We start from the raw sequence: 144,179 nt of genomic DNA on the forward strand, positions 1-144,179 counted from the left end.
TAGAAACCATTTTCAAAAACATCGCTAGCATACCGACCCAAACTTAAAAATTAACAAATAATTTTCATCTGCAGTTGAAACTTAGCTAATACAGACTCTTTACTTTAATAACTGCTTAGTAATAAAAACAACACGTTAAAACACAAAATAAATCTATCCGCGCCAGAAAATAAATAAATAAAAAAGACTACTTTATGCTCAAACAACTACAAGGAAATATTCACATCACAACGTATTTCGGTAGACTAAACTTCCTCTTTTCAGACAAGTATGAACAGAAATAAATATAGGCTACTATAAATGGGGACAGAAAAAAAATTCTAATCTGAGTGCGCTCGAGACCTAAACGTTCGCTTTATCAACAATTGTTTTATCCAAATATTGCGATAGTACCTGAAATGAGTGTTGTTAAGTCTTCTGGGATGGACCTCATTGTGATAAACCGCTTGACCCAGCAAGATAGCCTTCGAAACACGGAAGTTACAAGTGGACTGTGAAATACGGAAGAGGCAATAACATACCCTGCAGAAACCACTATTCAAAGTAGACAGTATTATTCATCACGCCTGCTCCAGCAGAAACATTTGGGTACCTCAAACAGTGCACTCACTGGGGAATCACACGCTTCCTCATCCACTTTTACGTCCTCGGTTTGAGAGGAATAATACAAATTTAAAAACAACACTTAGTAATTTCACTGCTTTTATTGCATTATTCATTATATTGACATTCATTGAATATTGTGACGGTGATACTAGCTGTTTACATTTGGTGTTTCATTAGCGTGAGAGCGGAAAAACAGATGGGAAAGATACGGCATGCCTGTCTAATCTGAATCTAAAGAGAAAAATAACTTCACTACTTCCATTGCCAAAGCGGCAATCCTCATTTCGTGACTTTGGGTAAGTAACTGAATTTGAACTGTACCTTTGTATACATTCACTGCTGGTGCATTAAAATATTTTAGTGAGAGGATCTAAGGACCTTTCAGAGATATAGGCCTGCTGTTTGGAGTGGGGCCCACTTATCCTGAGGAGGGAGGCAGGTGAAGAATGGGGGTGATGCACAGCTTTCATAGGAAAACACATAGCTATCCATCTCCATCTGGCTCTGTGCACTCTCTCTCTCTCTCTCTCTCTCTCTCTCTCTCTCTCTGCTGTTTCACAGAGATTACTGCAGAGAACAGATCCTTGCCAGGAGATCTGCACTCTGTCACCTTCTCAAAGTACTTCTCTTAGAGGCTGATATAAGGAGAAGAATTTGGTTTTTGAGGGGGTTTAATTTTTACGAATATGGAATGTTGCATATTATAATTGGAAGGGGATGGATACTGATTTTGCAGACAAGCCTAGTGATATATTTATGCACATAAGCAAAAGGGAACTATTCATAGGAATGTCTCAAATTAAAGATTAAAAGGTTAATTTTCTTTATAAAAGTATTGGCTGGTGTTCAACACTGACATCCTGCATGCTTGTTCACTCAGCTTGAGCGCTGCTTGAACCTCATTTGACCTGGCCACAGATCCATCTGGCGTGGAGGGGGAAAGAGAGGTGAAGTGCCCTTTGACCTTTTGAAGGACAGGGGAGCAGCTTCGTATCTCATGCTCCTCGGCCGTGCCTGTTTGATCTGGACTCACCTCAGTTCACACATCTCCACTTCTGGCCACAACCCTCAAGTGGAGGAATGTGTGTGAGTGTTTTAAAGGGTTAGTTCAATCAAAAATGAAAATTCTGGCGTTAATTACTCACCTTCATGACGTTCCAAACCCGTTCTTCTTTGGAACACAAATTAAGATATTTTTGATGAAATCCAAGCGGTTTCTGATCCCCATAGAAAGCAACGGAATTACCACTTTCAAGGCCCAGAAAGGTAGTAAAGAAATCGTTAAAATAGTCCATGTGACTACAGTGGTTCAACCTTAATGTTATGAAACGACGAGAATACTTTTTGTGTGCAAAAACAAAAATGACAAATTTATTCAACACCATCTTCTCTTCCGTGTCATTCTCATACATTGTTTACATCCAGCACTCCCAGGTTCTATGTCAGAACAGCGGCTCATTATTGGCCGGCTCCTGTGTTAGCATCACACGCATACATCGTGGTGCTCACGTGGACAGCATCGGAGACTGACACGGAAGAGAAGAAATTGTTGAATAAAGTCGTTATTTTTTTAGCACACAAAAATTATTCTTGTCGTTTTATAACATTAAGGTTGAGCCACTGTACTCACATGGACTATTTTAACTATGTCTTTACTACCTTTCTGGGCCTTGAAAGTGGTTATTGTGTTGCTGTCAATAGGGGATCAGAAAGTTATCAGATTTCATCAAAAATATCTTAATTTGTGTTCCGAAGATGATCAAAGGTCTTATGGGTTTGGAACGACATGAGGGTGAGTAACTAATGATAGAATTTTCATTTTTGGGTGAACTAACCCTTTAACATGGTACATTAGTATCATCATCTTTATTAAATTAGACATATTATACTTCTCTTCATCCCAAAGATCTAGCATAATACTTTATTGTTTTCTCTAGGGTAAGAACAATGTTTTAATCATTTTTGGTCGACATGACTCTGTGGTAGCCAGCACTGTCATGCTAGTTCATATGGAAACCACAGACTGCCAGATTCTGATTCATTCCTTTTTCTGTGTCAGCTTTGTGACTTGAGTCTGTAACATTTAGCTTTGCTTTGGTTTTGTTTCAGAAAGATGGAGAATAATTTGTTTATTGGAAGAACACAAGCAGTACTGAATAGAAAGTTTTATGGCAGCCGAGTGAAGACATACTAGCCTTGAAAACATACCTGAGATGAATGAGGTCACCAGCAAATACTATGACATGTGACAAGTAAGTCATATCTGAATTAGACCACCTGAACAGCCCCCGAACATGAAGGAAGAACATCTGAGGGCACGTTCTTGCCACTGTAATTCACACTGCCTGTAGGGTGCAGGGGTATCTGTGAAGTTCAACTTTGTGATGGATGAGATGGTGTTTTTGCCCCTTGGCCTCTGAGGGATTAGGCTGCTCAGGTGTTGTTTTTAAAAGACTTAGAATTAGCTTACATTTAAACATTTAAACTGTCTTTTGACACCACTTTCAGCACCTGTTTTCTGGAGAGAAAAAGGTCTGGGCCCCCTGGATTGAACCTTGAGTTTACATTTAATGTTTCATTTGAACAAATGAATTCATGCAGCAATCATAAGTCATATCTGAAATGTACATTTGTAACTGTTGTAATTGTGTGACTCTTTGGCAGGGCTTTGATTATTAATTACTGTAGATATATTCATGAAGCTTTCGGCGTGTCTCTGAGTGACTCAGTTCCACAGGGAGCAGTAACCAGTCTTTTTATTCAGCAGTACACACTGAGGCCTCGGTTGCAGCCTCGGGAAGAAAACACTTTTATGTTAGATGAAAAGAGATGTTTGAGAAGCAGACCACGTAAGTGCAACTAGAAGAAGAATAATTGCATACTTCAGGAATTCCATAAACATGATCTATGAGATAATATCATGCTTCATAGAACTAATTTGTTCATTTGTATTCTGTGGTGTTGCTGTGGTTGGATCTTGTACGTGAGCCAGTTCTGATTAAAACACTTAAAAGGTTTAAACCCTTAAAGGGTTAGTTCACCCAAAAATGAATATTTTGTCATTAATTACTCAGCCTTGTGTCCTTTCAAACCTGTAAGACTTTCGTTCATCTGCGGAACTCTAATGAAGATCTTTTTAATGAAATCTGAGAGCTTTCTGTCCCTCCATTGACAGCCTACGCAACTACCACTTTCAAGTCCCAGAAAGGTAGTAAAGACATCATTATATGACTCCAGTGGTTTAACCTCAATTTTATGAAGCAACGCAAGTGCTTTGTTTGCACAAAAAACACAATTTACCACTTTATTTACAAAATAGTCTGCTTTCGCGTCAACAGAACATGCATGTCGTGGTGCTCTCATGAACGCACATTGGAGATTAATATTTTGTAAACAAAGTAGTAATTTTTTTTTTTTTTTTTTTTGGGCAAACAAAGCATGCGTCGCTTCATAAAATTGAGGTTAAACCACTGGAGTCACATGGATTACTTTAATGATGTCTTTACTACCTTTCTGGGGCACTGTAAAAAATGACCGTGATTTTAACAGTAAAAGACTGTAAAAATGCTGCGGTGAAAAACTGTTAATTGGTTTACAGAAAGTTTCCGTACTATATACGGTGAATAACTGTAATAGATCTAACGGTACATTTAATGTAATTTTACGGTAAAATACCGTTAAATTCACAGTTTTTGAAAGTAAAAAATAACAATTCATTGTAAAATTTACAGTGAAAAAACGTAAATTGACATTCCCACAATTCCCTGCGTGACACTTCACATTTGATATATTTTTGTTGAAATAACTCTGTTTCTTCTTAGTTTTTCTCATTTTTTTCTAATCGGTTATGTACATTAGGGTTTTATGTTACATCTAATGTTGTTAAATTAATGTTTATTGCATTTTTAAAATTTCATGCATGTTACCATGATGGTGTTTAGTGTGTGTGTGAATGACACTGTGTGCACCTTCTATATATTAGTATTGTCCTCCTCAGCTTGTGGAAAAGCTGCTTGTGATGAACTTTGATTCATCATGTGACTCTTATCACCACTGGGTTTGGTGACTGTCAGTGTATTATAAAGATACAAAACAGATATTAGTACTTCATTAGGTTGGTAAATTAACATTATATCAGTTAATGAAATATGTTATTTTACCGTAAATTTTACTGGGATTTTTTTTACAGTGTACTGAAATCCAATGTTAAATATACATATTTAAAATGTAAAATTCACATGTAACTCCGTAAGTAGGTTTACGGTTTGATGTCATTTTTACAGTATTGTTCTGGTAACCACAGCTGCCGGTATTTTTCCGTAGAAACAACGGGATTTTTTTTACAGTGGGCTTGAAAGTGGCACATGCAGAGACTGTCAATGGAGAGACAGAAAGCGCTCAGATTTCATTAAAATATCTTCATTTGTGTTCTGAACATGAACAAATGTGTGTTTTTAATGACATAAGGGTGAGTAATTAATGACAGAATTTTTGGGTGAACTAACCCTTTAAAGGGATATTTCACTCAAAACTGAAAATTCTTTTTCATTTATGCACCCTTATTTCGCCAACCTTTATGGCTTTTTTCTTCTGCAGAACACAAACAAAAAAAAGATATTTTGTTTACCTGTTTTTGTCCATACATTGAAATCAATTGATTCCAAAGAAACATTGGACATTTTTCAAAAAACAAAAAATCTTCTTGGTGTTCCACAGTGGAAAGAAAGTCATAGATTGTACATGAGCGTGAGTAAATGAAGACAGATTGTCATTTTTGAGTGAACAATCCCTTTAAGTGGTATAAGCTTTACATAACTGCACACTCAAAATTCATATATATGGTTTGCATATGTGTTTCTTGATGTTTATATTTGGTGGTTCTGCTCTAATTTTGCTCCACCCTCAGCATATCTGCATGAAGCCCACCTGCATAGGAATGACAAAAGGGACCACCAAGCTTAAATGCATGTTTCCATGGAAACCAGCTGAAGGCTGACTGCACTGACTTTAAATGCCTGCATAGACATTACAGCCTGAGTCAGTGGACTAGCAGTGCATGGGCCTTTCCTCTTTAGGCATTAGCTGTCGGGACAGGAATTGTACTTTGCACAGATGGTTCATCGCTCCTGGGATGCTGGGATGACCAAAAATATGTCAGGCTCCCTAACCAAAGCCATAAACTTAGGCTGCAAAACACTTGAGAAAATAACATTGTTGCAGGAGCCTCAAACTACATGTACATATTATGCATGCTGAATGGTTTCACATCAGTTTGCATTAAGAAACAGTCGATTGTTCAATTTGGGTAGGATTGTGAAAATGATGTGACTGTCAAACTGGCATTCTTTAATAAGTAAATAACAGATAATTAACATATGTATCTGCAGTGATACCCAGGTCCTATGTGAGTTATGGTGATGCATAATCACTGTAGAAAGGCAAATTTGGTTTATCCAGCATTCTATTTTACAACCTCAGCATTCACAATAGCTGTGAAAGAGCTGACTTCCACATCCAAAGTACATGATATATTTCAAATATTGGTATGTACAGATGTACAAAGTTCTCTCAAGGTGAGGGTAACAATGATATTTTTGAGCAACACGTTATTTTTTTATTTTTTATTCAGTGCGTTTTGTCTAGCAGTGCTTTAATGACTAATGGGCTATCAAAGAATATAAAGATGTTTTTAAAAATAAGCATTTATTCTAAGCCATTCCCTGCATGCAAAAACTAAAATAAAATAAAAATCTTTCTTGGGTAGTTAGCTGGATTTGGATTGCTTCTCTGTGCCAAATCTTAACTCAGTCTTTAACCTGGTTAAAGAATGCCGATCACGTGTTTGGTTTCGTCAAAGGACGTCAGTCAAACTATTTGTTCAGCCTCGATTTGGCGCTAAGCCCGTAGAGCTCCGAACAAGTTTCAGTTGCCTACACATATTTTTGTTTAGGATCCAGTTTTCTAAATAATAGTTTAGATATTATAATCCTTATTTATTAAACTAACTTGAAGATTCGAGGATTTAAAACCTACTTTGATTATATTTGAAAAGCCCTCAGACCACGATTGAAGACGTAATATGCCGCTAGGTCTACCGTGGTGATAGTATAATATCAATCCTACACTGTGTAGGTGTAAATAGCCAGATCTAATTCTAGGACTCGGATCATGCGTCTCTAAAAAATGCCTCTGTGCGGTGTGAGCTCCTGGCTGGTAGGCCTCATTTCCATTTCAACACTTACGCTGCAATTGCAACGTGGCGTCAGATGTTTGGAAATTATCCTAGCTAGATTTCTCCAAAGCTAGATTTCACTGAACACTCTTCTCGAGGTAGTCTACCACTGATTTTGTCTCGTATAAAGTTTTGTATTGGTATCCTCACAATTAAATTTCCTACAGGAACAGAACTTGTACTTCATCGTGTAGGCCTGTAGCCTATATAGCATTAAAAATCACTCGAGTCACCCTAATTGTTAAACAGGATACACCAGCCAATAGAAGATACGATAAGAACTAATCGTGGTTAAACCATTTATATATTTTGAAAAATAAATTATAGGATACCTAAAAGTGTCCGTTAAACTTATGTGTAGGATATAGAACCGGAGTTGACAGTCTTTTTATTGTGCAAAAAGTGAAAAGCGTTTGCCAAGATCCTGCCTGGTCGATAAAGATTAAAACTGAGTTCTTTTACGGCTGTAACAATCAATCGAATTAGTCAAGAGAACATAGGCCTATAGAGTTAACATAGATCTTGAGAGACACCAGGGCCGAAGCATTCAAATGAGATCGTTTATTAGCTATTAATTCAGATAGCCTAGTAGGTTATTTGGGATTAAAAAGTAGCCTATCGATATTTTAAATATTAGTAGCAGACCTAAGTCTTTGTTTAGCCTATTATAAGATCATTCCTTGCGTCGTTGCCCGTTGATAAAGCGATACTTTATTTGACTCTTGTTATTAGCTGCACTGGTCTGATTTGGGACACAGTTAGCCTCCATTAATCACATCTAAATCTATACAATGTGTTAAATAAATAATTATCATAAATTATATAAGCTAAATAATTATTTTTTTTAAAAATGTGGTTTGACTGTTCAATTCCGTTCTCATTCTCAGCGGCGGATTGAATTACGTGGAGTGCTGCCTCAACACCAACCCCCTGTCGAAGGTTTAATAGGCAATAAAATTTAATTGCTGAACTCCAAAACGTTATAGCTCTTGGCTAGGAGATTCCCTGTGTCGTCAGATACAGTAAAGGGCTTATTTGTGTACGCAGCATCAAGACATCAATCTCTTTCTTGATGTATTCTGTTTTTAGTCTACAAATTTGATAGCATCTAAAACTTCCCATTGGGTTAATTTTATACAGTTAAAAATCTAAATTTGACGCCAACTACGCTACTGGGAAATTAACAAAGATTAATTTTTACATTAAAAAGAATGTAAAACAAAATTAACTGCGTATTAATTTTGCACACAAATAGCTTCCAAGAACATGTATTAGTTTTGATTACCGGTACATTTGGCATCCATATAAATATTTTGTCCCTCGAAACATGACGATAAAATTAATTAATCCTCATGTAACAGGTACTTACACAAAACATTATCATAATAAATCAGCAAAATAGTTAATAGGATAGTAAAAATATAGGTATACTTTGAATCTCACTTTATGTTTAATAAGAAACCTGTTATTTCCTAATCGGAATACTGAAGAAATAAATAACACCGCTGTTATTTTCAATAACAAGTACAAATTTATTCTATGAAAATATGGCGCTTTGCCGATGGGCGATACAAAAATAAAACGTGAAAAATATCACTTATTTCCTGCCATATTTTCTCTGTACACAAAAATTATCACTCGGTTATTGAAAAACTTACCTCATTGATTAATGGTCTAGGCCTATTTTTAAAGTCACAATTAAACACACAGACCATCAATGTGAGAAAATATTGACGTCCCTATAATGAAACTTCAGTTAGAGTTAGTAGCTCAAGTGTTGCAGGTCGATTGTTGTAAGCGTCTCGGAGAAGAAATCAAAGGCCTCCGTAGATAAACCAATGGGGCTGTCTACAGATTCTGACAAACTTGGGGACACGGCATCTGAGAGGTGCAAGCAGGAATCATTGGAGAAAACGTTGAAGTCCTGTAAAGAGACGTCCAGGGCCGAGGGACTGCCATTGTCCTGAGCAGATGCACAATCCGGGGCCATTGTTGAGGCGCAGATAGGAACAGTGGGTGACGGGTTGGGAAAATGTTTCAGATGTTTGTCATTGCTACCTAAAGGCGAGACAGTTGCGCTTTGGGAATCACTATTGTGTCCATTCTGTGACTGTTGAGAAGTTAAGGTATTCTGCTGAAATGGATAACCCTCTCTTTCCAAAAGCGCCCCAGATACATTGTTTGCCACTTGTTCGAAAAAAGATTTCCCATCACCCCGTCCGCCAGCCTCCTCCAGGCTCGGTGGTTTTCCATCGCCGTTATGGTTTTCTTTACACTGCGTTTGCCGTTTGTGTTTCATTCTCCGGTTTTGAAACCAAACTTTGACTTGCCGCTCGGTGAGATCCAGCAGAGCGGCGATTTCCACACGCCTTGGTCGGCAGAGATACTTGTTGAAGTGGAACTCCTTCTCCAGCTCCAGCAGCTGAGTGTTAGTGTACGCCGTTCTGAGTCGGCGAGTTGCCCCACTGCCACCATCAGAAATCTCAGGCGAGCCTATGAAGGGATTATAGCATTATACATTATTGATACGCCACTAATTATAACTCTTGATTTTTACTACGCCGCTGTGGGGCTTAAAGCTGACCTCACAAACTTGTCAAATATATTGCGTTTCTCAGGGAGCATAAATTGTTTGTGGGAATGGAGCCATGGCACTTGAATAATTTGTGTCCTCATCCCCAATGCCAGAATATACTGATGTGTCTGGTGTGAGTGCGGAGAGGTCCGAGTGAAGATTAATGAACACGCCAGCTGCCGAGTTGAGTAATGGCAATCTATCATTCTTCATTACTGTCAAATATTAAAATTCATGCCCTGCACTACAAGTAGCTAACACACAGTTTAGGAGTTGTTCAGAAGAGATTCTCCGCATCCAAAAACTAACAAAAAACTTTTAGATATTAACTTGTTCGCATTCAGTTCACATGACCCATGAGTATAACAAACTATCTTGCACTTTCAGCAGCATGGCCTTGCGCTACACAGCTACTGAAAATAATAGCTACTAATAATAAAAACAATTGCATTTCGTTTACAATAAACTGTAACACAATAAAATTGCATTAAATCCAAATACCTTGAGGGGAGAAGTATAGTGGACCAGGGTCGGTGGTTGTTGCTGTCGAAGTTGTCTGGTTTTTCTTGGATGCTTTTTTCTCCTTCATCCAAGGGTACTCTGGGGGTAAGGATGCGGCAGGCAGCGGACATGAGCCATTAGGGTTCTGCTTGGGCCGGCTGTGGCGAGGGTGGCTGCCGGGGTTCAGGCTTGGAATGGTCTGCTCAAAAGGAGGAGGAATCAGTGTCGAGTGTGAAAGCGTCGAGCTCTTGATTGATGAACTTTGAAATGCATCACCGACAGGGGGAAAAGATGTCAGGCACTCAGCGAGCGACGGCTGACTATTGATAAAACCCGTCTCTCGCTCGAATTCGTAATTCATCTCCTCCAAGTCTTGCAAATTCGCCGCTCACAAATTTTTGACCCAAGGAAGATATAATGAAATATCGTGCCGGGTTAAAAAAAAAACTATTTTGCTGATTACGGCCGTATGGGGACCGCGGTGCCATTAAACTATTGCTTTCATGGAGACAAGGTTGAAATTGGACCGTATTGCTTGTCACATGATTACCTCTGTCCAATGACAATTTGGGATTTAATCAAAAGGAGCCACTGTCTGTGTGATTGATCGAAAAAAGTGCGAGAGGAACGCCTCACTCTCTGGGACGGGCTAGTTTATTTACGCATTTATGGTCAGTTTGCCCACTGCTCCGTAGATTATAAGTATAGCCAGTACCTGTAACAGAGTGACAGTGGGTCCGTCTGCTGTTTTTCCCTTATTGTTTGATCGGCCCTCGGCTGAAGATCCCTTAACACATCAACTGGACACATAAAACACACCAATAGCCACGATCGAGGAAACCCATTAATCCTGAGTCTGGGTTTTTACTACTTTCTTAGAGAATGCGCGCTCTCGTTTGTGAATGCACGAGCAAACGCGCGCGAGAGTACGCGCGCACACATTGCGCGCAGACAAATTCTTTGAAAGCCCTGGCGCGCCCGCGTGTTCACACGCTCACTGAAGCAGTAGGCTTGCATGTTTATTAGTGATGTTTTAATATGAAACATTGAAGTCTAGTTATTTTTAAATGACTGAACTTATAAAATTTATAAATTCAGATTTTTTTTTTATTACATTCTTCTACAAGTAGTGCAACTAACATCGTTAATATTCAATGCAGAATTTCTGAAACTTCTTATAATACATTCGATACATTCATTTGAAATGGAATAGGCCTACATTTTGTAGTATGTAAATAATAACTCACTACACATTTTAGTATGTATTTTGAATTGGGCTCCATAATTCGTAAGAACGGCGGTATACCGTCTAACAGGCATATACATACAATGTAAATTAATGTAAAATAAAATTGTAAATCTAATAGTTTTTTACGTACAGGAATGTGTCTTCTATGTTGCCCTCAGAAGTCTTTAGCTAAGTAGGTGTAGGCCTCGAGCACTTTATTGCTTATATTCCAAACAAAGAGCCCTGGAAGCCTGCACGCTATCAATCTTACACGCCAAAAGGTCTGACAGCTTAGTGCCCTAAGAACACATTTAAACCATCTAACACTCCCTTAGATCATATGTGGCCAGGAAGAAGAGAACAACGTAGTACTCACGGTTGAGAGTTTCTCCATTTTATAAATTAAAATTACAAAAGTGATATTTTCCGAATAAAGGATTGGCCTTGATCATAATTTCATACCGGATGTGCTTCGAATGGACCAGCGTTATTTCGGACCTCGTTTGTTTTTAGATTTTCGTTTCTGGAAAGTCAGCCTTTATCGAAGGGTTGGGAATGAATAGGATTACATATTGATTGTAAGAGAAAAAACGTGTGTTTTTGCAGCTACACAGGAGCTATTGTGTGTAGAAGAACGTGGGTGTCGGCATTCTTCAAAAATACCCTCTCCTTCCTACACATTTCCAACACGAACGAAAAATCTTCATCGTTTCCCACGAGCTGAACATCGAAATCTATCGAGGATGTATGTTTACGGATACTGTTAAATGTAATATTAATTATATGTTAATCTATCTGTTGAAATATTAAATCATATTTACATTGCATTGTGTTTATTCTAATTAGATAGGCCTGACAGAATGGATATGTGAGTATATCAAATTATATTGCAATGCTTTAACTGAAGCATATTCTGTTTTTGCAAATTGGCAAATCGAACTATAAATTTAATGTCTTTGCAAATGTATTAATGCATGTACATGAATATTAAATGTATTTGAATTTATGTGTTTAGTATCAGAAAGGTGTTTTAATATTTGTCAAATTCTAAATTAATTTCAATATTTCATTAAACAATCTTTGTCAACTGGAAGGTCGAGATAATGTTGTTAACTATGTGAGTTACCTTCATTTAAATTAATTAAATTAATTTAATAGCCTATATAAATGCTTCGGTGTGTGCATTTATAAAATAACATTTCGACCTTTTAATTCACGTTCATGAATGGCAAATAAAATATTAATAAGAAACAATTCTGTTTGTTACGTTTAAAGCCGGTGTTTAAGGGCAAATCAGCGTATTTATTAAAATAAGTGTTAGGCTATCATTTTAAATTAGATATTAAATAATTATTTGATTACTTGTCAGTTTGCATAATATTTGTCCACGTGCTGAGTAGCTATATGTTCCAGCACCAGTCTTTTTGGATGCGTCTGGCACGATGGACAGCCCCGCTGACCGTCTGTTAGACTAAATAATGAATGCTGACGGTCATAAAACACAAGTTAAGAGTGAAAACTTGGCTCGTTGGATCACCAAACAAATGAAGCGATCAATGTGCTACATTCAAAGCTAATGCATTAATAGATTCAGTATAAAAGGATATATATCAAATATCTTTACGCATTTCAGTATGTAACCATTATTACATAGGCTATTGAAATGCATATATATATATATATATATATATATATATATATATATATATATATATATATATATATATATATATATATATATATATATATATAAGCCTGTTTTATTACGCATTTCAATAAATATATAGTATATATAGTTATTATTGTGTTGAGGTTGTAAACTTTTTTTTTTCAAAATAATAAAAAATGCGTTTAAATTTTTCATTGGTAAAACGTATAAGTTTGTTACTAACCTTATTTCTCTATTTTCTTTTTCGACATGCAGTAAAATATTTGTGTTTTTCTTTTTTGGGGGGGTTATATATATTATCTATTTAAGCGAATTAATTCGTTTGTTCTTCACAAGAGTTATGGTGATTTATGTAGATTCAGAAGCCTGTTTAATAACACATAGATCTGAATAATGAATAGAGTTAAGCTAAATAGGGCTAACACTTTTATTATAAGATATTTCTGAATATAATTATGACAACATGTGAATGAGATATGGTCAGTTGAGTGGACTTTTTTCTCTGCTGCTTCGGTCAATCAGATTTCTAAATCTATTCGCTAATGTAAAAAGCCAGGGTTTAATCTGGTTGTATCCCTCTCATTGAGCTTTGTAAATTAGTGCGAGTGAGGCGTATATGGGGTGTTTATGATGTCTACGAAGGCAGCAGCGGCAGTAGCTCTAGCAACAGTGGCGTTTGATGGATGACCCTCTACCCACACACATTGCACTGGGTCGTAAACGAGCTCCTAGCTCCTATTGTTGTGCTGGAGGTGTATGTCATTTCCGGGCATATGCACTATACCCCTGCCCGACAAGAGAATCATGCAGTTTTATTTAGGATATGACGTTGTGAGAGTATAGCCTGAACCATGAAGATTAGATCCTTTGACTTGCCGGCGTTAATGTAACAATTTTATAGTTAACTTCTTGATGCTAAAACAAGACTTTAAAGCAGGATAACTTTGTAAGCCAACGTATAGGGTTTTGAATATGATTAGACTAGCTACTATATATTGGGGGCTTCTTTTCATTAATAGTTGCCTTTTAACAAAAATGAGGAGACCAAATGCATATCGGTTTATGTATAGGCCTAGGCCTATGACATCCCTTTTACCTGCCTGGAGAGTTGTGGGTCATTTGCCTGTAAATGTTCAGAGTAATGTGATCCAATAGTTCAACAGCTCTAGTATTATGTTGACCATATCACAGTAGGCTAACCGTGTCTGATCCTTGGGGGCATGAGTCTCTTGCACCAGGAAACGAAAATGCCTTATTGACTGTATGCAAGGTAATTAGATTAGCCTATGATGGAGTAGAAACAACAAGCTTTTATAAATGTTTTGGAAAAGCATATCTTATGTCTTCAATACTCGTAGGGAGGCATGAAATAGATAATGGCACATTTGGGGCACTGTTTTTAGCCTATAAGCCTATGATATTTTACGATTAGCCTTCATTGTTTCAGCCTATTGTTTGCCTAAAATAATCAGAAGTAAAGTGCAGGTGCAGCATCTATTTTAAAAAATCCTTTATTGTTAGATTATTAGGCTTTTCCTATAAACATGTAGGCCTAGCAAGTGGAGGCTCAGCGTCGCCCTCTTTCTGTTAACCGATACTAAAGCGTAAAGATGGGTTTCCCTGTAACTTCACGAATATTAACTTAGCTCTAATGTACAACAGTTGTTTTACGATGGACTAATGTCTGTTTTCTAAACACCAACCAAAGGATCCAACGCTATCTCACGACCAATTCGTACGTATTTCAACGTCAAAACTCGTAAACTCGTAAAATACGTACGATTTAGCAAAAAAACGTACGAATTGCTGTGAGATCGGGTTGAAGGACAAATTAAGGATAAATGACTTAATTTACAAGATAACATGAAATTTTTATGTTTTGACATTCGCAATACTTACGTGTCGAGGATATTATTTCTTTGACGCATTGGCAAAAGTTCCAGCCTAGTTCTTTGCCTGACAGTCTTCGTAACGATGAACTTAAGTTTTAATGAGAAGGCCTAACTGCTAGGAATTTATGTTCTGGTTCGGGAAACAGGCGTTACTTTATTGAACAGTATTAGTTAAGATGATCCAAAATGCGTTGTATATCATTATCGGGAAATCCAGCTCGGAGCAACATAATATCTTCTTTATCTTTACATATTGCTTCCGATGCATAGGCCTATATCTGACAGCAACATGAGACGTAAATGGATTTTACCCTTTTTAGTGAAAGTAAACAACTGTTTGGTTTCCCGAAACACTGGGCTAAGTGGGACCCAAGTTCGTAAGTGCTACTTTATCACAGTGGCCTCTTTTCCCAATTGCGTCATTATATATGTAGCCAGGCTACCATGTAGAAGCGCTCGTGGATTAACAAGCAGCCCCAGACCACTCGTAAGACCGTGAGGTGCTTCTTAAAAAGCTATTCCCCTTCACCTTGATCTACGACACAATATAAACAATATGAAAGCTTAAATGTTCAAATTAAACCATCAATTACTTTTTAAATTATACACTGAAATTTGCAAGTGTGGACTGAAATCTTCATGTAATCTTAACAGTTGCAATATAATTCCCATGCATAGGTTGTGTATCCAACAGACTTCCAATGAAACATTAATTTATTCTTGCATATGTTTAAGAAATAAACTGTCATTTTTGAGTTTTTTAGCAGCTTGCAGTGTCTCTGTCTACCTGGCACACAAAAATAAAAAGTTTGGTCATACAATGAATGTTAATGGGTCCAGTGTTGTTTATACTAAAATGTTGTTCTGAAAGAAAGTCATACAGGATTGGAATGACATTATTTCATTTTTGGGTGATCCCTTTAACTGCTTTAACCCCAACATGACACTCCACCTCCCCTCAAAGCAGTCAGGACCACGCCCACCTCAGCAAGCACCTTAGTATTGTGTATGATTATGTGCACAACTAATAATAAGTACAAAGGTCAAAGCTACAACGTTTATCCTTGCTTCAGTACACTCCAACACATTCTAGCTCTTTCTCATTTTCCATTTGGCTGCAAAGCCATTTGGATGTACATACAGCACCCATCTGTATCTGATCTGTTTAGCACTTTGGGACCTAATACCTCTACTAAATTCGTTTTTAAGTTCAACTTAATAAAATTAGGTGATGGTATGAATTACAGGCACAACTCGGTTGTCCCATCGACTCATATAAGAGTGTGAAGCAATGTTCTGGAATAAGTAAGAGCTCACTCTAAAAAATAAATGGTTTTGTTTTTGCAGAGATGCCATAGAAGAACCATTATAGGTTTCCCATAGAACCTTTCAATCAACAGTTCTTAAAAGAACCATTTTTTCTTAATGTGAAGAACATTTTTATAATCTAAATAAGCTTCTTCCATTATATACTCTTATAAAGGTTCTTTATTGGCAATAACCTAACATCCAAACTTTCCACTGGACATAAGGTTCTTTATAGTGGACAAAGGTCCTTTAGATTATTTAAATGAAACCTTTATTTTTAAGAGTGTAAAGAAGATTTTGTCTAGTGGAAAGGTTGGAGGTACTTCATGGAACTATATGCCAATAAAACAAAAACATTATTGTATATACCTTGAGCATAAGTGTGCATGCTTCTTATATCTACTCCTGAGTGACCACTTCCTGCAAATTTTAGCCAGTCTAGGGTTTTAGGATGACTAGAACCTTCCAGGCACATATGTTGGATTTGAGCTAAACTCTGCAGGAAGGTATAGAGAACAGTATTGTACACCCCTCATGTAAACCGTCTATGTGACATTTTGTTTGATCCAGATTTATCGGTGAAACTGAGGGAAACTATGGTGGGAGGTCATCTGTTTGTAGGCTACTTTTATGTAACGTTATAGGGGTCCGACAAAGATTATGGCATATGCAGCTCAATGCAGCATTCAAGAGAATTCAAATAATAATTTTCCAAACGTCAATCAGTGATGCATGGTTTAGTGGCCGGTGTGTGTGTGTGTGTGTATAAAATCAAAAAGTAACATAGCCTTTATAAAATTAGATGCAAGTGATATGGGCTCTTAAGCATTTGCAATATTATCATTATCAGTTCAACTTGAAATTCTTGGATTTGGGATCAAACTAAAAAACTACTAAATACTTAAATGATCATTCAATCTGACTTTGTACACAGGCCTTTTTAACCATTGACAAAAATACCTTGTTTCGACCATATTCTAATGAACAGTTGTTGAAATATTCGCATCAATAAATAATAATAATAATAATAAGTTTTATTATTTATATAGCACCATTGCTCATGGACTCTTGGGCCTTGTTCGTGGCTGGCCCTTATTAAGTTAGGTTGCTGTAAAGCAGAATCCGTTTTGTCACTTGATAGTTTCAAACAAACCGCTGTCTCCACCTGCTGGATACTAATGGTAGTAGCTTATTTAATGGCAGTGGCTCATTTGACCAGTCTGTTTGTTAAAATACACTATAAAAAGTGCTTCCCAATTCTGTTCAGGGAGGCCCCACAGCACTGCCCAGTTTTGGAGTTTCACTCATCAGACACACCAAATATAGATCATGAAGCACTTTATTAATGAGCTGATTCACTGATGAATCAGGTGTGTTAAATAAGGGAGACATCCAAAATGTGAAGCGTTCGGGGGGCACCTTTAACAAAACGGAAATATTTAGAATTCCTAGTCATGCCATTTAGCAAAAACGAGTGCAACTTTGTGATTCATCTTTAAGGCTTAAAAAAAACAAGAGTTCATTTTATTTATTTATAAAACTTGTTTTATAAATAAATAAAACAAGTTTTAAAAAAGTACATTCATTTTATATGCTTAAGTTTAAATGACCAAAATAGCAAAGATACTGGACACAGCAAGAAAAAGTAGGCTACAATGCGTAAATAGGTTTGTTTCCGTTGTCACTTCATGCATGACGAGGCAACAAATGGGTGATCAGTTCTGCAACGTTTTGATTGTTGCTGAGGAGTAATAAAGTAATTAGCAGAGAAAAAACAGACAGTGTGGCTGAGCCCCATTTTACGATACTGTCTGGGTTAGAGCCTTTGAAGATTGGTCTGCAACCAAGGTATAGCCTATAGTTTTTTGCTTTCTGTTTTCCTTTATTTTGTGTTTTATTTAATACAAATAATAATAAAAACATAATAATAGTGATGATAATAATCATAATAATAATCATAATAATAATAATACAATTAAAAATAATCGAACATTTAAAAAAAAAAAAAAATAAAATAAAATTTTAATAAAATATATCCCGGGATACTGTAATTGTATTGATGTAGGCGTCACGCCTACAAAAAGTCGTTCTAGTTCCGCCCTCAATCGCTTTGCACCCCATAAACAGTTAAGACTGTGATTGTGGTTTATTGCCGCATGGCCACTAATATCGCTTGCAGGGGCAAGGCACAAATAGAATGAGCAGGCCTGTCTACAAGCATCAAACTAAGCTTTATTTATTCGGATAAACGGCATCCGGGCCGTTAACAGGACACTAAACAGTGGGTTGCAAGATAACGGTAGAATGAGCGCGCGCATGAGAAGTGTAAAACTGTTTGGAGGTCGGTAAAATATTTCTGGAGTAAAAATAGCATGGAATTGCAGTCATTGTCAACCTCGTTCAGTGACGATTTATTAATGTTGAGTCTTTCATGATTCTGAAACTTTATGTGCTGTTATAGCATAGAAACACTTTGACTACAATTATGAGTAACAACTTATTGCAATATCGATGAAGATTTGCATTTCATTAGCAATGATTGTAACCCATGAAACCAAAGAAAATGTATTGTTTTCGGATATATTTGCCCAGACCTTTCGTACAGAGAGTCTTAACGAAATATACTATTTATCAGAAATTTATTTGTTATGTACACATTTCATTTGAAAAGAACTAACACTGTTGATTTGAGGTATTGGCGTATGCAGTTTTCACATATAACATTACAAGCACGTAAATGTTACAAAATTCACTGAAATGTTTCAATAACGAACAACACAGCATAAATTAATTCATCTTAATACATAGGTAGTTCAAATACATCTAGGTAGTCACAATAAACATTGATACATTACGCTACAAGTTATTTTTGAATTTAAAAAAAATCATGCATATCATCAGCATTTCATATCGCAGAAACTATTTCCCTGAAATCATGAACTGGTACCTTAAAAAAACAAAATTTAACATATTTAAAATTTACACAATGTGAAATGCTAGACCAACAACAAACAGACCAAATAAGAAAACTATCACCAACAAGCTGTATACAAAGACACAATCATATATATACAAGCTCAGATCAAAGGTTTGTGCAATGTACATCTAACATTACAAAATGTTGGCTATATAATAATCTACTGTGGTTGTGCATGAGGGAAAAGACAGGCTAATTCACAAACACCTTCGCACGAAGCAAAGAACTCATCTGCAGTGCGCATTTACAGCTTTCCATATTTTTTTAAATGTCTTTTGGACGATCTTTATTGCATTTCTTCATCTTCATCCTACGGTTTTGGAACCAAATTTTGACTTGTCTCTCGGTGAGATTTAGGAGTCTTGCCACTTCATATCTACGGTCACGTGAGAGGTACATATTAAACAGAAATTCTTTCTCCAGCTCGAGAGTTTGATGCTTAGTGTATGGACAGCGCTTTTTCCTAGTGGACTTCGCATGCAGCCAGTTGGACGCAGGGTTATCTGCAAGAAGGGTCGGAGAGAGAGAGCTAGTCATGTTGCCACTTGAAAAATACTGCGGCCATTTTATGGTCAGCGCGCGAGAAGAAAGAAGAGTCAAAAATAAAGGCTATGCTTGACTAGAATTTTGAATATGCTGAAATTGGAAAGCAAAATCACGGATTACACGTTTCCGGCCTGCGGGTATATTTTATATGATCGAAAATTTTATGTGCAAGCTATAATTTTCCTCTTACTGACAGTTTTGGCATCCTTGAATGAAGAATAAACAAGGGCCTTACTGTCTATTAGAAATACAGTGCTTCAGAATCCAGATTGCATGGCTAATGACAACAATTGTGCATTTCTATCCAGTCTTTTACTATGCCATTTAATCGAATGTAATGTGTCTAAAACCACACTCTAAATTTAGGGCAGCACTTCAAAGAAGTCTTGAAAATATGACATGCAGTGGTCTAGTCTATTACATCCTAATGCAAATATGTGGTATTTTTAATTACTTTCCATTAAAATACGCATATATGCTGTGAAATGCAGATTATTCCCACCTACAGAACAAAAGAAGAAAGAAAGGCCTAGTTAGAAGACCTTTAGCCTTGTAAACTATTGGAAAACGCCTTATAATATAGGAATAAGTAACTATAATCTACAATAAATGGTGACGTCTCTCATTAGATATAGGCTGTATATAATCGACGCCTATATTAAATTCATATTTTAAAGTAACTGAAGCCTGTTCTACATATCAAAGTACATTCTGATATAGTTGCACTTACTTGTGTCTACATCTAGCTTCGTCTCTGCTGGAGTTTTCTCATCCTGTGATCCGTTGGAAACCGCATCGTCAGGTAGCTTCCTCTCTGCTTGGGTCGTATTGTTGTCAGTCTCGGCCACAAGCAGTGTATGTGTGGTGCACTCACCACCACTCCCAACCAGTGGTTCAAGTTTTATATCATGGTGCGTTTCTGTGGATAATCCCGTGAAAGGCAGGGCAGGAAGCGGTTCTAGCGCCCAGGAACGCACGGATGCTCCATCGGTTTCTCCTGTTGAACATGGGTGATGGATGTACGGGTGGTAGGCGATAGAGGTGCCTGGGGGCTGCACGGGCACGGGACTCCACGACGCACCAAAAATTGATGATTTGGCCTGGAAAGTGTACGGCTCCTGTTCGCCATATTCAAGTAGCGTCAGTTCTCGAGTCTGCTGCTGGACCACGGGTCCAGATGAGAACCTCGGTGCCAAATGATCGTCATTCTCGTGTGGAATGTGTGAGTCAGCGTAGTAACTCAGTGTGCCCAATGTCGACATAACAAAAACAAGCAAAGAGAGACCAGCCGGACGGATACACCCACAATGAAACTGCCACAAAAGCAGAATCCGTTGAAATCAAGTAACTAACTACTTGACTTCGCTGTGAACTACAGACCTCTGATAAGTTGAATCACTGCAGAGATTGGATTGGATGTGCTAGACACGTGACTGTGGGAGAGAACGTGGGAGATAAAGGGGAAAGCCTAACCAGTGCACACGGTTAAATGGCCTCCATTTTACAAGTCATATTTTTAATGGTATAGCCATATGCTTTTATGAAGGTGGATTTGATTTTATTCATGTTGTTAAACTTCAGCATCTAATAACCAAGCGTAACAAAAATGGTTATTTGAGAAGAGTCATTTGTAGAATTTCGTATCCAAATTTTAATGGAGTGGGCCTACTGTTTGCAATAATAAAATAAACCCCTAAACGCGTAAATAGGCTACATTATTATGTCTGTCATTGTATATCTAATCACTGACGTCCAGTTTAGACAGAACATGTTTATTTTTCACATATTTTGCAGGCAAATCTATGATGGATATACGTATTCTGCAAGGCCTAGTCGAGCACAAGAAGACATAAAATAGTTCAGACATAAAAATGATCTTTACGTGAGCCATATGTATACTTTATATGGCAATAAGTGCCACTGGATGGTTGAGATATGACCTGTTAAGTGACCAGTCATTCAGTAACGCGCTCAAACCTTCAGTCTGCTCCTCAGCAAGGCATACTGTGATGTGCAGACAAGTTAAACTAAATATAAACGTGAACTAAGCGGCTGATAATGAATCAATTCTAACTGAAAGAAATGCAAACAAATTTAATCGGACTCTAGGTGCTACATCTACGAATTAGACAATTGTTATATATAAAATTAAGCTTTACGCATTAAAACAAAATCTTACAACAGCTGTGAAATTATTAAAATGTAGAGATTCAAATGTTTTTGGTCAACACTGCAAAAAAGAAAAGAAAAAACGATTAATTTTATCATCTATCACATTATAGCACAATCAAAATATTATTGTAGGCTAGCTACTGATGTATTTGTGATTACGATAATAAATATAGCTAAAAATGCTTTTACAATATCCCACATATCCTATTCAGTGAAATAGTGACTTGTATTGTAGAATTGTAAATATATTCGTATATTTGCAGAGGTTAAATTTAAACATAAACGTAGCATCTAGCGTTGGACGGCATATTAGCTATAAGCACTCAGAATATAAACAATAGCTATGGTGTTTGAAAATCAGAAATGTCGTAATTCTAACGTAAAGAATGAGTAAACACAGTGTTGTTCAAAGAGGAAATGGTGTGATTTAATGCTGATAACAGCGAAATCTTTGTAGCCTTATCCATGAAAACATTGACAATAGAGGACAACCATTGGCGACCAGAGGCAAATTCTCTCCCTCTGGTCAACTATTGCTGTGATCTTGTCCTCGGAAGAGTGGATCTCTGGGGCACTTCAACAGACTTTGTTTATAACAGGGGCTATTACTCTGTTTTTCTTCGGGTTGTAACTTGGCTGTCTGGCCTGAATATGGCCAATAAAGCCTTTGTGTTTTTTTCCTCCGGCCCAGCAGACGCATCCGGCGATGTGGGCGTGCTCTCAGTCTCGGATGCGCACGCGGCTTTGGCCAAAGTGCATTGATCGTAACCGAGGCCTTGCTATCTACACCTGCACTCCACCATTTACTTTTATACAGCTCTAAAGATTTCAGTTCAATAGTGCACCTCATGCATTAAAATAATGTCGTTAATATATAAAACGTTGTTAAGAATTGCTGGTCTTTTTTAGCTAGTAGGCTATACTTTTCTAAACTCTTCTCAGACTTCGCCGCAACATATTTGTCTTGTTGTTGTGCTGAATCTCACTGCGAGGCAATTAAGACAGTTTCGTGTTGTGGGGATGTAAAATAGAGCCCAACAACATGAAACTACCTAAATCACTTTGCAGTTGTCTTTGTTTCTTGCTTGAGAAGATAAGAAGGCAACGCCATATTTTTATCTATTTATTTTATCGACATTGTGTGTTGCACAAGCAAACAAGTACAATAAATTTTTGTTTTGCTCACAATGCTGTGATCTTAACAATGCTATCAAACATTTTTTTTTTTTTTTTTTTTTTTACTTTCATGGAATATTCCATTGAATTTAAATTGGATTAAATCAGAAAAATGATCTGAACGTTGACAGGAATTGTTATATGAATAGGAATGATTGGAATAATAATTTGTGTGTGACTCTTCACGGGACCAGTACTGTGTAGACAGAATGATAGGGTATAAATCATTTAATTTTACAGTCAGTAAAATTACAGTCATTACTACTCCATTACAAATCTCTGTATAAAGAAAGCTCGGAAAATCAGGAGTGTTTCAAACTACAAGAATTTTTTAAAAGTCATGCCTTTATTTATTTTCTGTCACGTATGAATAATTAATTTACATCTGAGTCCGGCTTGTGTTTTCAGAAAGATTGTACCTTTCAATGTTGTTGAAATATATGAAGTCCCGTCATGTTTATAACTATACAAGTTTCTACATCATAAACCGGACTTATGCCTAGAACAGCAAATAGGCTACATGACAAGGTCGTACTTAAGAAACGTATTGTTATTATTTAAAAATGGTTTCATAGTAGTTATTATTATTATTACAACATGCAAATATCGCAGTTATATACAATAAATGTACAATATAGTCTGAATGCTATGTACAATGAACACCTTCAGCATTCGATATTTTCCTCTCTTGCTTTTACAGTGAAGTACTCTTGACAGTTTATAAATAACCATGACATGTTATGACGACTGGGATGTCAAATAAAATTATACATAAACAGATAAAAACGTCAACAGTATACGACACACAATAAGTTATCAATAGTATCTTGCACAAGTCAAATATGCACACACACACACCTACGGAGACGGTTTGTTGTAAGTAGGCTACCACTGCAGCTGATGGAGGAGGAGGGCGCCAGAGATCTATAAAGCGAGGAGGCTTCATGTAAAACTGAAGTTGGTCGACAACTCTCGGATTCTGTTTTCTCGACTCATTTTCTTCAGCTTCATCCGTCGGTTCTGAAACCAGATTTTGACTTGTCTGTCCGTGAGGTGAACACTGCGGCTGATCTCGAGGCGACGCTCTCGTGTCAAGTACATGTTGAAGAGGAACTCTTTCTCCAGCTCTAGTGTCTGATGTTTGGTGTAGGGGCAACGCTTCTTACGGCCACTCTTCGCAGTCAGCCAGTTAGCTGTATTGTCACTTTTGGAATCTCCTGCTAAAAATGTGAGGGAAATATTAGTTCAGTATTAGCGCCCATTTCACAACACTTTATAATAGGCTACAATGACCATATTATACCTACTAATTAATGACTAAAGTAACAATAATAACAACGTGTAGCATCTATAAAATAATTACACATCAAATACAATCTGTTCAGCATTATTAGTAGGCTACTTCCGTAAACACGTTCTTCTAACATTAACGTTTTCATGTAAATGATGACCCTTGTGATAATATTGTGTGTAATTGGCGTACGATTTTTTAATGCTATTATTTTTATATATATATTTATTGTTTTGCCTATCTGAAAGTTAAATTAGTTTTTTAATCAATATTTCGTTTTTGTTAGAACAATTGCCTTATAAATGCACTGACGACGCTTTATCGGTCGTTTCTTGTGGAAAGATTAGCAATAAAAAGAATATTTTTTGTTCACGGGCAGTGTAACTAAACAAACTCGCCATATGCATCTAGAAAATACATTTTTATAACTCACATTGGGTTATTACAGATCTCAAGTTGTCATAAACAGCATAATGAAAAACAGTCTTGCTAAATACAAATATAGATTTACTGAAAATGGGGATAGTCCATGGGTCATGACTCGTGAGCAATAGGCCCTGTTTGCTTTAGAGCATTTTATTTGATCATTTAAAAATTGATCAAGAGATACTTTTTGAGCACAGTTTTGCGTTTGACACGAATGAATATTTTGTTATGTGATGTTTTCAGAAAAAGTGTGTGTGAACATATTGACCAAACGAGGGTTATTACTGTGCGCTTTTGTTGCAATATGTTTTAAACTGCATGCTATTATTAAAAGCGTGAGCTTCAAAAACTAGGAAAAATCATTTGCATTTGGCTCGAAGGAATGATGTGTTATGTGTAAAGGATTACAGACAGGCACAAGGACTTAAGCTGAATTGGTATGGGCGTGCTGCACCTCCTCGGAAATTTATTTATAAATTAGAAGAATCTCCCACATGATTATGATTGCTAAACCTGCCCTATCTAAAGCCTTGTGGGGTGTTTAAAATAAAGTCAGAAATATTACTGTAATTCTATATGCAATATACCTCAAATAGCAACAACAACAACAAAAAAATCCATATGGGCTATCGCGCGCAAAGGCGTTAATGTTTCTAGGCGGCCAAAGGACGTCAAAATCCTTTGGACTTTAAGACTGCGGCAACAAAACTAACCTTTAGTAACCGTGACCGCCTTCTCCGGGCTGTCCGGTGGTTCGGGAGATGAAGCGGTGCCAGTGGACCCCCTTAGCTCCTTGTTTCTTGCCGGGGCACATGGTGCGCATGTGGGGGGTTCGTCGCTCTCTTCCCTGCTTGCTTCTGCTGCTGCTATGGCTGAAAGAGAGCTGTCAAATCGGCTCGAGCGTTGAGCAGCAAGATGCGTCGATATAGACTGGTTGTCTGGAAAACCTTTAGATGTGGTGCACGTCTGAGATAGACGGAAGTAACCGGGCACCGGAACACAGCCGTTATTGTTGCTAGATGGACATGAGTTTGGTGTCAGCCGCGAGTACGATATATCCTCTGTAATGGTGTCTTTTGGACACTTCTCAGACTCGTATAAGCAGTAAGAGTTTTCCTCTTTTATGGTGGGCGAGAACGACCGTGGGGTAATTTGGTTGTTAGGTTGTTCAATGCGACAGGACCTCGACGTCTCCAGCCATGTTTCCATGCCTTGATATGGCCCACACGTAGGTCCTACTACATTTTGCGAATTGCTCTCGTTCCGTTTGAGTCCAGAAAAATAGCCACAGTTAGACAGTCCGTAAGAATACTCGGAGGTCGGCGGCAAGTAGACTCCGCTGTTTTGGTAGTAGTGTCCACTTCCCTCGGCCCTTCCGTGGATCAAGGAGTCTACCAGAAACGAATTTCCAGATGGACTATCGGAGCATGACATCTTTGTGGTATAATTTGACGGTGGAAGAAGATTGCCCTTTCTGGATGACATTTCTTGTGCAAAACATGCTGAATATAATTACTGATAACTATACAACTCAGTGTGAGCTAACAGCCAATTAAATCGCAACGAGCACCGATGACTCCTCCCTCTGTGCGCACGTAACCCTTGTATCCCATATCTTTTTCAAGCTACTAGATTTTTTTTAAGTCAAATCTACATAAACCTGATCAGTCGTTTTTGAAAGTATAAACGAATAAAAACAGAATTTAACTTGAACAGCATTATGTTTACGACCACTGACTTCGTTAACACTGACATTGCCGCTGAGCCTTATGAGCCACGTATAAACCAAAAAGCAACAAGGTATCGAAAAGGAGATCAAGTGCTAAAATAGTAAACCTTTATGATACACTGTAATTGCCCCAACAGCCCTTTAAACACATAAACAGTGAATTACAGACTGCTCTTCTGGTTTTCATGCATGCGGTGGGTCAAAACAATTTATTTACACTCAAGTTCAAAACGAGAGGCGTTTTCGGTCTGCTTTTCAGAAACACTTATTGTGGTGGATATGGATTTCCATGATCTAGAATATTGTAAACATTTAGCATGTGATAATCTCAAAGCTACATATAGGCCTGTTTAAGCTTTAGAATTACAATACTGAGTTACGGGTCAATGGTAAAAAAAATTGTAGTAATAATAATAATAATAATAATATAATTTAAAAGCTACTAGCCTATAACATAGGCTATAAATATAGAGACAAATCTAACCACAATCCCATGGCATTTAAAGTATTTACCGAAAGCAATTCTAACGCAATTGTTGTAGCCTAGTAGGCTATGTGATTAAATTCACCTTTGTCTACTTTTGACTTTCAGGGGATATTTTCAGCCTGTGTGAAGTCCGCCGTAGTATGTAATTTGATTTGCATTTAATTACATGAAATAGGCTATAATTCCATTCTCTCTCATGCAGATTTAGGTTACTTTTCTTTTTCTTTCGGTCTATATGCCTGAAAAATTTGATGATGTAAATGATCATTTATTGCTTTATCTCTGAAATTTCTTTCCAACGGATTTTACGCTGTCAAAAATACTCTAATATTTCCACAGAGATACAGAAATAGGCATATTTTTGCATCCATAACATTAATCGTCCTATAGCTAAAATTAACACATTTCTGATAACAAAACTTTTAAAAGTAGATGACCATTAACATGCGATTTTAAATAGCGACTAAATAGAACAGCTATTCAGACTCGGGTCGAAAAAAAAAAAAAAAACATATAAAGAAGCTAAACTAATTAAACTAATTTTCTTGATAGTTAAGTTGTCCCTGCTCCAATAATCATGTTTTGATTCCCATTGTGGATTCTAAACGAGTCATAATTATTAACTATTATTTGAAAGTGAATCTTTTTTTTTTTTTTTTTTTTTTTTGGCTATGTTGAGAGATTAATTTTAATAATTGGAATAGGCTACATTTATTTAGATTACATTTATCAGCTACATTATATGTATTTAGGCTATAGGCCTTGTGCATCAGGAAATCAACGGGCATTGTTTTAAAAGTCAATGGAATTTTATATTAATTAGCCAATAAAAACTAGAGAATTTTATTTTTAATTTAACACATCACATAATTCGCAGAAGACGTCTTTTATATGAATTAGGAAACATTTTGTAATAAAAAAAAAAAAAACTATAGTCCAAGTTTAGGTCATCAAGAATCAAAACAAGTCTCACAATTAGCCTACATTTACAAAAAAAAAATAAGCTGTGATAATTTTCATTAGCAAACAAACACGCTGGGACTAATACAGCTGTTACCAGCGGTACTACTTTTTTAAATGAAGGGTTTTTAATCATTAAACTTCACATGTAGGCTACGTTTTGAACATCAATATGTCATTGTTGTCTAAAAAAATAATAATAGATAAATAAATGCAATGCTGACAAAAAAATATCTAAATGGTAGCTATATTTACCTGAAAGAGTGCCTTGCATAGTCACGAAGACGTTGTCCTTTGCCCGTACACAAAGTAAACATGTTTCAGCAGGGATTTTAGATACCCGGCAATGACATTGATCTAAAGTGCGCCACCCAGTGGACATGAAATGTATCGTCGGAGCAGCGAAATAGTGAGCAATCCAGTCGTGGTGCCATGATGGGACACTGAGACAAATGATGGCGGAAAAGTCCGTGAACACAAGCTTTCAATGGTTCCAGCCGTTGTTTTCTAGCTCTTAGTCACAGTTAATAACCTTGGTTCTCAGACGGTTTATGGCACCTCACTCCAATTCTACAAATGCTCCAGACTAAGACTGGTTTTATGACCGAGTTGCTGCAGCAACGGGGGGATGTGCCGTAATTAGGGCGAAATTCCATCGAGCCTCAAAGGATGCGCAAACCGTCAGGGTCATCACGTAAAACAGTCGTTATTATCTTATGGTCGCCCAGACTCGCCCTTATTTATTAGACTTCTGAGTGGCATAAGCCATATCAGATTTGTGACCCTCACGCACTGGATCATCGATATATTGATACAGGGAAACTGTAAAATTATATGAAGTAACAAGATACTTTTTTACATGTTCAAGACAAAAAGAACTTTCCTTAGAGATTAATTCTCAAGAAGGTTTGTCTAGATGTTAGCTGCTACATGCCACTTTCAAAACAGCAATATAAAATGGTGACTTATCTGGAGGTCGACATAGAACAATTTGTTGAAAGGCCGTTTGATTCATGGAAACATACACAGCCATGTTTTGGGCAGTTCCGTAATGGATACTAGGCATTAATAACGGCAAACACTTGATCCTTGAATCAAAGAAAACGCGTGGAGGCAATATAACGCAATATCCATCAAACATTTGATCCTACTCCAGGAAAAAGAGAGAAAACACAAGATATTTCAAGAGACTGATTTATATAACACTGAAGAGATGTCATAAACATGAGAGATTATCATGAGCTCCTGCAACATTGATAGCTATATATATTTTTTTCCCCACACTTTTTAAAGAAAAGGTGGAAAAAACACAGAAATCGAAAAGAAAATACAATTAAGGTTCGGGGTTTTAGGGGACTCAATCAGTGTCCATGCTGGTTCAGTTATTGCTTTTACCTCAATGTCCATTGTCCGTTAAAAATAAATAAGAATTTTGCTCTTTTTTTTGGACATTTTTGAACACAGGTGTTGTTAAGTGACCCGATTTTACTGGAGAATGCGCAGTAAAGACGCATAATATCAAATATACACTTTAAGTCCACACAATTCAAGTATAAGTGAATATAGATGCATTTAGATCCCAATAAGCTTATGAAATATGCGTCATTCAATGAGAAAAAAATAGTCTAATAATATAAAACACAAGTAAAGAACAGTTTTAACAGATTGAAAACACCTTCGCCCTCCCCAGCATTTTTTCCCCATCTAAATAGATTTCAAGCATATACTTACTGCTATGCGAAAACTACAGATCTTGGTCAGATGATCATAATAATAATAATAATAATAATAATAACAACAACAACAACAACAAAATCCCTGTAAACTGAATAGTCACTTAACTGAATAAAATGGAAAATAATAATAATAATAGTTTTAATTTCAGACGGTAAAGATTACAGAGAATATAAATTTATGTTTATATCGATGGAAAAGTCTGTCAGAGGAATGAACGTCGCATCTCCTCTCGCAGCAGTCTCTGGGAGCCGGAATGTTCATCCACGAACTTGAAATTAACCATCTCGCCTAAATGATTTCTCAGCAGTAGACGATCTAAAGCAAAGGGTTCGTGGTGTAATACTGCAAACGGTCTCTGTTTAGTTTTTTTTCTTTCATTCTTCTGTTTTGAAACCATATTTTGACCTGACGGTCGGTGAGGTTGAGCATTCTGGAAAGCTGTAGCCTTTTTTCTTTGTTGATGTAAACACTGAAGAAAAATTCTCTCTCCAGCTCTCTGATCTGATATTTTGTGTAAGGACACCTCTTTTTCCGTGTCTTCTGTCCATCTGAAATGTAAAGAAGAAAGGCTGTCAATGTATTTGACCTTTAACTTTAAATGATTGCATAGAAATAATATACAATTTAATTAAATGCTTACAGAAGAGACAACTGAATATGGCTACATCCAAGTGCCGTTTTCCAAAATTACGCACAAAACTGTTGCGGTTATCTAAATATGACTGTAATAATTAGAGGATAAATCAGTAATAACACATTATACATTTAGCCCTTAAATTCCTATTTTAATAAAATATCGAGTTCTACAACAACACACTCATGCAGGCTCGTTTGATTATGAGTAGCCTAAAATGAAGGCTTAACATTTAATCTTTTATTTCTTTTCATTCACCACAAAAGTAAAATAATAATAATAATAATAATAAACCACATAAGAAAACCTATAAGCTTTACCATTTAATATTTAACAGGCACTCCAGTCAGAACAAAAGCTACCAAACAAAAATGGTCTTTAAAGTCCCTGATGTAAAACGTGCAGTCAGGGGCGATAAATAAGCACTGGATATCTATGATCTCTTAAATAACGTTGCATTAACAAATAGCCCAACTGTAATGAAGTCTGGAAAGCATACTTTTGAAGACTCGAAGGGAAATGGCCTATCATTCACGGCCAATTTCAATTTCGAGCACGTGATCTCGCGTTTATAACAAAGTTTTGTTAGGGTAAATATACAGGGCCCTCTGTAAACCTTATATGCTTATAAAACAGCATATAAAACCTTTAACAACAGCACGTTACATCAGAAACTTTCTCACACAACTGCTTTAATACGTACTGCTGCTGCCGCTGAATTTCTCTTCGTTGTTACCGGAAGATGGCTCCGGGCTGCTCGTTTCTTCACACCGCTCTGTCTCATCCGTTCCCCGACAACTGTCGCTGCCTGATTCCGCGGGCGGAGGAGGCGCCTTGCTGGTTGCTCTGTCCACCGGGTGCTCGCTCGGCTGATTTTCCACGTTCCCGTACGCTGTCTCGAAAAACTGGTCAAATGCTTGGGGAAGCACTCCGTTCCTCCCTACGCTGCCATACACGTTGGACGCATGGCTCGTGTTGGAGTGGTAAAGAACCGAGTTATTTTTCGATAACATGTCCCCCAAAGCTCCAGGATTGGACAGGCAGTCCCTGTGCACCATGTCTTCGGTCGCGTAGCAGTGTGGCAGATTGCCCCTGGAGTGCCACTTACTGGACGTGTCAATGGCATAGTCCCTGAAAGATACCTCTCTAACGCTCTGAACTTGTGGTAAACTGGACGTGGAGTATGAGTATGTCATGGGGCAAGAAGACGGGGTCTGGGGCAGAAAAGGAGGAAGGCTGGAAAATTCCGTTCCAGACACGTAATAAGTACAGCCGGGCAAATACATGTTAGACCCAACGGGTACCCGCTCATCAAAATCCATCATGACACTTGGCTGGGCACGCCACAACCATAGTACTGCCTCGCATCGTAGTACAGAGCTGCTTCAGCTTCAGTGGCTTTGAAGCAGATCCGCCGAGCAGAAATTTTGAGACGTGAGCTGACGTGGAGATCCATCTCCATCCATTCCAGAGAGCGCCAGTCATGTGACCAAGGGCAGAAATTGACATGTACCTCTTAGAATATTGTATGCCAACATGTGCAAATGTTCAAGTCGAGGAGTGAGCGATACTTTCATTGATGAACGTGTACATGCAGTGGACCACAGTTGGTTATGTTGACACTTTGGATTGCTGGAGAAACCCATCCGCTTGCTTAACAGCCAACGCGCATTACTAACATCACCATGGCTTCTCATGTTTATGGATTTATTCTATTAAGTCTCAGACATCTCATGTCGCTGTAACTCTAGCTCTTAACCATTTCTCGGTGTATAAGCTACACTCTTAAAAATAAAGGTGCCAGGAAGGAACAAAAAGCGATGTAGCGATGTATACAATTTGAATTCGCAAGTGAAGTTCTCGCTAATTGATTGCTTGGAAATCGAACATAATGGCATGGCTGTGTGAGGAAAATAAAACAGAATTACGTTTCGTGTTTCATATTTGCCTTTCTTTCACAATAGTCAGTTCAGAACATTAAATATCCTTCGACCAATTGGCCTAAGAATACATTATATGCTTTTACTTATTTTAAGCCCTTCTGAGGTTTTACTATATTGAGAAATTTACACGATAGTTTGTTGGAAAACGTTGTTTGAATGTGTGTTTCTACATTTAGGCCTAAAATAAAGCATTGAGAGTTTGAACTGTGGTCACAAATTATAGCCTAAATGTTGAAGCAATATAAAAAACGATTTTACAAAAGGCGCTTAATTAGATGAATATGAGCTAGTATATTATTTAAAATTACATAAAATTCCAATGCATTTAGAAAGTATAGTTTTAGTATTAATATGATATTTTAATATTAGTTTGACTGCAGAATTATTTAATTACAGAATATGAATATATTACACGTTCGTTCATGTCTTTCAAGTCTTGTTTTGAGCGCCATTTGGTTCAAACACATCTTAGCTATATATATATTCATATATTTGTTTCTTTCTGTATTTTTTCACATATTTATTCAAAAACGCAGTTTACTACAAGTTAGCGTTCTCCTGTGGGAATTCATAAAGCGTTTGACGCTTGCCAAAAATCTTTAGGTAAGCTATATGAATAAGGCAAGACAAAGGCAGAATTTGCCCGGGTTGGGCACAAGAGTCATGCAGTGAAGCGGCTTGAAAACACAGTTGAGGCCCATTAAGTTTAAGCTTGGACTATGGCCCCCTTAGAATTACTTTGGATTAAACGATGAACAATGGCCGAAAATCTCCAAATACACAAATTAATGAAGAAATAAAAAGGAGAGAAAATAAAAAGTGAAGACTGGACAAAAAAGCCTAACAGGAATATGTAAAAAAAAAAAAAAAAAAAAAAAAAAAAAAAGATATGTTCAGCGACGAAATGCGCTCTTTGAGAGATTACAATGGTTTGCATTTTCCTTTATTGCCAACGCTGATTTCGTTTTCTGGTATTAGGGCTTTTAATGTGTAAATAATCTTGTGTTGGGAGGCAACAAAAACTAAAACCAGTCCAAGATAGACGTGGTTTTATGGTGCTCTTGGTATCTTCCTCCAGCCATTGTCAGCTCAGACAAGCCATGGCCGTCGGAGAGTGATCATGAGACGCCACCTACTTGGAATTCGTGAACTTCAATGAGACCTGAAGTCACGGGTAACAGTATATTAAAGGGAGACAACGGCCCCGTGCGTTGTATCGGGTGAGAGTCATGTTTTTAGCTTCTTCCAGGCTTAAATCCACAAGATCAAATGCACATATTGATAGAAGGTTATCATGCATGTTTCGGTCAGTAACAATAACCTTGCTATTATTAGAGTTGCAGGTTAAAATAGGCTAGAAGATGTCCTTCAGTGTAGAATTACTCACCAACCCACGCCTGTCTCCATATGACTCCACAAAGAAACAGTTTAAACTTTACATTTAGTTTTGGTTTATTTAAGAGTGTGTGAGCAAGACCTCAAGGGTGATGGTCACTTAGTAAGTGGTAGTTTACAAATAGCCCAAACAGCGCCCTGGATGAGGTTTAAGGGTTTCCACGAGAAGACTAATTGTATTGTACGGAACTTGCCATTTTCTTCAGCATTGTTTTTGACTCAACCGAATTAGGCAAATGACCGATAACTTTTGGCACTGGATCAAGTTAGCACTTCTTTCTTGAGAAGCACTGTAATTGATACAGTCCAAGCCAATTTGTCATCACTTAAGAACAAATGAAATTTGTTCCGTGTTAGACGCTTATGTCAATCTACATTGAAAAGCTGTGTTTTTTGGATTTTTTAACAACCCAGGTCTCCTCTGAAATTGTAAGTCGTTCAGTTGTTGTGTAAAAGCGGTAAAGCTCGCGCAAAATCCTATTTGACGTACAATGAATTTAACAACACTAATCTCAATTCATTTAATTTAAACAAATTTAGATATAGATATTTAAATTACAAAGGTGTTCTTATATGTTCAATGACGTCTAGAAACTTTGAGAATGTGATGATTATAAATAGAAATAGCACTTTAAATTAATTTAATGCCATATAGAAATAAACGTGCCATCATATGACAAAATAATTTAAAATCTTGCAAGAGTCTATATAGCTATTAAAAAAAAGAGAATGCATTCATCGAATAGAGTCCAGTTTCATTTGCTTGGAAAAGCGGTTTTAATTGTGATTTAAGATTAAAAAAGAAACGACAGTGTCATTTTGATGTGGAAATGTGATATTGCTGTCGGGGTGTCCTTACTCTTTGGTGGATTTAATTAGCACAGATTGTCTTTTCACTGTATGTTTTGTCGCAGTGCAGTTACGGGCCCACTTTTTTAATATTTCCATAGTTAGGACGATAAAGACAAAGGCTCTTTGAAAATTTAGACTTGGACATGTCCTGTCTTTATACGTTTTTGCTTTGTAACCACTTAATAGTATGTGATTTGTATGAAATATTAAAAATCTAGAAAATAATGCCCCCCTGCTTTTGTTTTCGAAGCATTTGCTGAAGAAGGATAGCGGGGTTTGGTAATGGGTGAACCTAAACCCAACCTTTGCCTTGCACTTGCTCGGTAAAGTTTGGTGAGTATAGATGTTGATGCCACGCTGACCTGAAAAAAAAATAGTTTTACAGGGGACCAAATTTACCAGAAGCGCAGACCTGCATAAAAACCAAACAAGTGAAATAAAACTGGCTAATATGATCGGCTTTATGCGCCCTTCACTGGAGGAAAATGCGATAAAACATGCCTAAAAAGCATTAAAACATTTTAATAGCACGCTTTCTTCTGATTTATGTTTATCTTTTGATTTGAAACATATTTAAATATTAATTAGGGTAAAGGCGCGTTTAATAAATTAATATTAGTATCAAGAGGAATATTTAAGGAATTTTTTTAGTTTAGCTACTAAACGCTTTGTGTATGAGATGTTTTTAAAAATAATTAATTTATAATTTATTCGTAAACATATAGGCCTAGTTATTTATACAATTTCGCTTGCAGAAATTACTTGTACCCTAATCGACGAGCACCTAACGCTGAAATGTTGCTTTTTGTATGAGCAATGGAAGAAATGGATTTGTTGTCGTTGTTGCTTGATATTTCAGTAAAGTACTGAGACACTAATAGCATATTACGGTTTCGTATCCATGTGTGTTCTGGCATCATACATTAGTCTATATATTTGTAAAATGAATATATCCTTCATATCCGAAAGTAGGCTATATAAACATCATCTATTTTCTTTGACCGATAAGCTAGATTTTATAATATTTAGCAATGTTAAACACTCAAAAATTCACAAAAGCATCAATTCAATTCGCACAGACCATCCCCAATGTTGAGAACTGCGCTGGTTTAATGAAATGCCATTTCTTTTAGTGCCTTTGGGTGGCAGCAGAGTCCAAATTGAAATGCCTTTTGATACACTGAAACGCAAAGTATGGATCCCGTCCATATGTAGTTCTCTCCACACTTTACGTCTGCTCAGACGTTTTTCAAGACCACAGCTCATAGGCTGCCTTCAGATCCCACAAATAGATTCTGATCATTTATTTGTGACTATTCAGAAGCCTTCATACAGTGATATAGGCTACGAATTACTTGTACCATAACAAGTTCCATAACGATTCAAAAAGGTTTTGTTATTTTATGCATTTATTGAATAGAATAGAATAGAATAGAATAGAATAGAATAGAATAGAATAGAATAGAATAGAATAGAACAGAATAGAATAATTGTTAAATATCAATTGTTAATGAAACATAAAATGAAACGATAAAAATGTGTCAGCTTATTTGAAATGCAATTGTACAAGCTCTGTAACAAGCACAAAAAGTTGATGAAAAGTAAAAGTCTTTCTGATTCTTTAAATAATCATTTAAAAAGCTGTGCAGAAATTAACTGCTACCGTTTTCCAGAATAAAAAAAGGTTGGCGGTGAAATGTTGTTATACAATGTGACTTACTTAATTTCGAAAAAGCAAAAATAAAAAGGCAAGCAGACAAAATAGACTGGATTATTTATTGATTGCATTTAATTTCTGGTGCGTGTGTTTGTGTCGTATTATTAAAATTACAAACTGATGTCTTGGTGGTTTTGGTTTGCCTTTAACTTGAACAATGTACACCGAGAGTTTGTATTTGAAAATGCATTTTTTGGGTATAAGTAGACTATAATATGCTAATAGTTCAACGTTTCTAAAAAAATAATTTTAATAGACTGTCAGAAATGAATTAATTTGAAACTGAAAATGATATGTTACACTGTAAAAAAAAATATTTTCATGATTTATCACATTTTTTTCTTTTGTCAAATCAACTTCAAAAATAAATGTGGTTTAGATAGGCTAACACAATATTTTGAGTTTTTTTAGTTGATTAAACCAATCGCCTTTATTATATTATAACTCAAACGTTTTTTATTTCAATGAACTCAAGATTGTAAAACCAGATAACTTACTTTTTTAAATTTAAACCAACAATACCTTTTTTACAGTGTACTAATTTTTCTTCACAGTTCACACATTTTATTGTAAGTACATTGTACGTCTGTTTATTCACTTTCTGTTTTTAATAAAAAGAAATCAGGTGTCATTTGGATTTTCTCTAATTTGTGGAAGCTGATTTTAACGAGACGTTTTGTTGGTATTTAGCCATTTTTTACGTAGATTTATTTATTTTTATTTTTTGTTTTCTTGTTCATTTGTTTGTTTTAAATTACGTGAATACTTGAAACTCTTTTATTCTAGTAAGTTTTACTCTTTTATTCTAGTAAATAGTTAAAAACCTATTTTGTAATTTTATTGTGGAAATGCAAAACATAGCCTACCTCAGAGTGACTCCAAAAGCTAAACTGGGAGTCTATTTTTAGCTGCATTTGAGTAAATTGAGCATTGTGTGAAAAAGATCATATATACGGAGAAGAAAATACATACCGCCAGTAGCTACCAGGCATCCTCAGTCCTCTGCCTTTCACTCACTTCTTTCTCCTTCAGATTTTTATTTTTGACTATAAAATTCAGATTAAAGTAGCTTCATTTGCAAGGTAAGGAAAAACACACAAAACTCCGACACAAACACACTGTGATATTACTACCACCACACTTTACCTGTTTTTGGAATCTTAAAGTTCTTAGAAGAAAAGGTTAATTGGTTTTCTGGAATACTAAGGGTTCTTGACTCAATTTTAAAGAACGCTTTATGCCAAAAAGGTTCTAAGGAGAGATGTCTTAGCATAATAGTTTCATGTTTAACGTTTTTCCCCCCTGATTTTCTCTGTTTACGAGCTGTTCAGTCCATAAAGTTTAATTAAAACAAAATTAATGAATTAAAACTAAATCCTTAAAAAGATGCCATGATGGGAACCATGCACTAAAAGGTACTAAGAAGCGCCTGACGGAACTCTTTGAGGTTTTATAGAACTTTTTCTTCTAAGAGTGTAGAATCAGATAACTGAAAATACGGAAAACTGATTATAATAACTTTTTGGTGCTTTGCAAACTACACAAACACATAAACCTCTTATTCGTAGATATCAGATCTCTAATACTTCTATGAGGAACAATGACCCAATTGCAGGAAGTCAAGGCAAATGCATATTTGTGCCACTAGATGGCAGCACTGTTACGCTCAAGGGAAAAGGGTAATTGTAGAACAATTGTTCTTTGAAAAATCACTTCTCAGGGATTTGGGGAAAGACAAAAATATCACAGCCATCATTCACTCATTATTAGAAGACGATCCCTCTATTTAACTCATTATTTTCTGGAAGTTGAATTAGCTATATAAATTGCTACATTAAAAATAAATAGATGATTTAATATAGGTTATGTTTATGATAAACATTTTGGCAAGAAATGTTGACATTAGGAATAATTATAGATACAAATATTGAAATACATCACTTAATATGTGGAGTTTTATTTGCATACTGTCTGCAGTAACACATGAGAATTTGTATATTTCGCAGGAGCCTGAAAGCGACTTTGTATTTACAAATGTGCGTATGGGGTTAAAAAAGAAAAAGAAAAGTTCAGAACAGTCTTGGGGTAAATTTAGTGTACAGTTAGCACATATGCGAATCCACAGTCTGAAATGTACAGTTGTTTTTATGGAAACGTGATGATGTGTAAAAATAAAAATAAAAAATACACGAATTGCCATGGGTTTGTCTGTTTACTTCACTGATTTTCTTTCACTGTGAATTTACATTCCTCCCACGTCTTTCTGTCAAAGACATTATAGATTCAAAAGAAAGGAAATCAGGTGGTGAATATAGGTACATTGTTCTTGAGCAGTATCTTCGCTTTTATCAATGTCAGTGTATTGGTAATATGTACACAGCTACATTTTCCCTCCTGCGCATCTCCGCAATAGTCTCGTGAAGTGGAACAGATGATGGAATGGATTTCAGAATAAATAATGTCGAAGGTCCTTCCATTTATACCCCTTTGGTATTTCAGTTTTTAAAAAATTTCAGACCTTAACTGATGCCCTTGTACTTGTTGACCACTTTCTTCTCTTTCACCCGCCTGTTTTGAAACCAGATGGTCACTTGTCGCTCGGTCAGGTTTGTGTGAGCAGATATCCTTCTTCGTTTGTCTTTAGTGATGAACTTATTTGTGGCATATTCTCGTTCTAGTTCCTTCAATTGAACCTTGGTGTAGGGAACCCGCTTCTTTCTCCCTCGACGCACTGACGCTCCATCCGTACCTGACACAGTATCTAGGGGTCAGAAACCAAAATAAGGTTGATTGTAAAAGCCGTACAAGTAGCCTAAATAGATGCTGATGTCAGAAATGTCAAATAATAGGCTGCACCATATGATAAAAACACATTGATATGTCTCCGAGGCAACAACAACAACAACAAAACGCCTCAAGTAAAACACAAAAAAACATTAAATTATCATAAATTTAAAAACTATTTGCAATCACGAAATGTGGTGAGAATAGCCTACAAATTATAGAACATTTGTAGCCTATTTTTTCGATGAATAATTTCTAGTAAGTGCCTTCGTTTTTTAATAGACTATCAGTTTCAATGATAAGAACCTTGTTTTTCTTAGGCCTGTATGTAAAGCTCAATTTTACGCTTACTGAATCTCAAATTTTTTCTCATAATAAAGCATTTTTACCTTGAATAGACGATTTCCATAAGGTGTTTGACTGTGTTTGATCTTTTGGGCAGTACACCGGACTACTCCATCCGTTCGTGATTGCCCAGGGCTGGTACGTTTCAACAGGCAGAAGAGACTCGTGTCGTGGCTCCGCAGGGGCGCTCAGCGCAGGTACGACTGGCACGTCAAGATAACTCGGTACAGGCTGGTAAGGGCCAGACGAGTAACCCTGGTAGAAGGCAAATTCCTTAGCACGAGAAGAGAACTCCTCTCCAGAAACAGACGTGTCCATGTATTTTTCCCCATAGGAGGTGGGCTGCGTGCAAGACTTGGGCATCCTACACGGGTAGTAGCTGCCGCCAAAATATCCATAGGGCAAAGAAGCACTGGGAGAATTTTGCACGGCTGAACACGGACTGCATTGTTTGACAGGTTCTCCCATGCCCGACCCTGGCACCTCACTCGACGAGTAGGTTGTGCTCGGGGCCAGAGAAGACGGGTGGGCAATAAGATTCCTGCACTGATTAGCAGCAAAATTGCCTCCCACAAATCCTTCCATGTTTTTGCTCATATCATCCAAGCCGTTGTCATAGAGAAACATCACCGGGTCAATCCAGCGGGAATGGAGGAGTAAAGACGCTGTCATAGCACGCCCTACATGGAGCCTACCAGCTCTTTTAGAATTCCCCAAGACTGAAAGAGAAGCAGTGGATCAGTGGAGTAACAGATACCCATGCGTCCCGTGTGCGTCAAGATCCAACTATTATTGGACGAGCGGAGGCACGTGACATGCAAAGAGGCTGATAAACGTCTAAACTGGAGATAACGCCGATCTAGCAAGACAAACATACTGCACTGAACTGAAACAAAGTGGAGGGATTTGGTCAAAAATACCTATAAAGATTCTGGTGATAAGCTTTATCCTAAAGAGGAAACCAAGTGGCATTCCATTGCGCAATGGGACTACATTTTACGCAGCTACCTTTATCTAGCCTAGAAGTATACATTTTAATAGTAAAATTGCAAAATCGTAAATATCATAGGCTATTCTGTTATGAAAATACTGTTAAAAGTAAAAAAAAAAGCTAACGCGGATAGCTTATTTATTTTTTTTAGTTGGTGCGTTTCAAGCACCATCTATTTTGTATTAACATAGGCTGCAACTGTTTTGGTTCATTAATTAATAGCCTATAGAAAAGCAATAATTTCTTCAGTCTCATTTTTTTTTTTTTTTTGTCTTCCAATGAATTTGTTCATGCAAATTAAACAAGGAACAAAAAAAAAAAAATCTTAAAGTGGCTTTTTTCTTCTGCACAGCTACAGCGAACTATCTCTGTAATACCATCGACCATTTCGAGCCCATGAAATTGTCAAATAACAAATCGCACTTTATGAAAATGACCACCAGTTTATTACTCTATACGGCTAGAAATCCAGCCCACAATTTGGCAAGACTCGTTTACATATGAGTTACACACGGCTGGAGGCCAAGGTCAAGTTGAAAGTTGCAGTCTAGCCAGGGCCCTGGTTGTCATTGAAGGCTAGACCGTCTGGCAGGAAACGACCACACATCTCCGGGTACATTGTAAACAGGAGCACAAAGGTATTATACTGCTTGTGATGCCACAGATTTAGCATGAGCGTCTCTTGATCAAAGTTTCCATTACATTTCTGGTTATTTGATGAGTCGGCACAGAGGTCTGGCACTGCTGGAATTAAATAGCGAGAAGCTAGAGTAGAGAGAGGTAGCCTAATATTCAGGCTTTGTATTATTGTTATTATTATCATCAACTAGTAGGAGACCATTATTATAGTTATAGCCTATTATATATTGTTTAAAAATTATATAAAACCTAATATGATTCATTACCAGTCTTATTTCATTCATTTATTTTCCAAATCAGTTTTCATCTTAAATTAGCACACGGAATGAGCGACTAAATGAGTAGGCTAGCCCATAGCCAATGGCATGATCATTTTAAACATGATATATTTAAACAAAAATGTGTAAGTTTCTTGTTGCGGTTAAATTAATAAACTCCCTTCTTTTTGGAATGATCCTTTAAAATAGTTAACAGGCAAATTGAAACAGTGAGTCATTTACAATAGGATAGCTCACAAACTGTCACTTTCATGAATAATATCATGCAGCCTCACGAATATTCTTTTTAATAATTGGTAAATTCGAAATTACTATTATACATTCATTATAGCTGTTTATTAGATGCACAGATGAAGGATAAACAAAACAAAAAAAAAATCATGTCATTTTTAGTTAGGCTAACGAAGGGCAGCCGTTAGTATAAGCTCGCTAAAGCACAGGAAATAACCTCGCTGGTGGCGTGGAAACACGGGCATGTTAGGCGCCAAGTCCCTATTTGATCTTTTTAAGGTTTCTTGAGCTATTAGCGTTCAGCGTTGTCCGACCCTCTCACAAAAGCTAAACTGAAGACAAAGTCAACATGTAAACAGGCGAATGTGAGAATGGTTGGTGCACTGACTAGACCCAGAAGATTCAATGCACAACTAAATTTACCTCGAAGATATAGAGACAACCGGTAATGGGATAGCCTACATTATTCCTCAGCTTAAAAAAAAAAATGTTTCCTCAAGTTTTGAACCACAGCCGTCGTACTGTTTGTTGGTCCTATAGCCCTGTCAGTATAGAAGGCCTAAAGTGGACGAATGTATGCATGCTATTTTTTATGCTACACAATCACAAAGCATATGATGTTTATTAAAAATAGATGTACTAGTGGTATTTGTGAGGTTCTGGTAGACAGTGGTCGGTATTGGGATAATTTAAATCACTATATGTGAACGGATCGCAGAACATTATAGGCTATGTGTCTGTGTAAGAGACTGAAACAAGTCTTTATGTAACAATTTCAACCACGAAAAAAGATACAACGAGGCTTGATTTTAATTTCCTCTCAAAAACACGAGCAAATAACTGGAACTGAGTGAACTTTAAGCTATTAAGAGAGTGCAAATTTACATAATGTTAATTTCAGGTTCTACTCTTCTGCAAATACATTTACGAAAACCAATATAGGCAACGTCGGGTCTGCTGTGTATTAAAAGTAAATATTTGAAAGGCACGAAGCCTTGAGTCTTTATTTTGTAGAAAACAGCTTCAACAGCTCACCTGATAATGTTACCTGCGCTACATATTTCAGACACACACTGATATTGCGAACATTATATATTATAGCCTTATAGCCTATTTAATAAATAATAATAAATCACTTTCCAATCAAATTTTCGTTCAACGCGGTTTGACACGTTTTACATTTCCTGATAACGCGTAAATAACCTTTTAAAATGTGTTTGAGGTACTGAAAATGTTCAAAAATGTATTTTATAGGCCTAAATTAAAATAACAGCATTAATCTTGTTGAATAGACATCTAAACCACAGCAAATTGAATAGCCTATTAAAACAGCCTAATTAATTATTAATTATCTTATTTGTTAATTTTCTTTAACCGGTGTAATATTAGAAAAATGAATTTAGTTGTTTTTTCTGACGTTATTGTTGCATTGTAATTAAATCAACATAAATGTAACATTTTCATAAACGTCACAGCTTCATCTATGCTTTAAAAGCAGAAACCTGATGTCCAGCTTATTTTGAGAGTAATGGAATCATTTCTCCCTGTTTACTGTCAGTACGGATAAAACAACCGCCTTTATTACGCAATAATAAATGAAATAACTCAACGAATAAAAAACGAAAATGTATACATTTTATAAAACTAGGCTATTTTGTATGTTTTCCCTAAGCAAAGATCGCATTAGTCTATACCTTAGTTAATGTTTTAATGAAATATCGAAGAAATTGTTTTATTGGCACATCATGATTCAAAGTCCAGACATCCGTCACCGGCATAATTCTCTTTCTCTGAAACCAAACAGTTTGACTTACAAGTTTTATTTTTGTGTTACACGTGAGTTATATAGCTAGGCTATAGCTCGTCATAGCAGCGAAAACTGTATTGACTAAATTGATTTTTACTCTTTGAAGGTCCAGACTAGGCTACGATTAAATTATATACAGGCGTAAATAAATAAATACTTATTATTAATTATCATAAATAAAACGTTTTTAAATAAATTGGTCAATGGATAAACTCTACAGTAGAGTTTTTTTTAAATATATATTTTTTTGTCCCAATGTATATAAACATGTAACATGATTTGTATGAATTATTTTAGATGGAACAGCACAATATGTGTGAAAATAAATAATAAAATAAGCTTGTTTTGAATCGTGTAAATAAAAAGGCAACGAGTTGGTCCGATGGAACCATATTGTAAACACGCTGGACCTCAGCTAAATATCTATAGTGTGCCTCTGTTTTCTGAGTTATCAAGCCTGTCTGTTCTGGAAATAAAGATAGTGAGGTTTCACTTGGCATGCTGTACTTCTTCAAGTAGTTAAACCTAATAACTTCACATTACACCTACTCAAAATCCAAGTAGCCTAGTAGCCTACACATATCCCATTTCGACCACACCTGGAGCTCGTGTCAAGGTCCATACAATTAGCCTGAATAAAAGGCATTAAAATACTGTAGGCTACTTATTTCTGCCACATGAAAACGAAAATTAAATCAAACAATTTGATAAACAGTGTTTGAGAGTTTTTGAGAACTCGAAGTCATTCAACACGGAGCATCTTTTGAAGGATGTCTTATCTGTATTATCGCAATTAGTCATTTTAGAAAGCATAATTTAGATGTGTTAGCTAAGTGTTTGATTGAACTCACCTCCTGAAAACAAATGCTTTCGTGTAAAGTTACAATTAGCAATTATGAGGAACACACTCAACGACTAAATTATCATACAGCCATAGCATCTTCTCTATAAGAGTTTCCACCTGTTTGAGAGTTTTAGAAACATGTTTTATGCAATCAAAACACCTTTAAGGATAGATGCTACCAATTTAAAAAATACAAAAATAACGAAATAGGAATTGAGATGTAACAGTCGACGCAGAATTTGTCATCTGAATGTGTGTTATTCACCACGTGGCCTTAAGCAGTTTCGTCTGTTGAGGATGATTGTCCACATTTGCCACAAATAATCCGAATCTGAAGTGGCTGCTGCTGCCCGGCGACTAGCAAATGACAGAAGAGAAAACTAGACGAATAGTCGAATAAAAAGACCACAATTAACAACAGTTAGAAGAAATGTTTCAGTTTAGCTCTGAGAAAAGACTGAGATAAATCTTTTAGGGGTTTCAGAGAATGTCATGCGTTAAATGGTTCAAACCGGAATGGGATACCGGGTTTTGTGCTGTCTGAAGTCAAACTATTCCATGGTCCTCTGTTTGTAGGACCTGCCAACTAGATAACAACACAGCACTTAGGCCTCCATGCTTAATGGACTTTTTATGGGTTTGTCCTGTGATCATGTGACCTCTAGCATTATGTCCTTTCTGTGGCTCTTTGGAGGAAAGATCAGAAACATACCGCTGACTGCATTTTCCCTCGTTTTGGAAACCAGGAGAGCAAAAGTGAGTGTGACAAGAGGCAAAAGACAATGAGAGAATATGAGGCAGCAAAGAAATGTTCTGAGGGTGAGGGGGAGAAAGAGGGGGAAAGGAAAACGGAGCAAAAGAGAAAGTGAGAGAGTGAAAGGTCATGAATCTTGACTGTATCATTAGCTTCATGGAACTGTGACCGAAGACAGCCGGGCACAGAAACCGATGATTGTTCAAATATTTATTCTGGGTTTCCCAGCCTTGAAATTCCCAAACCTGCATGCAGTTCTTCTTTGAAACACAAAAGACTGTTTTATTTCCATTCAATGAAAGTCAGTGTGGTCTAATGTTGGTTCAGACCTCATCAACTTTAATTGTACAGACAATAACAGCTTCAAAACTTTCTTCAGAGTATCTTCTTTTGTGTTCCACAAGAAAAAGAAAAAAAAAAAACAGGTTTGGAACAACATGAAAGTGAGTGAATAATGACAGAAGTTTTATTTTTGGGTGAATTATCCACTCATGTCAAACAATGAGAACATGAGACTAAAATATTACAATTTCCTTGATGTGCAAAAGATCTGTAGTGTTGATGACTCATTTTTTTTATTGTGCAATGTGCATGTTACGTGCCACTGAATTCAAGGTGAGGCTTCATAAAGAAGCATCAAAAGACATTCCTCTGTGTGTGACCTTGAGGAGAGGGAGGAGACCAGATAAAATATGTGCTGTGTTGCATCACTTTCAACTGATTAGCTACATTCATTAGGATTACCTATACAACTGTAAACCTGGCTTAGTACACTGACAATACCACTTCAGTTTTCAGGTTTTTAAAACCATTAGATTTTATGTATAAATGAAACATTGGTGTTATATTAGTGTGTATTCATGTTTCAACACGCCACAGGCTTATGTCAAATCAACAGATATTTCCTGATTTAATTTCCAGGTGTTTAAATTTACATGAATACGACATGTAGATCCAACACCATTAACAATTATCAAGAGTAGCCAACCTCAAAAGACACATTAAGAACATAAAAACTAAAATTGTACATATGCAAACCTGTTAACTATCAGAAAACTTTAAGGAGTGTAATGGCTGATCAGAGTCTTTTGAGTTTTTGAGAATGAAATGATACGTTTTTAATCTTTCGTTTGCCTACAGAACAGCCGCAAAGGCGAGAAAAAGTCAGAACAAAACTTCAATTCACAGCATCTCATTAACTGATTGGTGGACTACTAATTGTACATGGGTGGACCCATACAAGTAACATGATTCCAAACAGAACTTACAGCCTCAAACGCCACTCACACAAAACAAAACAAACAATCTTTCCATCTAACATTCAATCTACATATGTATTCATTCACTCACTCACTCACTCATTCATTCATGGCTCCCAGCACATGCATGCCAATGAAATCACACAGTTGGGTCAAAGTTTTGCAAGTCAGGTCATGTGCAAGGCAGGTAGTGCTGGGTAAGGCTGTGGAAGGGGCAGAGAGTGTTGACTTCTACTGGCCCTCCTCTTCTCGAAGGAACTGGAAGACAGATGAGAAGTCTTTGCTGGCGTAGCCACGTGCGCACATCATACGGTAAATCTGATGGGCCAGAGAGCCCAACGGCACTGGGGTCTTTGTGTTGGTTGCTGTATTCTGAGCAAGTCCCAGATCCTGAGGATAAATGTCAGTAAAAATCAATGAAGGGTGTCCAGATCTTAAAAATTAACTAGTAAGTAGGTTTCCTCAATTAGATTCACCATATGTTTGAACAGAATACAGGATCTTCACACAATTTTAAAAGTACAACACCACCACCACAATGCTTAGTCTTAGCCTCAGAATTCACAGCCACAGATTGTGGGTTAAACGGCTGATACATATGGTATACAAAATTCAAAACTCCTGAACAGAATCTCTGCATGTTCAAGGCTCCACCTGCAAACAAAGCCATTGTGATGCCAAACCCCCTCATGGAAGAAGTCAGTCGTGTTTACTGAGACAATGAGTGCTTATCAGCACTGATATTTTTCCATTATCCTTGGCTAACGAAAGCTGGTATGGAGTCCGGACCTTCTGACGTCAGTCTGAAGGTCTGTTTATGCGAGAGTACACAATGCTCGCAACACTGGGAAATGTGATATAGTAGCATGAACATGTATGAATATTAGCAGTAATAATATAAAGCCGATGAATTTAAAAAGGTGTAAATTTCCCTAGTTTTACTGTGAAAACAATACACAGCACACAAACAGCACCACCTTTAAAATGATCACAAATAGGTATTATTATAATAAATAATAAATAATATTTATCATCATCATCATCAATAGTAGAAGCTATACATATATGGAAGCTTGTTTCCGCCACTAAATAAACAAAAAATTATATCTCATAATTACGAGATATAAACTCGCAACTGCGAGTTGTCAGAATTGCGAGATATAAAACTCATAACTGTGAGAAATAAAGTCAGAATTGTGAGTTATAAATGTCAATTGTGAGACAAACTCAATTGCAAGAAAAAAAGAATTGCAGTTCTGACTTTTTACCTTGCGATTGCAATTTATATCTCGCAATTCTGACTTCTCAAAATTGAGAGATATAAAAACTTGCATTGCGCATTATAAAGTCTAATTCTTAGGAAAAAAAAAAAGAATTTTTTCCTCAGGAATTGCAAGTTTATATCTCACAATTCTGACTTTATAAATTTGCAATTGCGTGTTATAAAGTCAGAATTAAAGATATAAACTCACAATTCTTAAGGAAAAAAGTCAGAATTACGAGATGTAAACTCAAAATTGCAAGAAAGAAGTCGCAATTACCTTTTTATTTTTTATTCAGTGGCAGAAACAAGCTTCCATATGTATGATACCATGGCAGAAACAAATGTATTAAAGCCAAAGCAAACCTTGGCCATTAGTGTAGTTCCAAAGCCACCCTGGTAGTTGTTTGCTGAGGGCACTCCCTCCATCACTCCTGGGACAGGGTTGTATGTGTCACTTGACCAGCAACGGCCAGAGCTCATGTTCAAGATCTTTGCAAGAAGCTTCGGGTCAAGCCCTAATCTGTGAATGCACAAAGTAATGGGGGGGGAAAAAAAAAAAAAAAAAAAAAAAAAAAAGTAAAAAGTAGAAATACAATCCGTAGCAAAAGTAAAAGCATCAAGACAGCTGTATTATTGAAGTCATTCACTGAATCAAGTAATTTAACTGTGAACTGCACCTGATTCCCAAGTTCATGGTCTCCGCTGTTCCAATCATCCCAATGGCCAGCAGCATATTGTTGCAGATTTTAGCTGCCTACAAACAAGGAAGAGAAATTATGACCAGAGATAAATCAGCACCTTTCCAAGAATGCCACTATATTATTAAAGACATCCTGTATGTACCTGTCCAGTGCCAACTTGGCCACAGTACACCACATTAGCACCCATACAGGTCAGAAGCTCCTTGGCTGCATTGAACTCCTCCTCTGGCCCACCCACCATGAACGTGAGCTTACCTGAATTGGCAGCACCAACACCTGAGAAAAATTAAGAAAACAATGCAAATCATACATATTACACCTAAATTACAGGGATAGTTCACCCAACAAAGAAAACTCATTTAAATCTCGCTAATGTTGTTCCAAACCAGTATGACTGACTTTTTTCTACAGAATACAAAATTAGGTATTTTGAAGAACATGGGAGCCGTTTTTGTCCACGATGTTTTGATTTTTATGATGAACAGAATTAAGCCTTTATTCACTCTGAAATAACACTGACATAAAAAATGGCAAATGTCATGCTTGGTCATGTGACGTCCAAGAAGCAATGAGGTCTGATGTTAGTTGACAATTAAGGTGGAGATTTGACGAAGAGAGTCAGTGAAATGACCAATCAGAGAACGAGCAAATCACCTGCAAGAACAAGTGACAATGAATTGGAGACTAAAGTCCTAATGTGATTGTTTCCATATCACACCGGTAACCCGTTTTAAGCTTAAAAGTTTGAGAGGATGGGTCTTCAAAATCTAGCACCATCGAAGTGCCATAATTACTCTTAGAGAGGAAAGTTCTATAAATACACAAGCACTTCACCATCTGCTGTGAACACAGACGCGCATGACGTCAGGGACAGTTTGTTGTGGCTCACGTTTCATTAAGCCTCCTTCACAGGCGCTAACACGGAGCTGAGAATAATGTCTGGAGGGTCTAAGTAAAGAGAATGAGCAGGTCTGTGGATTTCTTATGACCGTTTCACAAACCAAGAGCGGGTCCAACGGTATGTTAGCCAAACCCCACTGACGCATATGAATTGGGAGAGGCAACAATTTAAGGAAAGCAAACTAGAAGCACATTGTTTTTATGTGCCCAAAGACCAGAGGAAACAACTTCCTGATTAAAAAGAAGGATCGCCATAAAGCACAAACTAGCTGTTGACTGAGTTAAACATTTCTTGTTACGTGACAACACATGCAGTTTTCACACCTCAGTCAAGTTTATAAGAGGCACACAGATTCGAACACAGAGAAAAGTATGTGTACAGTACATTACACTAGACAGTCAATTCTGATTGCCATTTAAAGTGTATATAAATGCATATTACCCTATTTAAAGGGGTAAAAGTAATGATTACTTTCTTAACTCTCCACGTTCACAATGGACTGCGTTTACAAGAATATTTGCAGAGACGGGTATTTTAACAATTTTGTGTGTATGTGTCCATCCAAGTGCAAGGAGACGCAAAAGAGGAATTAATTCGGAGTTTGCGCACTATCTGAAATGCGCCTGTATGCGGCTGCAAAGTCTTTGCCGGCTGTGCACCCACATAACAGCAGGCGAACAACGCATTCTCCTCTGCCTCTTCCAGCGCTGGAATGGTTTAAAATCTATTGAATGTGTAAACTAGCAAGACAAAACACATGCAAATGATAACCTTTAACTCCATGGTGGTTAAACTTGCAATTAATCTGTGAATCACATGTGTGCCGAACCTTGGAGCCTGGTCCGTACGGATCAACAATGATCTGTTTAACCCCTAATTTCATATGCTGTCATTTCACACTTTGCATTCCTAAACACTGGGTTAGCATCCTTATTTGTGGTGTCAGTGTCATTGATTAGACGAATTACCCCATTTCTGAATCATAAGTGTGAAACGAATTCTTACCCAGGGGTTAAAATTGGAGGTTAGAATGACAATGATCCAGGGTTAAGGGCAGTGTGAAAAGTCCTACTGATGGTCTAAGTATTCAGGTCAAATAAATTTGTCCAAAACGTTATGGAACTGGTGGATGTACAAGTTTTGCCCTGTTGAAAGTCTACAGTTGTGATATAAATCACTGCTAGTGCCCGTGAATGCCTCAATCTGACACCAACATTATAGTCAGCCACAGAATAACTTTCAAATTTCACAAATTTTCGAAGATTTAGTAAGAAAAAGAAGATAAAGGACAACTAGTTGTCCATGATAAATCAAATCAATGAATTAATGTTATCAAAATTAAGTCGATACCAGCATTTCCCCCTAGCATTTTGAGCGGATTCTTAAACACCTCTGATTGGCCATTGTGTTCACGCACTCAACAGATACAGTCAAACTCAAAATTCTTCAGACATTTTTGGCATATTTTTACTAGTGGGTGCAGGACACTATAGTTTATTTATGTAAGTGAGGATATAGCAAAATAAAGTAAACTGACATTATGACATATTATACCCAAAATTCTTCATACTGTGGACTACCAGTAAAATTGATAATTTGGAACCAAAAAATTCAGACACTTTAACCTGACCATGTTTTGCTTAAGTGTTATTAGACGTAATTAAGATGAGCGCTTAGATACACACGGAAGCGTTTGAAAGCAGGCGTCTATCAGTGGATATATTAAGGATATGCTGATAGACGCCTGCTTTCAAATGCTCCCGTGTAAGCGCTTGGTGAAGAGCATCATTGATGACTATTTACAACATTTTTTTGAAGCGTTGATCAATGTAGCCCATCACAGACATTTCTGTTGAGCGTGTGAACAGAATGGCCAATCAGAGGTGTTTAAGAATCACTCAACAGCACTCAAAATCCTAAGGGGAAATGCTAGGAGAAAGTACTTCTGACAACACTAGAATGAATATGATAAGCAACACTGTAGTTCAGGAACGAATGGAGGAATAGTTCTTTCCAAATATTATTGAGCTTAAAAGTGCCCTAGAATCAAAAATTGAATTTACTTTGGCATAGTTAAATAACAAGAGTTCAGTACATGGAAAAGACATACATTGAGTTTCAAACTCCATTGCTTCCTCCTTGTTATGTAAATCTCATTTGTTTAAAAGACCTCCGAAAAACAGGCGAATCTCAACATAACACCGACTGGACAGGGAGCGCGCGATTTAAAGGGGCCACAGCCTGAATCGGTGCATAGTTAATGATGCCCCAAAATAGGCACTTAAAATAATTAATTTAAAAAAAAAAAAAAAATCTATGGGGTATTTTGAGCTGAAACTTCACATACACATTCAGGGCACCTTTAAAACTGCCACAACCAGATTGAGTGTAGAAGCGGATATCTTCACTTCAGTGCAGTAGGAAAGAAAGCAAAGGCATAAAATCTCAGTTAAGCTACTCAAGACAAGAGACCTAGTCTAAGATGCTCAAAGAAAGTGGGCCTTATGAGGCTGCAAAGTGGACAGAAATAAAACTTTAAGGCTTGAATCATTCTCTGTCCAGTTCATTTCACTTCCCCCACAGTTTGCAAACCTCACTGTTGCCCATATTAGTCAAGACCTCTCTTTATGAAACTCAGTCTTGGTTACGACATCGGACAAAACTTTGTTCGCACGTTAAATTATTCACATCGAAATCTTATGTTGAATATTAAAGAAACGTATCTCTGCACAGATTCAGAAAGTGCATCCAAATATGTGTACTAAGTGCTATTCTTCGCTATTTTATAATATAAATAGTGTGAGTAGGGTGTTCACAAAGAGGATTTAAGCAAAAACAAAGTGTGGAATGTTGAAATCTCAGTAATAGCTTTCCTTGTGTAGCAGAAGGGGAGGGGCTATCAGACTCCATTGCTTGAGGACAAACCTCATAAAATTTTCATACACTAGACAACAGAGTACACAGTGCATAGTAAAAGTGCATAGAGTAAAATGTAATTTGGGACACACTAGAGTCTATCCTTCCCATGCCAGGTGAGAAATGGACAAATCCAAACAAATCAGAAAATTCTGAAAAACAGAAAACAATGTGTTTGTTCAAAATTTAGATTTTAGCTATATCAGCCACAATCTTATTCTATAAATAGGTTTCTAAAAGAAGGGTTACATGAGACATTACAACAATAGTCACTGAATTTCAGCACTTGTCTCCATCTCCACCATAAGTTGAGGTCATAGGATCAATTCCCAGATGCTGGCTTTTGATTTAGTCTATAACTCAAGGAGTCCACACCAATGGCTGGATTAAGAAAATGGCCAAGATGAGGCAGGTGATAAAACTCTTTCCTATCAACAAACCTGCAAATCACCCACGGCACACTAAAACAGAGGACAGAAATAAAACTCAGGTGTAACTAGTGTGTCCTGAAATTTGACTTTGTGAACCTAGATTTGTTTTTTGGCATGAGTTTTCCATTTCAATGTATATATCAATGTAAATATATTTTTTATATATCTTTAGCAAACTATACTATTGTAGCTTTCAACACAGCAAGGACAAATAAAAGCCAGAGGATGGTTATGATCAGGCTTGTACGTTAATATGAAACCTGAATTCCACCATTAACACGAACCTGTGATTGCGAAAACCACAATGCTTGAACTGGGGCCAAATATTCGAGACATTTGTACCTCTTCCCAGACAGAAACTAGCTTCGCAACTGTGACTATGGGTGTGTGATTTATGAAAACTTTAAAGCATGAGTTAACAACATTGTCTACACTTTCATATGTGTTTTGTGTGAAGTCAGGGTTCAGATCAAGGTTACAGCACACTACGTGAGTTACTGCATCTACGTCGAGTTGGAAAGGAAGTTTGAGTTTGTGTCATCTCACCTCCAGACACTGGGGCATCCATGAAAACAGCTCCCATTTTCTCAGCAGCAACTGCCATCTCCTTGGAGACAGCTGGATCAATAGTGCTGGAATCAATGAGTAGGGATCCCTTCTTCACTTTCCTGTTGAGATATAAGAATACAAGACCTGTCCAATATGGAGTACATGTGTCACATCTGTCCCTATGAAATCTGTTTTTTTTCCCCAAAATTGTTTTTGTGTTGTCTATTTATATATTAGTCCACTTTCAAATAAAATTTTACTGATAATTTACTCACCCTCATGTCATCCAAGATGTTCATGTCTTTTTCTTCAGTCGAAAAGAAATTAAGGTTTTTGATGAACACATTCCAGGATTATTCTCCTTATAGTGGACTTCAATGGCCTCCAGACGGTTGAAGGTCAAAATTACAGTTTCAGTGCAGCTTCAAAGGGCTTTAAACTTACACCTTCCCTATTCAACTTACGGAACAAATGCGGCGCCAGTTCCGTTTTTTCCGTAAGTAGAATAGGGAAGGCTTAGGACATACGGAGTAAGCTTTTTGAAGAATGCGGAAAGCGGAAGCACGTGCAAGGCGATCATCTGCGTTTATAAAAAGCATATACAGTTGTTTTTTTCCGAAAATGACTGATCATGTCGATAGATTAGACCCTTATTCCTCGTCTGGTATCGTTTTAAAGCCCTTTGAAGCTGCACTGAAACTGTCATTTTGACCTTCAACCATCTGGAGGCCACTGAAAAATCCTGGAATATGTTCATGTCTTTCATGTTTTTGATGAAAATCTTGGATGACATGGGGGTGAGTAAATTAATCAGGAAAATTTTATTTGAAAGTGGACTAATCCTTTGATTACATTTTTTCGAGATTTATGATTTAATACAAATTTATTTAAAATGGCAAATGGCAAGTTTTTGAAGCTCCGAAAAGCACATCCATAAATAAAATCCACATGACTCCAGTGGGTTAATAAATGCCTTCTGAAGCAAAGCAATGGGTTTTTGTAAGAAAAAATATCCATATTTAAAACTTTATGAACTATAATCACTGGCTTCCAGCAATAGACCCTTTTCACATTTCCGGGTTTCTCAGAAGCGGAAGTCGTCATAGTTGGGTAAAATTCTATAGCGGTGAATGAGAGAATACATTAAATATATATTTTTGTGTTTCCATTTGCTCAAATAGCAAAAGAAAAACTCCACAATAGTGTTTTCACAACTTTCAAAAAGAGGAACAAAATAGAGATTGATTGATAACGGCAGTCAGAAGAGAGAAAGACGTCATTTTTACCATCAGTCCCATAGCCGCTGTATTAGAAACACCCTCACGGTCACATCAGCGTTAACTAGTTTTTTGTAATTTGATGCAAATGTAATATATTACTAAGTATAGTGTTATAAATGTACATGCGTTTAAAAAAAATAAATAAATAAATAAAAAATAAAAATAATAAAAAACTTTGCAGGATTTACGATATTGATGACCGTTAAAACACGTCATCACAGTCTGTGAAAAGGGTCTATGGCTGTATGCTCATTCACTAGAGTCAAGTTCCGGCGGAAGGGTGACCTGCGACCTGTGACGTAGGTGTAGCACAAGCTTAGGTGAGAATTGACACACAGAAGAGCAGAGGACAGAGCAAAACAAAATGCTGGTCACGAATTAGAAGTCTAAAACGAGAAGTTTTAAAGAAAATTTTCAATATAAGAGAAGAGGAGCTACGTCCTACATCAGGTCAGAGGTCACCCTTCCGCCAGAACTCAATTCTACCATGAACGTGCGTACGGCCGTTGCCAGAAGCCAGTGATTATAGTTTTGAATACGTTTATTTTTCTTACAAAATCCCATCACTTCAGATGGCATTTATTAACCCACCTGAGTCTTATGGATTACTTTTATGATGGATTAACAGCTTTTTGGAGCTTCAAAAACTACTCAAGAAAGTCATATACACCTAGGATGGCTTGAGGGCGAGTAAATTATGGGACAATTTTCATTTTTGTATGAACTATTCCTTTAAGTATGGCTGAATGTGTTTTGGATTTGATTTATATATTTTTTTTGAACTCAGGAATTAAGCTTGTTTCCTAATTAAATTTATGTCTAAATATTGATTATTTAGAATGTACAGGAAGGACGTTCTTACTTCAGAATACCATTTGCGCCTGTATACACATCTACAACATTGGGGCTGGAGGGAAGCATTGTGATGATACGATCTGCCTTGTCCGCCACATCCGCAGGATTATCCAAGATCTGAGAACAGAGCATGAACAGTCAGAGAGCCTCATTCAAATGAACAACTAAGATGAAATCAATCATACAATGCATATAGATCATAGTGTTTAAAGGGTTAGCTCACCCAAAAATGAAAATTCTGTCATTTATTACTTACCCTCATGCCGTTCCACACCCGTAAGACCTTCGTTAATCTTTAGAACACAAATTAAGATATTTTAGTTGAAATCCGATAGCTCCGTGAGGCCTTCATAGGGAGCAATGGACACTTCCTCTCTCAAGATCCATAAAGGTACTAAAAACATATTTAAATCGGTTCATGCGAGTACAGTGGCTCAATATTAATATTATAAAGCGACGAGAATATTTTTGGAGCGCCAAAAAAACGACTTATTCACGAAGCATCGGAGCATAAATGAATTAGTGTGTCGAATCATGATTCAGATCGCGTGTCAAACTGCCAGCGGCTTAAATCACGTGACTTTGGCTCTCCGAACAGCAGATTCGATACACTGATTCATTTGTGCTCCGATGCTTCCTGAAGCAGTGTTTTGAAATCGGCCATCATTAAATAAGTCGTTATTTTATTTTTTTTGGCGCTCCAAAAATATTCTCGTCGCTTTATAATATTATTATTGAACCACTGTACTCACATGAACTGATTTAAATATGTTTTTAGTACCTTTATGGATCTTGAGAGAGGAAGTGTCCATTGCTCCCTATGGAGGCCTCACGGAGCTATCGGATTTCAACTAAAATATCTTAATTTGTGTTCCAAAGATTAACGAAGGTCTTACGGGTGTGGAACGGCATGAGGGTGAGTAATAAATGACAGAATTTTCATTTTTGGGTGAACAAACCCTTTAATTCAAGTCAGAAGTGACCAAGTTAAAGGATTAGTCCACTTTTAAATAAAATTTTCCTTATAATTTACTCACCCCCATGTCATCCAAGATGTTCATGTCTTTCTTTCGTCAGTCGAAAAGAAATTAAGATTTTTACATTTTTAAATATACTTGCGTAAAAAAGCGAAACTGGCGCTGCGTTCGTTCCGTAAGTAGAATAGGAAAGGCGTAGGACATACAGCGCAAGTGTTTTGAAGAAAGCGGAAGCACGTGCAAGCTGATATTTTGTGTTTATAAAGCATATACAGTTGTATTTTTTTCAAAAATGACCGATTGCTTCGCTAGATGAGACCCTTATTCCTCGTCTGGTATAGTTTAAAGCTGCACTGAAACTGTAATTTTGACCTTCAACCGTCTGGAGGCCATTGAAGTCCATCTTGGATGACATGGGGGTGAGTAAATTATCAGGACAATTTTATTTAAAAGTGGACTAATCCTTTATGTTTTATGTCTGTTATCCTGACCTGAGCTCCAAGCTCCTGTAGCTCTTTGCAGGACTCTGGAAATACATCTGAGGCTATCACTGGATATCCGTGTTTTATGAGGTTCTTTGCCATTGGGTTTCCCATATTCCCCAGGCCAATGAAGCCCACCTGGGTTTTAGAGGCCATGGACCTGATGGAGACTAAGAAGAGACATGAATTATCTAATAAGTGTCAAATTTAGAATCTCACATGGGATATTTTAGCATTTAACACTTGACTGCAGCAGATTAAAATAATCAAAATAAGATGTGCATAGTCTGTGCATGTTGACCTAGAGACAGATGTCAAAATGTAAAAGATTTCATATTAAACACTTCCTGTGTAACATATCAATCAATGAAAACAGATCACAAGAGCTCAATTAAAAATCTCAATAATGCTTTGTCCCTTACAATTTGCTATCTGGTTAGATTAAATTGATTTATTATGGCATAGTACATCTCACTGCCACATATATCGGAAAATACTTTTTTAGCAATTGCAACAAGTTAACAACGGTCCATAATTTATTGCAATGGCGGCTGATTCTGGTGACATTATGTCTTCTTGTGTTCCAGTGACTTACACACGCCTGTGACTTTAGCCTAACAGCTATTACCGAGCGCTCCCAGTGCATTGCATTATATCATTTACTTGCTGCACGGAAGATAAGCATGGAAAACCACAACAGCAGGAAAAAAAACATACAATTTTAGGATAACAGTGCAAACACATTACCCTGCACGGCGTTGACATGGTTATGACACTTTCCTATTAGACACCGCGAGCCCCTTAATAGAGCGGCCATGCTGCTTCGCTCTTGACCTTCGACTTAGAGTGACGCGATTGGATAATCGATGATTGACACATGCGCCTCCATACGTTTTATTCATCGCAGATCTCTTCATCCAATGGCATTGAAGGGAAGGCGGGACATCCTCAAAATCTAGAAGATCAATGGAGAAACATAAATAACTGCCTTGATTTAGTCTGTTACTGAAGTAATCTATACAAACTTTTATTGTATGTATTTAATAAAAAGGTTTTTGTTGCTTTGCTGTCTTTTAATTGTATATGCAAACATTTGTCTTAAAGGGATAGTTCACCAAAAAAAAAAAAAAAAAAAAGAAGAAAATTCTGTCATCATTTACTCACCCTCAAGTTGTTCCAAACCTATTAACTTCCGTAGTATTTTTTTCCCCAATACTACAGTAGTGAATGGAGTCTAACTGTTTGGCTACCCATATTCTTCAAGATATCTTCTTTTGTGTTCAGGAGAATAAATAAATACATACAGGTTTGCAACAAGTAACATAATTTTCATTTTTTTTATGTGTGTGGACTAGCCCTTTAAAGTTACACTAGGCCTACTCACCCTTTGAACTTTAAACTCATATGGAGTTTAATGAAACTATAAATGAAATAACGAGCAATAACTAAATATGTTAAGGTTACATAATATAAATATGCAGAGTTTGAGTAGGGGAGAGCAGGGTAAAAGTTGTCACACTTTTCACACTGTCTAACATTTACTGAGCACCATACATCACAATGGTATAAATGTCATACCAAATGAAAGAAGGAAGTCTTGGGCGCATATGTTGAATAGAGAATGTGCACTTGTGACAATTTGCCCCATCAGCGGGTAAGTTGTCACACTAGATTATCTAAAAATAAGAACACAACTACTTAATTGTTATAATCCAGAACTGGAAATATAAACAATCATGCCTAGAGAATTTGGAAAAACAATTATTTCAATCCAAACAATACACATTTCAATCAAAACACATTAAGTGGCAAGACCAGTTTACTTTGAACTTTAAACTCAAACTTTCTCTGGCTTGCACATAGATCCATGATAACTGAATGGAATACTGCAGATAACTCGCTTAACTTAACATGTTTAATTTCTGAACATAACTGACTTAACATGTTGAACCTCTTTTTTTGAGCATGTTCTATGTGTTTATTTGTACTGGGGCAAGTTGTCACATGTGACAACTTGCCCCAAACTGACATGTGTGCTAATGTTGGCTAAATCTCAAGGTGAGCCCAACATAGCATGTCAGCTAAAGTATCAAAAGACACGTTATTGTCTCCTATATGTTGTGCAAAATAATAATTTTTAACATTCATATCTAACAAAATTGTATTGCATTAAATTTAAAGTGCAATTTGTTTACTTTTTAAGCCAAAAAATAAGAAAATTGTGCAAACCTCAGATTAGAGCGATCTTGACCACATGTGAACAGGAAGTTGACTATAGAAGAAGTCTATTTGATTTTTGAGATAGAGCCTCTAGTTTGGGAGTTATGAAGAGTGTGACAACTTACCCATGTGACAACTTACCCCGCTCTCCCCTACATCATATGTTGACAGTCACCATTAAACCGGTAAACCATTAACGTAATATATATATATATATTTTTTTTGCTATGTCACATTTCTATTACTATGTGCCAATGATCATTTTATTAGTGACCTTTGGATTGTCAGGCAAATTAGCCTCACAGAAGTTTTAACTAAAGGGCCTCAATAAACAAAGTTGCTTTTGTTATATGTAAAAAAAATATGAAAACATGAAACATTTGTACAGTTAAAGTCAGTGATTTATTGTAAAATAACTGAAGCACGCGCAACTAAAATGCGTTATTTTCACCGAACGTACGCAATAAACGTAAATCGTTTGAATGTTTCCTTCTTAAAATGTTCTAATAGTAGTAGCATACACTGATCATAGCCTGCTGATGGTGAGATATATATGTGTGTGTGTGTTGTTGTTATTGTGTTGTTCCGGGAAACCACTGACACGGACAGGGGGATGTACTTGCGCTGAGACTGGAAAGTGCGTCAAACACAGCGCTGGGTTTTTTCTGATACTTCAGCATGAAAATGAGGTATTGTACCCTCTTTTAATTTACTTCTATTATAGGTGTATATGCGTATTAGTCTTTACTTTTTACTATGGTTTCATTTGTCTAACTTGTAATATAATTTTGAGCTCTGTTTTGGTGAAATACAGTTGGTCGGGAGCATAAGGGTTATTCCTTAACTATCGGCCTCACACTTTGACTTGACTTAAGATATTAACTGATCTATTTTTATAGAGAAATAAAGAGCAAATAAGATGTGGGTTTGTGATGATTGAACGTTGATTAAATAGCAAAAGCTAATGAGCCGCAGTTGTCGTCACATTATGGTTTGTTATTGTTTAGCCAGACGGCTAAAACTGCTAGCAAGCTACATCGCTACCATTAGCTAATATAGAAACTTGATATATAGATTGTATGTGGTATAAATATATATATATATATAATGTGCGGTATAAGATACAATTTATTAAACTAAACTCTTTTTTTTTTCTCGTTACAATACATGATAAACACTAAAATGAAGTTGTAAGTGTCCGTGCTTCGGCCTATTAGAAACATATTATTGTCTAGAAAACGTAAGTATTGACGTACATCGTCATTTAAGCTTATAACTAATTAATGTGTGGCTAAATCATCTAATGTCGTACTTTTGTTTGTGTTGTGGCAATAATCCGTGTTATGACGACCTTTGGATTGCCAGCCAAATTAGTTTCACGGAAGTTATAACTAAATAGCCGCAATAAATGTAATTTTGTTGTTAAAGGGCTCAACGATTGTGTAAACCATGTTTTTTTTTTTTTTTTTTTTTTACAGTCTATGGTGTAAACATAAAAACGTGAAGCATTTTACAGTTCAAGTCAGTAAGACACGTCATGTGTGACGTCACTACTCGGACTCGGATAAAGCTAATAATATTTTTTTTTTATTTGAGAAAGGAGGAGTTATTTTTATGGGCGATTGTCGGAAGTTTTCACTCTTTCGCATGCTGAAATGTGTCGTGTGAAAAAATAAGACAGCTTTGTTTTTTTGTAGAGCTCAGCTGTAGTCTCTGTAGTGTCAGCAAATCCATGCTCTGCTGCTGTACTTACAGCTCGCTCATCATACATTAAATTGTGGTTGTGTTTCTTTTGATTAAATAAGAAAATTATGTGACAAAGTATATGAAAATAAGGTTTTATGTACATCACGTGTTCCTCAAATCATTTGCACCAAATGCCTACAAACTAGTCAGGTAAACCACTACACACAACTCTGTTCTCTGCCTCTGAAATATTATTTAGGGCTCACCATGATTACAAAACAGATGACTCTGTCTTATCAGTGTGGCTAGTGTTGACTGTTCACAACCACGCAGAGAAAAACCCCTTGACAATCAGCAGACTTTGTTCATTCCTTACTGAGTCATAGCCATATGAGTGTGAGACATGACGAACATTTCAGTCTTAAAAAAAAGATATTGATATTATTGAGTCTTTATTAAATAATGCAGAACTTCGAGGGACCTGAGTAACTGAGTGCCATTTGATCTGATCAAATTGACTTGTTCTCTTAAGGTTTCAGTCCACATTCCTGTAAACATTTTTTGTTCCAAACACTCTGTGTTCATTGGAGAAAGTTTGCAAATATTGATCTGTAGTAGTGACTAGTGAGTGACTTAGTAGATATGGTACTAATTCTTGAGACACAGGACAAATCATCCTTAAAATAGTAACATTTCCACTCTTACATCGCTCACCACTTATGAACCACCTGTCCTCGCACCATAAATCAATACTTCATATGGAGAAAAATATAAACACACACACACACACACATATATATGGGTCATTGACGAATAAGGTTTTTTAAAAGTGGAAAAAAAACATAATGGAGATATAATTAATTTTGAAGTTTTATTAAGTGTTAACAATGAGATAATGTGGTTTTTATAAATCAATTAACTCTGCTTTTATCATTTTTTACAAGATGGACAAAATTTTTCAACAAAAAAGTCATCCGGTTTAACCAAAGTTTCAGTTTTACCGAATTACACTTTTGGTTATGCCGAATCACAGTATTTTCAAACAATGCTAACAGGCCGATATCTAGCTAGCTGACAAAAGAACAATCATACATTTTATATTTTGTACAAATTTTTTAAAATATTACAACATTTTCCATGTTTTATAGTGGTTGTACCGAATGTTTCGGGACATGTGTATTAACGAGTGAAAACATTAATTTTTCAAATAGTTAAGAGAGAGTTAGTTACTTTGCTTCATGATCATGTGGTCCTGTACAGGTGTCTGAATGATATCACATCCTGTCACATGATATTGACCGCATGACTTGATCCAAAATGGTCCCTTTTTATTGGTTACTCTGAATGACATCAATGAAATTCTTTTTTCCAGACATTCTTTTTCATAACAAAGCAACGACTTCTACACATAATTTTAATACCATTTTGCACTATGTTGATGTTATAAAATCATGCCAGAATAAAACATGTATACATTTATTACATTTTTAGATATTTTAATCACAAATGAAATGGCTGAATTGGCCTTTGGAGGGTTAAGCCAAATAAACGGTTAAAACCTTTTTGGATTCAATAAAACAGATCTAGTTGTACTCTCTTACATACTTTAGATGTCATATCTTTGTTTTTTATTAAAGCCTTTGGACAATAAAATGACCCGTCATGTCATTGACCCATGTACAGTGTGTGTGTGTGTGTGTGTATATATATATATATATATATATATATATATATATATATATATATATATATATATATATATATATATATATATATATATATATATATATATATATATATATATATATATATATATATATATAGATGTATCTTTTAAAAGAAATGTTTGTATTTCATCATGACAGAAGGAAGAGGTTCATTTAAAGTGCCCCTATTATGCTATTTCATTTTGTTTCCTACAATAGGTTTACATGCATCCAAGGTCAAAAACACTTTAATTTTCTCATAATAGACATTGCACATCATCTCACAGTGTCTGAAACGGCTCAATAAAGGGTTCAGTCTCTCTAAACTCCTGCTTTCCAAGAGCCTGCTCTGCTCTGATTGGTCAGGTGGCCCAGTCTTTTGTGATTTGTCTACCACTTACAGCATGTGTCAGAAACTAAATGGCCATTTAGTTTCTGACAAATCACAACAGACTGGGCCATCTGACCAATCAGAGCAGAGAAGGCTCTCAGAAAGAAGGAGTTTAGAGAGACTGAACTTCAGCTAGAAGCTTCCTCAGCGCTTGTATTCACAGTGATATGAATAGTAACAATGGCGTCGGTTTTACAGTATTCCAGCGCAAGTCCTCATCCTTTGAAAGTGCATGCAAAGTGGATTTGCAGTGCAGAAAACTACTCGACATCGACTACTTGACAACGTGACATGTTGCTACAATATGCTTCTCAGCTACAACTGCAGTGCTTGAGGGAAGATCAAAGTAGACGTTGTTCATGGGCTGCCAATGAAGTCTATATGCTGGCATTATGCAAATGTGTTACAAACCTACATAGATATGTTAAGGAAGTGAGACTGGAATTGCTGATGACTTTTTTTGGCAGTTCAGAATCCATTCTTTGTTTTAGGAGACAATGACCTTTGTTACAAAACGTATGGTACTTGGCATTTATCAATATGGACGTGAGCAGTGGCTTCAAATTTCATGTCAGGTTTCAGCTCGTGTACATAAGTTTTTGTTCGCTCCTCACTCTCGGCTGGGGATATGAGGAGAACTCTGGGTTTGGGCTAAATTCCAAGCTCGGAGCCCTTGATCCCCTTGGACAGCACACCAATACGCTTATATATATATATATATATATATTATATACAGTGGGTACGGAAAGTATTCAGACCCCCTTAAATTTTTCACTCTTTGTTATATTGCAGTCATTTGCTAAAATCATTTAAGTTCATTTTTTTCCTCATTAATGTACACACAGCACCCCATATTGACCGAAAAACACAGAATTGTTGACATTTTTGCAGATTTATTAAAAAAGAAAAACTGAAATATCACATGGTCCTAAGTATTCAGACCCTTTGCTCAGTATTTAGTAGAAGCACCCTTTTGATCTAATGCAGCCATGAGTCTTTTTGGGAAAGATGCAACAAGTTTTTCACACCTGGATTTGGGGATCCTCTGCCATTCCTCCTTGCAGATCCTCTCCAGTTCTGTCAGGTTGGATGGTAAACGTTGGTGGACAGCCATTTTTAGGTCTCTCCAGAGATGCTCAACTGGGTTTAAGTCAGGGCTCTGGCTGGGCCATTCAAGAACAGTCACGGAGTTGTTGTGAAGCCCCTCCTTCGTTATTTTAGCTGTGTGCTTAGGGTCATTGTCTTGTTGGAAGGTAAACCTTCGGCCCAGTCTGAGGTCCTGAGCACTCTGGAGAAGGTTTTCGTCCAGGATATCCCTGTACTTGGCCGCATTCATCTTTCCCTCGATTGCAACCAGTCATCCTGTCCCTGCAGCTGAAAAACACCCCCACAGCATGATGCTGCCACCACCATGCTTCACTGTTGGGACTGTATTGGACAGGTGATGAGCAGTGCCTGGTTTTCTCCACACATACCGATTAGAATTAAGGCCAAAAAGTTCTATCTTGGTCTCATCAGACCAGAGAATCTTATTTCTCACCATCTTGGAGTCCTTCAGGTGTTTTTTTTTTTTTAGCAAACTCCATGCGGGCTTTCATGTGTCTTGCACTGAGGAGAGGCTCTGCCATAAAGCCCTGACTTGTGGAGGGCTGCAGTGATGGTTGACTTTCTACAACTTTCTCCCATCTCCCGACTGCATCTCTGGAGCTCAGCCACAGTGATCTTTGGGTTCTTCTTTACCTCTCTCACCAAGGCTCTTCTCCCCCGATAGCTCAGTTTGACCGGACGGCCAGCTCTAGGAAGGGTTTTGGTCGTCCCAAATGTCATCCATTTAAGGATTATGGAGGCCACTGTGCTCTTAGGAACCTTAAGTGCAGCAGTAATTTTTTTGTAACCTTGGCCAGATCTGTGCCTTGCCACAATTCTGTCTCTGAGCTCTTCAGGCAGTTCCTTTGACCTCATGATTGTCATTTGCTCTGACATGCACTGTGAGCTGTAAGGTCTTATATAGACAGGTGTGTGGCTTTCCTAATCAAGTTCAGATCAGTATAATCTAACACAGCTGGACTCAAATGGTGTAGAACCATCTCAAGGATGATCAGAAGAAATGGACAGCACCTGAGTTAAATATATGAGTGTCACAGCAAAGGGTCTGAATACTTAGAACCATGTGATATTTCAGTTTTTCTTTTTTAATTAATCTGCAAAAATGTCAACAATTCTGTGTTTATATATATATTTTTTTACTCTATTCATTTGTAAGTGTGAGCTCATAAAAAAACCACTGCCACAGGTAATCAGACAATATTTATTTATTTGTTAAAGTTTTTTTTTTTGGCGTCTCATCAAAGATTCAAATCTATAAATCAAAATGTATTGCATTTATAAAGAAAAGGTTCAGCACCCAAGGCTCTATCGCTATTGCCTCAATGGTGTACAGTGTCTTTAGGTGGATTAGGACTGTTTGTGATTTGGTCTTAGTGATTTAGGAGTCCTCTGACTACTCCTAACGTTTCACAGACTTAGGAGCTAGTTTTAGCGCTAAAATGCTTTGTGAAATACTCTTAGAGCAAAAATTTAAGACTCCTAAAATTAGGACTGACACACCCATTATTTTTAAGAGTTTCTCCTAAATCGGCAAGTTAGGGGCTACTTTTAGCCTTAGTTCTGTGAATACGGCCCCTGATTTCTGCGCTCGGATCTGCACTCATTTCTACTGATAAATGAAGACCAATAACTTCATTCAAAAACTATATTACACACTGCATGAAAGGTAAGATTTGAAAAAGCATAATAGGGGCAATTTAAAAAAAAAAAAAAATACAAAAAAAAAACTTTTTAAAAGATTTCACAACCATGTTTTTACTCCTGGTCGACAACAGAATATAATTATTAAAACAATTCAAAATCAAGCAATATTAATGTCAACTTGCATCATAGTGTTCTTATTCTCATACTTCACTCACATAGAGGTTCATCAAGTCCGCACAGGTCTTGCTGAGTTTTATAGTTTTTAAATATATAATTTTAGGTAATTGTGCATTAGAAAGCCTATTATCAAGCCTACTTGATTTATTTTGAAATATAAAGACACAGTAAGCATCAATTACAGAGAAATGTCTTGTTTTATCTCAGATGAAAAATGTGTGTTGCTGTTATTTTTGCTGTATATTTATTTGGCGTCTATCAGATGTTTATAGATATCAAATCAAAACTTTGCTCTCTGAGCAACCCTCCAAAATTGAACTTTTTTAGAGTGTGGTGATGAAACTGATAAGCAACCCTCTACGATGTGAGTAAATCACTTGCATATGAGACCACATTTTCATGCTAGGTGGCTAAATAATGTTTATTATTATGCATTGGCTAGGAAATGGTTAGATTTCACTAGCCAAAAGCAGATCATGGAGACATTTTTATTGTTCATGATCTATAATTGTAATATCGCACACCTCTAGGGAGGCGCACTACAAATAATATTTGGTGAAGGGAAAAACCATGGACTTGGCATCCCTGGTTTGAACTTGTGGTGTTATGAGTGATTTGTTTTAAAGGTCCCGTTTTTCGTGGTTTTTTGAAGCTTTGATTGTGTTTATAGCGTGCAATATAACATGTGTTCATGTTTCGCGTGTAAAAAAACACAGTATTTTTCACATAATTTACTTCTCTGTATACCGCTGTTTCCACTGTCATAAAAACGGGCTGATGACTTCCTTGTTCTATGAAGTCCCTCCTTCAGAAATACGTAACGAGTTCTGATTGTGCCAGCGGTTCCTGTGTTGTGATTCGACAGCAGCTTAGCGGAAAGGTCCCGGAAAGGTCACGCCTCTTACCATAACGTGGAGATGCATGCGCTCAGTGTTATTGTAAACATGTCTTTAATTTTACCCTATCAATTTGAGCCGGAATCAGACCCGGTGATTGGACTGCGGGATGAAAATAACAGCGTTTCGACGACACGGCGACAAACACACTCTACAAACGCAACTCTTGTGTATTCCTGTGGGCGGAGGTTAGTCAAAAAACTGTTTTAGTGACGTCATTAAAGAAGGAAGTAGAGGGATGTAGTCCAAACTGGCCGTTCGATGTAGGCGACTTCTGTTAAATAAAATATCTCGCTTGGCATTGGACTTTGAGCTTTAAAATTTTACAGATTTTATTTATACTCTAACAACAACATTACACACTAACTAAAGTTTGAAACATGTGATCACGAAGAACGGGACCTTTAACTCAATTTAAAGTGAGTTTGCGTTAATGAATTATCTTGTTAACAACTCTAAATTGAATTCTACACAAGACGTTTTCTTCACATATACACTATGAGCCGCAATCTGACACATTCTTCCATTCGCTTTTGATTGGCAGGATACAGTCGCCCTGATTATCAGCTGTTTTTAAACAATTGGCAGATATCCGATAGTGCAGATAATTATTTTTTTTCGGCCGATACTGATTATTGGCCAATACATTGGTGCATTCCTAATTTATTTGTTAAAGTATTAGTTCACTTTCAAATGAAGCCATTCTATGTGTATATGACTTTCTTCTTTCTGATAAACACTCTCTGAAATATTTTTTAATAAATATCCTGAAGCATGCAAGCTTTATTATGGCAGTGAACGGGACCCATGAGTATGAGCTGAAGAAAGTGTCTCCATCCACATCCATCCATCATAAACGTGTACTCCACACAGCTCCGGGGGGTTAATAAAGGCCTTCTGAAGTGAAGTGATATGTTTGTGTAAAAAAAAAAAAAAAAACCATCCATATTTAACAAGTTATGAAATAAAATATCTAGCTTCCACCAGACCGCCTTCCATATTCAAGTAGTTACGAAGAAGTAGTTTCCGTAAGTTGAACAGGGAAGGCGTAGGACGTAGCGTAAGCTTTGTAAACTGCAAGAGTTTTACACTTTCTTCGTACATTGAATACGGAAGGCGGTCTGGCGAATGCTGGATATTTTACTTTTTTTTTTTTTTTTTTTTTTTTTTTACACAAACGCATCGCTTCACTTCAGAAGGCCTTTATTAACCCCCCGGAGCTGTGTGAAGTACGTTTATGATTGATGTGGATGGAAGCACTTTTTTCAGCTCATACGGGTCTCGTTCACTGTCATTATAAATCTCGGATGCATCAGGATATTTATTAAAATATCTCAGAGAGTGTTTATCAGAAAGAAGAAAGTCATATACACCTGGTGGCTTGAGGGTGAGTAAAGCTTGGGCTAATTTTCATTTGAAAGTGAACTAATCCTTTAAGCAGTCATGTAATAATAGAAATAATGTAGTCAGCTTGTCATTAATGCAAAATAAACACATAAAATTGTTCATTCTTGAACTCTTTGTCTATTTTTTTTTCTCGCATAGTAAAACAAAGTTAAACTCAAATCAATATTTTGTGTCCGTTTATTTATTTGGTAATAAATGTTTGCAATAATAACTGGATGATTTTACATGATTTCTTACTTGTGTGTGATTTTGAAAATGTTAATTGTACAGCAATTACCAGATGATTTAATAACATGTAATTTAGTATGAAATATAGACAAAATAAGGTGCAAGCGAGTTCTTCAGGCATTGACTGATTCATAATGTTACATAAAGACATTCACCCTAGTTACTGTAGAATCTGGCACAGAAATTTTTCAGGTGTCTTTTCTGTTTCACTCCTCTAATGGGTCCTGTCTTCCCACAGACACAGCTGCTGATAGACAGATGGCTTTATTCCTGGAGGGGACAGTAGCAAGCAGCGCCATGGAGACATCCAATTTTGCCCATGTCATCTTCCAGAATGTGGGGAAAAGTTACCTCCCTCACGCAGCATTAGAATGCCATTACACCCTCACGCAGTTCATTAAACCAAATCCCAAGGATTGGGTCGGCATATTCAAGGTGACACTCGCTTTCATTTTGCTTCTGTTTTTACCTTGCTTTTCTGCCATGTGCTGTACAATTCTTGGATATGAAGTATCTACCAAGAGAAGTATAGATAAGAGATTGTGACTTCACTTGGCTTCTTCTGTTTCGTCTCATCACCATTCCACTTTTAAACACTTTTAATTCTACAAAAAATTAAAATAGACTCTCTCTCTCACTCTTTACGCTTTAATTCACACTTTAATTCTGTGCTTAGTTTTCACACAATTTCCATGCACTGCCTTGCACCAGAAGTTGTGGTGGCCATTAAAGGGTTAGTTCACCCAAAAATGAAAATTATGTCATTAATGACTCACCCTCATGTCATTCCAAACCCATAAGACCTTCGTTCATCTTCAGAACACAGTTTAAGATATTTTAGATTTAGTCCGAGAGCTTTCTGTCCCTCCATTGAAAATGTATGTACGGTATACTGTCCATGTCCAGAAAGGTAATAAAAACCATCAAAGTAGTCCATGTGACATCAGTGGGTTAGTTAGAATTTTTTGAAGCATTGAAAATACATTTTGTGTTTCAAAAAGTAACAAGAACTATGACTTTATTCAGCATTGTCTTCTCTTCCGGAATCCTTTCCATTGAATTGATTCCATTGAATCCTTTCATCTGTCGGCGTTGGTAATGCACTTTTACGTCGCCGTGGTTGTTTTTGTCGGAGTCGTGAACCACACTCCGGAGCAGAAGGGGGCGGTAATGCACCAATAAGCTGGATGCCAACCGCCGTAAAACAGGAAAGAAGAAGCGGAGTCGTGAACGCAGATTGACAACAGACCCGAAAGAGAATACAATGCTGAATAAAGTTGTAGTTTTTGTTATTTTTGGACCAAAATGTATTTTCGATGCTTCAAAATGTCGCGGATGTCCTAATCGCCAAAAACAACCACGGTGACGTAAAAGTGCATTACCAACGCCGACAGATGAAAGGATTCAATGGAATCAATTTAATGGAATCAATTCAATGGAAAGGATTCCGGAAGAGAAGACAATGCTGAATAAAGTCGTAGTTTTTGTTATTTTTGGACCTAAATGTATTTTCAATGCTTCAACAAATTCTAACTGACCCTCTGATGTCACATGGACTACTTTGATGATGTTTTTATTACCTTTCTGGACATGGACAGTCTACCGTACATACATTTTCAATAGAGGGACAGAAAGCTCTCGGACTAAATCTAAAATATCTTAAACTGTGTTCCAAAGATGAACGGAGGTCCTTACGGGTTTGGAACGACATGAGGGTGAGTCATAAATGACATAATTTTCATTTTTGGGTGAACTAACCCTTTAAGGCTAAATGTGAAATTGGGTTCATTCTATAATTTAATCAGTCAAAATTTTGAAAATGAATTTCAGTGAAACAAATTCAGTTTTAGTCTGTTCCTCACACAAAGCTATCCAATTTGGAAAATAATGTACAGGTCTGAGTCTATACATTATATTCCAAGCATGGTCTACTTTTGTGGTTTGGACTATGTTTTTATGCTTTTTTTGCACCTGGAAGCTAATGTTTACTATAGTCTTGTTAGTTACTTAACAAATTACACCAACTACTGTTATGTGGAAAATACAGACTTGGTTCTCTATTTTCTCTTTGAGCTCCAGTCTAGTTGTTTCCTTGATTTTTCAGGTTACAGTTTTAATAAAATTTGTCATCCTACAATCCCATTATATTCTACTAAAGCATAATGGAACAGCTATTAAAGTGAACTATTAGAATTCAAGTATTCCAGTCAGCCCAATGTTAATCTGATGGGATCTGCTGTTGGACCTTCTTCACTTATTTCACGGCAATGTTCAAGTCATCCAAGTTGGTTTCCTACCATTTCATAGGAATCATGTGTGATGTTACTGCAACTTTAAAACGTCTTGATTCCACTTTCCCATCTTCAGTTTCCACAGTGTGGAAATTACAAGGCCCTGTCGTCATATTTGGCAGTGTAAAATTTGGGGAGCAGCCATTACTGGTGCTTAACATAATATTGGATTTACTGCTGGTCACTTAAATGTTTCCTGCTGTGAAAGATTTTCAGAACCATATTTCGCTTTAGTCTGACCCAGAGAGACTGCTTTTTTGTAGGTATCATTTTAGAACATATAACCGGTGTTATATATAGAGTAACCTAAATGTCTGCGTTTGATGCATACTAGATTCCAGTTCCAAAGTAGGCTATATAGCCGGGTCACTTTTCTTTTCCTCGCAAGCCGTTAAGATGCTCATCTGCTATGTTTTTTGAGGAAGATGTTTTTATGGAGAGCTCATTAGGAAATCAATCTCTTTTTAAACCTGAAGGAAATGTGTTGCGACTCCCTGAACTGATGGGGCATGTATGTCTTGTTCACATTATTCGGGAAAAACTGTGAATCATATCCAGGAAAATCTCAGTCACAACTGTTTCCCTTTCTAACAAGGTTTTCAACAAGTGAGCATGAACATTTACTACCCGCTTGTATAACAGAATGCGGTCTGAGTATTTGTGAAAGATCTTGGCAGTTTACTTGGCAGAGAAAAAAAAAAACTATATAAAATATTACAACCCTCTGGTAGTTTGAAAATTCCACTATGTTGGCACAAAGTAGTGAGTCATGCTGGAGTGTAGTTGAACGCGAATGTGGTCATGACGGTGTGCATGGGAATGAAATATGTGGGTTGGCAGAATAAGTGGGGTGTCTTGGCTCCATCTGCTTTCTGGAGTTCCCCAGCGCTACTGCTGGATGAGTGAACATAAACCGTATTTACAACATTATGGATGTGACGATGAGAGGAAATAAAAGAGAACATCTGACTGCTGTAGGTTAGTGGAGGGGGAGTTGAGTGTGGTCACTGTCAGGGTTTAGAATCTGGGTTCGGATCCAACCAGATCAAAGTGGTGTTTGAGAACGTTTTACTTTGCGCGTGATATAGCGAGTCTTATGAAGCTGTTTTATGGCCGGCTGTCAGGAAGGCTTCTGCTTCTCAGCAGGTCTATCACATTGTGGCCAATGTTCTTGATTAAAAGGGACAACCCCACACACCCCACGAGAAACCGGTACAGCTTTTAAATCTTTGGGATAAAATCTCCAAAGTCCATAGACCATCTGATGCATATCACACAGAAAAATGGGTAGAGTTGTCTGAAATTACCAGTTCTGATTGACTTTTTGAGTTTGTCAGGTTCATGCCATCTTTTAAAGGGAGCCCTGGGTATTAAGACTTGAATGGCTTAATATAACATAAATGATGTCTCTTACTGAAATTTGTAGTAGAAAACCCATGAAAGATTCATGTTGTTTAGAAAAATTTACATCATTTTATACATATTTTGCTATTTTTACCGCAACACAACTCGGAATACCATATATACGATGCCACATTGTGCGACTTTTGGTTGTAATTTTCAGTCGAAGGGCAACGAGAAGCGATGTAAGTCTTCACTGCTTTCTTAGCGATAAGAAGAGGGGAAAAGAATGGGAAGTTGCGAAGAATGTGGACAAATAAAACTTCCTAAAGAACCACATCTTTTTCTTCTCTCCAATTTAGCCCTGATGCCTTTTTTGATTAAAAAATGGCAAAGAGTATAACATGCACTGATGAATTGAGCACAAGAGCAGCAATGTCTCTACTTCAAAGGCTCTGCAACATAGTAACTGAAACACTTTGTTCTAAAGCATTGAAGGAATATTCCTGGTTCAATACAAGTTAAAAGATTAGTTTGCTGGATAATGAAAATTCTGGCATTATTTACTCACCCTCATGCCGTTCCAAACTCGTAAGAATTTTATTCATCTTCAAAACAGAATTTATTCTGATATTTTTTAGTGAAACCTAAGAGATTTCAGTCACTCCACTGAAAGCCCACTCAACCAAAATGTTCAAGACATAAAAGAAATCCATATGAATCAAGCGGTTCAATCCAAGTCTTCACTTTATATGATAACAGAATTAGTTTAGGCTTTTATTCACATTGACAAATGCACATTCAAAGCACATTAAATTGATAGTTCACCCAAAAATGAAAGTTAATTACTCACCATCAAGTTGTTCTAAACCTGAATTTCTATGTTCTGTTGAACAAAAAAGAAGATATTTTGAAGAATGTGGGTAACTAAACAGCTGCTAGTCTCCATTAACTTCCATAGTATGAAAAAAAAAAAAAAAAAAATACTATGGAAATCAGTGGGGACCAGAAACTGTTTGGTAACCAGCATTCTTCAAAATATCTTATTTTGTGTAAAACAGAAGAAAGAAATTCATGGTTTGGAATAACTTGAGGGTGAGTAAATGATGACAGATTTTTCATTTTTTTTTTAGTGAACTATCCCTTTAAATGTGGTAAACACAAGCTCTTCCGTCTGTATAGTTTGGGGCAGTGGTAATCTAGTAAGGCATACAAGTCTTTTAAAAGGCTCCTTTTAAAACCTGATCAACCTTTTCAATTTGAGCTTTCAATTTTCTACACTTCGTATCGCTATGAAAGCAGTGAAGACTTACATCACTTCTCTTGTTGCCATTCAACTGAAAATTACAACCAAAAGTTGCACAATGTGGCATTGCATTTTGTATTCTGAGTTGTGTTGTGGTAAAATTAGCAACAGGATAGCACTAGTAGCTCTCCAAGTGTAAACATTTGATGTCATCGACATAGAATGCACTGTGCACCTAAACAAAATGGTGCCCCCCATTGTCCAAAATATGTATAAAATGATGATTTTTTTTAAATAACGTAAATCTTTCATGGGTTTTCTTCTACATATTTCAGTAAGAGATATCAATTACGTTATATTAAGTCATACAAGTCTTAATACCCGGGGGTTCCCTTTAAAGATATTTAAAGTTTTCAAGTAATAAATAAAAAACAAGATATCCTTGAGCACAAAGTGGTATATCTGATTTAAGATCTACTTAGGGCTGCCTGTCAATACAGATTTCCTGATTCAATTCAATTCTGATTCACAAGCTGTAGATTCGATTCAAATTTTTGGCATATTCAGTTGTCTGTTTTGCTTAAATGTGGAAATATCTTTCAGTTAATGCTGTAAATTATACAGGGAACCTTCTAATGTGGTGCATTACAACAATATTTAGGGCCAAAGCACCGATGGGGTGAGGACCCTATTGTAATTGCTCAGCCAATTATTCTTCTTCTCTGAAATGAATCGCATTTTTGAGGGCCTAAACATGCTCGAAAACCCATGAAACTTTTCACACGTGTCAGAAGTGGTGAAAATTTACGTCTGATATGGGTTTCATAATTAGGTGTGGCAAAATGGCTCGATAGCGCCACCTACAAAATTTCAATTAAGTGCCCTTCGTGCTACGTTTCACGTACAGGTATGAAATTCGGTAGACACATGTAACAGCCCAATACCTGCAAAAAAGCCCTTGTGTGCAAAATCTGTAAACCCAACAGGAAGGGAGATATTTTGAATTTTAACAAACTCCTCCTAGAGCTTTTATCAGATCAACATCATATTTGGTCAGTCTAATCTAAAGGCCTTTTAGATGTTATATATTTCGAAGAGTTTTCGCCAAAGGGCGTGTCTGTGGTGGCCTGACAAAGTTTGATGTTTCGCCATTAAACAGGAACTTGTTGTAACTCCGGTATACAATGTCTGATCTGCCCCAAACTTCAGTTTAAGTTTAATAATAGTCCTGACCTGAAGACATCTACATGCCAATATTCAGTTACAGTCATAGCGCCACCTGCGGGAAATGGGAAATTACATGTTTTACACTGTGATTAACTCCTCATAAAGATTTCACCAGATCAACATTATATGTTGTCAGTCTAATCTTAAGACCTTATCGATGATAAATATCAAAGATCTTGAGTTTTCGTTGAAAGGCATGTCTATGGCGGCCCGACTAAGTCTGATGTTTCGCCATGAAAAAGGAAGCTGTTGTAACTCAGGCATACAGTGTCTGATCTGCCCCAAACTTCACATGTTTGATAAGAATCCTGGCCTGAAGACATCTATTTGCCAATATTCAGTTAGTCATAGCGCCACCTGTTGGCATGCTTTACACTGTAATTCACTCCCAGAAACACATTTCAATATGCCACGAAGTACAAAACATACTATAAACACGTTAAATCATGCAACACTTGGCTGAGTGCTAATGTATGCGATTAACGCCACGAAACAGGAAGTTGTTGTAACTCAGGCATACAATGCAATGATCTGCTCCAAACTTCACATGTTTGATAATAGTCCTGGCCTGAAGACATCTACTTGACAATATTCAGTTACAGTAAAAGCGGCACCTGTTGGCAGCAGAAAGTGTGCCACTTTGAAATGATTTTGCCATAATTCCAGTAAGCATAGCAACAGTGACCAAAGTAATATTAAAGATCGCAACATCTGAAAAGTCTTATCACTTTGACACAGCAAGAGTCCAATCAAGCCATGAGTTCAGTCATCAAAAATTCATCAACCAACAGAAGTTTTTATATCTGTGAGGAAATGGAGCATTTGAGTCACATGTACTGTAGAACACAAAACTGATGGGAGCAGCTCTGGTGGAGAACAGTAACTGGATCTAAAACCTTCATATCATACACGGCTCATATCTCCTGTAAGTTAATAAAATCGCACACGAAAACCTTCAGCACACTGTAGACACATGTTTGTGCAGCGCAGAGCAGCAGAAGCTCCTCCCGCCTCAATCGTGAATGAAATTCTGCACACAGTTTGAAGTCCATCTCTGCTGTTTGCAGTGCAAGGGTAAATAAAAAAACTGGTTCTTTGAATAAAACAGTGTTTTCTTTACTTAAACATGATTGATGTTTGTAAAAGCAAATATTTTATGTATTGAAGGAGCAGAGAAGAGTGTCTTAGTTTGATATTTACCAATACAACCTTTTATAACAGAAGATTTTGGCCAAATGTATTAAACAACAGGAAAAACTGAGCTCCCACGTAGCTAAAATAAACTTTGTAAAGTTGATTTTTAATGCAATGTGGCCGTTTAAATGACTGACGGAACATAAATCTGTGACATTCACTGGTGAAAACCTTGTAACTCCATTTGAGCTTGATTTGTATGTGTCTAACCATACATAAAGCCAAAATATTAACATTGACAACAAGGTGTTTAATATTCTTACAAAAAAATCCTTGTTTTTTTTTTTCATTTCCTGAATAGTAGTGGTTCTACACTAAACTGCAATTTTCACTAATTTCAAAACAAACACGATGCTGGATATTATCTGCCATTTATTTTCGTTTAAATGTAATGTTGGAGACATTCCATGGAAAAACAAAAAGCTAGTGTCAGTGCATTGCCACTGTGACTTGCCTATGATGACTGTATGGGTCAACGTCACATTTGCATAGGCCTTTCTTTTTGAATTCATGATTGGTTGACTACCAAATTAAAATATCAAACAGAACGATAAAATAACGTTATTAACCAGTTAATGGTAATTTCAAATAAGCGTTTCTGTTCAGAACAATTAAACTTCATTTCGTTTTTGTTTGTTCCTGTTAAAATTTTGTTCATTTGTTTTTGTTCCTTGAACTGCTTCAGAGATCTGGTTGTGAGTCCTGAAAATTTACATGTGAGTTTGGTTGTAGAATGCGGTTTTCACTCCTAAATAACTGAACTGTGTGTGAAAGTAACCATATTTAGGACTCAAATACAGGACTGTATTCTTCTGCTGTGTGAACATGGATTTACAGTGTACCAGGGATGCTCCTACTTTTGAGTTAGGCAACCCTTGTTATTATTATGACACACGTGATGAGATAAGATTACCTGTAGGGAAGTTTTAAAGGCTCTGAAGGAGAAATCCACCTCATTCTATCATGTTTATTATGCTTGAAACTCAGAAAGGCAATATATTTTCGACTCCACTTGAAGGTCACATTATATATCAAATACTGATGCAATTCACAAAGCTAAGCTCCCTTATTACATGCGTTAATGGCAGTTGGTTCTTGAGAACAACGGTTCTACATAATTGTTCTTACCTCCCAATGACAATCTTTGTTTATGTTCTCAATTATGATAGAACTTACTTCATTGTTATGTATTCTGATGTGCCATTGGATAGCAGTGTCTTCTTATACCCTGAAGGGGAGGCATGTTCCTCCAAACGGAGCTGACTGACTGACGCACATTTGTCTGCACCCAGAGACACAGAATTACCTCTGGCGATGAAGGGCACAAGATCATAAATCTTAACATGGCTATGTCTGTGTTGACAGACAAAAGGCAGCGGTGCCAAACACCAGAAAATTGCAAGACCTGTTCCATGAGTCACTTGCCTGGAGCGGCAGGTAGTCGCAAGGCTATCATTGCCACCTAGTGTTCAGGAGATTAACTGATCTTACCCGAATGCCAGTTTTATGAAACTTTTGAGTACATTTCTTGAAATCAGGAAATCCTAATACAGTGTAATTCTGATTTAACAATGGAAAACGCCAACTACTCCCCCTCTTAGTCAGTTATATACCATACAGCATTGTCTGTGATGATGATGTAAGATTACATGTAGAGGTGTTTTAAAGGCTCTGAAGGAGAAATCCACTCAGTGTCATTGAATTTGCCTTTCGCCTATTGTTTCTTGTTTGAGCAGGCATGCTGCCTGTGGCTCTCTTGAAGTTGGAATGGTTACAGAGAGAGTCTAGTTGAGCGTCATGTTGGATTGTCAGAACACGCCGTCAGACTCACCATGGAGAAGGTGAACACTGCTTTGTAATTATCCTGTCAGCGCAGTAGTTGTTCTCTGTACTGCATCCTGATATATAGACCCACTGTACCCAATGCAGCATGTATCCAGCACAGACAGAGCGATGGGCCAAGTCTGTGCGTCATTTCGAGTCAGTGAATTAGGTACTTTCTCATAAACACTGGGATGTTCTGTTGTTCTCTGAGGGGTTTTATTAATTTATTATATGCATAGCACACAATCCTTTTTTTGTTTTTTTTGTTTATTGCATTAGCACCCTTGTTTTTTTTTTTTGTTTTTTTATGTATTGCTTTAAAAAGTGTGCTTGTTTGACATTTTGGTATCTAATGTTATGACATAAATGTTTGAAGTATCCAAATATGTTTTGGGATCAGTATAGACGTTTACATTTTTTTTTCTTGCAGTTTATTTTATTTATTTAATGGTATTTATTTATAATATGATACTAATATAATATTTTGTATTATATGTATTTTTTTTTTTGTAGTTTTATTAAATGTACTAATAAAGATAGTTTTTTTTGTTTTATTTTTCTAAAGATGATTTTTATATGCTGTTCAATTGTGTTTTTTCACCACCGAAATAGTAATCCTGGAAATTAATCATCCAAATTAGTAATTTCCCTCAGTGTATTTTAATTTATTTTAATTTTTCTAGTCTCTTTTTATGTGTGCATTGTCATTGCGGCTCTCATTCTGAAATGTTCTTGTGTTGTTTCTCGTGCCATTCTCATTCTCATCCATCTTTTCTCCATTTGGTTACCGTTCCATCCGCAGACCTAAATGAGAGACACACAGGGGCTTAATTTTCGCCCTCCTTCCCCCCCCAAACGTCTCTAATGAGTGGAGTTTGGTCCAGGCAGTAATGACGCTCCGTATGGGCCATGCCTTTAATGGCTTCCTGCTCTTTACAGCTCCAGCACCTCGGGCAACTTTCTTGTACAATCAGGGGATTTCTGCAACACTAATGTTATTGTGGACATAGAGGACAGCTGTATGGTTTGAGCAAACAAGCCACACAGCTTTCTAACATGACTGAGCTGTAGTGAGTTTGCACTTTTTTAGTGTGTGTGTGTTACTTCCAGGATACTATAGAGTTCCCACGTAGATGCCAATAGCAGGTACTCGGCTTGTGCGTTTGCATGTTCACAAACACAGCCAGCCTGATGTGAGTCTGATTTTGTTTGACAGTTTTATGACAGAGGGCTGAAATTATGGATGTATTTTCTGTACTCCCCCTCATCAACCATCAGTTAACAACACATAAAATTCATATAATTACATCTTGGTTTCCATTCTGAAGTATGTATAAAATTTTCACCTATTTTCTTCTTCCTGTTAAGGCTGAGTTGTAGCCGCGCTCCCTCAACCGAACATATTCACGAGGGTTTGGCGAGAAACACGTGGCAGACAGGCCGAGTTTCACTTGCCCCCGTAAAACGCAGCCGAGTCCATGTTTTTATGCTCTCATCTCAAAGGCTTTCTACTAGGCCTCATGGAGATGAGAAAAATGCACAATGTGCCAAAGAATTTTGCAGCATGATGTGAATCAGTCAATGGTCAGGACCACGACAGCCTGATGAAACATTTACGGTCTTCCTATTAATGTATGTGGGAGAAATTGCATAAACACTTCAGATTTGCCAAATGCTGCTTTATTATTTATTTTTATGTTTTGACTTTAGAGGCATATGGATAATAGTTTTGTAATATATTGTTGTTATTTATAATTTTTTTATAATTTATCCTAATTTTATTAGATATTTTTTCATTTTTTCAAGTGTTTACGTGGATAGTGGGTATTTATTTATTTATTTGCCAGTTTATAGAAGTACTAAATAGTTCTCATTTTCTTCTACTGTACATTTTATAATGCTTTTATTCATGATTTAAAGTTCCCCTGTAATCAATAATTTTATTCCTTAAAACTAATTTTTTATCACCAAAATTACATATTTAAACATTTTTTCCTGTGAAAAAAAAAAAATTCTTCATGCCTTAAAATAGCTTGAATGTAATTCTACATCCTTGCCTCGTTTAGTATACGCGGATCTATGAATATGACAATTAGTCCCGCCTCCACTCACTCGCACGAGCTCAGAGATCCACTCGATCAATTTACTGAGGTAAATCGCTTTTTATAACGTTGGACACATAACAGAATTAATATGATTAGCCTTTTGCGTGACTATGTTGTCAGCTAATGTGTTGCTAATGTTACACAAACCAAGCTCCCGTTCGCAAGTCAAACAGCTGCCTTCTAAAAATCTGTATCCTTAGAAACACTATGAACAAATTAGAACGTCAGTGGAGAAAGGCATATAGTTAATCGTAGCATCGTAATACACCCACTAAATAGCTAAATCTACACGGTTTTTCATATCAACAGAAAAATAAACCGGGGTAACCTTCTTTTGAGACTCCCTTGCACGGTCAGTTAACGATATGCTAAAGCCCGCCGGCACGTTGACGTGATTGGTTACAAGGTAGTTTGTGATATCAGAAACACCAGCATGTTGTTGAAACTGTCTTTAGATCACTGCGGTTTTAAAGAGAAAATACTCAGCAGTGGTGTTTGACTTATGAATTCGCACATGGTTTGTCTTAAAGCATATTAAAAACACCACATAGACATAAAAACAACATTAAAAACTTGATTTTCACCACAGGGGGACTTTAACAGGAAAATTTCTAGAATTCTAGAATGGAGATTCTATATTTTAGACTTTTGATTTTGTTTTAAACAGTATAGATTTAGAATATCTTATACCAAAGTGCTGTGAATGCTTGATTCTAATTGTTTAACAGATGTTGATGACTACTTTTTATTAACTACATGGCTAAGAAGTGTTGCAGTTCCACATCACTTTGCCAAATTATTTTGGTTATTTCAAAGTGGCTTACGGTCTACCACAGCAAAAGAGCCACAAAAACAAATACACTGACCAAGCATATAAATATGACAAACAATAGCATAAAAATGTCAAACAACTTTGTTTTATTTCTCAAATAGATTTCAACGCTGTCTTTTATTTCTCCCTCTCACACACACATATACACATACATGCACAGAAGCTCTCATGCACACACACGAACTTGTTTTCTGCAGTACCCCTCTACTTAATCAGTAAAACAGATTCACTATTTGACATTTTCACCCTGATGGCTTGGGCTGTTTGAAAGCAAGCGAGAAAAGTTGTACACACAAGTGTTTTAGTAACGATAATGTAACAATGAGGTCACCGTGGAGTCATATTTACTTGCATCACAATCTGAATTATTACTGTGGTTTCACCGAACAGACGTTTCCTACCCGCCTGCCATTGGTTGAGCCAGTCAGCCAAAAAGTATTTTAACATTTAAAACAATACTTTCACTTTAAGACAAATATGCTAACACTTTAAAATCTCTTTCTTTCTGACAGGTTGGCTGGAGCACCGCTCGTGACTACTACACTTTCCTGTGGTCACCGCTTCCAGACAGCTACACCGAGGGAACCGCAATCAACAGATCTGTGGTCTTCCAAGGTAAAATAACATTGTCAAAAATGGGGTTTTATGCAACCATTTCTTCGATGAATGTCGTGCCAGAGAGAAGGCCCCTCAAAGGTGCATTCAGGGTATGTAGTGACGGATGCAATAAAATAGGAAACACTGAGGCCTCCTATTAGAAGGCTGAAGTGTTGATGGGCCAGTTTTACTGGAGTGGTTCAGGTCACATACTGGAATCTTTGTGAGGAATTACAAGGTTTTTGTGGCATGAGTCCGGATTCCTTACGGCAATTAAGAAAAAAATACCATTAAACGGAATGGACACAAGTCTATCATAAAACTGCAGTGGAACTGTAAAGTTATGATGTAAATGATGGACTTCAGGCTATGTTCATTAGTCTTAGCTATTGTTCATTTGAGTCATTTACTTTAATACCTATGGGATAGACAAATGGGTTTGTTGTAATGCATTCCTATTTTAACGATAAGGCCGTTATCTAAGCCTCTGCTTGATTCTGGGCTATTTTGCAGGTTACTACGTCCCAAATGATGATGGCGAGTTCTACCAGTTCTGCTATGTGACACATAAGGGGGAGATCCGCGGGGCCAGCACTCCATTCCAGTTCCGTGCCAACAGCCCCACAGAGGAGGAACTGCTGACAGTGGAGGATGAAGGAGGATCCGATATTCTAGTGGTCACCACTAAGGCCAGTTACCTGGAGGTGAGGAGATTTGTTTACTCTCAATTCAAACTGCTCAACTCAAACTACTCGATTCACACGCCAGGGTTGTCACTTTTTTTTTTTTTTCAGCAAAAGATGGAACAAATTCAACAGGAAAAAAAGGAGCTTTTGGAAAACCTGGACCAATTTCAGAAAGAGAGAGATGAGCTGATTGATGAGAAGAACAGACTACAGAAAGAATATGAGCAGGAGCGAGAGAGCAGCGCTCAGCTCAGGAAAGATGTGCAGGTGAGACGGGAGAGAGAGAACCACAATGTCATGAGTTAAAAAGAAGAAACGTTTTTTTTTTTCCCAATGCTTTTTGTCCTGACTTGACCTCATACTATTATAGAAATATTGTGCAAATATTAAAGCTTTTATTGAAGTGGTAAAAGATAGGATGTTTTTATATATTTACAGTATTTTTCCTCTTACATATGACATGAACTGTGCAAAAAAAGTTTTTCTTTAATATGTCATATACAGTTTACATCTAAATGGTTTTAGAATATAAAGTTCACAGTCTGTCAGCACCACCTAGTGAGAGTCTCTCTTCAGACTCTTTACAGAAAAAATATAATAATAATAATAATAATTTACATCTTTACAGACATGACAATCATCAGCACCATTTGTTGCTTTTTAAATGGCGATTTTCATAAAGTATAAATGTATCACCTCTGAGGCAGAGCTGGTTTAAAGATGAAAACAAGCACTCCCATTTCTGGCTGTTAATTTTATGACCGCACTTTTATATGTTGTTTTATGTGCTGCTAAAATAATTCTAAAAATTCTGCACATGAAATGGAACTGCAGAAGAGACTGGAGTGGGATTTGGAGACCTGCTTTCCCATTAGTCATGTTTGCAGATTCTCAGAGACCACACACAAACATAACTTAAGAGCCAACAGTGTATTCTGCAATAACTCCCATCTGCAGCAGCTGGACATACAACATACTTATGACAAAGAAAATATCTATAAATGGCTCATGCGTGTTTGTATGTGTACACAGGAGTTGCAGTTGTCTGCCCAGAGCTTGCAGGAGGAGAGAGAGGAGGTGAAAAGGAGAATGGAGGAGAGTACAGCACGACTGTTGCAGTTGGAGGAGGATCTGATCGGAGTCACCCAGAAAGGCCTGCAGAAGGAGACTGAACTAGACTGGTGCTTTTTTTTTTTTTTTTTTTTTTTTTTTTTAAATCATATTGAAGTAGCTACTATCAGCTAATCTGAGAAAACTATAGCAATCTATTTGATATAAACAAACTAGGGTTGTTATGATACCAACATTTCCATAGTTAATTCCAGTTTCATCATTCTCAATGGCCACGTACACACTAAAGTTTTATGAGTGACAACCACATTTAAATGCAGGAGTCCCCTAAATTATTGTTTCATGTGTGTACGGAACACGACTCGCTCACAAAACTGAAATGATTGACACCATGGACACAAACGTTCTGGCGTCTCACATGTCTTTCCTGTGATTTCTTGTACCACATATAAAGAAGAGAGAAACATTTCTGATGCATGTTAAAATACGTCATTAAATCACTAGTTGTTCAGTTCACATACTGCATAGAATTTTTGTAAATGCAGTTGTCACTACTTGCATTTTGTGGGAGTTAATTATACTATATACTATTGGTCCACATCTTCATAAAAATAAATAAATAAATAAATTAATTAATAAAAAAAAAAAAAAAAAAAAAAAAAAAAAATATATATATATATATATATATATATGTTAACAGATTAAATCAAAACAAAGGCATGTAACCTTCAAGTATTTTTCAGTGAAATTTTTCCAAGTAAACAGTTAGCAACAACTACTGGTACTAGTCATACTGTAGAAAAACGGGTATTGTTACATGTTAGTATCGACTTTGGTTTTGAAGTACCAGTACGTTTGACATCCCTATAACAAAGTATGTAACTGTTTTACATAGGATCATAAGATTAGATGTCATTACTGTTGATTAGATTTGTTAGATTCATATCTTTTAAAAGATCCATTGCTGGATTTGAGAAATTTATGTTCCTTGTGTGGCTGAATGATTGATAATGGCTTTGATTTGACAGCCTGAAGGATCGAGTGAAGAAGTTGACCCAGGAGAAAGAGGCTCTTGAATGTCAGCTGAAGAATGAGAAAGATGAGAAGGAGCTCTATAAGGTAATGCCACTTGCTCACTACCTCACACATGTCCCTGTTGGTTTCCCAGGAGCAAGAAATGGAGTACACGCTTTCTATGCAAGGGCTGTGAAATACCTGAGTAATTGCACTTAATTACTATACTTAAGTATTATTTTAAGAAATTTGTCTCCAGCACATAATATAATTACCCAAAAAAATCGAACGGTTCACCCTTTACGCACATTATCATATCCGTCAAAAACTGTCAGCTGGAATATTAGAACTAGAAACATTGACACTAGAAACACACTCATGGGGATCAATCACTTCACTGAATGCTTGCTGGCTAAGAAATAAGTAATTATTACCTTACGATCCATCTGTATTCAAAGCCACATCATTTGAATATCACAACATCGATGTCTTTCAAAAAGTAACGTACACACGGTGGTACATGATAGTACACGGTACTATTTTCATCGCTTTCCAAGAAGTGGCATCCTGAGCGGCTTCTACATGCTATCTGTCAGTGACGATAACAAACCTAATACATAATACATAATTAACTCTCATAAGCATACATTTTTGAACTTGACAGGTAATTTTTATATATTTTTTTCCATTATACCATGGTCTGTCTGAATACTCTATTCTGAATGACTGGAAGTTCCAAGTCAGTTTTATCACCTTTCTATACTAATGCACTGTTTTCATTGTAGCACATACATGCATACGTCACTCACACTGTTTTCATTGAAGCACGCACACACACACACACGCATACGTCACTCTGAGATCGTGCAGCGCGCACACAAAAAAGTACTGATTTGCTACATTATATTTCTCAGCATTGATGGGGCAACATCGTTGGTTTTGAAGTAATTAAACTCACAGCTTTGTTGTTAAATGAGAGAGATGCTGAACAGACACAGGTAATTCACACATGCATCTCTCATCTCTCTCTCTGTCTTGCTAATGAATTCAAATAAATGCTATAATTCACTCATTTTAATAGATCTAATGAGCCATAACTGATGAAAATAACCGTAATTTTTACCCTTCTGCTGCAAACATCAATAACAGCTTTAAGTTGTTAATGCTGGCAAATGACCCTTGGTATAAGCAGGATAATCTATGGCTAGCTGTGCATTAAACGATTTGAATGCACTTTGCATCGGTTCTTTGCCTCCGTGTCATGCATGAAAATCATTTAATGCACAGCTAGCCGTGTATTATTTCTTATTTATATGATACATCAGTCTTACAGATCTAATGAGTCAAATTGCATGTCAGACAACTATAAAACCAGATTCTCTTGCATTTATGACAATATATTAACAATTTCAGGTTACAAAAATACAATTATAAATTGCTTTACACAAAATACTCAAATGCAAATAAATGTGTAAACTTGTTTATGCTTACTCGGGTATTGTTTGGTTTAATACTTTGACTTTTCATTAATAAAAGTGACACCTATCCATGCCCAAGTATAATTTCTTGTTATTTTTATACCATGCTTCATGCCCTCTTTATCTCCCTGATCTATTTCATTTATCTAAAACAAACAAACAGACATTTTTGAGCTGTTGTTTTGAAAAGGCTTTTGCATTTATTCATGAAGAAGTGTAATACAGGCCCTCATTCTTTTCCTAATTACTCTGACTCACACTTTGTAATTCTCACTCTCTATCACTCACTTTGTCTTACCCTCTATCCCCACTTTCTTGTGGCGGGGACAGGAACTGGGCGTTAACGCTGGGCTGTAGCCACGGAAACACAGCCGGCCCTCACTTCACAGCAGCTGCCTGAGGCAGAGACAGAGAAGGGTGGGGGTGGAGCAGAGCTGCTGCTCTCTTACTGCTGCATTATAATTAGGTCTAGCTCGCATACTTCCTCACCAGGCGGAAATACACCTCATTCTAGAGATTGTGTGGATAATTGGGGGCTCGTCTAGGATCTGGACTGGCTTTGGCACACTGCTAGTTTTATGTGCCATGTGCCCTGGTTGTTGCACAGCAGATGTGCAAAGAGAAAGTCAAACAGTCTACTTAAATAAAGTATCTGTGTGTGTTTGGCACAGATTCACCTGAAGAACCGGGAGCTTGAGAACACTAAGCTAAGTGCTGAGCTGCAGATGCTGAAATCAGTGGATGTGAATAAGGAGAACACCATTGCTCAGCTGAAGGAGGAACTCACAAGAGTCAAATCCTGTCTGGCAGAGAAAGAAAAACAGCACCGCCAGCTACTGGCCAACAGTTCACCCTCGGTACACACACAGAAAAGCTTCTGCTTAACCTACATTTCGTATAGAGTGCTGCAGGAATGAATCCCTAAAACCTGGAAATTAGTTACAATTTTCCCACTTCAGGTTCCATTGTCCCAAAGTTATTGGGTTTTTGGTTAAATCCCTGAAATAAGGTCTGTGCTTAAAACATAAAATGCATCAGTACTCCACTCACGATTTTTTTAAGCTTTTACGTGTCTTGAAAAAATTCTTGCTAACAAGTGGCTAAATGGGACGACTGGGTGAACAGGAAAACTCATCTGTTCACTAATCCATTATTACAGTCTCATTGTGTTTGTACTCGCACAAACTATTCAACTCAGACTTTCTAACTTGTAGATTTTAATGGAAAGAGCTGTCGGAAACTTTGTGGTGGTGATTTTAAATGCGTCCATGGTGTAGTTTGTTTATAGCCTAACTTCAATTTGTGAAGATTATCTTTATGAAGAAAACATGTAAGAATCAAACTTTCAATGATCTTATTTTCTACAATAATCCAAAAGCCAGTGGAAAAATCCTATTGGCTTTTTGTCAAAGGAACCAGGGTGATGCCAACTTCCAGTTTGGCCTACAAAAATAATCATCCCTGTAGCACTCTATATTGTAGGGATATTGCTCCGTTAAAAACATTGTTATGGTCGGAGCTGTAGACTAGTTGTTAACACATTGAGCCATTATGCTCATGTGAATGACTTGTTCAGATTTGGCTCCATGATTGCGTTTCCACCTCTTTTCTTGATAATTTCTTGTACATATCAATAAAATTGGCAAAAAGGACAATATTCAGAAAACATATCAGTATGCAAAACAGATTAGGGCTGTATTTGTTTGCTGTTAGCTTCATTAGCAATAGATATATACGGAAATGTGTGCATATTTGTGTAGGTTTGTATTCACATGAGTGTTATTTTTGTGTTTGTCAGGGGGAAAGTAAGGCTCTTAGGGAGCAGCTCAGGCAGAAAGAAGAGCAGTTGCAGGCTACCCAGCAGCAGGCAAACATGCTAAAAGCTGAGCTGCGCGACTCCTCCAACGCCCGTGACAGAAGCATGGCTGAACTGTACCGTATCCGCCTGGAGGCCGAGTCATTCAAGAAGGGACAGACGGAGGCCTTGGCTGAGTGCAGCCGCCTGGAAAAGCAGCTGGAGGAGATGAAAAACTCAACCCAGCAGGAGGCGGTAAAGAGATGCCCACCTGTTTGACTGTTTTATCATGTTTGTGGTAAAATGAGGCAACAAACTTCTGTATTCTCTAAAAAAAGGTTCAGGTCTTTTGTGTGCGCTTCGTTAAATATAGAGCCGTTTTACTCAAGATACCTTTCAAGGTGTGAGCAAAGATGAGCATAATGATGTCCATCGCATATGCCGATTGATATCTAAAAGATAAAAAAGATGTTTTTTCTTCTCACTAACATTTAGATATTTAAATCAAATAAAACTCCAACAATAAAAAGAAGCACCTTTAAAGTCCATTGATGGTACCGTCAGTTCGTACTGCAGTTCGTACTGCCGACAAGCGGATACAATGAGACCTGTTTTTCATTTGATGTTCGGCATAAAGCCTGTTTACCATGCCACAATTACACTTTAAATAATCATCTGAATCCAGTACGCCTTAGTCAAGATAGCCCGCAGGTTTCCGGAAATAAGTCTACTCCTTACCCTAGATTGCATATTATGTGTACCATTTATAACTACAGAATGTTAGGAACAGTTTAGGTTTTCATGGTGTAACTAAATAATATCTCTTTCCCTCACCAGTATAAGGAGACAGAAGGGTTAGCTGTTGTCGAACTGCAGAGAGAAGTTGAAGATTTACGGCTCAGGCTGCAGATGGCTGCTGAACACTATAAAGACAAATATAAGGAATGCCAGAAGTTCCAGAAACAAGTGGCCAAGCTCACTGAACAGCAAGGAGTGAGTAAACCCTCACCTTTGCAATTATATAGCTATACCACCTGCAGAGTCTTGTGTTTTGAGTTTTTAGCTGTTTGATAGTTTTTAAAATAGGCCAACCTTTGTGTTTTACTCAGGTGAAGAGAAGTCCAGGCTCTGAACCAGCAGCTGGTCCTTTGTCTGCCAGTCCAGAGGCATCTGCACCAGGTAAGTTCATACTAAGCAATACAAACTACAACTTCCATGTTTTTAGGATGTCTGGGGACATTGTATGGACATTCTTTTGTGTTCTCTGCACTGCTAACAGGAAGCCCAGGTACTTCAGATTCGGTGCTAGATGCCATCATTCAGGGCAGGCTGAAAAGTGCAAGCAAGGAGCCAGACAAAAATGACAAATATAGGAAATGCAAGCAGATGCTTAGTGTAAGTACTTCTTTTTTTCTTTTCTGTCTCTGACATACTGGATCTGCTTGATATACTAAAGTACTTAGCACACTCCCTTGCAGGAGGAGAGAGAGCGGTGCAGCATGATAACTGATGAACTCACAAAAATGGAGGTGAAGCTAAAGGAGCAGATGAAAACCAACGAGGGCCTGCGAATGCAGCTGGCTGCTGAGGAGGATCGCTACAAGGTCAGCGTCACCTACTGGTCCAGAGATTAATTCTTTACTGTACTAGAGGACATTTGGGATTAACATGCTAGTATGTTATACAAAAACACAGATAACATTACGTCTGAAGCTACAAGATTCAGAAATTCACGCTTCTAGACTTAATGTTATTAAAGACCGATGACAACCAGATTACTACTGCTCAGCCAGATTCCATCAGGTCTAAAGGTGCATTAACATTTAGCGTTGTTCAACGTTGTTTTTCGATTTCAGATTCTGAAATTTCTGTTTATAGGAACCCTAAATGTTGCAGTCCGATTCACATATTCATTTACTTGTATCCGGAGCAATACTTAAAGGCATGCACAGTAGAGATCTTCTCGGGTCACTTCTTACCCAAACCCGACGTGCATACATTTTTTTTTTTTTTAAAGAAAAACCCGACCTGAGACAGTCCCCATAAAATTAGACCCGAGTCCGACTCGACCTGATGGCATTTAGCCTATTTTTGAACCCAACTGAACCCGAGCGTAAACAGCATTGACGTGTGCACAGCCTGCTGCCCCACAGTCAGTCAGGAACGATCCCAGTGTCCTGCTGACTGATTTGGCCACTATCCTTTATATTATTGCCTGCCTGATGGATACAAGTTATTTCTGAGTTCACCTTTCAATTGTGACCCGTGAATTGGAAAAATAAACATGATAACTTTAAATAAAAATTAAATCGATAGTCTAATAAATCATGGATCTCCAGCGAAGGGCTCCTGCACACAAAAAAGAAGAAAAGCCCTGCACGAACACACAGCGTAAAGAAGCGAGTGGCTTTTCCTGATGGATCTCATAGCTGTAAGATGATTTCTGTGTGCAAGGTTACAAAAGTTTGTTTCTTTTCTCAAAAATACACTTAACAAGAACGCGCAAGTACACTCTGAAGTGCTGAAATGACAATCACTCATCACTGTAACATCATTACGTCTTATAACTTTTTGCGTAATGTTATTTACCTGACCATAAGTTGATTAAAGTTTATTATTCGGGTCTTCTCGGGTCCATTTTAAATTACTCGAGGCCACTAATACCGACCCGACCTGTGTCTGAGGCACTCAATAGCCGCTTTTCCACTGTCGGGCCAGTGCGAGCCAGGGCTAACAGCGTGCCGGGCTGGGCCTATGGCCACAGACCTTAGGCACCGAGGCCAAAATCAAGTTGCATTTCCACTGTCGGTCTGCTAGCTCTGCAGCGGTGATCTAAAAACTGCCCTTAAACACACCTCCCTTGATCAAACATCACACAACCCAACCCATTTCAGCGTGTAGACCATCACCTGACTACGATTAGCTCCGCCTTTCACCTCGACCGCGCCTCAAGCCCCAGCTGGCCCGCTTTGGACCAAGGTTTTCGGCAGGCCGAAAAACCCATGCCTTTGGCACAGAGGAAGCACCGAAGAGGCACGATCAAGCCCTGGAAGTGACAGTGGAAATGCGACCGGCCCTGGCACGCACTGGCACGCACTAGCACGCCCGCCTTTGGCCCGGCAGTGGAAACGCGGCTATTGAAGTTTTGGACCTGAATGCTCGGTTCTCGGGTCGGATCCAAGTGGAACCGTAAAGACCTCTATTGCACAGTGCCCAGTCAACGTTTTCAGAACCAGAGAAAGCCACTGCAATAATGTCACCGGAGCTACCGAGGGCATAATTCCGTTTTTTGCCTTGACGACATATCTAAAAAGACAGATAACTTATGTCAGAAGAGCTTTTTAGCAAATGTTTAGTAAATATTATTCCTCTTCTGACTACTTTACAAGACATGAGATGTGAATAAACATGTGCATGTAAACATACACATCACTCACAAAGTGGTCACAAAACAGCCATAGCCATATCACCATGTAGCCCAAGACTGGTTGCCCACTGAAGCTAAGCAGGGTTGAGCCTGGTCAGTTCCTGGATGAGAGACCTCCTGGAAAAACCAGGTTGCTGCTGGAAGAGGTGTTAGTAAGGCCAGCAAGGGGTGCTCACCCTGGTGTCTTTGGGGCCTAATGCCCCAATGTAGTGACGGGGACACTATACTATAAAAAGCACCGTCCTTCGGATGAGACGCTAAACCAAGGTTTTGACTCTCTGTGGTCATTAATAATTCTATGGCACTGCTTGTAAAAAGAGTAGGGGTGTAACCCCGGTGTCCTGACCAAATTCCCTCCATTGGCCCTTATCAATCATGGCCTTCTAATAATCCCCATCCATTGAATTGGCTCTATCACTCTCTTCTCGCCACCTATAGCTGGTGTGCAAGGTATTTTCGAATCCTACTGAGAAAATATTTTTTTGTTGAGGCCGCCTTTATATCTACCTCTCCTAGTATCACAGTGTATTTTCTTTCCGCTATAGGAAGTATCTAAAGCAATATTCGGTGTCTAAGATCTCAACAAAGGGAAGCTGTGCTGTTTTTCTTTCTCTGTTGTACGGTTTAGAACAAAATGACTCAGATCAGGGGGAAATGTGATCACAGATAAGCAGACCTTCAGATGTTCTGATAAGAGATCCAGGACGACCTTAGTACCGTTTCTCCTCCACACTGTTTACGGCTGCTCTGAGTCAAGCCCGGTATTGTTGCATTAGCACAAATACACTGACAGTGCTGGTTTATGAGTGTGTCACTGAGGAGACTGACTTTTACTGCTGTTTACATGAGACATGGAGACAGTGGAGGAAGGACAGTTGGGAGTCCTGGGATCAAGACAGGATAATGCATCTGCTGGCTGCCTCCCTACTCAGCAGGAGACAGAGCGAAGGACTCAGTTCTGTTTAAGTAGTAAGGTCATGTGCAGATCAGTGGTAGACTTCAGGCTAAGTTGACTTTTTCTCTGTGTGCCTCACATGGAGCCATGCAAAGACAAATGTAAATGCGTAGTAGAGAAGCCATCTTGTACCACTGAGAGATTTTTGCATGCATATCAGTTGCAATCAGAAAGCATTTTCAAGACCATTTAAATTTTTTTATTTTATTTCTCACATTTTTAGTGAATAGATGTTATATGGCTCAGGAATAGTTCATTCTATTTGGTCAGGCAGGAAGATGTTTTAATATAATAAACTAACTGTAAATTTGACTGAAAATAATTTAAACTCAAATTCATGTATTTATTTGTTTATGCATACCTGCAATAATCAGGTTATTGAACAGTCAGCAATTATTGGCTGTTATTGAAAAATAAACCCTTTAGGTGCATTCAAGATCCCGACCCTTTCTGCAAGGCCAAAACCATGTCTTTAACATTGGGAGGGACCCAATGTTATTGGGGGCAGGGTCACAAATGTAACAGTCCTTCTTATTTAAAGTCGGGATGAAGTGAAAGATGTGATGGTCTTTTCTTCTCGATTGTGATATCTCAGTGAACAGTGTTCATTTTGACAGCAAATTTTGATTTTGTTTTAGTCATATTTTAGTCATCGGAAATTGTTTTAGTTTTAGTCTAGTTTTAGTCGACTAAATATCATAAGATTTTAGTCAACTAAAATCTAATTTAGTTAAATTGTAATGCATTAAGCATTTCTCTAACAATGCACAGATCCAATACACTGATATACATCTGATATACTCTCTAAACTGTTCACTTAAGCGGACGGTTTTTGACCGTTCAAGTGCAAAAACACACAAAAGAGAGCTCAATTCAGTACTTGTCAGGGATTGACACACTTATCATTGAGGTACTATTATAGTTTTTGTTTGAAATTTTGATTAGATTCGATTTTTAGTTTTTCTGCTTTCATTGTAATTTTAGTTAAAAGTTTTAGTCATTTTTTTGTGTGTTTGTCTTTTAGTTTTTGCTTTTAAATGTCTATATAGTTTTTTATTTCTGTTTTAGGTTAAGCTAAAGTTGAAGTAAACTAGATGAAATAAATTAAGTTTACATTTTTTATATATTTACTTTATTTCAGTTAACGTTTATTTCAAGTAATGAAGATTTTTTATGGTTTTAGGTTTAGTTAACTATAATAACCCTTATACCTGTAAAATGTATTGAATAATGTGTCAAATAATGTTCTTAGTCTTTCCTTCCTGTGACAGAAGATACAGTAGTTTACTATGAATTGAATAGAAATTAAATTAAATACAGTTTATTGTGTAAACAAAATAATGACCAGGAAAAAATAATAATTATAAACCAGACTCTTATTCTGAAATGTCTGCAGCACTGTTGCAGGCTGCTCATTTAAGTTCAGATGAGGGAGACAAAATATGCATTTTTACAACCGTCTAAAACATACTACCATATAAACATTGTGTAGTAAACATTGTCATAATTCATCAACATCAGCTTATCAGCAATCGCTTGGCATAAATGTACACCATTCATTCTGAAGTGCTGCTGCGCGAGCCTGTAGAGTGCTCAACAGCGCCACTTTTTCCCGTGGTTAAATCAACACGTAACACTTCAAATGTGCGAATCTTCAACACAGGACAGCAGTCTGACTGGATATCTTCCCAAATCATCCCTCTCTATCATTTTCGTCTTGTTTTTATTCGTTGACGAAAATTAGAGTAGATTTTAGTCATAGTTTTAGTCATTCAAAACACATTTTTATTTAGTCATCGTCTCGTTTTCGTCCGTGAAAAAATGTCGTTGACGAAAATTATTCATCAATGAAATTAACACTGCAGTGAAACAGCTTCTTGAAAAAAAAAAAAAAATGTAGGATGGGACTTCATTTTATCCATGGGGAATTGATTGGATGGTTGTATGGATGTGGTTTGCTATTGCTGTGATGTCATGTGAGTGACAGGTTGTCCCACCCTCGCACCGACAGAAACATCATCAGAGAAGAGAAGAGATGGAGGGAGTTATTTTGATTAAAGATTAGGAGGGCACATGAATTTTATAATAAAATACAATAAATACTGTAATATTCCCCAAATTAAATTTAAATAAGAATTGTCCATTTTGATTTTGTGGTGACTTTAATTAAATATTAATATTTTTTTTAATTATATAATTAAAGCATTTAAAGTGATTTAAGGCAATAAAGAAAAAAGTAAAATATTAATTTTTAGAATTTATAAGTAATTCATTTGAAATATTTGCAAATAAATGATATATTTTCAATTCAAAAGAGTGAAGTTTGACAAAAAGCTGAGTATTTGCGTCACTTATTATTTTGATCATTTAACATTTGTATCTTAACACAGCTGTCAAATATTAAATGTTTAGCTTCTTCTTAGCTGACGCTTTTTCACTGGAAAAATTGAAGCTACAATTTGGAAATATTGAAAAAAAAAATGTTTGGAATATCCAGCAAGAGTAAAGCCCGTCTTTGATTTGATTGGCCATCTCAAACATTTTGACATTAACAAGTGCTGTTTTTGTCATCCTAACAACACAGAGCAGTGTATAATGGAGCACAGCAGAGCAGCATCACGAATGTCACACATTGGTAGAGGGGGCAATTTGGCCATATCTGATTATTGGAGTGGACTTGTCCCCCCTCAGTGCTTACAGTCTGGGTTTATAATGAGCGGCTGACTGTACATTATTTTTCGCATATTAACTGATAATATGTGACTATCCTAAAGTCAAGGTTCTTAGCAAATTAATCTCAATAATAATAACCTTTTCTCATTCCAGAGCCAGGTGGCAGAGAAGGGCCGAGAACTCAAGGAGCTGAAGGACAGCCTTTTTGTGTTGACCAAAGAAAAAGAGAAACTGGAGGGGGTGCGTGCTTTCGTTTTCATTTTCCGCAGGCCTCTCTGCCAATCTAAAAATGCAGTTGTTTTGCTTGCTTGTTGTTTTATTCTCAGGATCTGGTTTGGGTTTAACATATCTCTCTAATTGGGCCAGCAGTGCAAGTGAGTCCTTATTTTCCATTCAATTACCCTGGACCACAGAGAGGGACTCGTAGTCGAGGTACAACACAAAACTCGACGCTCGAGAAGCAAAATGACCCAATTTGAGGTTCAGACTAAATGAAATTGGCGCCTGCCGAAGACTTCAATAAAAGGCAGTGCTCTGCCTCCCTTTGAACAGGCAGAGGAGTTTTAATGAAGGGCCTAATTAAACTGTTTGTGTGAGGGTGGCGAGTTGCTCTACGCCGCTGCCGCTGCTCACTGTGGTGAGTGATGTATTGTCTGGACTCGAAGATAGAGGGAAGAAGGATGGAAAAATGGGACCTGACTCTGAATTATTGTCATGCCTGGCCTTAAATTAGACTTTGCTTTTAGTTTTGTCACTTTTAGCAAAATCACCCAGTTTAGCTTTTAATTTGCAGTCAAGTTTCAATTAGATCAGCTAATTAGCTATCGATTTCAGCCATTGTTCTTGAAGACAACCAAAACTTAACAGCCGTGATGTTTCCTGTGTCCCATCAGGAGTTGCAAAGGAGTGTCAGCAGGGAAGAAGAACAGGGAAAGAAAGATGGCAATCTGGACGTGCAGTCAGTTTTCTTGCAGTACCCGATGCCGTACCCTCAAGACGACCCATCTCCTCTGCTGGTCCCCCAGCGCCCCACTGATCTGATGTTTGGGAACCCATACTCTTCTACTGATTCCAGGGGTATCTATGATACTATCTCATCATTTGTTTCAGTTGTTCATTTTAAATAAGGCATGAAATCTATAAACGAGGGAAGACACGTCAGTAAGCGCACCATAGAATATAAGTGTGGCTGCATTTACCGTTGTTCAATTCAATACAATTCAATTCACATTTATTTGTATAGCTCTTTTCACGATACGTATCGTTTCAAAGCAGCTTTACAGAGAATGCATGTTAACATCACAATTTAAAGAATCTAGTTAGCAAATAATGTAATAATTTAGGCAATTAATTTACAATCACTGTTAGCAGTTTAACTGAAAGTAGAAGCATTGAGCTCCTGGAAAAATGATTTACATATTAACAATAATTAGGATATATAGAAATTTGGGAATGTGCATGAGAGATCAGTGCATCAGAGATTTTTTTTTCTGGGCCACATCTAGCCATTTCAGCAGGAACCTATGCAGCTGATAATTTTGCATGAGATATGTTCCTGTGCAGATTTCTCAACGGGTTTGTCATGCGGATTTGCAGCATTGACCAATATAAAGCCGCTTATGGCACTTTTGCGACTCGGCTTGGCTAGGCTCGACTCGCTTTACTTTAGCTCGGTTTGCTTTTCCACTGCAGTTTAGTACTGCTTCAAAGAGGGTGGGATTATAGACTCATCGTTATAGTTGTGCCGCCAATACTGCCATTTGGTTTGGTGTCTCGTGTCACAAATTCAATGACGCCGGTAGTGACGTTTTCTGACCAAACATTGATCTGTAGTGTTTACACATCACAACCAAGGTGGTACTATTTAAATGAGCTGTACCGAGCCATACCATGCAGTGGAAAAGCGCCATAAGTTTGAAAGTGAGCTTTAAATCACAACACTACTGATGGTAGACAGTGGAGCAATTTTTTTGCCTGTGATATCTCACTAAAATTTCGCTAATATGACTGCACATTAAAACGTATTTTGCCACTAATCTTAATTGTTTAATAGAGTGAAACAGTTGGGTTCCGGAAGTAAAAACTCCATTTATTTTCTCCATAAGGACATTGATTTAATAACTTATAAACCTTTAAAGACAGACCTACTGTGAGCTACGAGGTTGTTAATCTGTGGTATTTGATTCTGCTGAAACTTCTGCTGAAACTACATTACCCATGATGCTGTACAGAAAATTACACCAATTAGGGTAAAAAAAAAAAAAAAAAGCAGTACACTCCAAAATAATGTATATACAGTATATATATATATATATATATATATATATATATATATATATGTATATACAGTACAGTCCAAAAGTTTGGAACCACTAAGATTTTTAATGTTTTTAAAAGAAGTTTCGTCTGCTCACCAAGGCTACATTTATTTAATTAAAAATACAGTAAAAACAGTAATATTGTGAAATATTATTACAATTTAAAATAACTGTTTTCTATTTGAATATATTTCACAAAATAATTTATTCCTGTGATGGCAAAGCTGAATTTTCAGCATCATTACTCCAGTCTTCAGTGTCACATGATCCTTCAGAAATCATTCTAATATGCCGATCTGCTGCTCAAGAAACATTTAATGTGTACAATTGTACAAAATATTTGTGTACAATATTTTTTTTCAGGATTATTTGAAGAATAGAAAGTTCAAAAGAACAGTGTTTATTTGAAATCTAATCTTTTGTAACATTATAAATGTCTTTACTGCCACTTTTGATTGATTTAATGCATCCTTGCTGAATAAAAGTATTCATTTCTTTAATTTCTTTTCAAAAAAATAAAAATAAAAATTCTTACTGACCCCAAACTTTTGAACGGTAGTGTATAATGCTACAGAAGCTTTGTATTTCAGATAAATGTTGTTCTTTTGAACTTTCTATTCATCAAGGAATCCTGAAAAAAAAAAAAAAAAGTACACAACCGTTTTCAACATTGAAAATAATCATAAATGTTTACTGAGCAGCAGATCAGCATATTAGAATGATTTCTGAAGGATCATGTGACACTGAAGACTGGAGTAACGATGCTGAAAATTCAGCTTTGCATCACAGGAATAAATTACTTTGTCAAATATATTTAAATAGTACACAGTTATTTTAAATTGTAATAATATTTCACAATATTACTGTTTTTGACTGTATTTTTACTTAAATAAATGTAGCCTTGGTGAGCAGACGAAACTTCTTTTAAAAACATTAAAAATCTTAGTGGTTCCAAACTTTTGGACTGTACTGTATATATATATATATATATATATATATATATATATATATATATATATATATATATATATATATATATATATATATGTATGTATGTATGTATGTATATATATGTGTGTGTATATATATATATATATATATATATATATATATATATGTATATATATATATATATATATATATATATATATATATATATATATATATATATATATATATATATATATATATATATATATATATATATGTGTGTGTATGTGCATATTTTGCAGTAAACTTAAAATATGTTTTTTTTTTTTTTTTATACATATAAACATTTGTAAATGAGTAGTTTTTAGTTTGATTATGCTGTTTGCAATGCTTCATGGGATTGTTGTTCTTTCCCTCACTAAAACCGTTAAGTACACAGTCTTGTACTTTTGTTTTTTTGGCTGATTTTCAAAATCTTTTTTGCTTCAGTAGGGTTGTGATTCACCCTGTAGCTGTTTGGCTTAGTTCATGACTTATATCTCTTTCGTTTGAAATTTTGTATTTAATATAATGACAGTAAAACATGTCTGACCTAAGGCTTTAAATACTTTTTGGGGCCACTGTACATGCTTATATTTGTTTGAGCTATGGGGTTTTCTCGAGGTATAAATCTAGATATTAAGGCATTAAAACGTTTCCTTTCCTGACAGATGGAGCCGATGGAGAGTTCTCTGATGACCAGATGCCCCGACTGCCCCCAGTTGGGCCCCCATCCTGGGACAGCAATGTGGTGTGCATACAGCCCGCCCGTAACCTCAGTCACCCTGATGGACTGGAGGAACCAGAGGAGCCACAGAGCACTGTGAGTTCATTAGGGTTGCCTCAACGTTAGAAGTGATATAGAGGTGGGATTAAGGTTTTAATCAAGTCAGAACTGCAGATGGGTTTAAATTCTTCCCAAATCTCTGTCTTTCTTTTATCTGCCCTTCTCTCTCCACTGTGCTGGCCTCCGGCAGGGCTTAGCTAAGCTGGCGTTATTAAAGCCTTGGTAACCCAGAGCAGACCCATTAAGGAAGTGCTCACGCTCGCAACTAATTGAACTCATTAGCCTTGCTTGGATAACGGTGGATATACCTAACTAAACATGGAAGAGCTTCAGTCAGTTGCTGTAAAACAGTCACTTTTCATTTAAAGTGACTTGAGGCCTATTCACATCAAGTTTGATGTGACTGAAATATATGAAAGTATAAAACCATTTTAAACACAAATTATTCTTTCTTAAATTGATAGTTCACCCAAAAATGTATATTGTCATCATTACTAAAGCCTGTATGACTTACTTTCTTCTGCAGAACATAAAAAGGATATTTTTAAAAATATTTTTTGGACACATGATGAATGCCCAAAATAATTGAGTTTAATTGTATGCTTTTTTTTTTTTTTTTTTTTTTTTTTTTGAGTGAACGAAGCAGATTAAAATGGAAAAATACAATTTTTAAGCTATATGACAATGTAGCATACTACTAAAATATTTAAAAAAAAAAATGGAAGCCAGTATACGGTATATATACAGTATATATTCCTTTCCTTCAATCCTGAGTAAAATGTTCAATATTTATTTGAGCTGTCCAGATGTGCATTTCCTACTCAGTGACTCGCTGCTTAATCACATAGTATGATGCATTGTTTGTTCCCGGAACTGTAGCAACATGGTTACAACTCTGGTGTTTGAATCACCAACAATATAGGACTGACGTTAATGATGTCACACGCAGGTAGAGGAGTAATAAATTCTGCTAATTAATGATTATTATTCATTTACACAAACAACAAAAAGCTGTTTGAGTGCCAGAGTGGCTTCCTCTGTTATTTCTGTGGCATCTTAGGACTTTACACTGTTTTTGATCCACATTGTTTAGCTTTATTTGATGTTTGATTCATCACAGGTTCCCTCTTACGTAATACTCCGGGGTTCCCTTACACATTTACACGCATATGCACAGTCTTCAAATACACAGCTGATTGTTGACGCGCTAAAATGTGTTGATTGAAATGTTTATATATTTAAATGGAATGAAAGAAATCTAATTTACTGCATGTCAGCTTGCTTACACATCATACTAAAAAGTAGGGCCGCATGATATATCAAAATTATTGAAATATTGTAAATGTAAATGACTTGCAATAGCTGAATTATTTTAACTTTTTCCCGTGCCAAATTTCCATCATTTATGAGACAACGCTTCCCCGACATTGACTCAATTTCCCAGCTTCCTGTATGTTCACTGTTATACGATAGAGGGCGCTATTATGCATCTTCTGAAAGAGTACTGAATCTCCTGATCAAAACACAGGCGAAGAAGCAGAAACAAGCGATGGTATCTGTAAGCAGATGCATATGTAAAATAACATGATCATCAACATTAATCACAAATCAAAACTGCCTAACGTTACCGAATGCTATAGGACTGTTGCAAGTTTTGGGGGTGTTGATGGACTTAACCTACTCCATCTATGTTTTGATCATCATTCTGAATCTGATCCAGATGTAGTCTTTGACAAAACGCAATTTTGAAAATGTTTTTTTTTTTTTTTTTATGAAACTTACTCACATTCACACAAAAAAATGCATGAAGCTAGAATAAAACGTTTTTGTTTAAATGATCAAAAATGCTGGCGTTGGCTGGCAACTTTTTTTCAGAAATGCTGGTGGGGAAAGATTTAATGTGCCTATTCCAAATATTTACGAAAAGTGAAAGTTTTAGTTCGACGCAGAGAATAGACTGGACACATGACTTATATATGCGTGACATGCTTAATGTTAAAAAGTGTTAAGCACAATAAACCGCATAAAAAAACTTGACGCGTTACTCGTGCGCACACTCATGCACACAGAAAGTTCTAACACCGCCTCTCGGACAGCGTGTGGTCACAAATACAGTTCTCTTCCACAGCTTATACAGTGCACAGCATAAATGAGTACACCCCCTCTGAACAAATACAAAAGATGTATTTTCTTTATGATCACTAACACAATTCATGGAAAGATGGTAAAACTAAAATGTATTAAACATATACATAATAAAAACTGAGAAATATATATCAATAATAGCCATAAAATAAGTAAATTAGTCCATTTTGTTTAAATTAAGGATTGCAGAAATGAGTACACCCTAGATTTAATTCAACAAATGTATAATATTCTTGCACTTAGTATGCCCTCCATCATTTTGAATATACTGCTCTGACCCTTCTTGGCACAGAGTGTACAAGTTCATGACAAATTGTCACATCTGTCCTGTTTAACTCCTGGATGATGAGCTCCTCAAATGCCCATATCTTTAATGGGGAGTGTTGCTCAACTCGTCTCTACAGAATCCCCCACAGGTGCTCAAGAGTGTTAAGATTGAGTGCAATACATGCCCACAGAAGGTTTTTCTCCTCATTGTCATGTTGAAAAAATGCCCAACAATGCAGGGAATGAGGAAAGGGTAGCATCTTCTGTTTCAAGTTTGTGTATTAAATTACACAGTGGTGTGGGAATTCATGACAGCATTGATAAAGCACAACCTCCTCACACCTTTAGCACTCATACATCCCTATATAAGAGCTTTACTACCACTGAACTTTACTGTGCGAACCAGGCACTTCTCACTGTACTCCTCCTCTAGCAACACCATAACATTCTGGATGCTGTTAGATCCGAAATGATTGATTTGGTCTCATGAGACCAGAGTATTGTTTCCAAGAATCGATATTTTGTAAATATGGGCTTCGGAAATGGCTAACTGACTAACTGATTATGCTTTAGCTACAGTAGGTAGTTCCAGTGAGAACAACAACCATGCATGTCATTTCTGCAGGCTGCATCTTACTCTGTGAGATAAACAGTCACTCTTTTCATAGCTTTTCTGGCTCTGAGACACTCGCTTGGTATTTCTCCTGCTCTTTGTCTAACAAAAAAACCCCTCATCACTAAATGAAAGCTTAAAATGAAGGCCTGATTATTTCTGTTATTTTTGCTATATTTTCATGCTTAAAACAATGATTTTTTCCTCTTGTACCACTGTCCTCTTTTGTGCTAAGAAATAAGTCTCCTGACAGTTCTCTCCCAAGTGGTTCCATTGTTGTCAGCATTAAGTCTGAGAATGATTCAGTGGGCTATATAACACTTTTAATTGTCAAGAAATTACTTCTCTTTAAATGTTTTGGTTCAACATACTTACCTGTTGATCAAACATTGCCTTAAACTTACACAAGAACTTTTTTATTTCGTTTTATTTAGTAACTTTCAGGAGGGTGTACTCATTTTTGCTACACAACATTTTATTCACCTCGATAAGAAAATCTTATTTTCCTGAATAATTTTGACATGCTGCTTTGGTAATTGATTAAGCAGACTTGCTGGAACATTATATATCCAAAGAACCCTAACATGTCTTCTAAGTAATTGAGTAATTGCTGACTTTCAGAAGTTTCAGAGAGGGTGTACTCATTTATGCTGTGCACTGTATGGCCAAATACACACAAAATGATGTGGAAATGCCTGTATGGATGGAACTTGCGACTCTTTTAGGAAACACAGTCCAGTTCATTAACTAATACATTATGATTTCCTCCTACATAATTGCATATGTTTAGACAGATATTAATCATTCACAGTGAATTGTCTAATACTGGTTTTTAGGTGGTTTACGGTTTTTGCTTTTGTTGACAGGAAATGTTTTTCTTCTCTCCCCAGCAAACTAATGATCAGCCCACAGCCACTGACCCTGCAGAATTCCTCAATGATGGACAGATACCGTTCTGCTTTGAACCCAGGTAAGAACGCGCACACACACACACAAAAACCTCACGGCTGTTACCCATCATGTGGTTGCGCTTTGGTTGTGGTGTGAATATGTGCGTTAGCTCAATGGCCCACCCACATCGCCTTCACACAGATGCTGTTTTACTGCCGTTTACTCTCCTGTTGGTCCAGCACCAACTTATTCACAAACAAACACATCATACCAAGTTTTATCCTCATTCAGTTTTTCAAGCTTTTGTTTTTTTGTTTATTTTATCAGTTTATGTTCTCTCTCTTGCAGTGGGGAGCAGAAGCGCTGTCCGCTGTGTGAAGTGATCTTCCCTCCTCATTACGACCAGTCGAAGTTTGAGGAGCACGTGGAGAGCCACTGGAAGATCTGCCCCATGTGCAGCGAACAGTTCCCTCTCGACTGCGACCAGCAGCTCTTCGAGAAGCACGTCCTCACCCACTTCGACAGTAACGTGCTCAACTTCTAGTCGAGAAAAAAAATACTTGCCTCTACATCACATTCACATTTGTGTTAGTTAACAGCCACTTTCAACAGCATGTTTATCTTTGAGCATTCATCTGTAGAGAACTGATTCTTTATTTAAACACAGTCAAGGTGAAGTTTGGATACTGTTAATGAGTTCCAAATGACTGAAAGATGGAATTGGGTGGCGTTTTAGGGTCTTTTATTTATGTGCATTTTAGTTGGGGATTAATCCTGTCTATAGGACTGTACTGTTTATTATAGCTCACTTTAACGCCTCTCATATCAAGTTAGCAGGGCAGGTGGTAAGGAATACTTTAAGAACACTGAGCAAATGTCATTCTGTTGAGAACTGTCCCCAGGTTCCATAGGTAAGTCGAGTATCGCCTACAGCTTTTTCTGTCAGGGCATATATGTGACCAGCTAAGAGGGTGATTCTATATTATAAAATTATTTTAGAATAAACTTTTAAAGATAAACCTTGATAATCAAGTTATTTGAGTTAGTGTTTTTTTTCCTTTATCTATTTAAATCACTTATTTTAATTGAGTTGCATGCTCACATTTCCTGTGCACTGAAATCACAAACCTTTTTTTGTTGTTGTTGTTCCTTTTCTTTAGTTAAATACATTTGGTCTCTTACTGTGTGAGTGTGTCTTACATACTTGATCTAAACTAATAAAGATTTACTGAAGCAATATTTGTGGAGTTATGTGGAGTTAATATATGTGGAGTTAACATTTAAAACATTTACCTTGGCTTACCCAAACTGTAAAACCTGATTTTGAGGATTATCAGTAATACATAGTACATTTATTAATAATAATAAAACAATAAGAATACATTTATAACAGTATTATTAGGCACCTATTGTAATTGTTGGTGTTCTTATTCTTCTTCTTCCGTTTCCGGTCGGGAAGCCTATGGCAGCCCATAGAACCGCTTGTGGGAAAGTTATGAAATTTGGCACACTGATAGTCTGAACTGTCACCATAGCAAATTTTGAGTCTCTAACTCAAACCCTCTAGCGCCACCAACTGTCCAAAGTTGCGCTCATGTTTATGTTAAAGGGTTTGTTCAACCAAAAATGAAGATTTTGTCATTTATTACTAACCCTCATTTCGTTCTACACCCGTAAGACCTTTGTTCATCTTCAGAACACAAATTAAGATATTTTTGATGAAATTGAGAGGTATATGACTTGTCCATGGACAGCAATAAAATCAATGTCCAGAAAGGTACTAAAGACATTGTTAAAATAGTCCATGCGACTACAGTGTCCTTAATTTTATGAAGCGACAAAAATACTTCTTGTGCGCAAAAACAAAACAAAAATAATGACATTATTCACCGTCTTCTCTTCCCTGTCATTATCCTTATGCAATTGCCGCAGTGAAGGCTTCCGTGTTTACGTCCGAATGCCGGCCGGCTCATTATTGGCCAAAGCTGCACATGTCAGCAGCACGACGCATGTGTGTGATGCTGATGCAGGAGCTGGCCAATAACGAGTCAGCGTTCTGATGTAAACAGTGTAAGAATGACACAGAAGAGAAGATATTGTTGAATAAAGTCATTATTTTTGTTTTGTTTTGGCGCACAAAAAGTATTCTCGTCACTTCATAACATTAAAGGTCCTGTTTTTTTTGTGTTTTTTTGAAGCTTTGATTGTGTTTATAGTGTGCAATATAACATGTGTTCATGTTTCGCGTGTAAAAAAACATAGTATTTTTCACATAATTTACTTATCTGTATACCGCTGTTTCCACTGTCATAAAAACGGGCTGATGACTTCCTTGTTCTATGAAGTCCCTCCTTCAGAATTACGTAACGAGTTCTGATTGTGCCAGCGGTTCCTGTGTTGTGATTCGACAGCAGCTTAGCGAACCTTGCCCGGAAAGGTCACGCCTCTTACCATAACGTGGAGATGCACGCGCTCAGTGTTATTGTAAACATGTCTTTAATTTTACCCTATCAATTTGAGCCGGAATCAGACCCGGTGATTGGACTGCGGGATGAAAATAACAGCGTTTCGACGACATGGCGACAAACACACTCTACAAACGCAACTCTTGTGTATTCTTGTGGGCGGAGGTTAGTCAAAAAACTGTTTTAGTGACGTCATTAAAGAAGGAAGTAGAGGGATGTAGTCCAAACTGGCCGTTCGATGTAGGCGACTTCTGTTAAATAAAATATCTCGCTTGGCATTGAACTTTGAGCTTTAAAATTTTACAGATTTTATTCATATTCTAACAACAACATTACACACTAACTAAAGTTTGAAACATGGGATCACGAAGAACGGGACCTTTAAGGTTGAACAGCTGCAGTCACGTCGACGGTTTAAGCGATGTCTTTAGTACCTTTCTGGACCTTTAAAGAGTCATAAACCTCTCGGATTTTATCAAAAATATCTTAATTTGTGTTCCGAAGATGAAATACGGTCTTACAGGTGTGGAACGACATGAGGGTGAGTAATTAATAATTTCATTTTTGGGTGAACTAACCATTTAATAACTTTTGAACTGTAAGGGCTAGAAACGAAATGATTTTTTCCTCTGATTCCTTGGCTCAAGATATATATAATGTGTGTATGTGTAAGTGTATAATACATATTAAATGCACATTTTAAGCCTGATATATATACAAAAAAAATCCTGGAGGGAATAAATGACAGAAAATTCATTAAACAGATCAAAGGCCATTTTAATATTTAAAATGTAACCAGGTTTACATTTACGAAGCAGCTTTTTTTTTTTTTTGAATTTTGAATTTTGTTGCAGAAAATGTCACCAGCTCCAAAACAACAACTGGTGTCTGACTTCATTACATGTAGGAACATTGTTGTCCAGAAACTTAAGAAAATATAATTTAAATCACTCACATTGAGACAATACAATAAGTACACAATATATCAAATACTTCCCTCTATACTGGCAGTGTAATACTGTTACAATGTTGCATCTAAACCGACACTGCAATTCCAACAACATTAACGTCCATGCAGTGATGTCATAATGAGTGATTGGCAGGCCCTGATCTGGCTGTGATCTCTGGAGGGTCTGGCAACTCTATACCACCCACAAGTCCAAAAACAAGTCAAGTACCTTTCCAATTCAAATGTATGAGTCCACACTTGAATATCTTTGGGTTGGCTGTAACTATACATCTTCCCAATGACAGGTTAGGGGTATAAAGGTCACACGGACAACACCAGAGACGAGTCAGAATCAGGGCGAATACGCAATCTCAATCACTTGGCTACACATATACTGTACTGGAATGCTGTGGTGTACCACAATTCAAGGCAACCAGTTTCAATAATCTCACATCTAATAAGCACACTGGAGGTATAGCAAAAGAATGAATTCCCTTAGCTAGAAAAAAGAAGAAGAAGAAGAAAAACCTTAGAAGCAGAAACCTCCAAAGTGCCATATTAGTCCTTTGAATTTCGCAGCTGATTTGCAGACAACGTACTGCAACATCAGACTTGTTGGCAATACAAAATGCCCTAAACAGGTTGGCAACTGGTCACTACAAAGTGCTTTATGTTCTTCACCAGATCGCCTAAAGATCGCTGTGGAGTTCTAGAACGCTCCAGAGGCTCTAGAACACTCCGGCCACAGCGGACCCGGGAAGCGTGTAACAGCCTACTCTAAAATACTAACAGATAAGTCGGGCAGGATTATGGTTGTGAAATGCTGGCGATTTGTCACCTGAGAGTCATTTGGTGCTTTTCTGAGATTAACAGAAAGGGGGAAAGCACTACGGAAAAACTGCACATCCATAATCGATCCACATCGTCATCTCTGAAGTTCGGATGAAAATATACAAAATAAAACTTAGGAATAAAGTATAGAATTTAGATCTGACTATGAAAGCTAATAGAATATAGTTATATACACAATCTGTAGCTATGAATGTTGCTTATATGGGGTAGATATTGTTACATTTCAAACATTCAGACTTTTCAAGGCTTTCCTGTCTTTCAGTTTCTCACAAAGTGATCAACGTCACGCTGAATCGTCACTTTTCTTCCGTTCGGCGAGAGGCTGGTTATCTAATCGCGCTTCTCTCCTTTCCAAACATATCATCAGTCTTTTACAATAAGCACCTTGCATAAAAAATAAGACAAGGAACATAAAAAGAATTATAGCGAATGTGCAAAAATACAAAACTGTGAACTCTAATAATAAGCAATAGAAACAATACAAAATGAAAAAAAAAAAAAAAAAAAAAATTAAAGCATGCAATTCAGAGTGTAGTGTTTTGAAGGATGGTTGAATCAAATCCTCCTCATGGAGGTACAGAATGATACAGGGATTCAGGGAGTCTTCCTTCAGGAAGAGGAATATAAAAAGATTAAAGTTTCCTCCTCATGAGGAGTGGAATGAAAAGGGAAAATGGAGTCTTACTCTTAAAAGAGTAAAATAGAGTATATTTTTTGGATGTCCTCCAAAAATCTGAGGACAAGACGGATCAGCCATAGCTGCTGGTGTGGATGGATATGGAACTGTTCAGTTTGTATTGTATGTACATGTGTGTGGATGCGTTTTGTATTTTACATGTGTGTGTGTGCATGTGTGATGTTGGCACTCTCTACTGCTGCATCTTGCGGATGATGTCCGCAGAGACGGGCGGGTGGAAGTTGATGGTGTGGTGTCGAAGCCCCTGAGAGCTTTTGTAACTTTTACCACACCGGCACTTAAAGGGCTTGCGAACGCGGATCTGTGTGCGGTGGCCGTTCTTGGCGTGGTACTTGATACCATTCACATTCTGCAAAAGAGAAAAGCAGAAAACAGAGAATCATCTAGTATCCACAGCAGATATTCACGATAATTGACTGCAGGAAAAATTCAACAATTCAAGTAATTTTTCATTGACCCACAAAACTGTATTTTAAATTTTAAATGAATTAATACTAAATATTTATAATATATAAACTACTACTTGAAGGTTTGAGGTCAATAAGATTTTTTAAAGAAATTAATACTTTTATTAAACTGATCAAAAGTGACAGTAAAGACATTTATAATCTTACAAAAGATTTCTAATTCAAATAAATGCTGTTTTTTTTTTGTTTGTTTTTTTTTACTTTCTATTCATCAATGAATACTGAAAAAAATGTATGAGTTTCCAAAAAATATTAACTGCTTTCAACACTGATAACAATAAGAAATGTTTCTTGAGCAGCAAATCAGCATATTAGAATGATTTCTGAAGGATCATGTGACGCTGAAGAATGAAAATGTAACTTTTATTTTATTTTTTTGCTAATATGGGATGAAACTTGGTGACTTCTATCGCATTAGCTATGTGAACACACAAAAAATTCAAGGGCATGATTCGAATATGTCAAAAATGAATGAATGCAATTAGAAATTAATGGGAAATACAAAAAAATACCAAAACTCAGAGAAACTTTTGGTGGTACAAACTACAAATCAGCCACTGTACAAAAAAAAAGTGCACAGCAATGAAGGGGTGACACTCCAAAATGTCAAGAGTGCAAAATAGACAAGAAGTTCCAATCAACTAAAGATGTTAAAAATCTGCCTGAAAGAGGACGAGTGTCTAAATCGTCCTAATGCGTGGTGAGGAGGAAAGTTTGAGTGGCCAAAGACTCTCCAAGGATCACAGCTGGAGAATTGCAGAGATTAGTTGAGTCTTCAGTCTCAGAAAGCCTAAAAAAATATCAAAAGCACCTACATCCCCACAAGTTGTTCGGTGTAGTTTCAAGAAAAATCCTCTGCTCTCATCCAGAAACAATCCCCAGCATATTCAGTTGTCAGTCAAGACTGGAACTTCAAACGGGACCGGCTTCTATGGTCAGATGAAACTAAAAAAATAGCTTTTTGGCAGCAAACCCACCAGATGGGTTTGGTGCACACATGGATAAAAAGTACCCCATGCCCACGGTTAAATATACTGCTGGATCTTTAATGTTGTTGGCCTATTTTTCTGCTGGAGGTCCTGGACATCTTGTTCAGATACATGGTATCATGGATTCTATCAAATACCAACAGATAAAAATTCAAAACTTGACCGCTTCAGCTAGAAATCCAGTAATGGCCCGTGGTTGGATCTTCCATCAGGACAATGATCCAAAACAAACATCAAAACAACACAAAAATGTGTCACTGAGCAAAAAATGAAGCTTCTGCCATGGTCTTCCTAGTCCCCTGACCTGAACCCTAAAGAAAATGAGTGAAGTGAACTGAAGAGAAGAAGCACTACCATGGAGCTGGAATCTGAAGGATCTGGAGATATTCTGCATGAAGGAATGGTCTCTGATCTCTTGTCAGGTGTTCTCCAAACTCATCAGGCATTATAGAAGAAGAGTGAGAGCTGTTTTCTTGGCAAAAGGAGGTTGCAAAAAGTATTGAATAAAAGGATTTTGTAGGATTTCTAATCAGGAAGTGAAAAGAATCCACATTAAAAGTTCTTTTAGCCAATGGAATGGTTTTGAGGTCCAATTCCAGGGAGGAACTGACAGAATTGTTCATGAAAACGGCACAGAGAGCACATCTGCAGCCTACGCTGTGCAAACAAATGTTGTTTTACAATCCAATTCAATTATCACAAGTTTTAAATTCTGTATTGACATTATAACATCATTTATCAATAATATGATCTGTGACTAAAAATGCACTTTAATAATTCCAGACATATAAAACATCCAGTGTTGTGTGAAATCATGAAGAAACCCGTCAGCTGTTTGACAGAGGTGGAGACCAGACACTGACTGAAGCCAAATAAACCCACATCTAACAGTACATCTGAACATGCAAAGACACCCTCATGGCTGTCATCATCCATTTCCTCTCTCTCTTATTGAATGCAGCTCTCACAGGCTGCACATCATTTATCTCAGCAGCCAGAACCAGATGGCAGTGGAAAATCTCATAAAACACACAGGCTTTGCAGTGGACTGCATGTATGTCTTAAAAATGTACGTCAAGCTACCAGTCTTGTCCATAAGACAGCTCTTAGTGTTAATAAACTCTTTGACGGCTAAACAATGAGAGGCCAGCATTCACTGTTTGATCATATTTGTGCCACTGGTGATTGGTACTGTTTATAGATACAGATGTGTGCTGTAAACTTGCTTTTTAGAGAATGAAATCCTAATAAACAGGTTTAAATAATGGCAATACATTAATCTTCAAATATGCATTAAAATAATAAGAAAGAATATTTTAAATAAAATATATTAAAAATATATTACAAATGATTTAAATAAATTCTAATAAAAAGTTATAAAATATATTTACTTTTTAATAAAAATAATTCTATAAAAATTATATTAAAATATATCAGTGGTTCCCAGACTTTTTCTGTCTGGTCCCCCTTTTGTAGAGAAAAAATATTTTCAAGTCCTGCATGCAGCCACATAAAGACACTCTCAGACATGAACTTACTTGCAAAATCCTATAGGATTTATTTCAAACATTGCAATTAATAAAGTACTATAACTTCTCAATATCCAGGTTATATAAGGTAATATAAGGTTCTCTTCGTGTTTGTGATGTTAAGTCTCAAAGTGATGTCTTGTTCGGGTTCATACTGTCAGAAGCTAATACAGTATTTTGAGCATTCAGCATCACTGATTATAACTGCTTTTGACACCTTGTTTTGGTAGTTGTGACGTTTGAAGTAGATGCATCGTCTGTTACTCCACAATAAGTCATCTTGAGGTTATAAAATATGTAAAATTAATATTTTGTGTTTAATTACTTACTTTTGTGGTAAGTAGGCACATAATAAGCGGGATAATTTCGCAGTATGGTCTTGTATCACCCTAAAGAGGTTTATTTTGCATAACCTGCTGACTTTACACTATTCCTTAGCCTTGCCACTCCCCCCTTTTTATAACTTCCATAGACTTTAAACAAAATGATGGACCATGCACCTTCACATTCTACCATTGTTGAAAAGTGAAGCCGCTGTGGTGAGAAATCAAGTCCCCTCTGGAATCAGGTCAACGGACTTTTAATGTGTAGTATTTTTAGCGACGAGAATGCTTTTTGTGTGCCAAAAAAACAAGATAACGACTTTTCAACAATATCTCATGATGGCTGATTTCAAAACACTTCTTCGGAGCTTTACAAATCTTTTTTTTCGAATTAGTGATTTGGATCTCCTATCAAACGGCTACACTGCTAAATCATGTGACTTTGGCGCTCCGAACCACTGATTCGATTCGTAAAGCTTCAAAGCTTCATGAAGCAGTGTTTTGAAATCGGCCATCACTAGATATTGTTGAAAAGTCTTATTTTGTTTTTTTGGCACACAAAAAGTATTCTCGTCGCTTTATAATATTAAGGTAGAACCACCGAACTCACATGAACTGATTTAAATATGTTTTTAGTACCTCTATGGATTTTGAGAGGTTCAGTGGCTTTGCTCTCAATTGAGGCCTCACTGAGCCATCGGATTTCATCACATTATTTTAATTTGTGTTCTGAAGATGAACGAAGGTCTTACGGGTGTGGAACGACATGAGGGTGAGTAATAAATGACAGAATTTTCATTTTTGGGTGAACTAACCCTTTAATGTAATCATCATCATGCAATAGTGAAATAGGTTATAATTAGTCAAGATATCACAATAACAACTTTTAATCAGGCATTACCGCCTGGGTCCTAAAGGAGACCCGATTCCTGGGGGGAACACGATTTCTCATGACACCACCAATGTCCAAATATGGCATTGACATCTTGGAGCCCGAGCCTGTGCAGTAGTGAACTCGGAGCGCAGTAGTTAGCATGAAGTGGGGTTGCGGTATCAAAGCCCCACCCACACTCACGCAGAATCGGTTAGTACAGTTTACTGCAGAACAACTCATTATGTTGGTGTGAAATAAGCAGTTATGGAAATGTAGAAATTCAAGTTAAAGCTCCAATCTCCTCCTGAAAATCCTGAAAAAGTTTGTTGGTGGCTCAGAGAAGCTGTCAATCTCAGCTGTCAATCAAGACGTCAAACCCCCGGATTTATACCGTAGCATCAAATAACTAACTAAAACCATACTTATTTAAAAAACGAACACTCGAACTTACATCAGCATGATAAAAACTACCTATAATGACAGAAACCATCTTTGGAAAAAATTATTTAAAGTGTAATTTGATTGTTTATTTTGTCTCACGTCCCATTAAAGGTGCCACTGAACGTTTTTTTTACAAGATGTAATATAATGCTGTGTTCACACCAAACGCGAATAGAGCGTCTGGCGCGAATGATTTTAATGTTAAGTCAATGTAAAGACGCGTTTACGCGCGTCTGGAGGTCTCGCGGCGCGAATGAGGCGTTTAGCGCCAGCGCGGAAGACGCAAATTCGCCTCATTCGCGCGTCTAGTTCCCGCGAATTGAGCGTTTTGTGCGAATGGTGCTTTTTGTGCATTTAGCGTTTGACGCGAATTCGCGTCTGACGCCCGAGTTGAAAAATTTGAACTTTGGCGTAAATTCGCGCCGCGTTAACCAATCAGGAGCCTGCTTGCTGCTGTGGCGGCAGGCCCGCCCGGAGTCACTCATTCAAAATGGAGGAACGACTGATATTATCAGTGAGCAGTCACCCAGAGATTTATGACACAAGTTCATACTTCAGACAGGAATAAAAAGGACCTCGCTTGGAAGAGTGTCGGTGAGGAGATTGGGCTACCTGTTAAGTTGTAAATACACATTTTACTTTTGAGTCACGTACAAGTTTATCGACCCGCGGCCTTCCCGCGACGCTGACCCCTATGCCGCTGTTCTGCTCTCCAGAGCAAATACAAAGCGGTAGCTCTCTCGATGAACGCACGATCAACATCAGCCATCTTGCAAACAGACAACTGCCTAGCACTTGCCCCTCCCACAAGAAGCGGATTTCGCCTCGGACGCGCGTCAATTTCGCTTCAAACGCTTGTTTTTTTACGCGCGTCTATTTCGCTCTAGACGCGCGAATGCATTCAAAATGTTCAAGCGGCAAACTAGATGCGGTAGACGCGAATTTGCCGTTCCATTCGCGTTTGGTGTGAACGCAGCATAAGTCTAAGGTGTCCCCTGAATGTGTCTGTTAAGTTTCAGCTCAAAATACTCCATAGATTTTTTTTTTTTTTTTTAACTGCCTATTTTGGGGCATCATTAACTATGCACCAATTCAGGGGCTGCTGGCCCTTTAAATCTCATGCTCCCTGCCCATCGAGCTTGCGACTCTATAATACAGTGCATTTACAAAGTTCACACAGCTAATATAACCCTCAAATGGATCTTTACAAGATGTTCGTCATGTATGCTGCATGCATGCTTCGGGTCATGTGAGTATAGTATTTATTTGGGTGTTTATATTTGATTCTGAACGAGTTTGATGGTACTCCATGGCTAAAGCTAACATTACACACTGTTGGAGAGATTTATAAAGAATGAAGTTGTGTTTATGAATTATACAGACTGCAAGTGTTTAAAAATGAAAATAGCGACGGCTCTTGCCTCCGTGAATACAGTAATAAATGATGGTAACTTTAACCACATTTAACAGTACATTAGCAACATGCTAACGAAACATTTAGAAAGACAATTTACAAATATCACTAAAAATATCATGATATCATGGATCATGTCAGTTATTATTGCTCCATCTGCCATTTTTCGCTGTTGTTCTTGCTTGCTTACCTAATCTGATGATTCTGCTGTGCACAGATCCAGACGTTACTGGCTGCCCTTGTCTAATGCCTTTCATAATGTTGGGAACATGGGCTGGCATATGCAAATATTAGGGGCGTACACCCCGACTGTTACGTAACAGTCGGTATTATGTTGAGATTTGCCTGTTTTTCGGAGGTCTTTTAAACAAATGAGATTTATATAAGAAGGAGGAAACAATGGAGTTTGAAACTCACTGTATGTCTTTTCCATGTACTGAACACTTGTTATTCAAATATGCCGAGGTAAATTCAATTTTTTTATCTAGGGCACCTTTAAATTAAAAAGAGGGTGGGGTTTATGACCTATACTGCAGCCAGCCACCTGGGGGCAATCGAAATGCTTTGGCTTCACTTTTCAGGACTAGTGCGGCACACTTGATAACTTCGGGCCCCCCTAAGGATCGCGCCCCCAGTATGGGAATTACTGATTTAAATTATTTTAAATTATCAGGATTTCTCTAGTCTTAAGGATCATCCACAAATATACATTGAACAGACACTTGAAACCATTTATTTGAAGTCCTTTTACCTTGTATCTCTTTTTGCATCCAGGCACGGGACATGCAAAGGGTTTCTCATCACCGCCATTCATGCACATGGAACTGAGGATGGATTCAGAACTAATGGCACTTTCGGTGGTCCATGACTCGTCACTGTCGGACTCTTCGTATTCTGCTTCCTCCTCATCATACTCACTGCCTGAGAGTACATAGCAAGGAATCATTTAGTAATTGATCATGTTATGGAACAGTCAATCTTACTAGGCTACATATTTAACCACTACACCACCAGAAAACAGCACTTCCCATCATCCACCACAGCAGAAATACAAAAGCTTTAAAGTCGGCATGAAACAGAAGTCGTCTTCTCTTCCCTATTGTGATGTATATATGAGTGAAACGGCTTCTACAAGAAAAAAAATGTAGGGCGAGACTTGATTTAATCCATCAGGAATGGATGGTTTTGCTTTTTCTGTGATCTCATGTGAGTGACAGGTTGTCCCGAACTCGTGCCAGTAAACATGTGATTTCATTTTTTGATGGTGACTTTAAGGCAAACTGGTACAGTAATCTTTCTCACAGTCCTCATCAGAATACTGTGCCCAGCCAGCAAAGCATTTGCATTTTATGAGAAAGAATCTGGAAGGCATAAGAAGGTCTAAGGGTTAATGCACAGTAATAGTATGATACCAGCAATTTGGAGACTATTTAGTTTGTGTTCCAAACCCACACAAATAAAATGCCTAAAACATCTAATTGTGGCAGAGAGAGCACATGTTGCTCGAGAGAAGGCCATGGGAAACAGCAGCTATGAAAAAAAAACTGTGTGACTCAAAATGTGATTATTTTATTATCTATTACAACACAGCATCAAACAAGCATGGCAGGTTTATTGCAGTTATTACCCAAAATTCATCTTTCTAGGAAACATAATAAGCATAAAACAAACATAAAAGCTGTTACAGATAACGTATATGTGTATGGAAGTACGTTTACAGAGTCAGTCAGACACACAGCCGGAATAAAAAGCAGGAGTGTGTGTTTGATGGGACTACCTGTGGGGGTGCTGCTCCTGAATGAAGACGAGGGCGTGATGGGCGGGGTCACGGGCGGGGTGAGGTTGCCGCTATTGTGGCGGGGGGGCGTGGCCACGCTGTTGCGTGAAAGGCTGCCCGTCAGTGAGAGTGACAGCTTCGGCTGAACTTTCTTCTTCAGAGATTCATGCTCCCGCCGCGCTGCATCTGTCATAAACCTAAAGAGAGAAGTGAACTTTATTACACGAAACTCTTAGTCTGATTTACACAAAACAAGGATGTAGTACTTAAATGAAACGTGTAACGTAAAAGCCACAAATTGATCTAGCCATACACAAAGTAGCACATTTGGCATCTTCAGTGTTCCCACACTTTTTGATTAATTCATTTCCATGACTTTTCTAGGTGTTTGTGATTACATAAAGAAAAAATAAATAAATAAGTACACAAAGAATTTTCCAGACAATTAAAATTTATATATAAAAAAATATGTATATATATATATATATATATTCACTCACTACAAAAAGTTCGATATTTCCAGCCCTGTATCTGTCCACTCTAACTGAAAGAAAAATACCTTGACAAGATACAGACAGTAAACACAACGTAACAATGAAAATGAGTTGGCACAGGAATACATGGCTGTTAACTGAAAAAGCTTGGGGCAAAAATGAAGCTTGTATTTCACATGCATCAGGTTCAGCAAAACCAATGGAAAGTATTTTAACCAATACATAAGCCGATATGTCAAAATTTGACAGTATAAAAAAACCACTAGCACAGCACAGGTTAATCATCATGTTTTAATTAATTTAATTAATAATGAATATTTTTTGCATTAATATGTTATGTTTATATGTTTTAGTAAATGTTGATTAATGTACACTACTGGGGTCAGTCAGTTTTTTTAAAAACAAATTAATACTTTTATTCAGCAATGATACAATACATTCATCAAAAGTAACAGTAAAGACATTTATAATTTTACAAACGATTTCTATCTCAAATACATGCTGTTCTTATAAACTTTTAATTCATCAAAGAATCTTGAAAGAAACATCACAGTTTCCCAAAAAAAAAATATATATATATATTTCTTCATCTCCAGATCAGCATATTAGTATGATTTCTGAAGGATCATGTGACACTGAAGACTGGAGTAATGATGAAAACTACATAAAGTACATTTTAAATATATTATTTAAAATATTAAATATTTATTTTTTAAAAATGTAATAATATTACTGTTTTTACTGTATTTATGTTCAAATAAATGCAGCCTTGGTGAGCATCAGAAAACATTTTTGAATGGTAGTGTATGTATCAGACGGGTATCCTTGCTTTTAACACCATTTTTAAGAGTCTGTTTCAAGTTAAAACTGGTTCAACTTTAATAAACTTGTTTTGAGACATCTGCATTCTGTTCCATTCGATCAGATGCACTCCATCTTTCTGTTTCTGAATGCAAGAACGTCCTGTGAGGACGGCCCCTAATTCTTTCCAAACAAGGGTGATGTACTGTGTGTCCATGTATAACCGATGTGCCAACTCTAACCAACAGGACCACAAAGTGGAAATGAAATGTTTTGCAATTGTAAAAGTCTTTCATAAACATACATTGCTCTCAGTTCCAAAATACCAGGCCAACCTGCTACAGCTTACAGGTTCATCATCTGTCATATAAGTCTATATGTTGTGATTCAGCTGATTCAGTGGGGCCTAAAATCCACTTCATAACACCACGTTTGCTCCAAGTTATTTTGTTGCATTATAAAACTGTCAGTAAACGTATGTAATAAAGCATAAATGTTCACACAGACATTATTAAGGCTGGTGTGGAGTTAAAAGATTACCAGCAGAAGCCACATAAAGCAGTAATACAAGAACAAAAGTGTCTCCTCTTCGTTGCGCAAGAATTTCCACCACCATTCAGCCTATTAAAGCAGTTTAACACTGGAGCTGCTTTCTGTCTCTGAGCTCGGCGTATTCCTACACAAACCGCATTCAACAGTGTCGAGTGGAAATGAGTGTATGTGAAGAGAACATGGGTGATGGTTTGAAGTTCATTATAGCTTCATAAACTGACCAGATCCCTTAGAGTATGTAGACGAGACTTGACCACACACGGCCATTTTCCAGAAACTACAGAATCCCATTAAAGAAAATGCTGGTCTGCTCTCATATATCATGAAGAGAATCATCTTTGTTATTTGGTTGCTCAACAGTTTCAAGATTGAGAAACTTAATGCAACATATATTACTGACCCAAGTCTATTAATCACCTGATTACTCACTATTTTTCTATTTGCATAATACATAGCAAAACCCTCAGGGTTATGCATTTTTTATTTTTACTGTAATATTTTAATGTATACCATTTCATATTATGTTTTATCTTTATGTTTGTATTTTGTTTATAAAACATGTTTGTGGTGTTCCACATTGCAGTAAACAAACTAAACAAAGTTAAATTTGGCATTTGCCAAAAAGGACACCTGCTTGGCCTCAGAGTAAAGAGGAGTGTAAAATTCCTATGAAATTAAAATATTTTATTATGAAATATGAAATAAATAAATATACACACAACTTATGTACATATATATATATATTGGGGTGTAACGGTACATGCATTCATCGCAAGCCGCCACGGTACAGACATCACGGTTCGGTGCATACAGTCAGACGACGAACACAGTCAGTCACAGGCCATTCACATTCCAATCCAGAAGGGGGCGTGTGCGGTAATGCAACACTGTTTGCTAACTGTCACAACAGGAAAAAGTGCAGAAGAAGAAGAACAGACGAGTGTAATCTCTCAAACAGTGTTTCAACTGCAGAAAGACATAATTAAAACAGCTTGAGAATAATATCTCACGCAGCATTACATTTACCTCAGGCAAGTCATTTAGTGTCCACAGCATGTTCAATTCAATTCACATTTATTAGTATAGCACTTTTCACAATACTTATTATTTCAAAGCAGCTTTACAGAAAATGCATGTGTCTTTTGTGGACATATGTGGGTAATGTATTTCAGAAATGTAAATACACAAATCACACAGTTAGCTAACATAATGTATTAATTTAGTTCACCAGAGAAATGAACTCTAGAGGGGAGCATTACACTAAACTTATGCATTATATTAGCTTATTTATTCATTATATTTACTTTGCCTGTTAGTAATGTCTTAATTATTTAATATATGTTTAAATAAATTTATCATGAAAACAAGTTATGACAGTAACAGTGTAAATGATATTTCAAAAATGAATTGGAGTAGAAAAATTATTTTATAATTAAATTTAGAAGTTAATGCAAAACCTGCCTTATGTGCAATTTACATGTTTTTTGTTGTTGTTTTTTTGAGTGTTGATTATTTATCAAAAAATAAATAGCAACTGAATTTAATAGTTTGGGCTCCGTTGTTAATTTTTAACATTTTTATAGTTGTAACAATTGTAATAATATTATAGTATTAAGTATAGTGCAATTATTATAGTATGATAGTATTATAGTATAGTGCAAGTAAGGGCTCCTTGTATATAGTTTACAGCATTTGTATTGTATTTACAACATTATGTGTGTGTGTGTGTGTGTGTGTGTGTAATGTATGTACATTTATATGTGTATCTATTTATCAATCTATAGATACACGCATAAATCTCTCTCTCTCTCTCTCTCTATATATATATATATATATATATATATATATATATATATATATATATACTAATAATAACATATATAGTATTTTACCTGTTAATGTAGCTGAGGGCGACGTATGTGGGCTGCTGCAGTTCCTGTTTCTCCAACACACGAGGATCTGTATCTAAACAAAACAGAGAGATGAATAATTCACTAGACTGACAAGGATACAAACAAACACACCACAAAAAAACAGCCAAGAGCATTTTGAGGCTTTTTGGTTTTCAGTACTGTGACAATATATTCTGAACAACGATCACAATATAAAACTGTTCGGGTGACAGCAGTGTTGTTTACCTGTTTGAATCTGTGTCACCGCAGAGTCATTCTGTGGCATCAGAGTCAGTGAGTTTTTGGAAGTTTACGTGTCATTGCCAGAATGAAGCTATTACTCACTTTATTGTTAAAGTCATTGACTTTCAAACTCAATACTAGATTCTGCCACACAACATGTCCACAATCACTTGCAGATGGCAATTAACTCCATTAATCAAGTTTTTTTCATTAAACTCTACTTAGCGGCGGAATAAATCAGCACTTCTCAGAGCGTCTGCATGAGAGAGAGACTGGACTGAGCTATGGAGAGCATATCCAATGGCTGTTTGGTAAAACTCAAGACAGCCATTTGGTTAGTGTCACACCACACCACACTCAACGAGCTCTCTGCCATTCCTCCCAGATGTGCTCATTTTCTGCACACCAGGGCCACCCAGAGCAGCCTCCAACTGGATCCAAATGCCCGCACGCCATGGCAAAGATGGATTTTGTCTTTTTTTTTTAGCTATACATATTAAAGAGTCGACTTCAAAAATGAAGATATCTGTTTTGGGTCTGTTCTGTCAAAACGGCTAGTGACTCAATGCGGTCAATGCTGTCACGAAGCGTCCCTGCTGCGCCACTGTGGACTACGCTGCCACCTTGTGGCGAATGCGTATAATTTAAAATCCTTTCTTTAAATGATAGACATTAAACCTTCTAGGTTAAGTTAGCTCATTCTCTTATTGTTATTTTAAGTTCCATTCAAACACAAACCAGCTGAAACATCTCTAAACTGCGTTCCATTGCCTACAAAAATCCGCTTAACGTCCCAGCAACTGTAATGTCCCTTCTGTGGTCGGCTGTGCCCGCATACCAGCGGCTCTGCCAGGGTAATGTTTTTCAGATGCCTGTCTCTCAGGGCATTCTCCAACACCATTAACACAAGCACTGCCAAAACACGGTTTCATCTAATGAGCCTCCACTGTGCACCCCCGTGATGCGTCTCAATGCCTCTTTTTATGCTTCTGCTGTGAGTAAACACATTTCTTTCTGCCCCGTTTAACCCGAACCATATTTGTCTCAGCTCTCCGAAACCACGCGGCACCCTGGCGTGCAAGACCTGCGATTCCGGCCAGCGTGGCATCATCATCATCACACACTCCACTCCGAGGCTCTGCAGACTCTGCCACCTGGCTGTTACCATGGCGACGCCCAACGCACTCTCATGGTAATTCATAACTATCTTATGTTTTGGAGATTTAGTGGGTAAAGGTCCGGTCGCAACAACACATGTTGGGCACGAATATTCAATCAGATTTTCGCATTCGATTTGTCTATTCAGTTATGTGCCCTCATAATCCTTAATCAATATAACTTCCCCTCACACTTGCAGCCATGGCTGCGTCCCAAATGACACCTTAAACCCTCACGGTCTTCTTCTGAGGCTGCGTTCCAGTTCGGTTTTTAAATGCCCTTCCCTCGCTAACTTCACTCGGTCTCGTTGACTCGGATGTACGTCATTGCTTACGTTGCACGAGTGTCCACTTCTAGCGGAACCTTTGTATGGGCTGAACTGGAACGTCCTAAGCCCTTGATCACTTGGAATCCGCAATGGAGCTGATTCATTATTTATTTTTCCCCTTACAAAATTGTTTAATACAGCATTCTATATGTATATATGTGTGTTTTAAATGTTTAAAAAATAATTAATATATCATAGAGTTGTTTGTGGTGGGGTAAATCAAACGCGATATGCGGTAACGTCACAATCGTGTTGCATTGTGGGTTATGGAGCTGCCTGAAGTGTACATATGAAGTAGACTCGCTCCCTCGGTCAAAATCGAGGGAGCGAGGGTCTGTCCATATAAACTTCCCTTGTCCACTTCACGAAGTGGAACGCACTTCAAAATGGCGGCAGGGATTCCCCCGAGGGGAAGTGTTTAGGGAAGTTCGCGAGTGTGTGTCTAAAACCGAACTGGAACGCAGCCTGAGTCGCCCTCCGAAGTGCACTTCGGAGTGAAAACAATCATGGCCGCCATTTTGAAGGGTCGTTTCAAACCGAAGTGCTCAAAACTGGCCACTTCAAAGGGCCCTTCGGAATGAAGTATTTTGAAGGGTACAACTGATGGACACTTCGGGCCCCCATGATCCTTTGCACAGGGAAGTTGTTTAACATTACAGAATAGGTACAGAAGGTTAGGATTTTGATTTTACCTATAAATTTATGTATAGTATTTTTCTATATTACTGTAATATTTATACGAGTTAGATTTGGTACATTATTATGGTCAAAACGACATTGTACTTCAACAATAATACTTTACAGCTCCCTTTATCAGTCCATTCAAATGTTTCAAATACATAGATACAATATATTTAACGTAAAAATAACATTTTCTGATAATTTACTCACCCCCATGTCATCCAAGATGTTCATGTCTTTCTTTCTTCAGTCGAAAAGAAATGAAGGTTTTTGATGAAAACATTCCAGGATTTTTCTCCATATAGTGGACTTCAATGGAGCCCAAACGGTTGAAGGTCAAAATTACAGTTTTATTGCAGCTTCAAAGCGTTCTACACAATCCCAGACGAGAAATAAGGGTCTTATCTAGAGAAACCATCGCTCATTTTCTAAAAAGAAAATAAAAATTTTATGTTTTAACCATAAATGCTCATCTTGAACTAGCTCTCTTCTTCTTCTCTATTTGAATTCCAGCAGTGTAGACGCTGCTAAGCGTATTACTGCCCTCCACAGGTTAAAGTTTGAACTAAATTGTCATAAACAATATGCTAGTGCAAGTATATAACAATTAGTTCAAACTTTGACCTGTGGAGGGTAGTAATACACTTAGCAGTGTCTACATTTATGGTTAAAATGTATCATTTTTTTTTTTTTTTTTTTGAAAATGAGTGATATTTTCTCTAGATAAGACCCTTATTTCTCATCTGGGATCGTGTAGAACACTTTGAAGCTGCACTGAAACTGTAATTTTGACATTGAAGTCCACTATAAGGAGAATAATCCTGGAATGTTTTCATCAAAAACCTTCATTTCTTTTCGAATGAAGAGAGAAGGACAACGACATCTTGGATGACATGGGGGTGAGTAAATTATCAGGTAATTTTAATTTGAAAGTGAACTAATCCTTTAATACAAAGAGTAAACCAGGGGAAAAAAGACGAAGGCGCCTCCTTGATTGCCATGTTAAGATGACGCAGAAGTGCGTTCCAAAAAAAGGAATATTTTTGACCCCTACACCCTTCATTACTTCATCACAAGCTCTCACTCCGGAGGGTAAACCCTTTATATAGGGACAGGGATGGGCATAGGGATGAGCCCTTCCGAATGGGATGCAGGGAATGAATGGGACACCCTACGGTCTCGTGGACTTAACACGCAGCAGCCATTATAAGTCCACAAGACCGAAAGTGCACTTGAAGTTAGCCATTTGGGACGCAGCCTACATCTCGTCTCTGATGATATAATTACTGGGACTAGGGCGGGACAACCTGTCACTCACATGACATCACAGCAATAGAGTGCATCGGAGCCCGCCCCCTTTTCCAGCAGCGCTGGTTCTGGAATTTTTTTTTTTCATTCATTTTCCCCATAGGAATTTTTTAAAAAAGTCTTAGAAAAAGTTATAAGCCATGAACCAAGCCAATCAGCTAAGCAAATTTTGATTTTTTTGAAAATCTGACAAATAGACAAAGTTACAAACCTGCATACTTCACGGTTTTAGTGAGGGAAAGAACTACAATCCCATGAAGCACTGCAATTAGCATAATTGAATTAAAAATTCACCTCGCGAGCACCCTTCTGAAACCTAAAATGACAAATGGGACACCCTATGGTCTCTTGGACTTAACGTACACGCAGCAGCCATTAAGTCCACAAGGTCGAAATTGCATATGAAGTGTGCCATTTGGGACAGGACCATTTTCAACTGTCTGATTGGTGTAATTTTTGTACAGCATTATGGGTAATGTAGTTTTTCACCAGGAATGCCACTGTTAAACATGATTATTTTAAAACTAAGCTGAAATAATGCAGATTGACGGCTCCAGCAGAAGCAAATACCATGGACTCAACAACCTCGTAGCTCACAGTAGGTCTGTCTTTAAAGGTTTATAAGTTATTGTTCAAAATCAATTTCCTTATGGAGAAAATGAAGTTTTTACTTCCGGAACCAAACTGTTGTACTCTATATCAAACCACAACCATTCAAACATCCAATCAATTTCCAATTAACAAATTCACACAAATTAGCCACCAATTCACCAAAATGTAAAACAAATTGCCATTAGATTGTGTTTTGTGATGCATGAGTCAAAGTGCAGCACTGACGATGGTATTATATGGGCCAGTGTGGGGTTGGTTTCGGTCAACCATCTAAACGTCAGAGTTCTTGAAGAGCAGGTAGGATGTAGGTGTGTCGTTCTGTGTCGGTTCATTGTTTAAAGCTTTCAGCTCGGCCTGCACCTCAGCTAAAGTGTTTCATTAGCATTGATTTAACTACTGTGAGAAAGACCCCACAACTTTCTGCCATACACACACACACACACACACACACACACACACAGATCATTAGGCACGGTGCTGTTCCTACGCCAAGAAAAAGGAGTTTTGTATGTGTGCATATGACCCGTGCAGGGGAAAAGCCCCAGAAGAGGAGAAACAAGAAGAGCTGCATATAGTCACACACACATGGATCAATCCGAACACACACTCCGTAAATCACACATAGGATTGCCAAGGTTCCTTAGGGCCTGAAGTCACTAAGGGGCCCCAGAGCTGATGCCTACCAGGACCCCATTACAGGGAGAGGTGGTCCACAAGTACACAAACAGGTGGTCTACCATGGTGGTCTCTCTTTCACACACACATACACACATTATTTCACTACTGCTCAAGGACAGAAACACTTAGATCAACAGACAGTTATAGGCAATTGGTTCAGCCAATTAGCTAACGATTATCTGCATCTTCTGATAATCTCAAATTGTCTTAGTTTCCACTTGTATGAGTTTTAAAATCATCTGACAACCTTGTTCACAGATGAGCATCTGCTTTCAATAGTGATTAAAAGGGATAGTTCACCAAACCTGTGTGACTTACTTTCTTCTGTGGATCAAGCAAGAAGATATTTTGAAGAATGATTTTACACCATTTTGGTTTTACTGGACGTAAAAAAACAAAAAAAACATATTTTTTATTCCCCGAAGAAAGAATGTCAAACAGGTTTGGAACAACAGGAAAGGAAATTATGACAGAATATTCATTTTTGGGTGAACTATCCCTTTAAATGTACACAATATTGGTGAATACTTATGATTTACACATCTCATTTGTCATCATGAAGTTATATTACATATATATCTGCATTACATAAATTGGCCCTTGGTCACCCTGCTCTCTAGATATCGGTATACTGGCCATTAAAAAACATATCTGTCAACAAATAACTACATATTACCAGCAATAATATTATCTGAGTTTTGAGTTTATGAGGTTTGAATATGACAAGCAGTGTAATTTATTGATAATAACCTGACAATTATTTACATGTTATGGCTGATAACAGAAAATAGATGTGATTTAGGCATCACAACTTGATAATTTACAGTAGTAAAATAGATTTTCATTTTAAGATTTGCTAAAAATTACATTTAACATTTTTTTTAAATTAGTGTTTTAAAAATTAAGTGAACATTTGGTGACAGAAAAGGTCATCTAAATGTAAAAAATAATATGAAAAAAGTAAAAACAAATCCCCAATATCAAAAGATAAATTATAAGGTACCAATATATCTTGTATACGTAATGTGATTTAATTTATTTAAAGTGAAAACACATGTGAGATTCACACTCTTGCCACTATTTTCAGAAACTCTTGGCATTCATTGTGTAATTATGTGAATGTGTGTTTGTGTAATCTTGTACCGGCTGCATTTTTCGGGCCAGCTGGAGACCTTGGCTGTGTCCAAAATCACCCCCTATACCCTTAAATAGTGCACTATTTGAGGGGACAGCCATTTATAGTGGTGTCAAACCATAGTGGACATTATCGAGTGAGCCCATTCAATCCCACAATGCACCACAATAACGAATGTGCAACCGATGTCTGCTCAACGGCTAGAGAATACCCATAATACACTGTGACGGTCGCGCCGAATGAATTCCCATGTCTGACCAGAAAATGGCGCCTTCATTTTCTTCATGTGGCTACAGCGTAATATCATACAGATATAAATTCTTTTTTAATTAATTATTAAATTGTTTAATTAAGGTTACATAGTTTCCATGATAGAGTTCAAGACAAATCTTTTCATTACTACTGGAGCTGCCAGTTTGCTAAGTTCCAAATGATTATTAAACAGCAAAAACTATCCAATCAAACTAACCAAATTCACTCACTCGTTTTCACTCACTCTTCCGAGAGAACTATATTAGTGTAGTAATGTAGGAAATAGTGAATGAAGGTATATGGGGTGATTTCGGACACAGCCCAAGCCATTAAAGTATTCTCCACACTCTCACTCCTTTTCCCACCCACAATCCTTTTTTTTTTTACTCTATGAGACACATTAAGAGAAAAAACTCCACCTACTTTTCTTCCTCAAAGCATTATAGGAAACCATGTTGTCAATATTGTGATCTATTTATAACAGGCAGAGTGGTTGCATCCTATGTGACTAAGAGAGGATGCTTATTACCTTCAAAAAAAACGTGGAAAGATAAATCATGGTGGATTACATCAGCAGAAAAACTCCACGAACCAAACCGCACTAGTAGTTGCGGCTGCGTAACCTGTTGTCATTCAGAAGATACAATATTTAGCTGCTCCTGTGTGCATGGGTGGTCTTATACATGTGAAGATCACAACACACACACACACGTCCAAAACACACAGACACACACGTTCTAAATCAGCGGCAGCCCCCTGCCACGGTTAATCCAGGTAAAATCAGCTCTTCCTGTCATTAGCTGGCCTGTGCTGGGTTTGGATGGAGGGCTGGGAGGGAACAGGGGGTGTTGGTTTGAGGTAATTAGGTTCACCAGGTGCAGCTCTGGGGGCACCAGTCACCGCTGCTCAAATTTATTATTTCCGTTGAGATTTTTTTTTTTCTTAGGCCATTCCAGGAGCCCTCAGTGTAGTGAAGCTCAGAGAGGTTCATTGTTCAGAGGCCTGCAGATCACCCCTGTAGAGCTGACATCTTGAAAGCAGAAGACCTCTCATTTTTTTGTAGTTTTACTTGAATTAATAAAATAATAGAAGAAAAACACTGGACCTCTGTCCAACAAGGTGACATTTTTACTGTGATTAAGTCAGAGTATGTTAAAAAATAGCTTCAGCATATGGTGTAAACTGTATTTTTTATGATAGTCTCCGATCAACAGGAGGATTTAAGCTAGCTAAACACTATAGTCGCAATCAAAATAAATCTGAGCACTGTTACCCATTCAACTTCCTAAATCATCTCAACGTCATATTAACACTTTTAATGCGAAACCCTCGGAGGCCACGGCCTGCCAGTTTTAAATTCACATTTTTAAGAGCTGGAAGTCGAAAAAGAACCACATTAATTGTCACATCCAGCGAGAGTCTCGGAGGGATCTTTTCAAGGACACGTTGCTTACAGAACCCACACACACAAGTACGAACAGTAACAGGTTTAGGCACACCCCTACTTCTCTTTCCCCATATTTACATCGTTGCCTTCGTAACGTATTACAATCAAACCCTAGAGAGCACGGTAACTAACCACAAACTAGAATTTGCTTGAAGACGAGGGAAAATTCGAAGGTGATAAAATATTACAACCTTAAAACTTCACAAGCTCATTTGCTGTTAGCAATGAGGCCTATCGGCAACATTTCTCCAACCGACCTCGCAAATCTCCTCTGATAGCGTGCCATCGCCCCCTAATGGACACAAGAGCACCCTTCAATGAACCCACCTCACCCGATAGAATGTGAGCTTTGTTTAGCCGGGTGTTAATTAAAGCAGAGAATGTTTTTAGCAGCAGGTCCCCAGATGAAAAGGAAGAGAGGCCAAAATCCACCAACCCACTTTGTAATTAGCCTCGCTCCAGGCCTATGTGAGGCCATGCCAGATTTCACACCTCGCCAGGAGCAGGGCTGTGGGTGAGGGAGGGGTTTCATGGGACACTAATTGCCTCATTACTGCGCAATAAGTCACTTTAGCCACACTCTCCTTCAACTAACACCCCGGACACATGCGAGACGTGCGATCAGAGAGCAGAAGAGGTATTAAAACAAGCTCAGCTCAGGTCAGCTGCCTGGAGTTGATCAACCTCCATCTCATCCGATCAGAGAATGGGGCACCACGGTGTGTTGACACATTTAGTTTAGATGTAAACATGATGGTCCTGAGGGCAATTTAACTTAGCACATAAATCCTTCAGTGAAAATAATCTAAACAAAGGCAGGCAGGCTAAGGCTATCAGTTTTCAGAACGACAGGTTTAAGAGTGCTGAGTGGAACGGCAATGTTTTTCTAGGTCACTTTATTTTGTTAGAGCGGTGCTATTTTGTGTTGCCATTGTGGCAACCAGACCTTCATTTTGTTTCATTAAGACAAGCCTTCGCTCAAACATTCAGCCACAGCAATACCACAGCAAACACAAAAATGCAAATCAACCACAGTGGAATTTAAAGGTGCACGCAGTTTTAAAGGACGTATAGGTTTTCTGTAAAATCCGTTTTTTCCTACACGAGGCAGGTCGCCCACTCATGGAAGCCGCCATGTTGACATAACATGACCAACCGTGTTATGCAATTGGCAGACTTTCTACTACTAATAATAATAGCACTATATCTAAATATATTTGTAATTTTGCTTTCAGACATAAGCAAACCAAATGATTTAACAATAAACACCATATGCTTATTAAAGACAACAGAACATCCTCATTACAAAACCAACAACCAATAACACAAAACATTTTTGAGATTGAATCCAAGAATGTCAAAAAATAAATAACTTAACAAAAAATAATAATAATAAATAACAAAAAAAATAACTTAAAACATAAACAAAGAACTTTGCTCTGAAACAGCATCAGTTATTAAACAAATTTAATGCATCCAGGCCAGTAGGTGTCAGTATAAAGTCCATGACTGCTGACATTATTATTACAAATAAGAGCCAGATATACTTCGGCTGCGTTTAACTCCACTTTTAGACACAAGCTGCGTCTCATTTCGAAGGTTGCGTCCTCCGGAGGTCGCATTTGAAAGCTACGTACGTCATCGAGGCAGTCTCATTTAAGAAAAGTAATTACAAAAGAAGAAAGAAGAAATTACAGTATTTTACACCTCATAACAGTCAATTTTATTACTGTTACTTTTCTTAAATAAGACATCCTTGATGACGTATGCAGCCTTCAAATGCGACCTCTGGAGCACACAGTCTCCGAATGAGACACAGCTATAGAGTACCTCAGAGATTACGTGTTTTTGTATGCAAAATCCGGAAGCGAGTTAGCATTTTAGGACTTTCAGTTCCATCGCCCTAAGGTTTTTGCTAAATCGCCTGAAATAAGGTCTGTGGTTAACAAAGCTTCTAAATATTTTCACGTTTTGATCTATGACATAAAACACACCAGTTATAACCCGCCTGTGATTTTTTTAAACCTTTATTGTGTCTTAAAAACGGCGGTAGCTAACAAGTTGCTAAAAGGCACTACTTCCTTTGGCGGGGACTTTAGACGTCATCATTAAAAACGGGACATTTGGACAGCATTTCTCATAAAAACTGGATAAGTATTCATACACAGCACAGATCATAATCAGCGAGCATGTTTTTTTTAAATAAAGTTGTTTTTTAAATAAAGTTTGAGGAAGCTTGATGGTGACGTTGATCCGCGAACATGGTGTGCTGTAGTCCGTTTATAGCCTACTGTTAGCTTTTAATATCTGAGCACTTTATTTAGGCTTCAAAATGTATAAATGTTGTGTTAACTTGTAAAGATTATCTCGATAGACAAAACGTGTAAGTGTCATAACCCTTTGTTAAACACAGAGCTTATTTTTTGCGATTTTTTTTTGCGAAGTCTATGGGAAAAAATGCATAGGCTTTCGATCGAGGGAACCCCTGCGCCGCTAACTTTCAGGTTGGACTACAAAAACACATCATCCCTGAGGTACTCTATACACTTGTGAAATTCCCTAAGCACTTCCATAATAAAAAGGACATAATAAATTCATAAGTGGACATTTGTGCAAATGTAAGCAATGACATATGTCCGAGTGAACGAGATGGAGGGAAATTAGCAAGGGAAGGGCGTAAAAAAAAACTGACTTAAAATCAGCCTTACTGAGTGCACCTTTAAACATGCTTTACCATAATTTTAAATTCAGACCTGCTCATTAATCCCTCCCTGTCCACATACATATTGATCGCCATAGTAACGACACTATGTGTGGAGGTTCAGCACATCTGATATTTTTTAGCAATTAAAGTTTTGCAGATTTTACTTAATATGATAATGTCATGAATTTATTTATTTTTGGCTTTTTGCCTTTATTTGCCTCTACAAGAAGCAAAGTTGGACAGAGAGGGGGACGGGACTGGGAAAGGTCCGCAAGCCAGGACTTGAACTCGGGTCGCCCAGAGCGCAACGGCTATCAGCGGCGACTGCATATTCCAAATATTAGATCATAAAATGCAAAGTATTAATGTTAACGTTAACACTGACATTGGGCCGCTCATAGGCGCTTCTCAGCTACTATACTTAGTAATGGCCCTACTAGATAAAACTTCAGATTAATGTAGCATGACTGAACATGGTTTGTGTGGACCGCAACATTCATTGGGCCTTGTAGAGGAATAGAAAATATTGCATAGCAGTGTATATAAATCGTGCAATGAACTGGGTCAACTGCAGATGATTTTTAAGATTATATATACAGGACTTAGTATGCAAAATGTTCCCTGACTATATCTTCTGTACAATCTTTATGACCTACTTGCATGTAAAATATCTAATTTGAAAACAAGCCTTTAGCATCTGACACTTCAAACTACAGGAAGGCCTAGTTCAGATCTGAACAAAAAACTACATGTAACAATCATTTATAACATTAAAGACCACATTTGGGATGCATCGTTATTTAAATTCTATACTATTTTAACTCTATACTAATTTATATAAATAAATTAGAATATATTAATGATAAAAATATACATATAATTAGTAATAAAAATTAATAAAATAATAAAATTAATTAATAAATAATTAAAAAATGCATGAAAAAAGTAAATAATATATACAAATATGGACTGATACTGATAAATTAAAATAATCTCTAATATCTTGCTGTAACATACTGGTACTGATATATTTTATAATTCTGAAAATATTTCTGCCTAAATTTAAAGTCCTTTTTTTTTTTCTCTATAGTGATGTATATCCGAGTAAAACGTCTTCTCAAACAAGAACAAATTTTGGGCGGGTCTTGATTTTGTCAATGGGAAAATGAATAATAAATACTGCAATATTCCATAAAAAATAATCAATTTTCTGTGTAAGCCAGCACACTAAACTTTCAAAGAGTGATGCTTACATAGCAAAATTCATTCAGCGTCAGAGTCTCTGAGCTGCAGAGTGTGTTTTGAGTGTGTATAGATGGCAGAAAGCACTTCAAGCTAAAACGGTTGACTAGACTGATGATTTCCACCAGTTCTCAAGTCTGAATTCCCTCTCACAGACCAGCTGAGCTAACAGGGAATGTCAGTCAGCAGGGAAGGGGATGGGGGGGGGGGCTTTGTCTCTAGAAATCAGGTTTCTCCTTACAAATTCTCTCCATACGGGCTCCTGCCAGAGTCTATTGGACAGGTAGTTCAATGGTGTTAAATTACATCAGCAGAGTCCAGATCCAGCCCCCTTGACTGAGATATTCATCAGCACTATACAAACTATTACAAAAAATGAAAGCGATATCACAAGAGCATATGGATTATGACAGATAAGTACCCTTTTTCAGCTGTGCTCAAAGCAAATCAAGCATTCCATTTCATGCTATGCTTACATTTTTGGACTTCACTTAGAGGCCCTCAGTCATTTTATGTTTACTTTCGCTCTATTTCGGTGTATCTAACAGCCCAGAAAACAAGCGAGCACTGTTGATTTTGTGTAAAACCTTAATAACCCATTTCATTTATCACACATTTACAAGCACACATCTATACCGTTATTTCTGCATTAAGATAACCATAACACTATGGTGATTCTGCAAGGCAATACAGGCCATAAAAGGGGCTTGAACCTACACATCTGTTCTACTGGATAAGAGTTCTGCAGGCTGGGATTCAAAGGGATTCCTGACCACAGTGCAACCCCTGAATGACAACAAATCAGACCCTGATAGGCTGCAGGGCAACCTTATGACCTAGATCTGCACTTGTAAATAATAAAAACCACTATAAAGTGGGGTAAAACGTGCCTTAATGTAACCACCTGTGCTTCCGTTCCGGCATGGGACCAGAACTCAGCCAGCAGTAATACAGTATTTGTTTGGATATGCTATGGTTGGTTTATGATACAATACAGGACATTATAGAAGCCCATTTCTGGCTTGAGTTTTAATTCACTTTATTAATTACTTTATCAACTACTGTTCAAAAAAATTATATTTCAAATAAATGCTGTTCCTTCGAACCTTCTATACATCACAGAACCCTGCAAAAAAATGTATCGTGGTTTCCACAAAAATATCTTTGATAATAATAAGAAATGTTTCATGAGCACCAAATCAGCATATTAGAATGATTTCTGAAGGATCATGTGACACTGAAGACTGGAGTAATGATGCTGAAAATTCAACATTTCACGGGAATAAATGACATTTTAAAATATGAAAAAACGTTATTATGAAACTGTAATAATATTTCACAATATTGCTTTTTTTACTTCTTTTTTCAAATAAATAAGACTGTTTCAAAAACATTAAAAATATCTTACTGACCCCAAACATTTGAGCGGTAGTGTAACTCATAATTTGCAACTTTATTTCTCATATTATGTCACAAATTTGTGAGTTTTTATCTCACAGTTTATTGCAATTGTGACTTTATTTCTTGTAATTCTGACTATTTTTATAAGTATGACTTTATATTTCATAATTGGTACTCTTACAATGTGATTATTACATTATTTAGATTATGTTTCTCATAATTACAACATTATGTCTCATACTTTCAACCCTATATCTCACAGTTGTTGCATTATATTTCATAATTAAGACTTTATTTTACATAATTATGACTTTTTATCTTACAATGTGACTTATTTTAACCTTAAAAGCACAATTACTTTTATTTTTTACTCTAAGAAAATGTGTGACACTGACGTTGATGAGATAGCACTGAAATTTAAGCCATCATAGTGTTATATTTCATACAGGACATAGTAATACACCATTAATACACAAATGTACATGATTCAATAAGTTAACACCTACTTGCATAGTCAGCTGATGCTCTTATGTCACTGTTTTGTATTTTGTGCTGTGCATATGGTGCCTATTAATGCATTTTTATGTCCATCCTGATCACTGCACATCATTATTATGACGCATAATGATCATGACCACCCACACGTACCCGTTACCTTTAGCTATATTAAGGAAGCTCTTATGGTGCGTTAGGTAACACGTATTTGATCCCTTCTGAGGGACTTTAATCCGCATTATCCATGCATTTAGTGTTTATGAGCTGCTCTGAGCGGATGAGATGGATATACATCTCATCTATATACAGCAGCTCCGTGTCTGGGGGCCTTTGAAAATAGCATTCCCACTGCAATACAACCGCTTGTGTTTACATGTTAAGATCATGTACTACTTCGAAGGTGCTTAACGAACCCCAAACGAGTTCAGAACTTGTGCTATTGATACCTAAAGCGTCACGAAATCGAGCAAAACGCAGTGAAGTCCCATCGCTTCACCACACCTAGCAACAGCGCCGCTGCGACGCAGGAAGTGAGCGTGATTGTGGTGCGCGCGAGCCGGCCATTGCTGCGCGCGCTGCAGCGGCACGGATTCTATTTCCGCGAGCGCACTTACCGATGTGATTATCCTCGATGTGCACGATGAGCTCGGCCAGCGACTCGAAGTGCAGTCCGCAGCCCCCGAACTGGCAAATGTTGGAGAAGAAGGAGGCGGCGGCGATGCCTGTCATGGTCTTTGCTACATTGAAGAGCAGTAGCACGGGGCGAGCGGAAAGGGGATCGCACGCACGCACAGTCACAGGCAGGCAGACAGCGGCAGCAGCTGGAGCAGCGCAGGACGGGAGCGCGCGACGCAGCAGGAGAGAGAGGAGGGCCCACCGACACACGTCATACCTGTTGATAATAAATACCGCACTAGTCCTGCTCCTTAAGACATTGTACGTGTCTTTATTTGTGATTATGCACTTGGGGGTGCTATTTGAAATCTTTAAGAAAGGACACTTCAAAATATGTCAAAACATCACATATTATTATAAAGATCTAAAGACTTTCTATAGACATTATGATTTTTATACTGTACAAACTGTATATTCTATCCCAAAACCCTAAACCCATCACAGAAATCTTTCTGCATTTTTACATTTTCCAAAAAAAAAAAAAAAACATAATTCAGTATTATTTATAAGCTGTTTTCCTCATAGGGATGAAAAGAAATTCCCCACAAGGTCAAAGATTTCTGGTATTGCCATCATTCTGGCGACATGTTGTTACCAGGACCACACACAAACACACACACACACACACACACACACACACACACACATTGGATAATTATTGCAGTGATTGTTATGTTTCTCTCTAGCATGTTGTATGTTTGGCAACAGTTCTTTTAACCCTTGATGAAGTGTGTAGCGTTTCATTTCCTAAACAACCATGTATTAAGACACATCATGGCCATATTCCAGGATGACAATGTCAAGATTGATCATGTTCAAATTGTGAATGAATGGTGAATTGGCACCTCTCAGTCCTTAAATTCACTGAAAGAGACTTTACAGAGTGCTCACCTCTTGCATTAACCATACAAGATCTTGACTAAAAATTGATGCACCTCTTGTTGACAATAGATGTTGTGATGTTTTTCCACGAAGAGGTGCATCAATTTTTGGTTAAGATTCTTCAGATATCAATAACATTATGACCACCTTCCTAATATTGTGTTGGTCCCCCTTTTGCTGCAAAAAACAGCCCTGATTCGTCAAGGCATGGACTCCACTAGACCCCTGAAGGTGTGCTGTGGTATCTGGCACTAAGATGTTAGCAGCAGATCCTTTAAGGGTGCGTTCACACTTGTAGTTCGGTTCGTTTGGTTAATTTGGTCCGGACCAAAGAAGAAAAAAAAAAACATTTAGTCCTGGTCCGATTAGCGTTCAGATTGGCAATTTTATCACCGAACCAAAAGATACCGAACCTTAAGGCATAGGGATACATTCACAACCTGACTGGTCGGATTTTATGACGTATTGCCTATTTTGAGACGGAACTTAGGGTGTTTTCACACCTATGGATCGCTTGTTTTGTTCCGAAACAGGGACTAAATTTGTTACAATGTTGCTTTTTAGGGGCCAAGCACCGAAGGTGCGGAGGCACCTATTGTTATTGTTGGCGTTCTTTTTATTATTATTCTTCTTCCGCTCTTGAAGTCTATGGCAGCCCATAGAACCGCTTGCGGGAAAGTTATGAAATTTGGCACACAGTTAGAGGACAGTCTGAGCTATGTCCATAGCAAATTTGGAGTCTCTAACTCAATCCCTCTAGCGCCACCAGCTGTCCAAAGTTGCACTTATGTTTATGTTAATAACTTTTGAACCATAAGGGCTAGAAACAAAATTCTTTTTCCTCTGATTCCTTGGGTCAAGTCGAATCGATCGCACCCTATGACGTCATTTTCCGTCATGAAAATTTTTTCCGCCATTTTGAATTTTCTGAAAAACATACTTTTTCGAATTCCTCCTAGGCCGTTACTCCGATTTTCACGAAAATTGAACCAGATCATCTTCAGACCATGCAGACAAAAAGTTATGGAATTCAAGTTGATTCCTCAAAGAGTTTTCGAAAAACTTGCGAATGTACGTAGTGCTTGCGAAAATAGACATAAGGCTGTATCTCCGCAAGGCTTTATCGTATTCAGACCAAACTTGGTACATGTCATCACAAGCATGACCTGAGGCAACATGCAGCGTTTCGGCGCAGTGCCACCTAGTGGTGCGGAGATATGAAAAATGGCTATTTTTGCTTATAACTTCTGATGGGTTTGGCCAAAAATCATAAATTTGGTCTCGTTGGATTCGGGGCATCATGCTGAGTTGAATGATATCCAATTTTCCCATATTGGACATTTTTGCCGTCGGCCATTTTGAATTTTGTGCTAAACTGCTGTATTTTACGAACGCATTAGCGTATCTTTACGAAACTCGGTATGGCTCATCAGCTCAATGCCCTGAAGGAGCCTGAAAAGTTTCGGAACAGCGCCACCTTGTGGTCAAAAGTTATAACAAAATTTTCAAAAATGCTAATAACTTTTTACTTTTTTAACTCATTGTAATGAAACTGGTCTCATTTGATTCGTTGGTTCATGCCAAGAACATAGATATCAAATTTGCCATAGTTGGCTGAACTTCCTGTCCGCCATATTGTTTTTCTTTAAAAACCTACTTTTTCGAACTCCTCCTAGACCGTTGCTCCGATTTTTACCAAAATCGAACCGTATCATCTTCAGACCATGCCGACAAAAAGTTATGGATTTCAAGTCGATATGTAAAACCGTTTTTGTATACTGGAGCAATGAATTTGAGGCATGATGTAAAACACACTCTTGAAGCTGTATCTCCGCAACGCTTTATCTTATTCAGACCAAACTTGGTACATGTCATCACAAGCATGACCTGAGGCATCATGCAGTGTTTCGGAGCAGCGCCACCTACTTTAGTGGAGATATGAAAAATTGTTATTTTTGCTTATAACTTCTGATGGGTTTGACCAAAATTCATAAATTTGGTATGGGTCATCAGGACAATGCCCTGAAGGAGCCTGAGAAGTTTCGGACCAGCGCCACCTTGTGGTCAAAAGTTATAACAAAATTGACAAAAATGCTAATAACTTTTTTTTCTAATTGCTCACTGCTGCTGTTGGTCTGATGCTCCCAGCCATGTTGGCTGGCTTCTTGTGCCGTTTTTGTGCTTGGCCCCATAATTGCTGCTTGCAGCTATATTTTTTCTTGGTTCGGTTCGCTTTCACATAGCAACATTTCGTTCGCTTTCACATAGCAACATTTCAAAGCGTACCAAAATGCGTTAGGCAAGTCACATGCGAGTAAAACTGTCCTCTTATTGGTCAGAATTTTCTCTGCGTCATCCATCAAAATAATGATTGACAAGTTCGCTCCATGAGTTTATTGTGGCTTTATTTGTAACTGTCGAGACACACGCAAACACTTTATAAATGTAGCCGTCTTTCCCGCTTTTAAATTATACTACATATATTAATGCTGCGGCAAATTCAAACGCGCTCTCTCTCTTTCTCTCTCGGTCCGTCTCTGGTTTCCCAGCGCTGTCTAGTAGTAGGCGAACTGTTGTCAGTGTGTCGAGAGAGACCATATACATTTTATAATGAAGCAGAGCGGGAAAAGGCTTTGTCGGGACAGCATTCTCGCACGGAGAAGTGCAAATACACAACAGAGGCGCTCGTTGGTTTTCAGCTATGGTAAATAATGTGCTCACTCACAGAATCAGACACTACCGCTTTTTATATCAAATTTCCCGTTATGAATTATGACATAATTTGGTTCGTTGGTCCGTTAACTGGGTCGGATTGCTTTCACATCTCAAGCGAACCGCTCCAGAGTTCGTTTGAAAGCGTACCGAGACCACCTCTTCAAGCAGGTCTCGGTCCGCTTGTTTGGTCCGCTTTTGGTGCGCACCCGAGTGCGATGCTGCTTTCACACCTGCCGAAACGAACCGCACCAAAGGGGGAAACGAACTCTGGTACGATTCAACCGAACTAAATGAGGCAGGTGTGAAAGCATCCTGAGCCTACTGAACATCCAAAACAATGCTGTTTGCTGAGGTAAATGCGCTCGTTGTGTGTGTGTGTGTGTGTGTGTGTGTGTGTGTGTAGCCTGCATGTGATGGTATTTTGGCCAACTGGGAACTCGTGAAGAGCTTATAAAATGAGTAAAGTAGTCAAAACAGCGGCGGGAATCCATCCGTCACACACACAAACTGCTGCGTGGAGACGCGCGTCTGATGCCTGTCATGGGCAAACTCGCGACTATGACAAGAAAAAAAAAGGATTCTGTCCTTTTTAGGGTCTTGTCTTCCCGTTTTTGGTCCATCTTTTCAGCGGTCTCGGTCCGCTTGTTTGGTGCGCACCAGGGTTCGGATGGCAGCGTTCACATGTTCAAATGAACCGCACTAACCGAGCAATCGCACCAGGATTCGTTTTAATCGAACCAAACATGACAAGTGTGAACGCACCCTAAGGGTGTTTTCACACCTATGGATCGCTTGTTTTGTTCCGAAACAGGGACTAAATTTGTTACAATGTTGCATTTTCTTCTTGGTTCGGTTCGCTTTCACATGGCAACATTTCAAAGCGTACCAAAATGCGTTTAGGCAAGTCACATGCGAGTAAAACTGCCCTCTTATTGGTCAGAGTTTTCTTTGCGTCATCCATCAAAATAACGATTGACAAGTTCGCTCCATGAGATTATTGTGGCTTTATTTGTAACTGTCGAGACACACGCAAACACTTTATAAATGTAGCCGTCTTTCCCGCTGTTAAATTATATAACGTACTACATTCATATTAATACTGCGGCAAATTCAAACGCGCGCTCTTTCTCTCTCTCGGTCTGTCTCTGGTTTCCCAGCGCTGTGTAGTAGGCGACCTGTCAGCGTGTCGAGAGAGACTACATTTTATAATGAAGGAGAGCAGGAAAAAGGCTTTGTCGGGACAGCATTCTCACACGGAGAAGTGCAGTTACACAACAGAGGCGCTCGTTGGTTTACATCTGTGGTAAATAATGTGCTCACTCACAGAATCAGACACTACCGCTTTTTATATCACATTTTCCGTTATGAATTATGATGTCATTTGGTTCGTTGGTCCGTTAACTGGGTCCGATTGCTTTCACATATCAAGCGAACTGCTCCAGAGTTCGTTTGAAAGTGTACCGAGACCACCTCTTCAAGCAGGTCTCGGTACGCTTGTTTGGTCCGCTTTTAGTGCGCACCCGAGTGCGATTGCTGCTTTCACACCTGCCCAAACGAACCGCACCAAAGGAGAAAACGAACTCTGGTACGATTCAACCGAACTAAATGAGGCAGGTGTGAAAGCACCCTAAGTCCTGTAAGTTGTGAGGCCTCCATGGATCAGACTTGTTTGTTCAGCACATCCCACAGATGCTCGATTGGATTAAGATCTAGGGAATTTGAAGACCAAATCAACACCTCAAACTCGTTGTTGTGCTCCTCAAACCATTCCTGAACCATTTTTGCTTTGTATTAGGGAGCATTATCCTGCTGAAAGAGGCCACAGCCATCAGGGAATACCTTTTCCTTGAAAAGTTGTACATGGTCTGCAACAATGCTTAGGTAGGTGGTACATGTCAAAGTAACATGGCAGGACCCAAGGTTTCCCAGCAGAACATTGCCCAAAGCATCACACTGCCTCCGCCGGCTTGCTTTCTTCCCATAGTGCATCCTGGTGCCATGTGTTCCCCAGGTAAGCGACGCACACGCACCCGGCCATCCACGTGATGTAAAAGAAAACGTGATTCATCAGACCAGGCCACCTTCTTCCATTGCTCCGTGGTCCAGTTCTGATGCTCACATGCCCACTGTTGGTGCTTTCAGCGGTGGACAGGGGTCAGCATGGGCACCCTGACTGGTCTGCAACTATGCAGCCCCATTCGCAACAAACTGTGATGCACTGTGTATTGTGACACCTTTCTATCAGAACCAGCATTAACTTCTTGAGCAATTTGAGCAACAGTAGCTTGTCTGTTGGATCGGACCACACGGGCCAGCCTTTGCTCCCCATGTGCATCAATGAGCCTTGACCGCCCATGACCCTGTCGCTGGTTCACCACCGTTCCTTCCTTGGACCACTTTTGATAGATACTGACCACTGCAGACTGGGAACACCCCACAAGAGCTGCAGTTTTGGAGATGCTCTGACCCAGTCGTCTAGCCATTACAATTTGGCCCTAATCCTTATGTTTGCCCATTTTTCCTGCTTCTAACACATCAACTTTGAGGACAAAATGTTCACTTGCTGCCTAATATACCCCACACACTAACAGGTGCCATGATGAAGAGATAATCAGTGTTATTCACTTCACCTGTCAGTGGTCATAATGTTATGCTTGATCTGTGTATATTTACACTTTATGAAAAAAAAAAAAAAAAAAAAAAAAAAATCAAAGAGAAACAATCAAAAAAATAAAGCTGAAATATATCATTTAAATCTATAATTGTTCTTTTTATTATAGTAGATTATTAGTTCACTATAGAAATGTTCTATTGCTATACAAAAGTTCCTCAATTTAACCTAAAATGAAAAATTGCTATTATTCGTAATGTAGGCCTATATGTACTTTTCTTCATTACCCATCATCTTTACATGATTTAGTTTTTATAGATGGTTTGACAATGTGGAGTTTGAAACCCACAAAACTGACTTTGTTTGCTTTGTAAATACAAAAAACTCTCTATATATCTTTCTATAAAGTAACTGTAAATAACGGTTCATATGAAGTCAAATGCAGTGCAGTAGAAATCCACATGATGGCAGTGTGAAATTACAAACGGAACTGTCCATTTCTACAGCTACGACAGTTCTGATCCTTATTATAACTAAGCAAAACAACCGATAAATAAACATTGTAGAACCACTGTACCATGACCAAAAAACATTGTAGTTCCACTTTTTTTGTAAAATAAAATACACCTACAATCTTATGTCAAATAAGATTGTAGTTGAATTCTGCTTCCAAAACTTTTGTTTGTTTGTTTGTTTGATATAAAAATCTACATTCAAAACATATATTTAATATTAATATTTGTATGAATTTGAGCTTCTGTAGGTCTATATTATCATAAAGCTCCCAAATAGGTTTCATCACTGTTTGTTTGTATAATCAAGCTTCTCATTTCTAATAATTCCCCCATTTGGCATTGTCTGCATGATGTGCGCATACAGTAGGGTTATGTTCAGTGTCCTATACATTTAGCTACATATAAATGAACTTCTTGAAGCAGAAAGGCCATAAATGGCCGTGTGGTCACTCAGATGACTCGATCACTATGGTGTTTCTCCGTCAGTAATAGAGAGCCCCAGTGGTGTGGACTACATTATGGCTGTTTTCTTTCCTCTTACTCGCGTTCACATCCATGTGCTTCATCCCTCTCTCTCCGCTCTCTCGCCGCCTCTGTTTTTCCATGATTTCCTGTTCACGTTTGTTGGCAGAAGTTGTTGGTGCTGGTGTTGTGCCCGGTACTGTGTAATGGGGAGCTTGTTGGGTTGGGCCCCATTTACTCACCACAGCAGAGCGAAGCATGGGCAGCTGTGCACCCTGATAGGTCTGCTTTTTCCAGCAGCGCTGGAGTTCGCTATGGGACATGTCTGTGAAAGCATTACATCATTGACTCACTCTGTTTTGAGGCTCTCCAGAGCTCACGGCCTTTAATTTTGCTTTCAATTCTGCAAATAGTCAAATTTGATTGGATGGTCAGTTGTCAACCTCAGTCTTTGCGATGGCTGAGGAGATTCAGATTATTTTGCTCAAGGCCACATTTGTGGGGGAAAGTTGAATCTCCGAAACAAACAATTTTTTTTCTCATTTAATGTATCGTGTTTTTTTTTGTGTGCCTATGATGTTAAAGGGTTAGTTCACCCAAAAATGAAAATAATGTCATTTATTACTCACTCTCATGTCGTTCCAAACCCGTAAGACCTTTGTTAATCTTCGGAACACATTAAGATATTTTAGTTGAAATCCGATGGCTCAGTGAGGTCTCCATAGCCAGCAATGGACATTTCCTCTCTCAAGATCCATTAATATACTAAAACATATTTAAATCAGTTTATGTGAGTACAGTGGTTCAATATTAATATTATAAAGCGATGAGAATATTTTTGGTGCGCCAAAAAAAAACAAAATAATGACTTATTTAGTGATGGCCGATTTCAAAACACTGCTTCATGAAGCTTCGGAGTGTTATGAATCAGTGTGTCGAATCATGATTCGGATCACGTGTCACCGCCAAACTGCGGAAATCACGTGACTTTGGCGCTCCAGACCGCTTCATGAAGCAGTGTTTTGAAATCGGCCATCACTATATAAGTTGTTATTTTGTTTTTTTGGCGCACCAAAAATATTCTCGTCACTTTATAATATTAATATTGAACCACTGTACTCACATGAACCGATTTAAATATGTTTTAAATATGTAGGTCTACATTAATGGATCTTGAGAGAGGCGAAGCGTCATGCTGGCTATGCAGGCCTAACTGAGCCATCGGATTTCAACAAAAATAACGAAGGTCTTACGGGTGTGGAACGGCATGAGGGTGAGTAATAAATTACATTATTTTCATTTTTGGGTGAACTAACCCTTTAACCGGAAGTAGATAACATTTCTAATGGTGCAAATATTTTATTTTAAAAAAAATGTTTTTTTTTTTTAGTTTAACCCTATAAAGCCTATACAGTATTTGTCTAAAAGTTGTCTTTTTAAATGTTATCTAAACTGTTCCATTTAAAAAAAAGAACTGAAAACGTATAAAACGAGTCACGATTGACTTGTTCACCTTAATTTATGTCTGTTCTCTCCACCTTATTGTCTTAAATCTGGTTCAAGACCACACAAATAGAAGCTATTCTGTGATGACTGATAGGGTAAAGACACTGCCCTTGAATATTTTGGTATTTCTAAGGTCCACAAAGTGTAATTCAGTCTCTTAATGTTACCAAACACAAACCCCCAGACCTCATTAAGGAAGTAAATGACATAATGTTCAGACACAACTATTACAAATACTGGCCTTCCCTCACTGGCAACGGGAAATACAGACCTCAGACGCACATGGCATCATGCCCTCACCACTGCAGTCATACTGTATAAACTACTCAGAAATGCTGTCGTTCATTATGTAATTTCTACATTGTTCCACTTCAAACAGTTCCAGTGCACTTTTTGTTGGTGGTGGAATAGTATTATAATGCACTGTGTGGTTTATAAACGCTTGAGTGTGGTGCAGTGGTAGGCCTAAAGCATGAAATCGCAATATATGAATAGAATAATTCCTAACGCTGGCTCAAAATTGACCAGTGTGAAACCCAGAATGACCTGGGATAATCTTTTTTTTGTTTGTTTTGTGAAAAACCCTCTGAAGATTCAGAATCTATAGATGTCCTTTTATAGTACCGGCAGAATACAGTGCAATTTCATCATGACATCACTTCCTCTGACATTAGAAAAAAACACAGGGCATCTTTCTATATCAAATAATGAGTTTCTTTCTAAAAGTGTCCTCCTGTGGTAGTCCACCACTTTGAGCAAAACAATGAGCTTTGTTGGGGGAGAAAGCATATGTTATTATACAAAGCTGTATATACTTCAACTTTCCATCCCTGCAGGCACTTGAAGACATGGAGATGATTCAACAGAGAGAAGTTGGAACATTCCGTCAAGATCATACTCTATGCTCTATATCTAATGATCATTCTTCAATTATTCAAACCTTCAAAATGCTGCTTAAACAAATCTGAATTAAGAAGTCAACCATGTATGTTTTTCTTTGTGATGTGCATATGATTTTTAGTTGCGTTCATGGGAATGTAAAATACATCTTGAATTATGACATAATACTGGATTCAAGCAACTATCAAAATCAGATACAGTTCTGGCTCTTGCGATACATCTGGTTATATGTCACGGTCAGCCACACACACACACACACACACACACACACACTGCTCGGCTGCATCTCAATGGCTTTGTTTTGACTCACTAAATCCTGAACAAACTCCTTGTATTCTGTAAATATAAACAAAATAATTATTTCTTTTTAATTTTGAGTTATTGCCCAACAAGGCCTCCATTATGCAGATGACATTTGATAAATTTGACATTGTTTTTTGTTTTTGTTTTACATCTCTTTTGTTGAATGCAGTGTTGATCATTGTGTGCAATTGGAATTATATAAATATGTGGATCCATTTAGAATACAACAAACAAACAAAAAAAACAAACAAACACACACACACACACACACACACACACACACATACACACACACAAATAACAGGCAAAGCCCCTTGTATAAATATGTGGACCCATTTACAATGCAACAAACAAACAAACAAACAAATAACAGGCAAAGCCCCTTGTATAAATATGTGGATTCATTTACAATGCAACAAACAAACAAATAATCACACAAACAAACAAACAAATAACAGGCAAAGCCCCTTGTATAAATATGTGGATTCATTTACAATTCAACAAACAAACAAACAAACAAATAATCACACAAACAAACAAACAAATAACAGGCAAAGCCCCTTGTATAAATATGTGGATTCATTTACAATGCAACAAACAAAACAAATAAAACACAAAAAAAAACAACAACAACAACAGACAAAACCCCTTGTATAAATATGTGGATCCATTTACAATGCAACAAACAAACAAACAAACATACAAACAAACAAACAAACAAACAAACAATCAATCAAATAACAGGCAAAGCCCCTTGTATAAATATGTGGATTCATTTACAATGCAACAAACAAACAAACAAAACAAATAAAACACACAAAAAAAAACAACAACAACAGACAAAACCCCTTGTATAAATATGTGGATTCATTTACAATGCAACAAACAAACAAATAATCACACAAACAAACAAACAAATAACAGGCAAAGCCCCTTGTATAAATATGTGGATTCATTTACAATTCAACAAACAAACAAATAATCACACAAACAAACAAACAAATAACAGGCAAAGCCCCTTGTATAAATATGTGGATTCATTTACAATGCAACAAACAAACAAACAAAACAAATAAAACACACAAAAAAACAACAACAACAACAGACAAAACCCCTTGTATAAATATGTGGATCCATTTACAATGCAACAAACAAACAAACAAACATACAAACAAACAAACAAACAAACAATCAATCAAATAACAGGCAAAGCCCCTTGTATAAATATGTGGATTCATTTACAATGCAACAAACAAACAAACAAATAATCACACAAACAAACAAACAAATAACAGGCAAAGCCCCTTGTATAAATATGTGGATTCATTTACAATGCAACAAACAAACAAACAAACAAACAAACAAAACACAAATAAAACACAAACAAACAACAACAACAGACAAAACCCCTTGTATAAATATGTGGATTCATTTACAATGCAACAAACAAACATACAAACAAACATACAAACAAACAAACAAACAAACAATCAAATAACAGGCAAAGCCCCTTGTATAAATATGTGGATTCATTTACAATGCAACAAACAAACAAACAACAGGCAAAAGCCCTTGTATAAATACATGGATTCATTTACAATGCAAAAAAACAAACAAACAAACAAATAACAGGCAAAACCCCTTCTATAAATATGTGGATCCAGTTAAAATAATGCAATTGAATGAATGAATGAATGAATGGGAAAAACCTTGTGTATTTAAAATATTTATTCTACTTCTAGAAGTGCAGTTTATTTTCTATTTATGCATAGTTTTACATGAATATATATATAAAACTGATAGACATAAACTATAGAGGCCATAGATAGATGCCTTTATAAGTGTCTGTGAATCACCTGCA

The 144,179-nt window shown here is 37.4% G+C and overlaps 9 protein-coding genes and 1 long non-coding RNA gene across 15 annotated transcripts in view; 2 read left to right on the plus strand and 8 right to left on the minus strand.

The window, feature by feature from the left end:
• The window catches only part of skap2 (src kinase associated phosphoprotein 2), a 24,315-nt gene extending 23,667 nt beyond the window's left edge, over positions 1 to 648 (minus strand). The window contains exons 1-2 of the mRNA XM_048152098.1: positions 611 to 648; positions 394 to 491 (exon numbers count right to left, since the gene is read on the minus strand). Coding sequence (XP_048008055.1) covers positions 394 to 491; positions 611 to 633 — 121 coding nt within the window. The 5' untranslated portion in view covers positions 634 to 648. The remainder of the gene's footprint in view (positions 1 to 393; positions 492 to 610) is intronic.
• Positions 471 to 6,262, plus strand: LOC125242963. 2 transcript variants are annotated; one of them, XR_007178954.1, is made up of 4 exons: positions 471 to 588; positions 784 to 902; positions 2,716 to 3,455; positions 5,513 to 6,262. It is a non-coding gene; the product is annotated as an uncharacterized LOC125242963 (long non-coding RNA). The 2 variants fall into 2 exon arrangements; XR_007178953.1 differs by lacking the exon at positions 5,513 to 6,262 and having other exon boundaries at positions 2,716 to 3,734.
• A 2,084-nt stretch (positions 6,263 to 8,346) lies between these two features.
• Positions 8,347 to 10,756, minus strand: hoxa2b (homeobox A2b). Of its 2 annotated transcripts, XM_048152100.1 has the most exons (3): positions 10,630 to 10,756; positions 9,915 to 10,113; positions 8,347 to 9,331 (listed from the first exon to the last, which is right to left on the minus strand). In XM_048152100.1, the coding sequence occupies exons 2-3, from the start codon at positions 10,000 to 10,002 to the stop codon at positions 8,601 to 8,603; spliced, it is 819 nt and encodes a 272-aa protein (XP_048008057.1). In that variant the 5' UTR covers positions 10,003 to 10,113; positions 10,630 to 10,756; the 3' UTR covers positions 8,347 to 8,600. The 2 variants fall into 2 exon arrangements, with proteins under 2 accessions (XP_048008057.1, XP_048008056.1); XM_048152099.1 differs by having other exon boundaries at positions 9,915 to 10,756.
• A 7,877-nt stretch (positions 10,757 to 18,633) lies between these two features.
• Positions 18,634 to 22,967, minus strand: hoxa9b (homeobox A9b). The gene is made up of 2 exons (XM_048152104.1): positions 20,265 to 22,967; positions 18,634 to 19,491 (listed from the first exon to the last, which is right to left on the minus strand). Exons 1-2 carry the CDS (start codon positions 20,794 to 20,796, stop codon positions 19,253 to 19,255), a joined length of 771 nt encoding a protein of 256 aa, XP_048008061.1. The 5' UTR covers positions 20,797 to 22,967; the 3' UTR covers positions 18,634 to 19,252.
• Positions 22,968 to 23,209: 242 nt separating this feature from the next.
• hoxa10b (homeobox A10b) lies at positions 23,210 to 28,493 on the minus strand. 2 transcript variants are annotated; one of them, XM_048152102.1, is made up of 2 exons: positions 25,313 to 28,493; positions 23,210 to 24,099 (listed from the first exon to the last, which is right to left on the minus strand). In XM_048152102.1, the coding sequence occupies exons 1-2, from the start codon at positions 26,082 to 26,084 to the stop codon at positions 23,825 to 23,827; spliced, it is 1,047 nt and encodes a 348-aa protein (XP_048008059.1). In that variant the 5' UTR covers positions 26,085 to 28,493; the 3' UTR covers positions 23,210 to 23,824. The 2 variants fall into 2 exon arrangements, with proteins under 2 accessions (XP_048008059.1, XP_048008058.1); XM_048152101.1 differs by having other exon boundaries at positions 23,210 to 24,102; positions 25,313 to 28,409.
• Positions 28,494 to 28,953: 460 nt separating this feature from the next.
• Positions 28,954 to 32,382, minus strand: hoxa11b (homeobox A11b). Its single transcript, XM_048152103.1, has 2 exons — positions 30,850 to 32,382; positions 28,954 to 30,060 (listed from the first exon to the last, which is right to left on the minus strand). The coding sequence occupies exons 1-2, from the start codon at positions 31,469 to 31,471 to the stop codon at positions 29,828 to 29,830; spliced, it is 855 nt and encodes a 284-aa protein (XP_048008060.1). The 5' UTR covers positions 31,472 to 32,382; the 3' UTR covers positions 28,954 to 29,827.
• A 5,488-nt stretch (positions 32,383 to 37,870) lies between these two features.
• On the minus strand, positions 37,871 to 40,356 carry hoxa13b (homeobox A13b). The gene is made up of 2 exons (XM_048154168.1): positions 39,227 to 40,356; positions 37,871 to 38,814 (listed from the first exon to the last, which is right to left on the minus strand). The coding sequence occupies exons 1-2, from the start codon at positions 39,852 to 39,854 to the stop codon at positions 38,573 to 38,575; spliced, it is 870 nt and encodes a 289-aa protein (XP_048010125.1). The 5' UTR covers positions 39,855 to 40,356; the 3' UTR covers positions 37,871 to 38,572.
• Positions 40,357 to 45,170: 4,814 nt separating this feature from the next.
• hibadhb (3-hydroxyisobutyrate dehydrogenase b) lies at positions 45,171 to 57,255 on the minus strand. The gene is made up of 8 exons (XM_048153678.1): positions 57,089 to 57,255; positions 56,351 to 56,511; positions 54,890 to 54,999; positions 52,745 to 52,866; positions 48,093 to 48,226; positions 47,927 to 48,003; positions 47,613 to 47,769; positions 45,171 to 46,375 (listed from the first exon to the last, which is right to left on the minus strand). The coding sequence occupies exons 1-8, from the start codon at positions 57,156 to 57,158 to the stop codon at positions 46,217 to 46,219; spliced, it is 990 nt and encodes a 329-aa protein (XP_048009635.1). The 5' UTR covers positions 57,159 to 57,255; the 3' UTR covers positions 45,171 to 46,216.
• A 1,837-nt stretch (positions 57,256 to 59,092) lies between these two features.
• Positions 59,093 to 102,788, plus strand: tax1bp1b (Tax1 (human T-cell leukemia virus type I) binding protein 1b). 2 transcript variants are annotated; one of them, XM_048153676.1, is made up of 18 exons: positions 59,093 to 59,250; positions 68,042 to 68,238; positions 80,376 to 80,478; positions 80,974 to 81,164; positions 81,255 to 81,413; positions 82,179 to 82,327; positions 83,246 to 83,336; positions 85,381 to 85,566; positions 86,508 to 86,759; positions 87,342 to 87,497; positions 87,614 to 87,683; positions 87,784 to 87,899; positions 87,983 to 88,108; positions 93,713 to 93,799; positions 94,453 to 94,636; positions 97,518 to 97,669; positions 101,549 to 101,628; positions 101,898 to 102,788. In XM_048153676.1, the coding sequence occupies exons 2-18, from the start codon at positions 68,062 to 68,064 to the stop codon at positions 102,091 to 102,093; spliced, it is 2,475 nt and encodes an 824-aa protein (XP_048009633.1). In that variant the 5' UTR covers positions 59,093 to 59,250; positions 68,042 to 68,061; the 3' UTR covers positions 102,094 to 102,788. The 2 variants fall into 2 exon arrangements, with proteins under 2 accessions (XP_048009633.1, XP_048009634.1); XM_048153677.1 differs by lacking the exon at positions 85,381 to 85,566.
• Positions 102,789 to 104,770: 1,982 nt separating this feature from the next.
• On the minus strand, positions 104,771 to 132,620 carry jazf1b (JAZF zinc finger 1b). Of its 2 annotated transcripts, none has more exons than XM_048153256.1 (5): positions 132,364 to 132,620; positions 118,066 to 118,138; positions 114,327 to 114,523; positions 113,301 to 113,470; positions 104,771 to 106,861 (listed from the first exon to the last, which is right to left on the minus strand). In XM_048153256.1, exons 1-5 carry the CDS (start codon positions 132,476 to 132,478, stop codon positions 106,685 to 106,687), a joined length of 732 nt encoding a protein of 243 aa, XP_048009213.1. In that variant the 5' UTR covers positions 132,479 to 132,620; the 3' UTR covers positions 104,771 to 106,684. The 2 variants fall into 2 exon arrangements, with proteins under 2 accessions (XP_048009213.1, XP_048009214.1); XM_048153257.1 differs by lacking the exon at positions 132,364 to 132,620 and adding an exon at positions 118,312 to 119,870.
• Between the last annotated feature and the right edge of the window lie 11,559 nt (positions 132,621 to 144,179).

This window comes from Megalobrama amblycephala, linkage group LG13 (assembly GCF_018812025.1).
Source record: "Megalobrama amblycephala isolate DHTTF-2021 linkage group LG13, ASM1881202v1, whole genome shotgun sequence".
Classification (NCBI taxonomy): domain Eukaryota; kingdom Metazoa; phylum Chordata; class Actinopteri; order Cypriniformes; family Xenocyprididae; genus Megalobrama; species Megalobrama amblycephala.

Bases quoted from the DNA above. Each gene is read 5' to 3' on its own strand.
- hoxa2b (XM_048152099.1), bottom strand. From the start codon at position 10,275: ATGAATTACGAATTCGAGCGAGAGACGGGTTTTATCAATAGTCAGCCG. The intron at 9,332-9,914 runs GTATTTGGATTT...ATCCCTTCATAG, and splicing joins ACTATACTTCTCCCCTCAAG to GCTCGCCTGAGATTTCTGAT.
- hoxa9b (XM_048152104.1), bottom strand. From the start codon at position 20,796: ATGTCGACATTGGGCACACTGAGTTACTACGCTGACTCACACATTCCA. The intron at 19,492-20,264 runs GTAAGTGCAACT...CCCTTCTTGCAG, and splicing joins GAAGCTAGATGTAGACACAA to ATAACCCTGCGTCCAACTGG.
- hoxa10b (XM_048152101.1), bottom strand. From the start codon at position 26,084: ATGTCATCCAGAAAGGGCAATCTTCTTCCACCGTCAAATTATACCACA. The intron at 24,103-25,312 runs GTTAGTTTTGTT...TCACATTTTTAG, and splicing joins GGCGGTCACGGTTACTAAAG to CAGGAGATTCCAAAAGTGAC.
- hoxa11b (XM_048152103.1), bottom strand. From the start codon at position 31,471: ATGATGGATTTTGATGAGCGGGTACCCGTTGGGTCTAACATGTATTTG. The intron at 30,061-30,849 runs GTACGTATTAAA...TTTACATTTCAG, and splicing joins GAAATTCAGCGGCAGCAGCA to ATGGACAGAAGACACGGAAA.
- hoxa13b (XM_048154168.1), bottom strand. From the start codon at position 39,854: ATGACAGCGTCTTTACTCCTCCATTCCCGCTGGATTGACCCGGTGATG. The intron at 38,815-39,226 runs GTAAAAATGCTT...TCTGACCCCTAG, and splicing joins ATGGAAATCGTCTATTCAAG to ATACTGTGTCAGGTACGGAT.
- hibadhb (XM_048153678.1), bottom strand. From the start codon at position 57,158: ATGGCCGCTCTATTAAGGGGCTCGCGGTGTCTAATAGGAAAGTGTCAT. The intron at 56,512-57,088 runs GTAATGTGTTTG...GTCTCTTCTTAG, and splicing joins CCATGTCAACGCCGTGCAGG to TCTCCATCAGGTCCATGGCC. The intron at 55,000-56,350 runs GTCAGGATAACA...CTCTGTTCTCAG, and splicing joins TACAGGAGCTTGGAGCTCAG to ATCTTGGATAATCCTGCGGA.
- tax1bp1b (XM_048153676.1), top strand. From the start codon at position 68,062: ATGGCTTTATTCCTGGAGGGGACAGTAGCAAGCAGCGCCATGGAGACA. The intron at 97,670-101,548 runs GTGAGTTCATTA...TTCTCTCCCCAG, and splicing joins CAGAGGAGCCACAGAGCACT to CAAACTAATGATCAGCCCAC. The intron at 101,629-101,897 runs GTAAGAACGCGC...TCTCTCTTGCAG, and splicing joins CCGTTCTGCTTTGAACCCAG to TGGGGAGCAGAAGCGCTGTC.
- jazf1b (XM_048153256.1), bottom strand. From the start codon at position 132,478: ATGACAGGCATCGCCGCCGCCTCCTTCTTCTCCAACATTTGCCAGTTC. The intron at 118,139-132,363 runs GTAAGTGCGCTC...TGTTTTGTTTAG, and splicing joins CATCGAGGATAATCACATCG to ATACAGATCCTCGTGTGTTG. The intron at 114,524-118,065 runs GTAAAATACTAT...TTCTCTCTTTAG, and splicing joins GCCCTCAGCTACATTAACAG to GTTTATGACAGATGCAGCGC.